Source organism: Hypomesus nipponensis, chromosome 6 (assembly GCF_054491055.1).
Source record: "Hypomesus nipponensis isolate SF chromosome 6, ASM5449105v1, whole genome shotgun sequence".
Classification (NCBI taxonomy): Eukaryota; Metazoa; Chordata; class Actinopteri; order Osmeriformes; family Osmeridae; genus Hypomesus; species Hypomesus nipponensis.
This window is the reverse complement of record NC_140366.1, coordinates 11,844,999-11,988,565: the sequence shown is the minus strand read 5'-3', so window position 1 is coordinate 11,988,565 and position 143,567 is coordinate 11,844,999. Positions and strand designations below refer to the sequence as shown.

Below are 143,567 nucleotides of genomic sequence, written 5' to 3'. Positions count from 1 at the left end.
GATGCAGAAGATAATGCAGAAGAAGCACCAGTGCAAGACAATTTAGAAAAGGAAAAAGAATCAGTCGAGGAGAGGGCCCCTAGTGCTCTGTCAGCAAAGTCTAATGTGTCTGCAAGGTCGAGGAAGTCTAACGTTTCTGATATTCCTGTTGAAGCGGACGCAGAAGATGAACCAGAAGATAATGCTGAAGAAGCACCAGTGCAAGACAATCCAGAAGAGGAAGAAGAATCAGTTGAGGAGAGGTCCCCTAGTGCTATGTCAGCAAAGTCAAATATTTCTGCAAGATCAAGGAAGTCTAAAGCTTCTGATATACCTGTTGAAGCGGACGCAGAAGATGAACCACAAGATAATGCAGAAGAAGCCCCAGTGCAAGACAATCCAGAAGAGGAAGAAGAAGCACTTGAGGAGAGGGCCCCTAGTGCTATGTCAGCAAAGTCTAATGTGTCTGCAAGGTCGAGGAAGTCTAACGTTTCTGATATTCCTGTTGAAGCAGACGCAGAAGATGAACCAGAAGATAATGCAGAAGAAGCACCAGTGCAAGACAATCCAGAAGAGGAAGAAGAATCAGTTGAGGAGAGGTCCCCTAGTGCTATGTCAGCAAAGTCAAATATTTCTGCAAGATCAAGGAAGTCTAAAGCTTCTGATATTCCTGTTGAAGCGGACGCAGAAGATGAACCACAAGATAATGCAGAAGAAGCCCCAGTGCAAGACAATCCAGAAGAGGAAGAAGAAGCACTTGAGGAGAGGGCCCCTAGTGCTATGTCAGCAAAGTCTAATGTGTCTGCAAGGTCGAGGAAGTCTAACGTTTCTGATATTCCTGTTGAAGCGGACGCAGAAGATGAACCAGAAGATAATGCTGAAGAAGCACCAGTGCAAGACAATCCAGAAGAGGAAGAAGAATCAGTTGAGGAGAGGTCCCCTAGTGCTATGTCAGCAAAGTCAAATATTTCTGCAAGATCAAGGAAGTCTAAAGCTTCTGATATACCTGTTGAAGCGGACGCAGAAGATGAACCACAAGATAATGCAGAAGAAGCCCCAGTGCAAGACAATCCAGAAGAGGAAGAAGAAGCACTTGAGGAGAGGGCCCCTAGTGCTATGTCAGCAAAGTCTAATGTGTCTGCAAGGTCGAGGAAGTCTAACGTTTCTGATATTCCTGTTGAAGCAGACGCAGAAGATGAACCAGAAGATAATGCAGAAGAAGCACCAGTGCAAGACAATCCAGAAGAGGAAGAAGAATCAGTTGAGGAGAGGTCCCCTAGTGCTATGTCAGCAAAGTCAAATATTTCTGCAAGATCAAGGAAGTCTAAAGCTTCTGATATTCCTGTTGAAGCGGACGCAGAAGATGAACCACAAGATAATGCAGAAGAAGCCCCAGTGCAAGACAATCCAGAAGAGGAAGAAGAAGCACTTGAGGAGAGGGCCCCTAGTGCTATGTCAGCAAAGTCTAATGTGTCTGCAAGGTCGAGGAAGTCTAACGTTTCTGATATTCCTGTTGAAGCGGACGCAGAAGATGAACCAGAAGATAATGCAGAAGAAGCACCAGTGCAAGACAATCCAGAAGAGGAAGAAGAATCAGTTGAGGAGAGGACCCCTAGTGCTATGTCAGCAAAGTCAAATATTTCTGCAAGATCAAGGAAGTCTAAAGCTTCTGATATTCCTGTTGAAGAAGATGCAGAAGATAATGCAGAAGAAGCACCAGTGCAAGACAATTTAGAAGAGGAAGAAGAATCAGTCGAGGAGAGGGCCCCTAGTGCTCTGTCAGCAAAGTCTAATGTGTCTGCAAGGTCGAGGAAGTCTAACGTTTCTGATATTCCTGTTGAAGCGGACGCAGAAGATGAACCAGAAGATAATGCAGAAGAAGCACCAGTGCAAGACAATCCAGAAGAAGAAGAAGAATCAGTTGAGGAGAGGTCCCCTAGTGCTATGTCAGCAAAGTCAAATATTTCTGCAATATCAAGGAAGTCTAAAGCTTCTGATATACCTGTTGAAGCGGTCGCAGAAGATGAACCACAAGATAATGCAGAAGAAGCCCCAGTGCAAGACAATCCAGAAGAGGAAGAAGAAGCACTTGAGGAGAGGGCCCCTAGTGCTATGTCGGCAAAGTCTAATGTTTCTGCAAGATCAAGGAAGTCTAAAGCATCTGATATTCCTGTTGAAGAGGAAGCAGAAAAAGAACCAGAAGATAATGCAGAAGAAGCACCAGTGCAAGACAATCCAGAAGAGGAAGAAGAATCAGTCGAGGCAAGGGCCCCTAGTGCTATGTCAGCAAAGTCTAATGTGTCTGCAAGGTCGAGGAAGTCTAAAGCTTCTGATATACCTGTTGAAGCGGACGCAGAAGATGAACCACAAGATAATGCAGAAGAAGCCCCAGTGCAAGACAATCCAGAAGAGGAAAAAGAAGCACTTGAGGAGAGGGTCCCTAGTGCTATGTCGGCAAAGTCTAATGTTTCTGCAAGATCAAGGAAATCTAATGCATCTGAGATTGCTGATGACAATGATGCCCAAGATGTGCAGGAAGATACTGAAGTGAGAACCCCTAGCGCAATGTCAGATAAGTCCACTGCTTCTGTAAGATCAAGGAGGTCAAAAGCGTCAAGAGGTCCATCTGAAGAAGGAAATGAAATTGAAGAGCGGGCACCTAGTACTTTGTCTGTTAAATCCAATGTTTCTGTCAGATCAAGGAAGTCCCAAGCCTCTAAGCCTTCCCCTGAAAAGAATGCAGAGGACCAAGAAGAAGCTGAAGAGAGAGCACCTAGCGCAATGTCAGCCAAATCTAATGTTTCTTCCAGGTCAAGGAAGTCAAAAACGTCTGATGCCTCACCCGTAGACAATGCTGAAGACCAAGAAGCAGGCAAAGAGATGGATGCAGAATCAGCGGCTAAAGAAAATGCAGAAGAAGAAGAAGCACTTGAGGAGAGGGCTCCTAGTGCTATGTCAGCAAAGTCTAATGTGTCTGAAAGATCAAGGAAGTCAAAGATTTCAGAAGTTCCTCCTGAAGAAGTAGAAGATCCAGAAGCTGATGAAGAACGAGCCCCTAGTGCTATGTCTGCCAAGTCAAATGTTTCTGCAAGATCAACAAAATCTAAAGCATCCGAGATCCCTCTTCTTGATGATGCCCAAGATGTGCAAGAAGATACTGAAGAGAGAACCCCTAGCGCAATGTCAGTTAAGTCCACTGCTTCTGTAAGATCAAGGATGTCAAAAGCATCTAAAGGTCCAGCTGAAGAAGAAAAGGAAATTGAAGAGCGGGCACCTAGTACTTTGTCTGTTAAATCCAATATTTCTGTCAGATCAAGGAAATCCCAATCCTCTAAGCCTTCCCCTGAAAAGAATCCAGAGGACCAAGGAGCAGCTGAAGAGAGAGCACCGAGCACAATGTCAGCCAAGTCAAATGTTTCTTCCAGGTCAAGGAAGTCAAAAACATCCGAAGCACCACCTGAAGACAATGAAGAAGACCAAGAAGCAGGCCAAGAGATGGATACAGAATCAGCGGCTGAAGAAAATGCAGATGAAGAAGAAGCACTTGAGGAGAGGGTTCCGAGTGCTATGTCGGCAAAGTCTATGGTTTCTGTAAGATCAAGGAAGTCTAAAGCTTCTGATATTCCTGTTGAAGAGGATGCAGACAATGTAGAGGAAGAACCTGAATATAATGCTTCAGAAGCACCAAAGCAAGAGAATCCAGAAGAGGAAGAAGAATCAGTCGAGGCAAGGGCCCCTAGTGCTATGTCAGCAAAGTCAAATGTTTCTGCAAGATCAACAAAATCTAAAGCATCTGAGATTCCTCCTGATGATGATGCCAAAGATGTGCAAGAAGATTCTGAAGAGAGAACCCCTAGTGCAATGTCAGCTAAGTCCACTGCTTCTGTAAGATCAAGGATGCCAAAAGCATCCAAAGATCCAGCTGAAGAAGTAGAGGGAATTGAAGAGCGGGCACCTAGTGCTTTGTCTGTTAAATCCAATATTTCTGTCATATCAAGGAAGTCCCAAGGCTCAAAGCCTCCCCCTGAAGAGAATGCAGAGGACCAAGAAGCAGCTGAAGAGAGAGCACCTAGCACAATGTCAGCCAAGTCTAATGTTTCTTCCAGGTCAAGGAAGTCAAAAACGTCCGAAGCACCACCTGAAGACAATGAAGAAGAACAAAAAGCAGGCCAAAAGATGGATGCAGAATCAGCGACTGAAGAAAATGCAGAAGAAGAAGAAGCAATTGAGGAGAGGGTTCCTAGTGCTATGTCAGCAAAGTCTAATGTTTCTGCAAGATCAAGGAAATCTAAAGCTTCTGAGATTCCTGCTGACAATGATGCCCAAGATGTGGAGGGAGATACTGAAGAAAGAACTCCTAGTGCAATGTCAGCTAAGTCCAATGCTTCAGTAAGATCAGCAAGGCCAAAAGCATCTAAAAGTCCAGCTGAAGAAGTAGAGGAAATTGAAGAGCGGGCACCTAGTGCTTTGTCTGTTAAATCCAGTATTTCTGTCAGATCAAGGAAGTCCCAAGCCTCAAAGCCTTCCCCTGAAGAGAATGCAGAGGACCAAGAAGAAGCTGAAGAGAGAGCACCTAGCGCAATGAAGGCCAAGTGTAATGTTTCTGCCAGGTCAAATAAATCAATTATTTCTGAGATTCCTGATGACAATGATACAAAAGATGTGGAAGACGATACTGAGGAGAGAACCCCAAGTGCAATGTCAGCTAAGTCCACTGTATCTGCAAGATCGAGGAAGTCCAAAGCTTCAGATCTTCCAACTGTTGAAGTTGAGGACACTGAAGAGAGAGCCCCTAGTGCTATGTCAGCCATGTCATGTGTTTCTGCAAGATCAAGGAAGTCCAAAGCATCTGCAATTCTTGTACAAGAAAATGAACTGGAGGAATCAGAGGAGAGAGCGACCAGTGCACTGTCAGCAAAGTCCAATGCTTCTGGTATATCACGGAAATCAAAAGCTTCAAAAGCATCTCCTGAAGAAAATGCAGAAGCTTATGTAGAGAGGGCTTCTAGTGCTTTGACTGCAAAATCAAATGTCTCAGCGAGATCTGGGAAGTCTAAAGTGACCTCTGAAGCTCCAGCCGAAGAAAATAATAAGGCAGTGTCTGACTCACCAGCAAACAAAAATAATGAAACTGAGGATCGGGCAACAAGCATATTGTCTGAAAAGTCAAATATTTCAGCAAGATCAAAGAAAACCAAAGGTTCTGAAATTCCTACTGAGAGGAATGTGGAGGGGGGCATGGGAGAAACCAGGAGAACCCCCAGTGTTATGTCTATTAAATCAAATGTTTCTGCTAAATCAAACTTGTCTAAGAGGTCTGAAATTGTTGCTGAAAAGACCACTGATTCTGAGGACAGAGCAGCCAGTGTTATTTCTGCAAAGTCTAATTTATCTGCAAAATCTAAGAAATTTAAAATGTCTGAGGTCCCAGGGGTGGTAAACCATTCAAATGGAGAAGAGGAAGATAAAGCCCATACGGCAATGTCGGTTACATCAAAGGGTTCTATATCTGCCAGATCCAAAGCATCAGATATATTAAAATGTGATCACTGTAACTCCAAATTGCAAGAGGCTTCATCAAGTCCAGGATCTTCCTCTAGACATATTTCAAATGCCTCTGTGCACTTGGAGTCTGCGAAATCTAAACACAAAGAATCAACTTATTTGGAGGTAGATGGAAATAAAATAACTGATGATACCAATAGTGAAAATGGGAGTCATCGTTCAGTGAAGACTAGTAAGTCCAGTAAAAAAACTGCATCAGAGAGACTTAGCCCAAGACCACCAAAAGGAAGCCCAAGTAAGAGTAAACATCCCGTTATTCTCTTTGGCGGTTCCATGGCGGACAGCAAGACTGAGAACGAATCTCCACTAAATGGAGATTCTAAATCCAACATCTCTGAAAGAACATGCAATGAAGCTTTGAAATGTAGGCACAGGAGAGGCAGTGTCTCCTCATGGCAAGCAACAGAGGATGATGTCTGTGACATAGTTCCATCTAACCTACCAAATGCCTCTCCAAATGAGGTTGTGAATGAATGGCTGAAGAAAATTCCTTCAGACAGTGCTATGTATGACATTGCAGACGAATTCAATGAAAACTGTGATGGACTAGATACAACACATTCAACACAGGAATTAATACCAACAGATAAAGCAAACAGGATTGAGGAAACTGAAACCCCTGCAGAGTGTGTAATGCAGATTGGAGAAGAACTTGAAGAGACAAAAAAGGTACCTGATACTGACAGCCCAGTTGAGGCAGAGTCACAAGATTCTCCTCCCAGTACAGGTTCCAAAGTTGCATCAAGTAAATTCCATTCCTCAGTGCAGGTTATGAAAGTATTACTAAGTCCCACCCTTGATCGATGTAACAGTTTACCAGAGGTTTCATCAACTTATGGACGTAAACTAAGTACTTCAGCCAGAGGTCTCCTTGATTGTCTTGCGAAATTACAATTAATAGACTTTGATCCCACTGACACAAACACCAAAGATGCAAGATACCGGAGGCTGATGAATATCCTCCAGTCTCTGTGGTTATGTGACCCCTCAGAGAATGAGAAGAAGATAAAGCAGAATGAAACACCCAATGATCTGCGCTCTGTAGATGACAACCCTAAATCATCTTCTGGTGTGGATGTCAGTAGTGGCTCAACAGGTTCTGGCAAGAGCAGTGTTAACAGCGGTGTGCCACAGACACAAAATACACAGACCATTATAAAGGGGGATGAATCATTGGCAAATCTACAAAAAGTTGATGAAGCAGAGGAGGAGAGCCCAGAAACTGCAGGTGTGCCATCTGACCAGGCAACGCCTGACATACCCTGTGGGATTCAGTTAACATCAGACGAAGTGGAGAAAGGGATGGATGAAGATAAGCAACAAGAAGATGATGTCCCAGCATCAGATGAGACTATCAGAAGTGATGCCAGCCCACGAGAGTTATTAGAAACACCTCCATCCTCAGATAATAGCTCAAGAAACGACAACAATACACCTAAACTACCTGAAGAAGCTGAAACAAACCATCAGGAGGACACAAGCTCTGGCACTCCACCTTCTATTGTAAAAGCACATTTAGCTAAAAAGGTCTCTCAGGATCCTGACCCTGTCTGGGTAGTGAATTTGCTAAACAAACTAGAAAAGCAGTTTATGACACATTATGTTGATGCCATGGCTGAGTTTAAGATTAGATGGAACTTGGACGATAATGAACAACTTGACACCATGATAAGTGAGTTGAAAGATGAGGTACAGAGAAGAATACAAACAAGTATGGACAGAGAGCTAAGAAAAATTCATGGCAGAGCTGGAAGACCAAGACCTCCTAAAGAGGTAATGTCTCATGAATCATCGGCAAAAGCTGAGCAGCGACGAAAGAGGCTGAAAGTCATACGCGATCAGTCAATTGAAGCAGGAGTAGTACAAAGTGATGGTGATAACACTGCCACTGGAACATCTTTCAGTGACCAGCGAAGCGATGATGAATATTGCCCTTGTGACACATGTATCATGAAAAAAATGGCAGCTCGGCCTGCAGTTCTTGCTGAGGTCATGAGTACAGCTCCAGTTATGATGGATTTTGATTTGAGGAAAATTCTCCAAATGAAAAAGGAGGTGCCTGTATGTAAAGAAAACAAAACTGTATCCACAAAAGAAACAAAAGTTGCAGAAAAACTAGTTGAAAAAGTAATCCTTAAGGCGTTGAACACAGTGGAATATGATGATGAGTTTCAAAAAGTTAATGAAACAGAGAAAGACATGGTGGAAGGGAAGGAAGCTAAGAATGAATTAGAAGAAAGGGAAATGGCTGAAGCAATGACATTGAAAACAAATTTGGAAGAATGTGCAGAGGCAGTTATGGGTGAAGAGGAAGCAGTGGAAAATAAGAGTCCTGAAACAGGTACAGCTGAAGAAGAATTGTCCATAGGCAAGACTGCTGAGACAGTGACATATGAAAGTGAAGATAAGGCAATTGAGGAACTCACTGCCACAAAAGCTTCAGCTCAGAATGAATCAGTGGAAGATTGCATTGCTGAAGCAACATCTGCTGTGGATATTACAGAGAAACATGAATCTGCAGACATAGAAACTGCAGAAGCAGCCATAGCTGAAGATGAATCTGCAGAGGAAGAAATTGCAGAAGTAGTTTCAGCTAGTACATCTCTAGAAGAAGAAATAGCAGAACTAGCTGCAGTTGAAGATAAATCTGCAGAAGAAACTGCAGAAGGAGCTGTATATGAAACTGTCGATGAAACCGCGAAAGCAGTCACAGAAGATGAATCTGCAAACGAAGAAACTGCAGAAGCAGCCACAGCGAATGAATCTGCAGAAGAAGAAATAGCAAAAGAAGCTACAGCTGAGGATGAATCTGCAAAAGAAGAAACTGCAGAAGGAGCTACAGCTGAGGATGAATCTGCAGAAGACGAAACCACAGAAGCAGCTACAGCTGAGGATGAATCTGCAGAAGACGAAACTGCAGAAGGAGCTACAGCTGTGGATGAAACTGTTGATGAAACCGCAGAAGCAGTCACAGAAGGTGAATCTGCAAACGAAGAAACCGCAGAAGCAGGTACAGCTGAGGATGAATCTGCAGAAGAAGAAACCACAGAAGCAGCTACAGCTGAGGATGAATCTGCAGAAGAAGAAACCGCAGAAGCAGGTACAGCTGAGGATGAATCTGCAGAAGAAGAAACTGTAGAAGGAGCTACAGCTGAGGATGAATCTGCAGGAGAAGAAACTGCAGAAGCAGCTACAGCTGAGGATGAATCTGCAGAAGAAGAAACCACAGAAGCAGCTACAGCTGAGGATGAATCTGCAGAAGAAGAAACTGCAGAAGGAGCTACAGTTGAGGATGAATCTGCAGAAGAAGAAACTGCAGAAGCAGCTACAGTTGAGGATGAATCTGCAGAAGAAGAACCTGCAGAAGCAGCTACAGCTGAGGATGAATCTGCAGAAGAAGAAACTGCAGAAGCAGCTACAGCTGAGGATGAATCTGCAGAACAAGAAACTGCAGAAGCAGCTACAGTTGAGGATGAATCTGCAGAAGAAGAAACTGCAGAAGCAGCTACAGTTGAGGATGAATCTGCAGAAGAAGAACCCGCAGAAGCAGCTACAGCTGAGGATGAATCTGCAGAAGAAGAAACTGCAGAAGCAGCTACAGCTGAGGATGAATCTGCAGAACAAGAAACCGCAGAAGCAGCTACAGCTGAGGATGAATCTGCAGAAGAAGAAACTGCAGAAGGTGCTACAGCTGAGGATGAATCTGCAGAAGACGAAACCACAGAAGCAGCTACAGCTGAGGATGAATCTGCAGAAGACGAAACCACAGAAGCAGCTACAGCTGAGGATGAATCTGCAGAAGAAGAAACCGCAGAAGCAGCTACAGCTGAGGATGAATCTGCAGAAGAAGAAACCACAGAAGCAGCTACCGCTGAGGATGAATCTGCAGAAGAAGAAACCGCAGAAGCAGCTACAGCTGAGGATGAATCTGAAGAAGAAGAAACTGCAGAAGCAGCTACAGCTGAGGATGAATCTGCAGAAGAAGAAACTGCAGAAGGAGCTACAGCTGAGGATGAATCTGCAGAAGAAGAAACTGCAGAAGCAGCTACAGCTGAGGATGAATCTGCAGAAGAAGAAACCGCAGAAGCAGCTACAGCTGAGGATGAATCTGCAAAAGAAGAAACTGCAGAAGGAGCTACAGCTGAGGATGAATCTGCAGAAGAAGAAATTGCAGAAGGAGCTACAGCTGAGGATGAATCTGCAGAAGAAGAAACTGCAGAAGGAGCTAAAGCTGTGGATGAAACTGCTGATGAAATCGCGGAAGCAGTCACAGAAGATGAAACTGCCGATGAAACTGCGGAAGCAGCCACAGCAGAAGAATCTGCAGAAGAAGAAATAGCAGAAGAAGCTACAACTAATGAATCAGCTGAAGAAGAAACCGCAGAAGCAGCTACAGCTGAGGATGAATCTGCAGAAGAAGAAACTACAGAAGGAGCTACAGCTGAGGATGAATCTGCAGAAGAAGAAACTGCAGAAGTAGCTACAGCTGAGAATGAATCTGCAGAAAAAGAAACTGATCAAGTGACTACAGCTGATGAAGCAGTAGAAGAAGAGTCTGGTGAGGCTGCAACATCTGAAGATGAATCTGCAGAAAAAGAAACATGTGAAGCTTCAACAGTTGAAGATGAAGAAGCAGAAGATGAAAACACAGAAGCAAATACAGCTGAAGATGAATCTGCAGAAGAAGAAATTGATGAAGTAAAAACAACTGATGAGACAGCAGAAGATGAAACTGGTGAAGTGGCCACAGCTAAAGAGGAATCTGCAGAAGAAGAAACTGGTGGTGAAGGTGGAATTGCTGAAGAAACAGCAGGAGAAGAAACTGGTGAGGCTGCTTCAGCTGAAGATGGATCTTTAGAAGAAACTGGTGAGGCTGCTTCAGCTGAAGATGGATCTTTAGAAGAAACTGGTGAGGCTGCTTCAGCTGAAGATGGATCTTTAGAAGAAACTGGTGGTGAAGCTTCTGCAGTGGAAGGTGAAGCTGCAGAAGACAAAACTGCAGAAGCAACAGTGGAGGCAGAGGAAACAACTGACAATAAGGAAGAGACAGATGAAAATACAGATGCAAATGCAGACGACGATGAATTAGAAGGTGACACAGCAGGAGAGGAGGGGGAAGAAACAGCTGAAAATGAAGAAAATGATGACGATGAAGACATTGCAGAAAGTGAGACTGGAAAAGAAGAGTCAGCTGTACCCGAAACGACAGGAGATGAATCTGAAGGAGATCAAACAGCAGGAGAGGAGGGCGGTGAGACAGACAGTGCAATAGAAGAATCTGCAATAGAACATACTACAGAAAATGAGTCTGCAGAAGTGGAAAGTGCGGGGGAAGAGTCAGCTCAAGTTGATGATACAGGAGAAGAGTCTGCTGAAAGAGACAAAGATGAAAGTGAAGTAAAAGGTCATAGAGCGGCTGAGAAGAATTATGTTGGAGCCGCAAAACACAAACAAATCAGTAAGGTCAGAGACGTGATTCAGGATCTTCAAGAGGATTCTCCGCTAGAATCGAATGTTGAGGGAACTGAATGTCACGATGAGGTATCAGAACTGAAAGCAGACGATGAGGCAGAGGAAGGAGGAACATCAGATAATAATGAAGAACTGGAGGTAGAGGAAGAAGATGACGTAGAGGAGGAAGGTGGTGACAAGAACACAGATAATAAGGTCACTGTAAACCAAGTTATAGATATTACTGAGGCATCTGAAAAATATGAAGAAACCGATACAGCCAATGAAGAAGGCCACATCGGGAATCAAGGGACATCTGCAGATGGGGAGGATGAGGCAGAAGATGATGAATCTGAGCCAGAAGAAAAACTAGATGATGTAGAAGAAGACACTGTGACTCCCAATGAGGATAGGTCAGATGTGAGCATGCCAGTTGAGGAGACAGTAGTGACCTCATATGATGCCTTGATGAAATTGAGCGTCGACTCTGAAGATGGGGCCTATGCAGATGTTGAAGATTCAGAAACAGAAGTACACAATCCAGAGGAAATGATGGACTTTGAGACAGAGCGTGTTGACATCCACAAAGAGGAGAACAGGAAAGAGGATGAAAAGGAACTTGATGATGAAGCCAGTAAGGAGATGGAGGAGGAGAAGAGTATGGGTTCAGAGGAAGATGATGAAGAGACCAAAGAGGAACAAGAAAATCAGGAATCTGAAACTCTAGTTGAAGAATTGCAGAAGGAGTTTGAGGCAGTTGATGAGACTGCACAGGAAAATGATGAAACTGCACAAGACGAATCAAATGATGACGATCATACAACAAGCAAATCATCGACTGAAGATGATGATGAGGGTGATAAGTCACGCGAAATGAGCCTATCCACTCAGCCTACTAAATCTTCAGTGGAATCTCAACCCGGATCACTAGAAGAGGTCCTTGATCAGGAAACATGTCTTCGGAAAATGAAGGCCAAGTGAATATAGAGTCAACCAGTGAGGTTTAAGAGAAGCAACTCGTCTCCCTGAAGAAAATATCCCCAACCAGATCTGTTCAAGAAAGCCAAAGGGAAGTGACATAGCATAAGACGATTTAGATTTTTAACTTCATGCTTAGCAGAATGTTTTGTAAAATACCATATAAGCACTTTATAATAATACTACTACTATGACTGTGAGGGCGCACATACACAGGAACTGTAAGTAGAAAAGTTATGTTAAAAGGGAATATTGGAAAAAATACTTGAAAATATGCAAACTAACATTAAGGAGAATTTATTTTACAACTCAGGAAACACAATATTTGCTCCTGATGGCATATTGCCACTCATGTTGTTTGTTTTATAAGATGAGTCAGTATTAGTGCAATAACTTATCACTGTATTGAGTAGAATTGTTAAGGTTTACATTCTACTCAGCTGTAAGCCTTAGTCCTAAGGAGTTTACAAGTAAGGAACTACAAACAAATGGAGCATACTGTGTTTCATTAGTCAAGTACTGTATGTTAATGAAAAGTATCACAATCATACACTACAGAAACATAATAACGTGGTATGTGTTACATGTATTTTTGGCAACATGCTTTACTGCTGTCAATACCTATCCTCAGGTAGCTGGAGCCATTCATTACAAATAGTTGAATATAAAATATGAAAGATAAATAATTTAATCGTGTAACTTGTGGAGTTGACTTTGAATTAGATTACATTATGGTCACATTGACATTATCTATTTTAGAAAGAAATGCACTGAATATGACAGCCAGCTTGACAATACCCATATTGGTATTGAGTTTGAAAACCCCTGAATTCTCTGTCACTTTGTTTTTCCAACACCGGAATGTAAATTGGCAAGTGAAACATTATAACACTTCAAAAGTAGTAAATATATTTCAGGAGTATCAAAGCACATTTATTGTGAATTGCACCTCAGTCTCATAAGGTGTCAACCCTTGAAACGCACACATTGGGCCCCTTCCCACATTGGGCCCCTTCCCCAAATGGAAAGTATATATGCCTTAGAAGCTTCTTGATTTACATCAGTGTAAGCTATAAAACTAACATCTCCATTTGCTTATGTAACTATTAACCCTAAATCTGTACAGCCTAGTTGTTCCTATGGAAATGAAAAGCAATTGCCGCAACACTGTGCAATGTACCGTGTAGCTAAGGGGGCATCACACACCAACTGAAGGATAAGTGAAGTGTACTATTCTTTAGATTAATTTAACATGTTGAATCAGCTGTGCTCTGTCCACTGGAAAAATATAACCATTCAATGTGGAACAGATGTTTATGATGATGTGGCTACAGCAAATCAACAATTGCTGAATGTATGTATATAATTTATGATGAAATAAAATCTTAAAAGTCCTTGAAATGTTATTTGTGAAATATATTTACTATGCAAAACATAATGTAATTGGCCTTGTCTATGTGATCACAATAATGTGAGAACAAAATGTTCCATATAATGACATCCATGCCAATAAGACGTGGGCTATATTGAAGGTGGACGTCTATTACTAGCATGTCTTGACATTTGAATTAATCTCAAGTCCTTAATGGTAGGTAACATCCTAAGCAGGGATGGACAGAATTGTTTTGCTATTTTACGATGACAGTTTTTAAGGCCTGGCAGCAGGTTGGTTTATTGAAAGATATGGACAAGTATCGTCCCCAACACTAGCTGCGAGGACAATGACACAATAGAAGATTTGTTTTTATCAATGAGACCAAACACATAAAATCAAGAACTAATAAAATGTTACTTGAAACAATAGACCAATTAGGGCTGTGAATATTGGCACTGAATAAATTAAGATTCAGGTTTTGTGGGTGTAGTTGACTTCATTTCACACACTATGTTACAATGAGTTGGTGGATGGATATTTATGAAGCTGTCCGTTGAGCTTTAATTTACTCGTAACACCAAAGCCACAGGCAGTGTGCCCCATTGGACAAAGCTGATGGATGTGTCTCTTTCTGAACGGTCCCATTGGCTCTTCCTGTGGGTACGTGACATAAATAATTGGTGTCACTCTGATCGAACGATACACTATGAGATGGAGCTGACAGAACACAGGCCAGTGGTCAGCCATTAAAACATATACTTCTGTAAAATCCCATGTAAGTTTGAGAAAAACTTCAATATAGTTTCTGTCCCACAGGCTCAATAGAGAAACATTAGGTGTCAAAAACATAAGTGTCAGTCATGTGAAAACAAGTTTAATTGGTGCTTTCCACAGACTGATAAATGGCTAGCTTCCGACATGTAACCCTGTTCTGAGCTCCACAACATTAAAAGGTCATCCTCAGGACGTCACCTTCCATAATCTAATCAAGCTTCCTCCATAAATCATTTTTAAATATTTATTTAGCGAGGAAGAGGAAGATTATGTATTGTTTCATTCCTGTAAAATTGTATTCTAACGTATATGGGAATTAATTATACTGTAAGTCTGTGTTTCAAAAAGTCTGGATCTCAAATACACAATTACAGCAAGTAATGACAACAATTTGTTGAGAAAATAAAAGTACCTGATGATTTGTGTTTAGACCAGTTTGCAACACATGTAACATAATATGTATTCATTCATATAGTGGGCTGATAAGCAGAGATTGGTTTGAGGAAGCACCTGCTTGCAGACAGGCTATTTCCATACTAAACTCTGGGAGGCTGTTGTTTCTCAGGAAGATCCGAGGGGCTTTCCCCTCTCCTTCAGTCCTGTTTACCTCGTTCTGTCACTCAGTGATCCAGATGCACAGACTTTTTACCAGCCTCTCTTGAACGGCGATGCCTTTGTCCAGGTGTTTCTAACCAGCAGGTGCTTCAGCCTTTGACTGGGACAACACAGACATTATTATTTAGCCAGTACATGACTTGATAAAACAAAAGATTATGTTAGGTTAATGATATACTGATAGAGAGCTTTCCTAAAACTTTGGGGGATTACTCCCTCTGACAATACTGTCTATTTCGTATAATAAACATTTACAAGGAATAGTTATATTTTTATTTCATTCTTCATGTAGGCAAAACATTATTTAACAAAATCACAATGTCTAGTGCATAGAAAAATTCACTCACTGTACAGTATTAATATTAATCGAACATGATTTCAAAACCAGCAATGAGACTGTGAACCTGCCGCAATTGCTGCCTCCACCCATAAAGGAATAACGATGTGTGAAGCTATCCCAGACCTCAAGGCAGTCCCAGCAAGGGGCAGCAGGACAGCTTCTGGAGCGGCATTGTGGGGAACCGATTGTTCCCCTGTTTATTGACCATCACCTTGTGTCTTTGAGAGGACAAACACAGGAGGGAGGCCTTCTCCCCTCTACACGTGTGAGAGAGGACAGCGATGGTTCCCACACGCAGAGGAAGTGAAAAGAGGCCTCCTGGTGTGGAGGTGGGGGGGAGGGAAATTAAAGTAGGAAGAGAGGAGAAAGATTGTGTGTGTGTAAAGTTAGTAAAAGTCTGCTGCCCTGGGTAATTCCATTCATGGCATCATGTTGTCTAGGCAGGCATTGATGGATAAAAGTCCAGATGACCTTGTAGCAGCTCTATACAATGCAGGCCAATTATCCCCACAGCATGACTTTTACAAACAAATGAATACACTGTATGTAAACCTCTGATCCCTTGCTGACTTGACATGCATGCAACCCCTAACACCTGCCACCCCCCCCTCCACCCCCACCCTTACCCCCCCCCCCCCCCCCCCACACACACACACACACACACACACACACACACAGGCAGCCTCCTGGCTTTTGGTACACAGGTGACTGTACCTATGCTAGTGAAGGAGGAGCTCAAAGCTCAGCCTCTTTCCCACCGTTGTTCAGGTTATCCTGTGGGGCTGCTGCCGACCCTCGGCAGGCAGGATGCAGCGTCTGAGGACACCAGACAGAGTCACACTCAGCATCCGCAAGCCCTGGGAAAGAAAAAAGGAAAAAAAAAAACAAGGACTGATGGAAACCCTGAGCAAGGAAGCATGGAGTTATGAACCAGGACACAAACCTTGTCATGCACCTGCAGCCTGCAATGTGTAAACTCTGGAGGTTGGGGGGTTCAAGCACAGTTACAGTGTAGTCCCCACTCACAAACAGCACAGGTGGTCTTCACAAAACCTGTGAAGTGCTGCCCAGATAGCAATACCCCCCATGTTCAACGTTGTATAAAACCTCATAGGAAACAAACACTTCCGGCGTCACAAGAATGATGGTTCCCTTCTTGTTGTCCTCAGCATACTCCTGAAAGATGTGTTCCTTATAATGTCACTCTGATACTTTTACAGTGTGAGAGCCTGAATAAAAACAGGGGAGGGATTAAATGGGTAACAGAATTATTGAAGGACATATTGTTTTTGTGTTTATTGTTTCTGTTCCTGTGGAACCCATGAAATCCCTCAACAATGCGACCTGCAGTGAGAACGCGGAAAAACTCAAGTCAAGGATGTGAAGTAGAGAAGTAAAACATTGTTTTAATTTTGATTAAGTGTTTAAGCACTTATCAACTAGCATTTCCTTTTTTGTTGCCAGTGACAGCCTGCACATTGTCTCTTTTGTCCACATTGACAATTTAAATACTGTTGCGTGTGTAGGACATATAGAGTGTACATTTGTCCCTGTTATGTGTATGTATGAGTGCACGCTAGGGTGTAGTTGTTGGGGAAGGTGCCTGTAAATCAGCAGTGATGAACCATAGTTCATAAGTGTACTCTCCTGCCCTCTTGTGTGGATGTATGGGTAATGGCTAGTTTTTTGGTCCTTAAGTTTGAAACCTACATTATCAAACCAGCATGGTACAGCTCTTCCTTAAACACATGAAGACTATAGCATATTGCTATAATGATATCAAAATAACAAACATTTATATAATATGAACATGGAATATATACATACAGTGGTTCAATTATTTGTCAATTCATACATGATTTTGTTGTAAGGATACAAACAGACATCAGCTTGGTTATTAAGCTTAATATTTATAATTTACTTAATTACCTACATTTGATCAAAGTTATGATTTCAAACAGAAACCTTCTACTAAGGATATCAAGGGCATTACAAGGCTGAAATGATCCCTGAGAAATACTGTTTAGTCCACCTTGTGGTTAAAGCAATTACTACATCTGATTGAAAATGTGTGTATTTTGTACTGTAGAAGTTGTACAGTGTAAAGGAAGAGTAAGAGGCTGAGAGCACACCCATAAAGAATGTGATAAACCACACAGTAGCTCAAACACCCAAGAACTGAGACTGCAACGTCATGGAAACCACACACACACAAGCACACACACATACAGGGAAACATCCGATGTATTTATAAAGACAAATACACAAGTGCATTTTTGGTAATTATTTCTAGACATGTGCGTTCACCTACAAACATTTGAGCCTTTTATAAAGCAGACCAGCGTGACACTCTGGAACATGACCAAAACAGGAAATGCATGACTGTGTGCTAGCACATAGCTTCTTGATGTACAGTACAGTGAGCTGAACATACCTCCAGGACAGATACAATCAAAGTATGTGTTTATTGGGGGGGTTATTCAACACAGTGTAATAAAAATAAAATACAAATCTTGTTTTTGTGAGACATTGGTCACACAAAATGTATGATATATAATGTTGTATGTTTTTATTTCAGTCTTGGGGTATGTGTGTTAAAGTACACTTTGGATATGTGTGTCTGGGTAGGTGTGTGGCAATGATGGACCCCATATTTCAGATGGGGGCAGGAGTTACAATTTTGACATTGTGGGTATTGAAGCAGAGGAAAGGGTGGAGGCGGTCAGACTAAATAAACACTGCCACTACTGACTACTTATCTATTCCAACTAATGTGGTCCCTCAGGCAAGCCACTGGACATATGCTCTGTGAGTCTGTGTGTAAATGTGAGTTGTGTGTTTCAGTGTGTGAGTGAGAGAGCAAGAGTGAGGGAGATAGAGTAAAGCTTTGAATGAGGAAACTGCAGACACTTTATTCTGGATTACATGTGATGACAGCAGTCAAAGCCAAGTTCAAGGTATCTATCCATGCTTATCTTGCACTCTCTTAACATGCTACATACAAATACTATGATTTGTTTAACCATTTTCATAATTGTAATTTTATTTCTACTTTGTAAGAGTGGCATTTACAAGTATTAAACATGTGCATTCTCCATTATTCAGCGTACACGTTAGTGGCTGCCTAATTGTTTCAAAGGTATACGTAGCAATGTGAATATGTATTAAGATGACATTACTACACAAATGTCTGTAAATAGCAATCGCACACACAGGGGATGTACAAAAAAAGAAGAAAAGAACGACATGAAATAAACAATTCTTCAAAATAAATTGAAACGTTTGTAGCCTACAACTGACAAATACTATTTTTTGTAGTGCGCTAATGTCAAGTAATATTGTAGTTTTGTAATAGTATTTTGTTTTCTAAAGAGATTGCCAAAGTCTAAAAAGCCAGAGGTGATGTCCAGTAAATGTCAAGAAGCTTGGACTTCCTGTGGGTCTTTTTCTGAGGAGCGTTGTGGAGAATTTAGGAGGGATATAACACAAGGGTGGGGGGTGTGGAGGTTGGTCATTGGTCATGCTCTTGACTCACTCAAACTAAAAGCCCCAAAGCTTCCAGCTATGTGGATTTGCAGGGTTATCTAAGGGGAAATTCTGTCTCAAGGGAGCATGAGAGCTGCTACAAGTTTCAGAAACTAGATCTATAGATCTCAGATCGTACCATTTCCTATACTGTACATGAAAGCAGATATGGAACTCGATAGGGGATGTGTGTAGATGGCTTGGCAAAAGTAAACCCTCGGCTTGTTTCGGTTGGTCAAAAAGTAATTTTTTGCTTTTCTATTCCTGCCAATGCCTACACACTCTAACATGATTTCAAAGTACGCATTTGCATGTCAATACAGATTCTTAGACACAGAATACATTTCCACAAAATGATTCTGTGAGATTCCATACGTCACCTTGCATACGTCACCTCTACAGGAATCTGTGAGATTCCTGTAGAGGTGACGTATGCACGTTGCATGTGATTGATACAGTGGTATCTCAGTTCATTTACAGCACAGGGCATGATCTCATTGAAGCCTATGTGGAACAGCCCAGCTCCTCAGAGTAGGCAAAGTGGAGACTGACATATTTTCCAGTGTCAGATAGAGCGCAGGTAAGAGCACACAACCACTATTTACACATCACCACACAGAACTGTTTTGTCTGTAAATGTGCTGACATCCTTCGTATGTGCATGTGCCCACGCCTGTTAGGATGGGTTGCGCGTGTAGTGGTGAGACAAAAGGGACAGAAGACAGATATGAGACAGGGAAAAACAACGGTCAATCATCTCACTCTTCTAACTATACGGTGAGTTGCTTAGCCTGTGTGGGACAAACAAAACAGCCCAATGAAGATCAAGGGAGTAATGGTGCAAAGTAAGTGGGATACCAAAACATCAAACAAAACGTTGGTGCTGGCTTTGTAGAAATATTTGGTCTGGAGACATTTTATTGTGATTGGTCTATGTTTATAATGTTCTAATATATATATAATATGTTTTGGCTTTCAGAGATCCAATGGACAACCCAGCTCAAATAATGGTACTTTAAACATTTTTGAAGTTGAATGTACAGTACTGCATGAGATTAACAAAAGGAGAAATATATTTAGCACATATGCAGGGGAACCGTACTGTCACCTGTTTGTCTTTATAGTTATAGTTCTAATAAGAATGCAGTTTTTTCTTTTATCCATAGTAGAAGACGACATTGTCATTGCTCAGCATGACTTCAAACCAACCAATGACAGCGATCTCCCATTCAAAAAGGGAGATAGGCTTAAGGTCCTGCAAGAGTAAGTAGACTGATGTCATGCTATTGGTCAGATATACAGTATTTTAGGTGACGCGTAAGTTTGAAAATTCCTTTTCTGGTGGTCGTAGAGTCCAAATGTGTCAGAGGGCCCTGTAATATGTATCCCTGTTAATACTATATGTAACCTATTTGTCTATTGACTGCCCCATGGTGCATTAAGTTCTGATTTGCAATCAAAGTTGTGCAGTCCTATTTTTTTTTCATTGTAGTACCACAGTACAAAACTGATATGTTTGTGTTCTTTTTCCTTGAAGAAATGGTGAGTGGTGGCTTGCGAGATCCCTGTTGACTGGAGAGGAGGGCTACATCCCATGCACATATGTAGCACGTGCTGACACTCTGGAGGTGGAAAAGTAAGTCTAAATACAAGTGCTGTGCGCAGTTACAACAACAACATGACTGGTCAGTTACTTGACTAATTGAAAAGATACTTCTTCAAATGACGCCATGTAAATAGTTCTAAAACCTTATAATGTTTGAAGTTTATCCAAACAATACCTATTGTCCCTAAGATTAGGGAGTTGGTTTTAACTGATTTAATCATATTTTCCATATCTTATTTAGCAGTTACTTTTATAAAAACGAAGCAAAAATTCTGTATTTTGTAATTATAGCAGATTATAAAAGGTTTAAAATTATCCTGAAAAGTCAAAATACCTGCTCATTAGTCAAAACGATAAGCTGGTAATTAATAGCTTGTCTTTCTTGCAGATGGTTTTTCAAAAATCTAAGCAGGAGGGAGACCGAGCGCCTGCTCTTGGCTCCAGGAAACAAAGCTGGATCTTTTTTAATCAGAGAGAGTGAGACGTCTAAAGGCGAGTAGCCACCTGACAAATCCACAGAGTATGTATGTACCTACACAGTATGTATCTAAATGTGGTAATAATACTCCATTCAGTATATTACTCTATTCAGTGTAATTCTTTTAATTTCCCATTTAGTTTGATAGCTAAGTAATCTGACATAGCAGTCTTTGAGACAACAGAGTAAAGAAGTGCAAACCAGTCCAGTCCCTTTACAGATCTGAGATAAAGTGAATCAAATAATGCTTCCTGTATTCAAACATTCACTATTCCTTTTCCCCAGGGGCTTTCTCCTTGTCCATCAGAGATGCTGGGCCTGAACAAGGCGACATGGTTAAGCACTATAAGATACGTTCGATGGACAATGGTGGATACTATATCTCCCCTTCCACCACCTTCCCCACACTGCAGGAGCTGGTGAACTACTACAGGCGTAAGTAATATGGATATATATTAACAGTGTGGTGAAAATGGATGGATAAATTAATGTTGTGATAATGAGTGATTAAGGCACCACCCTCAACTGCCCTTCTTCCCTTTTCAGTTCAAACCTTTTCTGTTGTTGTAGTGAGCTATCAGACATATATATCACACATCTCAGTGGAAATCATTCTAGATATAGTTGAGATTAAAGGTGAAGCAGACTTTTTAACGCCCACCTCCCTACTGAGCATTTCCTGTGTTAGTGGAGCGGTGATCTTTCCACTCTGTGGCCTAACCACACGATAAGCAAGACTTTCAATGCTCACTCATACTCTCCCTATCTCTCTCTGTGGAAGGTATAAATGGCAGGTCTTCCAAATAAATTAAACTAAATGTAAATATTTAAAGTTTTTGATTAGATGAACGCCACTATTTGGCCCATGCAGGCTGATATTTCACCCATAACTACCGTTTGGCACTCACTGAATTACTGTTTCTGGGTCCAGGTATAGCGGACGGGTTGTGCCAGCGGTTGAGCAGCCCCTGCAAGCCCAAGGCCCTTCAGACACCATGGGCACAAGATGAGTGGGAGATACCCCGCGATACACTGAAGATGTTGAAGAAACTGGGAGCCGGGCAGTTTGGAGAAGTGTGGATGGGTAAACCACTTCAGTCAATCATTTTGAGGAGAATCCATGAGTGTTTGAAACTGTGAAACTCAGATGTATTATTGCATATAAAATACAGTTATGTATGATGTAAAGAAAATACATTTTACGACATTTATGATCAATTTCTACTGTATGTTGCACAAAGAAAGAAATGACAGTACATATGTTCTTGAGCACAGATGAAGCCAAGGCCTCCCATTTACTGTCTTCTTATAGTAGCTTATACATATATTAAAGACTGGTATTCAACAACAATTTTTCATTTGTATTCATTTAACATCTGTAGAAACTAGTAATATCTTTGTTCAGGATACTATAAGGACACTCAGAAGGTAGCCATTAAGACGCTGAAGGAGGGCACCATGGAGCCGGAAGCCTTTCTCCAGGAGGCCAACCTGATGAAGCAGCTGCAACATGACAGGCTGGTGCGCCTGCATGCCGTGGTCACCATGGAGCCCATCCTCATCGTCACCGAGTTCATGATCAACGGTGAGGGAGGGGAGGGAGGACGAATGAGAGGAAGGCGAGGGAAAACAAATTAAAGGCAGGTGAGGGAGAGAGGAAGTGAAACATCGAGATGAGTAATGGAGGAAGGGAGAGCTATGGAGGAGGGCAGCCATGATTGTACAGAGAAAGATAGAGAAGCAATAGAGAACAAGAAAGCAAGAGAGAGATAGAGGGAGAGAGAGATAGAAAGTGTAAGAAAAAGAGAGAGCGGTCTATGAGGAGAGGGCCAGCAGTTAGAGAGGCAGAGAACCACGGTCAATGTAAATATTTGTAAATGTCACCCCCACCCCTGTTGCTATCTGTTTCCACTCTGACTAGTCTGCATGCTTCTTCTCTCTTATCTACAGGAAGTCTATTGGACTTTCTGAAAACAGATGAGGGGAAGAAACTGAAGATGACAAAGCTGATAGACATGTCGGCACAGGTGAGAAGCCAGACTTCAGGGAAAACTGAGTGTAAAATGTAATGACTTGTACTGTACATGCACACCATAACTGATACTGTTGTATGTAACTCACTAAGTTACCGTGTGCTTGATCAACATCATTGGCAAACGTATTCAAATTCCATGCTGTAATTTAATATGATCATCACAGAGGCCACATTCTTTACACACAGGCAGTTTACATCTGGAATTCCCTAAAGGAAGTGAGCCATGAGAGATATCCACATATTTTCTTGTCTATCTCAACATAGTTCATAAAAAAGTTCTGCATTCATCACTTGTTGATTTCTCTCACATTTGCATGCAAAAAAAGAGCATGCAAGTTTTCAAGACTGGGTGTTTTCACACCCAGTCTTGTTTCTGTAAATGAGGTCTTTTTATTGGGCTACTTTGAAGATGCTGCACTTTTCTACATTTCACACATACTGAACACAGTGCATTCAGAAAATGTCAGCTTTAGCAATGAGGATTCTGCGGGGTCCTTGTGTACTTCTAAGCCTCAAGGGCCTGCATTGATTATTAACTTCCGGACAGGAAGTGATGCCCCCCCTTCTCCACTCCACAGACAACAAATTTGTGCTTCCTGAAAGTAGGGCATATCCTGTTGAACTTCTGCTGTGTACCCACAGTCTCAACCTGACATGACTTAAGTTGTCATAAAAAAAGTGTTTATATTATGCTTTACTTGCCTGTGGTAGACCAATATGAGGAAAGTATTGTCTTAGGTAGGACAAACTCTTTAGACCACATTATGAGAATTAAGTTATACAAATGTACACAGATTTCCTTGCCTTCTTTATTTGAGATGAATTTACAAGATTACAAACATCTTACTGTGTCCTTCTCTGTGACAGATAGCTGAAGGCATGGCCTACATTGAGAAGAAGAACTACATACACAGAGACCTGCGCGCTGCCAACATCCTGGTCAACGAGACTCTGCACTGCAAAATAGCTGACTTTGGCCTGGCCAGGATCATAGAGACTGAATACATTGCACAGGAAGGTATGGTACCACAGCTCGATTGACCAACATCGATTATATTTTTGTATGTTTTGTCTTTAGAGTCGGTTAAGCACAGTCGTGGCCATAAGTTTTGGCAATTACAAATGTTGTGTTTTGCTGGTTCAGTATTTGAGGAAAATGTTTTCACATGTTTCTATAGAATACTGGAATACAATAAGGCACATTTCATATTTTTTTAAGCTTTTTTGGGGACAAAAATATTCAATATTTGTAAATAGTCCTCTCTTTTACAGCAGTCAATCTGCTCTTAAAATCCAACTAGAATGATAGAGTGATTTCACCTGGCAACTAGTTGTTTCTAACTAGTTGAACTAACTTTCCCTTGTGCAGTACATCTATATGGGGAAATGTCACTTTTACTGTGGATACAGTGTATGGTGAATTACAGAGTTTAGTAGCCTACTGTTGCAGATTTAGCAATATACATTATAACATTTATTGTATAATACACAAAACCACAAACATGCAAAACCTTTCTCACGTGATTTTCACTGAAGATTATATGCAATAGGAGAACGCTTTATCTGAATAGGAAGAGATCATTCTTCAAGTCTTATCAGCATTCTGCAATTGCAACTCTTAACCACTTTTTTTCTATTAAACTTTTATCTATGGATTATAGCAAACACATTTCTTAGTTAAGGACCCTTTCTGGTCTATAATTTACGGACCTGAAACCTATTTTGATCAGAAAAGCATGGCTCTGTTTCGGGGACTAACCTTGACACCTTAAAGGAAGAGGAAATGACACTTTCCAAGCTGCTGGCTATCATGGACAACATCTTACCTCCTCCACAACATGGCTGTGATGAAGCGGAGCACTTTTCGAGCATGACTGATCACACCCCAATGTCTCAAGGAGTGTTATCGGAAGTCATTCTTGCCGGCGGCCATTAGACTTCATAGTGCCTCAATGTGAGCCATAACACTGACTGCTGTTGGGACACCACTCAATCACCTTCATTAAGGGCATTCTTATTTCCTGTATCTAATTATACTGCATTGTTTGAACTGCTCTGTTTGAACTGTTTAGTAGTTTTGTACAATCTCTACTTGGTACACGTCTCCATTAAGGACTTTTGTATGTATTTGCATATCAACACTCATCTGCACAGTTTACTAGTGCATGCTGTTCACTGTTTCACTGTCAGCAGTATTACCTGCATCACCTGTGTGTCACGTATTTTAAATATTTGTATATATCGTTTTATAAATAAATTTGTCCATAGAGTACATTATGTCTACTACCCCTGTATGTCACCTCTGTTGAATTGTTTAGTACACTTGTGGTTTACCCCATGATTTAATCCTGTGTATTACCCCATATATAGCCCAATGTATTTCTGTTCTATTTCTCCTTTGCTAAGGTGCCAAGTTCCCCATTAAATGGACAGCTCCAGAGGCTATCAACTTTGGAACCTTCACCATCAAATCTGATATCTGGTCTTTTGGCATCCTCCTCACAGAGATCGTCACGTATGGAAGGATTCCCTATCCAGGTGAAAACAACAGTGCCCTGCTCGCAAATAACACATAGTAAGAGAGACTGCAAAAACAGTAACATAAACTATTAATACTACTAGTAAACCTTGTGTTACTCCTGTGTCCTCTTGTACTCTGAGATTTGTAGAAACAACACTAATGTAAGCTTTCCCCACTCCTCTGCTATTAGGTATGACTAACCCTGAGGTGATCAGAAACTTGGACAAACAGTACAGGATGCCTTGCCCTGACGGCTGTCCTGAGGAGCTTTATGACCTCATGATGATCTGCTGGAAGGAGAAACCAGAAAACAGACCGACATTCGAGCACCTGCAGAACACCCTAAATGACTTCTTTGTTGCCACTGAGGGCCAGTACGAGATGCAGCCATAAAGAAATGAACTAAAGAACCACAACAGTTAGGGGGAGTGAAGTGGAGGATTGGAGCCTCTTATTGAGTTTCGTCATTGGACTATGTCAAGAATAGGCTTCAGAGTATAAGGAGGATTGGATGCCTGGCTGACTGCTGTATGTTTTTTTACAAACCAAGAAGTTAATGGGCTGAGATATACTCTAACTGGCTGTATGGACATAAAAACATAATTCTGAGACAACAAGCTGTAATTCCTCACAGACTGAGACTTCACAAAGAATGGCACTTTTTGCTTGAATACTTTTAATCAGCTGCCCTAAAGTTTTTTTTTATAAATAAAGATGTTTATTGTTTTTAACTTACACATCTTTATGTGGATGTTTTAGAACACAAGAGTTTAAGTTGTGGTTCCTAGTTAACAATGGTCCACACGTGCTTGAAGAGACATCAAATACTTGTACTGCAACTGTCTTGATCAAAGTTAAGTAGCAAAAAGTTGTTTTATGTACTGGTTAAATATAGCGTAATATACTTTCCGAAGGAATAACACAAATAATGATTGAAGAAATACTCCATAATCTTTGAAATATGGAAGAAAATATCAAACTATTGAAAAAGCTATTCTATAACTTTAATTTAAATGTTTTATAAGCTAACAATATTGATTACTCATAAAGAGAGATGAGTGCACTGAAGTTTACAGTAATTTGAAACCGTGAACCAGGAAACCACAGTCATCCTGTCATTATATACACAACTCAAAAGCAGTTGTGAAAGCATAATAAAGTCAACTGCTATACAGAGTACCAAACAAGACAACACAAAATAGAAGACTTAGGCAGCAACAGCAACTTAACAGACCATAAACTCATTCAGTTACATTCATTTGGACAATAAACTGTTCTATAATTTCCTAAATAGAGATAATACTAGATTCCTCCCCCAGATAATCCCCAAAAGGTGAGTCCATCTATTCTACATACTATTTAACATGCCATACAAAGAAATAGTATGTCCCAATACATAAAATGTCAAATGCAATATGAAAAAAATACCAGAATGTCCTACTGAAGTCACATTTTGAAGTATGGAAGCTAGAATGCTTCTTTGGCTATTGTGACCCACAATCTTCAGCGTAGCGGAAGATACATAACATTATACAGGGCATCCCTTAGAGATATTGACTATCCTCACCCCAACCTAGGGCAGAACCTACAGCTTCCTGTACAGACAGGAAAGAGTACAGTGAGGGAATACCTTCTGGTCATGCTAAGTGTTCTGAAAACGTCAACAGGGAAGTTACTTCCATATCCCTTTAAGCAAATGGGATGTTGGCAACACTGTGCTATAAAAGGTTTTCTTTGTTTAGACAGCGGAGTCATTGGTGTTCCATAGCTACTGACAGAGAGATAAAGACAGAGAGAGTGGCAGAGAAAGAGAAAGAGGGAAAGAGAGAGAGAGAAAGGGAGAGAGCAAGCAGGAAAAAATGAAGTTAAGACATAACAAATCGTATTAGCCCGACCCTGCTAATGGATTGTTTGCATTCCACCATCCCATTCTTCAACAACATCATTTTATTTGTCCAATTTATTACAGACAAACAGCAACTTTGGGCCACAGTACCACTAGGATTAAATGAGGCAAGGTGTGAAGTTGAGGTGCTTCATCACATTCCTGCCAGTTATTGGATATATTTCAACAGCATTTGACAAATAGGAATCAGAAGGTTTGTTTTTGGCAAACTGTTGCAAGCATATGCCAGTGCCCTGATTCTGCATGTCAGAGATTTATGCTCTGGGGACACTTATTCTAATGCATCCTCAAAAATTGCTCATCGGCAAAGGTACAGGAGAAATCCGAGCCTATTAGGAAGATTACAAGAGTTCTGAGCAAAGGACTTTGTTGGAAATGTGTCCACGTTGTAAATTGAAAGAACCCTGAACGCTTTAAACAACAGCAAAGTTGTATCATTCATTTATCTAAAAGGAAAATATTTTAGTTTCAGATTTACTTAAAAAGACACATAGCCCAGACCCATGACTTTTCATTTAAACATCCTGCAGAGGTCAGTGTAACACAACATCACAGCAGTGTGAACAAAACATGTCAGTTTCATAATGAAAACACATGCTGTGACTTTCAAAATATTGTTGCTGAAGTAAAAGTAGGAAAAGTTACGCAGATTTATATTAGCTTGAAAGCAAGATATATTTGACTTATTAACTAGTGGTAAAACAATTAACAAGATGGTTGGTTCAGACATCTGAAATAACATGTCCCAGTGGCGTAGTTCAAATGAAGGCAGTATGATGAATAGCTATTTTGAATAACCTACACTATTTCAAAAACATCTTGCTAGGATAATATTAACTAGGACGTACAACTTGTGACCTTCTCAAGTTAGAGCAAACTTACAACCTCTTTGCATTTTAGCTTTGTGTAGCTGACTCCTTTGTGGGATATTTTAATATGGAGATGGCAGATTGTTACCTAGTTCAATACGTGGTTGGCTTTCTATGCTGAAATGCCCAATTACTAATCCTCTTACAATATCCTTCAATCATGTTAGCACTGTAATGAAATGAAGAGTGAGAGTAGATGATTGGAGAGTCTCAGTCTTACCCAACACATTGATCTAATTTTGCATCTAGAATACAATCCAGTAAAGTGACAGCCGGTCTCTCTATACCTATATAGATTTCAGTCAGCTTTTTTAAACCACATGACATAATCTCTTTGCTTACATTTTGAAAAGCTGCAACATTAACTGTATTTGGGGAATAGGGAATCTCAGTGACACCATCTGAAATTTTGACAGAAAAACATTTTACAGCATTAGATCTTTAGATCTAACAGCATTAGAATTGAAAATGACCAAAACTGGTTAGAATAAAAAACAAAACAAAACTGCAACAGAGCATCTACAAACAGGGCAACGAGAGGTAATTTATGAATATATCTTTACTATCATTTCCTTGATAACTTTTCCCTATCTGAGGAAACCCTAAGAGGGGGTTAAATGCAGCATCCCCATGGAGGCGTCTCTTTCTTTGAAGTCTGCCCCTGGATATTTTCATAAAAAAACTGTGCATGTGTATGTGCATTTTCTCATGGACACTTAAACACACATTCACACATAGACACACACATGAACACACACATGCACAACACAAATTCCTTTTCACCGACACTTAAATGAACATGCACACAGACACACGCACAATGTTCCCTGAGGAATAATAATGGTATTGTAGAAAGCTCACACCCAGATTGATGGTCCATTTCTGGATAAAGGAGCGTGTCATTTTCACCCTGCTTGGATGCACCCCCACTGGCGCTCCAGATGAAAATGAGAACATCAGAGCAGATATAGATAAATGACCTCGGATCCCTGTTCTCCCTGTTCCCTGTGGTTCCATACACAAAATGTTTCTCATAAACATGTTTTTCACCCCCCCAAAGCTTTAACGATGCTGAATTAATGGGTGTCATCAATAAAGTCTGAGTTAAAGCAACATAGATTTGGAGGCACTCAGAATTATGATAAAATATGTCAACATTCTCTACGAGAGCTTCAAGGTATTTGAATCTTATACAGATAATCCAAGCAATGAGGAGGATTGAGTCCAGGTTAGTAAACACAACAAAAGTGTGTTACTCTAAGAGCTATTGGGGATGAAGTTCAATGCTTTACCTGTACTCTAATCTTGGTTGTGGCAATAAGGATGTCTCTAAATGTCTCCTAGAACGTATGCTGGCAAGCTGTTTAGCCTTAGTGGCAAGAAACAGGGATTCTAACAAGTTAACATAAACACACTTGCTAATGTGCCAGAAATTGATTTTACTGAAGTTCGCCTGGATTGACGACAAAATGCTAAAAAAATATGAACTATTTTGAACGCCTTGATGTAAGGTAGAGAGAGAGGTAAAATCAACATGGAACTCACAGTACAGCCAGTAGGTCCAGTGATGGATATTACAAGGCATTTGTTGAAAGTCCTGGGGATTGAAGGTATAAATAGCTTGGAGAGGTATTTAGATAGACACAATTACCAAAGGAAACTATGACCTATTATCACCTCCACAGATCTACTCATCCCTACACAGAATCAATGTGGAGGTTCTAATTATTGAATATTTGTCAGTACTGTGACATAGACACTACACTTGCTTTATTGTTGACAAATGTTGGTGTGGTAAGAGACAGTCTGCTTCGATCTGATATTTACACTCTTTGAGCTGTTCATACAAAATTGTCATGCTACAGGCACACCTCTAATTTAATGCTGTTTCATAACACTGTGTCTTTTCAGACAAATGCCCATTTCTGAAGTCATTGTTTGTCCTACACATCAAATGCTGACTGCTCAGTCTAAAGAGAATCCAGCAACAAGATGAGAAGGTATGTATTCCACTACTGAACTAATAAAGAACTCTGAAGATTCTGTCCTCTGACGGAGCCAAACATGTCTCTCTCCCAGCACCCTTTCAGCCCAGAGACACCAACCTTCCCTTAGACTCCTTTTCAAAGGCATCATCAGTGTGTGGTGAGTGAGGTGAATACCAAGTAGGGAAGAAAAAGAGAAAATAACTAAAAGAGGCCAAGAAAGACCCTGAATTCATGACTATACATTTTATGAAAAGATACACCCACAGAATATATTTATTTTCTTCACAATAAAAATTGATCATAACCAATGGAGTTTTCTTTGATGAAGCCAATACCCTGGAGAGCAGAACATGGGGCCTCGATTTACGGGGGTGGGCTCTCGCGGTCTCTCAGCCGGCGGAGGTTTCTGGAAGCCCTCTGCTGAATGGACATTTTCTCTTGATATATGAGTGCATGTCAATTCATTTATAAGGTACCATGTGAACCCTAGAAGAGCAGCGCTACACTGAGCCCCCCCCCCCCCGCCCCACACACACACAATACACACGCACACCTTAGGTTTTGTTGAATGAGACTCAAGGTCAGAGGGCCGTCGTCACATGTATGGCCGTAGTAGACACTGGAAAGTTTAATTATTGGTGCAGTGGCACAGCACCAAGTAATACTGGGCACCGTGATTCTAGCTGAGATTTGACTGCTGTTCTTGTGCTATGTGATCACAGGGGGCTAACAGAAATCACAAAGTAATCTAACAGGGTACAATTTTGTTGATAAATGCTTTGCAACCCTGGGCTACTTACCCTTTCATCACTTGGGTGTCAGTTTATAAAGTATGCAGGGCTGCCTGTGGTCCTTTCTGAAGAATTGTCCACAAACTGTTGTTGTGGCTTGTACTATTTCACTGAGATGCTAAAACCGTATATCAGCAATTTGACATTGTGGTTAGTCCTACTTGTTTCTTTGGGTTGATAATGCATTAAGAGGGACAGTGAGTCTGTTTTTTTCACATGGATATAACCCACTAACTGGTTTATCTGTGAAAGCCTTGTAAAATGTCTCATTAAAGGAACGTTCTTTATTCAAAGATCAAGATCACACTTCAGGCCAGTAACTGTAGCCTGCTGCTTTTTCACAAGATTTACAATAATGAAAATGTATTAAGGATTACAACCCTGAATCAATCAACAGCAATGCATTAATAATCATTCACATACCTAATTAATAGTAAATAATTAGCTGAGTAACTGCAATTAATGACCATAATTGCAGATATCCAATCATTTAAAGTGATTCCATTCCATGGTGGGATTATGCAAAATTACAGGGCAAATGTTGGCAGAACTTTGTACTAATAGAACTAATAAGTACTGCTGTAGGTAAATGTAACCTATTCAGTATTACAGTAACACCTGTATGGAGGTGATGGAGGGTTTCTAGTAAGGTCAATTACATATTTTTGTATTTGGCACAAATGACCAAGCAAAATCTATTCTAGACAATTTCGTAAAAACCTGGATACATTATATTTCTTATTAATATGCCTGTCTGCTAAAAGTGGGTTGATGGTAGAGATTGGTGCCAAGGTTATGGTCAAAAAGCGACAAAGAAACACTTGTTGCAGCAAATTATATCAAGTTATAGCTACAGTCCTATGACCATGCCAAAAACCATTGTGAATTTGGAAAGGTTCCTCAATGCTATCAAATTAAGAGTCATGCAGGAGTGAAAATGGAAGGGAGGGGATGTTTGGTTTTAATATATTGATGGGAATAAGTCTATAAATCAGAAGCCATTCAAACTTCTGAATAGTTTCAAGCACTCCCACACCCACCCGGTAAAAGTTACAAAGTACATTTAGAAGGCACTGAACACAAAGCAATTAACGTTTGATTCTCAAGCCAGGTGAACTATTTTGGAACGGTTCTCTAGTCTGTCCTTTGGAAACCTTGAGGTTTCCACACAGCTCATTTGAAGCATGATGGCTACTAAGGATATTACTGAGGAAGGAATATTAAAGATGGTTTGAGAGGAAAGGAGGGAGGGGGGCTATGTATTAGTGTGGATTTCAAAAGACAAAACTTTTGGATGGTTTTGGAAGAGAGCCTCTCAGCATTGAAACACCCCCTTTGCACCATCTTAATGGACTTTCATTTATTCATTAAAACCTTCACTTACAGACATGATCTGCATACAATTAAGAAAAAAAGACTGTGTCATTCAGGCTGAACTGGTTCCAGCCTTATAGAGGTATGCAATGTTACATTTGACTCTCAAGTAAATTCTACAATCACCACACTCTTTACTAAAATGGAGTGGACAGGACTCAGGACAGGACTGGGAGCGAACGCAGAGAGAGAGGAAGATGCCTCGAGAGACAAGGCATGCCAGTTGCTGGCAAGAATATCACTGGCTGATCACGTGTGAGTTGTGTACCACACATACAGGCCAGAGTGGCCAACCATGGCGGGAAAGTCACAGTCTCTAACCACCTAAAATGTATGTGTCTCAGCCTTCTGACTCTCAGAGGTTGTCACTGTGTGTGTGTGTGTGTGTGTGTGTGTGTGTGTGAGGGGGGGTGTATATGAGTTTGTGCGTATATGTATGCCTGTGTGTCAGTGTGTAAGTGTGTGTGTGTCTTTGTGAAAGCCTTCCAAAGTGATAAACCAAATGAACTGTGAACAAGCCAAAACCCGGAGCAGGCCTGAACCTATTAAAATGTCTGGCTACATTGCTGCCAAACATCTTCAGTTTTGTGTGGTTATAAGGCTGATTTGCTGTTAGTTTATCGTTGTTAACTATGTTTGTTTGTCGTTCCTGTCGTATCATACATTTTTGTTTACATTACTTTATTGCCACCCCATCTTCTGGATATATAAATGAAATATGCTGGATGGGGGCAATACAAATATCATTAATAATCATCATCAATCAAAATAGTTAGTTTCCCTTAAGGTTGTCTCCCAATATGCTTTATGGGCCCTGTGAAATATTTTTCTCTGAGCCCAAAATTCCTTGTGACACCCCTAACTATAGATCTTATCATATTTACCTCGCTGAACACATGGCAGAAAGTTGCTCCTACGCCAACGGGGTTCTGAGATGTTCCTTTTCAAGCTCAATCAGTTATGAGGCTGTCATTTGTGTCAATATTGAGGACATGTGAAAGCAGAATTCTGAGTATGTTCTGACTGGATATCAAGCCGTCCATTCATCTGAAAGGCTGAAGATAGTGTAGTAGGATACCAAACCAACCCCCAAGGTGCAGACACTAGAAGCTCTGCATGAAATCATTTAATCCAACTCTCTATAGAATCTAGATAGAATCTGCCACGTTGGGTCGCTCTCTCCTGCTTAGAATAACCTTTAAAAGATTGTTGGGCAGCTTCGGCTCATGTCGGAAGCACATGTATCTGAATATCTAAAAGTTGAAAGACATTGTGTCCCAAGAGGAAATGGCCAAATCACGTAAGAATGCTACCACAGTCACAGAGACCCTAATGCTTCCAGAATTCTGAGAAGCAGAAGTAACTATCTGTCTTACCAATGGCACTTTTCCCAACATCAATCAAATAACTACTTTGACTGATTAATTTGAAGGGATTCAACAATCTACAAATAGCTTACTTCTATATAAAAATGCTATAACAAACTCAGCAAAGTTGTAGCCTAGATCACCAGATTGCCCAGTGTATTTGTGTCACTAAAAACACATGCATATAAAAATAGGATGGGAGGGGCTTTACCACAGCAGAAAACTCATTAACCCAAAATTAGCAAAATGTCACAGAAATGTCAGCATGTGTCAAATGCTGACATATGTACAAAGCAAGACATTGTGTAAGGACAGCTGTCATGGTAACTCACAAAACATGATGTCATATTTTACAAAAGGCACAGGTACACAAAGGGTTGGTGAGCACATTGAAACCATGGCAACATCAAACGGGAAAAAGTATTAGAAGTGGATCACGATCTGGCAGTTTATTAGGTCAGAAAAAAAGAAACATGCTATATCTTTTACATTTTCTTGTTTCACTACATGATGTGAACTTGTCCACTATATGAAATTAAATATGCTTCGATAATAAATGTAACTTACGTAGCCTACATTTCCAGTTCTCATCTATTATCTAATCACTTGCTGTTGGAGACCCTACGAAGGAATGATTCCACAATCCATTTAATGAATGAAGCGTGAAACATGGTGCAGGTGCTGAGATGCCCGCAGAAGCAGCGTGTTACACCCATGCAAGGTATTCTAAGGAACACAATGTTTCAAGGAAATACCTAATTTATTCACTTGAAAATCATTAGAGTCAACAAATGGGAGTGTTAAGTCATTTAGCATCGTTGTTTAGAATGCATTATGGTGAAATTATACAAAGGACAGTGTAAACAACGAAAAGTAGCCTAGGTAGGCCTAAAGAAAAACGTAAAACAGGTTAGGCTAATTAAGCTCATTTTCTGGGGTGCCAACAGGTTTGCTTTTAAACCTAATAGGCTAAAGTCGCTTGCATTGCAGTAAATATGATGTATGTTGACATTTCCATGAAAATCAGACTGCATGGGTAGACGTAGGCTATTAGCATACTACGTACAACATAGCTCATTAGGTTTACTCATTGGCCATTTTACAATAAAGCGTGATTGGATCCCGGATTATATACATTTTGTACATGGACGAAATGTTAAAGAGAATGTAAAAAGAGAATGTAAATATAATATAAAAAGTGCTGAAAAGGAGTAGGTATTTGCCTTTAGGACATCAGTGAAGCGCCGAAGAGTGGTTCCGCGGAGTGACACATCTGCCTGAATAAATAAATCAGAGATGCAGCGCTTGTGAGCGAAGGCGCACTTTAGCTGGTGCGCCGCGTGGTGCTTAGGCGCTGTCTGTGGTGCTGAATTGCCTGGACGTGTCCCCTCAGTTTGAGGGGACCTAGCGAGCACAATCAGGGACAACCTGTATGCACCGGCACTTAACGAACGCCCCGAGCTCGTGGAAGATTAACAATAGAACTTGCCGAGGGCATCAGCGTTCGATTCGGATGGAGCCACATGTGAACATTGAATAACGGCGCATCAAACGCAGTGAGATTGAATAAGAGCACAGCGATTTGATATAAAGACGTTGAAGGCTACAACCTTAAGATTCTAAACGAAATGGATGGAATTTTTGTTGACATGGACGTCATGGGCGTGTTGACAAACTGTTCGTAAATGTGGGGTATTTTGATATAAAGTTGATTGACCTACTCTAGCCTACATACCTGGACTCTGTCGCATGGTTGGAAAAGGAATGGTTCGTGAGAGGAATCATTTCAACAAATTCAATATGCTATGAAAACGAACAAATAGAGTAGCCTACATCTGGGTCATAAAAAAAGAGTGGACCAAGAACATTAACATTTTTACCAGAAGCTACTAAGAAAACCTCCAGACATGACTCGCCTGCTTGTGTTGCTGAACTCTGTGATCCTGTTGCTTTTCGGCAGTGACATGTTCTTGGTGGCAGCAAGTAAGTGGTTATGCTGTTTCATGTTGATGTGATGTCTGTAATGCCTATCAACAAGACTTGCAGTTGCAAATGCATGTAGGTTAAAAACAAATAAAAACTCTCCCTCTTATGTCATGAGACTTTGCAGATTCAAATGTCAAAAGTGGAGATTGTTACAAACATAAAACTGAAAAGTTACTCATTTGACTATTATTATAGGACATTATTGTGTCCCATTATTATGTTGCTGCCTGTCTTGGCCAGGTCTCCCTTTAAAAATAGATTTTTAATCTCAATGGGACTCTCTAGGTAAAATAAAGATAAAATCAAAATAAACAAAATAATCATCGAATGAACATGAACAAAGTTCCTAACGGTATCAAGTATACACTAAAAAACTCCTCGACCTCAGTAATCTTAACCTTTTGAGGATCACGGCGTAAATGTGCATTTTCTGTCTAAATTAAGATATCTCAAATAAATTAATTGGTGCTTTTCAAACATACGGACTGCAGGCACTGTCAGTCTTTAATTGTTCATTTCAAACTAACCTAACATGATAGGCCCATGTGTGCGTAGTAATGCAAAGCCCCAATTACTGCAGTTATTTACGGTTGAAGCATTTTGTACCAATCCCTCTACAGGCTATAAGTCTACAGAATAATAGTCTTCACCACATATTATCAAAGACACTGCAAGCAACTCATTGGGTATTATACCCTTCTTATGTGCTATACTCTTTCATTTATTTAAACATCAGCATCGCTTTCTTCTCGCCCTCCTGTTACGAATTTGCATTTTCTCTCACTACTGAACTCACAATTGGAAATAGTGTGTTGTATGTTAGTTTTGTCAGTGAGACTGGTGTTGGTCGTGTTCTGTCTGGCACGCTCTGGGCTCTCTACGTGTTTTCTGAGGGGCGCGTACATTTTTTATCTCCATGGTAAGGGGAACGCTCCACTGTCAACTAGAGAGGGATACTATTAGAAGACTCATTAAGAATCTCATGAATATGAATGGACTGTTGAAATGGGCTTTTAGGTTGAAAATAGCTTTTGAACTTAATATTGGTCCTTCCAATGCATGTGCTGGAGCAATGGGGTTTGCAACTGCGTTATTCATCTGTTTTCATTATCCTACATCAAAAGCATGCCTATTCGGTTTTATTTCCCATTTTGATTTCACCATTATAAACCAGTAATGGGTGGATAAGGAATTAAATCATTAGATGTCAGTTAAATTGGACAAAGACAGACAATCTGGAGATGCTCTCATAGCCAAAGGTACAGTTACTTAATAATCAAAGTCTGTCAGAAATACAGTAGGCTAACCTTTCAATTAATTTGGCCTACAGCATAGCTTGGATTCCTCCACATTATAAGCTAATGGCTTCGTCAGGACTAGACTACAGAAGATAGGACATTGTATACTGTGTTCCCCATATAACAAATACTCTGGCCTGTATCAATTAAGTCTGAGCAAAGTAGCCTACTACTCATTCTTGGAAAAAAGGAAGAAAAAAAAAGATGGGCACATGACATATGGTCAGACTGATGATCGTGCAGTAAGGCCATTTGGAGAGCAAGAGGCTGCATCCTCCCCGACCATGTCAGAGACATCTGCAGTGTCACTGTCACCCCTGGGAGACTCCCTGTGCAGAATACTAAAGTAAAATTATCTCAATGCCTCTTGATTAGAACGGGAACGGCCCAGCTGGGCTGTGACCTTGACTTGGTCTTTCCTGCTCAGTGGAATACACACATTAATTGAGTGTGGTGAGATGAAATAGTATTTGATTGCCTGCGTTGAAAATATATGCATGCAAGGTGGTGATTTTGTATGAGGTGAAATACTTATTTTGAGATTATGGATATATGTGGACATTTTGTTGCCAATGCAAACCCATCTCCATCTGCTAAATTGGCAATTGTGTGTTAATAAAATGTTATGACGGGTATTTGGCTAATTGTGGGACAAATCATAAAGTAGTTAAATGTAGGTACCCCAGTGATCCTGAGACTATCATTTCCACCTGTTACATCATCTGTCATGGACTACATCCAACCAATTAAAAAATAATGACACCACCCTCGTCTTAAAAGACAAAATAGTCTGCTATAAATTGTTACAAGAAACTGGACTGGCTTCTCATCTTTAATTGTGAGTTCCTTTTACGCTTCAACAGTGAAAAAAAAGCATTGTGGCTTCAAAGTCACGCAGCCCTGGGGACAGACAGAGATTACATTAACCTCAGACTGACACCTGGTCCCTTTTGGGGGACAGCATGGTGCCACTGCCCCTGCTCCCTGACTGCATACACCATGCACCTGAGGGAGGTGGACAGGGACAAGGAGTGCCTGTTTTACTGAGGCACTGACAGTTTATAGGGTTCAGATACAGCACGCCTCACTAACTCTGCTCCCTCCACTGTTAGACCCAGGAACTTTGTGTTCTGTGCTTTGTATAGGCTACATGTTGTACATTAAGGTTGTTTAAACGGACAAGGAGGCAGGTGCAATGGCGATAGCTGCATAAGGCTGTTTGGATGAAGTTATGTGGCTTGCAGATACTCCTAAAACATTTGCATGTGTTGCTTGTGCATTGAAGACTAAATATCTGAGACAAAGGCATTCCAATTAACCCTCCAAAAATGAAATACACCAATCATGCATGTAACTGTGTCTTCCAATTTCTGTCAGAATCTTCTTTATAGAGTCAGCTACTGGAGTCTAGCTGCATCAATGTAGTTCACAGCTTGGAAAGCACAATGCCACAGACCAAGACAGCAACTGCTCCCACACCATATCAAAGACAGGATCTCATTTCCATCTTGCCACAAACCAGGTGAAAGCTTTTCCAAGATGAAGCAGGGGAGTGACATCCACAGAAGTAAGGGAGAGAAATGGGGGCCAGGTTGGGGGGTGGGGGGCACCAGACACATCTTGGAGATAAAACCAGCATGTTACTGCCTCAAGTCTCAACCGCCGAGCAAATGTCAAGATGCCAGTTTAGTGAAAGCAACCTTAGAACAACCTGCAGTGCGAGAGCCCACAGTGTACATTGCTCAGTTGAGGTAAAGAGAAAGTGGTTTATCCAGAAACCAAACAGGTAAATTGTTTATTTTAAGGCGTGTCATGAAACAGTATTGCTGCCTTTGTTAAATACAAATGACTGAAGAACCATGAACAGATTTATTTGACCGTTATTCGTGCACAACACAATCATTTGCAAATTGTAGGTCACAAATCTTATCGCTTAAAGATGCTTGTGAATTCATTATTGACCTTGTCAATGTCATTCATTAATAGTGAATTATTTGCAGAAGTGAAATATAATGCAGAGTATGTTGGCATTACCACACTGTATCATAAACAGTCCATCACCCTGGTAAACATGAGGTGCTGTGTCAGCCACTAGAATATGGTGAATTATGGACTCCAGAGAGTCCCATTATGACAGTGTTATTGAGAAGATCAATCACTTTTAACTTTTACACGTCCTGTATAAAAGTGCCCAGTTGTGACAGCCTGATGCTAGAATCTGTCAATTCAACTGGCGGCAGCCTTTACCACTGGGGCATACAGTAAAGCCCATACTGAGGTATTCACTGGGCAGTACAGTAAATGGCAGTGTTTTATAATGCTGGATAAACACATCAATATGTACCAACATACTGGCCCAACCGATATCTATGGCATTATGGCTATTGTAGCTATCTCTGCAAGCATTAGGCTGAGTGCTCCCTGGAAAGATGGGGGGTGGCTACTGTGCTGGTCCATGGCTTCATACACCATGATTCATCCTGACAGGGCGTTGGTGTCCCACAAGAGCTCTGTCCTCCCCCCGTCACGCTCTTAACCCCAGGTGACCTATCGTTGTTTGATTTCAGATCTTACATAATGTGTTAAGCCCACAATGACATTTGTTGCTATGAAACAAGTCAAGTCTCTAAGCAGAGAACTGCTGTGGCTTGCTGTAAAGGACAACCTCAAACATACCCACCGCGGTCAGTTTGAAACATTGGAAACGTGTTTGATTTAACTTTAAGTTTTATGATATTTGCTCTAGAAACGACATCTAAAGTTTACCATCAGCATACCAACACAATGATAATACAGAGAAATTAAGTATTTGATTTGTTTATTACTACTAAGGTACCTATAACTGCTTGTGGACAAGGAACAGTAAATATGTATTATAATAAAGTATATTACTCAAGAAAGTATTTTTCTGCTCAATTGTTTGTGTGTGTGGCTTTGTCTGTAAATTGTAATCTTTCAATGTTCCCGTTTACGTGTTTTGAACACTAGAGTTTGTGTGGTTTGGCTATAGATGAGCTGGGTTTACAGTAACATTTTATCTCTATTATTCATGGCCCCTCTTCAACTGGGCCACCACATGCTCTATCAGCAGTGTCCATAGACCATATATCACAGAAGCTGCCTGGTTTTACTCGTGTGTGGATATCTGTCACCCCTATTACCCAAAAGACAATGAGCTATCGTAACAAATGAACGTGTCCTCCACTGGACAAATTCTATACCTTAGTGTCAGCCTTGCACTCTGTGGTAGGAGAGCTGTAGCAGAGGTGTCAAGGCCTATCCAACTATTGCTAGCACCCAATGAGGAACTGCCTTGAACATATTGACACCCTTCATCCTGTGGCCAAGTGTCAGCCATGAATAACTCACATGCAAGGTTAAATGACTGTACATGTGATGTTCAAGTTTTAACTGATGAGTTTCCAGGGATAATGATGAGATTGGCAGCTAACAGTGTCATTATTGTAATTGTGGTATAAAGCTGTGTGAGCATTTACTGCGTTAAAAGTACACACGTAAGTAGAATTGTCTAAAGCTTGCCAAGAGGCCAATGAGTTAAGGATGTTTTGTTTTGGATAAAGTGACAGGGGTAATAATATATTCTCATTTACACCCCAGCAGCCAATTACACAAGATGGAGGTGAAAGCCTTGTTAGTCATCCTGTGGCTCTATGATTAGTTTCATATTATGGGGAACAATCTTATTTTCTGTAAGTACTTTGCAAGTGCAACCTAATACTTTATCCATATGAGTACAACCAGAGTCGTCATCATCACAATATTATCATCACTATGAGTCATGTGTATGATGAAAATCATGCATTCATCTCATTCAAAAGCAAACTCTCCAATGCTGTAATATTAACATTGTACTACCCACTTTATTTTTTCAGGTTCCCCAATGTTCTCATTAAATGGTAAAACGAAATGGACATGACCTCTTGATTCCACAATATCACTCTCTAGACTACGCCCATCTCACCTCTCTCTCCATCATTGACAAGCCATTAGTCATAGCTGGCCCTACATTTAGTTTGGTATTTTAATTGCCATTATCCATGTGGATCTCACAGCATATATGAGATGTGTGCCAGGCCTGTAGTTGACACTGACCTCCTAAGTGTATTCTCTCCCTGAGGCTGAAGCATAACTATGACTGATATCACAACCTGGGACACATGACCTCCCTCTGCGATGTCATTGGATGGAATTGATTCTCATTCTGATACTTCGCACAATCGCTCACCTTGGTGACACAACGAGGAGACGGCCATTGATCGTATCCCTGATAAGAGTGAGGGCGAGGGAAGGAGGGGAATAGAGAGAGGAAGGACCAGACTGCTAATGATTAGGAATGGTTGCCAGTTTTGTCAATCTTGTTGTTGGTATTTCCACATGGCTCCCTCCGGATGATGCTTCTTCCATGTGGCTATGTCTGTCATCTGAGGATAACATGGTTAAGGGTTGGTGTGTCCTAGTCAAATTGTCAAAAGCTATAGCTATTTGACAAATGCAAATGCTACTGCTAATTGACTTTGAAAAATGTTATCTTCAATGCTGATCCAATAACTATTATGCCGCTATTTAACGCAAATTCAATTTTATCAGCAGCAGGTATTTTAATCCAACAATCATCCTGATATTCTCACATACTGTGCTTGGTGTTGCCTTCATCCATATTATACAACTGATAACAATCTTGTATTATATTATTTTAGCATGAATGTCACTAGTTGTCCTATTCTTTGTAAAAAAAGATTCTGGCCCACAGGGGAGCTCATTCGTTACAGTTCGTCCACCTGCTTCTCATTACCTCCTCCTGGCGGTCCAGTCTTGCCCAAGTGATTGCTGGGAAAGCGAGACACTGGATCTCCCATTGAATCTGTCACCCTCTGTTTCTCAGGCCTGATTGCCCAGGCTTTTGTGCCACTGTAATCAGCTTGTCCGGTGACCATTAAATGATGATAGATGACTGGTAAGCGACAGGGTAAAGAAATGTGGCACCGATCAAGAAGGATGGACAAGAAACATTTTAAAGGCCAGACTGTCATCAGTTGTTGTTTAACCAAACTGAATGGGTGAAACAAGCAAAAAACAAGAGGTTGCAGCAATATTTATTGTGATAATGGAATGCAATTTAACTAAACAGTAATTGACCAAATTAACTGCTACATTATTAGAATTATTTTACAATTCCTTCATTATAGTGCATTAGTGAGCCATAACAAAAATGTGATGAGCTATGAAGAGGCTTCAAAACTTCAATTCAAACACACAAACACTTTTCCACAAGGCAGGCCTGTCTCTGTAGGCCTACCCTCAATCCTACTGTTTATGTTGCTCGGGCAGATGCTCAGAAGCACTAAAACATACAAAAAATCATAAATTATATATTTGTTTTACTGAGATTGCCTTCTAAAGTAGCGTATTCATTCTAGATAGCTCTTGTTTGGATATACTATGGCTTGGGTTTTTACATACAGTGGCAGGGTTGGCAGATTGGAGAGCTTTCTTGGCAGGAAATCCTTTCTGTTTAGTTCAGAGGAGTAAATGGAAAATGGAAAGATGTGTCAAAGAGTGTTTTTTCATCTTCTATAAATATTGTATAGGAGCTTGACTTGACCGTGACTAAACCTGATTTTCAGGAGAGGTGGATGAAAATAACTTCCTAAACAAACAGAGGTGTGTGTGTGGGCGGGGGGGGATTATTATACAGGAATTTAAGGGCTATTGTTCTGTTTCACTGGAAATAAAAAATATATACAATGCATTCATGAGATGTCGTTCTGAATTTGTGTCATAAGTAAATATATTTTACTTTATGGTAAAAGCTCAGTTTTAGCCATTTAGAGATGGAGCTGTAAAGCAGTTTTACTTCCTAAATTGGTCAAATATTAAACAAAATGTAGTTTAAAATACTGTAGGTGATTCTGAAGAAAGGGTCACACTCTTTCCAAATTGACCTTCCGCAATGACTCCAATACAAGTACTGTACATTTGATGATTGACTGTTCACTTTAAATCACCATAAATATGGTCTCTTTCCTTTCTGTTCAGACCGCCCTCCTGCTCCAGTAAATGTGTCTGTCATGCACCTGAGGGCGGACTCTGCCACTGTGTCTTGGGAAGTTCCAGAAGGTGACATCATCATTGGCTTCTCCATCTCACAACAAGTAAGTTGTTGTTGGATTTTGCAATCTGGGATTTGGGTTAACATGATGTTGACAAAGGTGTGTGAGTTAATGTGATACCTGAAGTGAATTGCAAGGAGACCAGGTGGCTGAGCGGTGAGGGAGTCAGGCTAGTAATCGCCAGTTTGATTCCCTGGCTGTGCCAAATGATGTTGTGTCCTTGGGCAAGGCACTTCACCCTACTTGCCTCGGGGGGAATGTCCCTGTACTTACTGTAAGTCGCTCTGGATAAGAGTGTCTGCTAAATGTAATGTAATGTAAATTGCATACATTGTCCCATAAATTCAGTTACCCAAGTGAAATTTCATGTTTTATCCCCAGTGAATGTTTTTTATTTTTGTAAATCACTTTTATCAATATAATCCTTACTCTTTGGTGTGGTGCACATATTCCCGTTTCCCACATATTCATTCTTCTAGCAATACCAGCTGTGTAGTTCACAGAGTAATGATCCTGCCAAGAAGAGTGATGGACTAAATCTGGCACCACAGCTTGAAATCTAAATAAAACCTGACATGCCTGATTTGTCAAGAGAACATTGTTTGCTGGGGAAATACATACAACAGACAACATATAAATATTAAGGCTAGCTGGTATCAAAATAGCATTGATAAAATGACCTGTTGATGCTCACATGAGGAAAGAAAACGTTTATTTAAGTTCAGTTTGTTTACGTTATATATATTTTTTTACAGTTACGTACAAGGCAGTGAACTTGATATTCACAGTGGTCATAACATTTGAATTACTCTCTTTATGGCCATTCATCATGGTCTGCATTGTGGCTAATGCGGGTCTAATAGCTGCACTGAGTGTGTGGCGGTCACATGCTTGCATTATTTATTGTCTAAAGAGCGAAATGAGCCCCTGTATCTGATCTCTCTGTCAAGTGTGCCAATGAAAAAGAACATAAGACATCTAGCCGAGGGCCTTGGAAGAGTGATGGGGTAGAGAAGACTGAGCAGGGCCTGAATACAAACATGTCCATTGACACCACCAGGGATTTAGGAAAGTGAAGGCATCCTCAACATTATGAATAATGCACCTTCAAGTTCAGAGCAAGGAGTAGGAGCAAGTAATATCTATCAGATTGCATATATTAATTTACATGCTCTTTGAGTTAACTTAAATGTATCCACTGAGTCATCTCGATGGTCTAACCCCTGGCTCATTAATGGCATGTGTTACTCACAGAGGCAGGACGGTCACATGCAGAGGTTCATCCGCGAGGTGAACACAACCAGTCGGGCCTGCGTCCTCTGGGACCTCGAGGAAGAGACGGATTACATCATCCAGGTGCAGTCCATCGGCCTGTATGGTGAGAGCCAGCCAAGTAAGAAGGTCCATTTTCTCACCCTCAAGAAGTCGGATCGTTTCCCGTCCAACAGCTCCAACCAGGGTGAGCATGTCTGTTATAGGTACCAAGATGGCTGAGATGTATGGCTGAGTGCATTTAAATTTTATAAATGGATGAATGCCACGTAAAACCCTTAAACTGAAGCACATGGTTTAAAAAATACACAGGCAACTCAGTTGGTTTGCAAAGGAAATGTACAAAATGATTACCACAAATATTAAAAGTAGTATTGGGAATTGTTGAAGTAGTACAGTAGTAGCCACCCTGGGGCTGTGCGTCTTCTTCCTGGAGGTGAAGTAAGGAACCTCCCATTTCTTTAAACTCCAGGAATAGCTCCTCATGCAGAAATATCTTCCCATGCATTAAATTGCCTCTCTTTTCGCTTTCAAGCATGGGACATAAGAGTGGGTTAGGGTACTACAGTACAGTAAGTGCATGTAGCACGGAGGCCTCCCCCTCGCCCAGCTCTCACAGCAGCTCCCAAAGGTGCATCACTGTGTCTCTCTCCCGGTGATTTTCTTCTTCTGCCCAATTTAATATTGACGGAGTCTTCACGCATGGCTGCAAGCGAGACTGTTAATATATACATCTCTGTCTCACTCAAGGTGGCTAATAGGTGTTTCAGACAGATTGCGGCATGGTCAAGTAGATAGGATTAGGGATGAATACGCTGTCCCTAGACAACTGGGGGAGGGTTCAATACATTTTAGTCCAGAAGGAGGTAATACATTTAGATTTAGGATTGACTCAAGGAAGGGGGTGTAGAGGTTAGGGGTCATGGTTAGGGGTCATGGTTAGGGTTAGGGGTCATGGTTAGGGGTCATGGTTAGGGGTCATAGTTAGGGGTCATAATTAGGGTTAGGGTTCATGGTTAGGGGTCATGATTAGGCAGCAGAGGTTGTAGGGGGGTCTTTGTTAGGCTTTCACCTAGACAATAAATACGATTTATAGATATAGTTCTACAGAGCAGATCCTTTCTTTTCTTTCATTTTACATGGTGGGAGGGTCAAATCATGTTAACTGGAACTGCTGATATAGGTGAATAATTAATTATACATTTTTGCCGACTCAGGATGGGTACCATTATAAAAGATGGAATGGATCAGCAAAATCTAAGATACCATGTGGCTAACTAAAGATAAAGTATGTGTGCTGACATGTTAAACATTGCCTTTCAAAGCAAATTGTGTACTAGTAAATATTACTAGGTTGGACCAAGAAAAATAAGAAACAGTGGACCTTAAAGATGACCGTATAATGAAATATGAAACTTTGATCAGAAGATTTTACTTGAAACCAATCCACTTTGTTCTCAACATGTACACATATAAATAATGCAGAGAGTTAGCATCTAAAATTCCTTTGAATCCTCCATTTATAAAGTAGGCAGTCTGAGCGGTTCTAAAGATTCAAATCAAGATTTACTATCAAGTATGAATCACAACTAGTAGACTGAGTGATCCAAGTGGGTCAGAGAAACAATCCAGTCAGTGGATGAACTTCATTAGTGGAAGTGTGCTTTGGGGTTGTAGGATGTAAACAACATCTCAGACTTCCCGGTTAATGTTGGCTATATATATAAATATTGAGAACTGCATTGCACTGCAGATTGTTTATCCAGATTGTTTCCAATCATTGGTGGCATCCTTCATCCAACACTCTTGGATTAGACTGTGAAGAAACGGCATAGATCCTGGCTGATGATATCAGTTGTGATAAATAACATGAATAAATCAATGTTTCCCCCTAGTTACTTTGTAGTCTTTGCATGATATGTCAACAGTAAAGAGTGTAGGCATCTACAGTCTGCCTTGAAACTCTGGGTATACTTTAGTCAAATTAAAGTATATCCCATTCATCAAGGATTCTAGGATCTTGTTGGTTGAAACCTTGCAATAAAGTAAGAGAGCTACAGTATTTTTGTGTGCCGGTATTCACTTCTCTAATGTCTCAGAACATGTTTGAAGGGTTATGCAGCATGCTGCACTGGGTGGGATGTGTAGGCACTCCTCCAGTCTTGTCTGGTCATGTAACAACCTCAGAGCACACCATGGAGGATCAAGTCATTATGACGATAAATAATTCAAAAAGAGACAAGTTCCTTAGTGGAAGTCCCGAATCTGTGGAAATTAGAAAACAAAGCTCAGTCCCTTGTGTGTCCCTGCAACATTTTCTGTTTTCACGCCCTCTGGAAGATGAATGCGAGTTGTTATCACAAAATTACAGCTGCGTTATCTGGTAGCAATGCGTCTCTTTAACACCCTAGTGCCTCGTACACTTTCGTGTTTTGGCCTCAGAGAACATTTAGGAATTTTATGTTAGTCCTGAAATAATGTAATCTGGCACGGCCTCCCACTGGCCACAACGCAATTAGTCACAACTCACCTTTTAAACGTAATGTCACACCTCTCTCTTTTGTGTGCATCCTGAATGCTTCAACCACAAAAAAAGCCCTTTCAATCTAGCTATCTTGACTCGTATTCAGACTAAATGGATTTGCAGGTCCAGCAGGCATCCAGAATCATTGCAATGAGCTACAGCTGTGATTGTTTAGGATCAATAGCCAAGTTTTACCACGTCCTGACCAAAGAAACACTTTGACAGAAGAAATTATGATTACGTGTGTGAGGCATAAGGGCAGAATGTAGGACCTCTCCCTCATGGTTTGATCCCTAACCCATACATGCCACGCATAAAACACAAACAAACAATGCTGGCTCTCTACTGTATGGATGGGAAATTTGGATATAAATAGGCTTTGTTGGAATTTGTTTAGAAATCAATGCTGCAGTTTCAAAGACTCGAAGGCAATTTCATTACTGCCTGAACCATGCCATGTGATCGGAACATATGCATTTGAAGATTTTTTTTTCAGGCCACAAAATTCAAGAGGGTACTTCATATGTGAACAATTTTTTCTAGCCTGCTTTGTGGTTGGCCTCTAGAGCAGCTGGAAAATACTCAGGAGTCATGTTTTATTTAAACTGTGGCTCTATCTGCAGCGATGTACTGCAGCTGGTAGTGTTGAAAACATCAAACATGACAACAATGTATACTGTATGCAAATGTATTTAGGTAATGTATGATTGTGTAATATAAGTATTTAGACTATGGTACTGTTTTGAAGTATATGGCACAATACTGTGAGGTTACACATTCAGCCACATAGGTCAAATACAGATGATACAGGACTATGAGGGGATTTGTTTTTTCCTTACATATTTTATGTTTTTGTTGGTAAAAGAAGCTTGATCAGGATGCAAGCTGGAAACTCACTTCAATGCATCAAATTTGTCATAAACAGGGGGGTCGGATTGCTGAGCGGTTAAGGAATCAGGCTATTAATCAGAAGGTTACAGGTTTGAAAGTGCAAATTGACGTTGTGTCCTTGGGCAAGGCACTTCACCCTACTTGCCTCGGGGGGACTGTCCCTGTACTTACTGTAAGTCACTCTGGATAAGCGCGTCTGCTAAATGACTAAATGTAAATGTAATAAACAACTCAAAAGCAGCACAATAAACAACAAACCATTGAACACACAGCCTACCACAAAGCTCCTACACAGTCTGCAGTGCGGACTGCAGTTGTTGCTGGTGCTTGGGGATGCGTATAAGTCTGGATTTTCAGAGAACGATGTCTGTGCTGTCAAACATAACTAGGAATGAGCCCCCCTTAGACACAATTACTGTGAGACTTCAAAGAGATGCCAGGTTGAGAGCACTGAGTCATAGTCTAAACTTGGCCTGGCCTAGCAGCTTTGACAGCAGCAACAGTAAACAGACACTGCTGCTATCTACACACCACTCTGAATAGCCGTTTGCTGCAGATCATTTGACTTGATTCAGTTATCGTGTATCAAAAACTGTCACGCAGCTCCGTCCAATGCATGTCCAAAGACTGAGATTGCACTCAAGGGTAGGATTGTAAGTGAGGCTGTATTTCCATAATCTATACTTTGTGGCTTTAATTTTGATAATGGTGAGAAATTATGCATTGTAGAGGACACTCTGAACTTGACAAACGGCAGTCGATAAAACACATCTTCAGACATCTTGAATTCACTGAAGCAGAATAAATCTGTGAACTTATAAAGTGAATAGCAACTTAGTGCCAGTCCATCACAAACATATTGATCTTCTACTTCGCTTCTGGTTGAGTCCTGGGAGTGGTTTTATTGATTTAGCACCAGGTGTTTAAACATAATGGCAACCATGAGTATAGGACAGAAACGTTCCATGCTGATGAGATAACTTGAAGAAATTGATGTTGTCTAAGTTACAATGACACAGAGGAGGTGTCTCAATGTTTTGAACTTCCAAAAATCTACTTAAAACACTCTCACTGATAAGCCCCTATAAGGATGACTTAGTTCCTCTTTAAGAGTCAGCGAGCATATCTAAGCAATGCTCCAATGCTCCAATGTAAGGAAGTGGCAGGTTTTCTTGCGTTGGTTCACAGTTCTTCTACCTGCCTCAGGCGCCCCACCTCCCCTCATAAATATAAATTTATGAAAAATAGCAGATGAGAGTCTCTCTCTCTCTCATCCTCCATTTTCTCACGTATGAGAATAGGTTTCCTGCTCCTTGTCACTCAATTTTTCTCCATTCTTAATCAAAAGACTGAAAGGAAAGAAAAAGAAAAAACGCGTACAGGGATACATATGACCCTTCTTGGTAATTGCCATTGAGTGGAGAGCTGACAGCCAAGTATTTCCAGCCAACGTTATGATGGTGTAATCTTCTAAAGAGAATCAATTGGGAGAAGTGCTGCTCTGGAAGAGTTCCACACAGGTTAAAAGATGGTATTGAGAGAAGCAAATGGGCATTTAGTCAATCCCCTTAAAGAAGGATTAATTCTAGAAGATGGATGTGTGGTTTTGTCCGGTTCTTCGTCTTCTTGTGACCGTTGTAGGAGGACAATGATGGCAGTGAGAGATAAACAGCAATCTTCACTTCCCCACACTGACAGATGGTTAATGGGGAAGCACATGGCCCAAGTCTTTGTTACGATAGTATGTGGCTTTGTGGAGACTATAGTTTCAAGCAAGTTTTCTTAAGCGACTAAGAAAAACATGTCAGTGAAGTTGACACTAGTTCTGTCTGGTGTTTGTTTAGAATTCTGTTAGAAGTCAGGCTTTGTTTTTATTCTTCTTTTTAAAGTTTGATGTTCCAGTTATCAAGTCAGATTTTCTTGCATGGAAGTGTTTTTAAATCAAGCTCAAAAAGCAAACTTAAGTTAACCACACTTAATAATCACAAACAGAATTGTAAAAATGTGACTAATGCTGATATTTTTGTACTTTTAACCTCCCATTACTCCCACTAACCCTGGCAGGTAATATCAGGATTATTTCTAATTAAGACAGGTTCTCTTGTGTTTTAGATCTGAGGCCATTCGAAAACATGTAGGCCCACTAACCCACTCTTAGGAGACATTGGTGTGATTGCTATAATGTGATAGACAGTCTTGGGCCTCTCTCCTCACAGATGACCCCACAGTCCAGGGCTTGGACAAGTCCAGACACCTGCAGACGGGAGAGCTGATCATAATTGTGGTGGTGCTGCTCATGTGGGCAGGTAAGGTTTCATACATTGCTGACAAATTATTGAAAGAGTGTTATGCTTTGTGCTACAATATGCATTGAGCACACTCACTGGAAAACAACTTGGTAGTAGTGTAAAAATGGATAGACGTGTTAGTTGTTGATGTGTAGTTTTTGGAATGGGCTTCAAGTATTCAAAATCAGTATTCCCTCAAGCACTTTCAATATATTTATCATATTTAAACAAATCAATTATTGTAATCCATCAGCCTGTGAACCCCAGAACAGTAATTTTTATGGCAGGACCGTGAGTCACGAAACCTAGAGTCAGTTTGAAATCAGTTTGAAAAGACCCATTATGACTTCAGCAGCTCTCTTTAGTAGCTTCAGACTGTCAGCTTTCTCCTTTCAGCCCACAAAAAGTCAAACTGACACCCCGCCACTCTCACTAGCCTCTGCTCATCAACCCAATTGGAGTAATGACTTATCAGCTCTCTGAGAACCGGGTTTGATCAATGAAGAGATGAAGCACAATGCAAACTGGCATATCCAACTTGTCTTCCAGGAACCGGAAGCAGGATACCCTGCCCATGGCTTCAGAGCTGGGGGAGTAATACTAATCACAGAAAAGCATATCAAACTTTGAAAAGGAAGCAGGAAGCTTTGAACAATACATGGCACTTGTTGTATCCATCAGTGAAAGTACAGCGCTTTATCCCTTCGGCAATTAAGTGTTTTATGAAGTCTTTGTAAATGTGTAATCTGCTCACAGCAATTGGGGCTTTTTATGCATTTGAAATACAGGAGGAGGAAATTGAGGTTCTGGGTTTGATGGGTTGGGACGTACGTTCAGCACTCACTGAGGATTTAGGAAACCCATTCAGATGGGTGAAGTGTTGATACAGTACATTTCAATAACAAGTACATAGTCAGTGTGTTCTCTCTGAACAGGTAGACATTGACCAGGGGCACATGTAGCAGCTGTAGTACTGGAATCCCATACGAAAAATATTAAAAGTAAAGTATACTATACTTACAAAGTATTAGTACAAACATACTTACATACACGTATACATCAAGCATAGTAAATACACATATCTAAAAGTCGCCAATAAGTATGTCAGTATAAAACATAATGTTTTGCTCATATTAAAACACATTGTTTGCTCCTTGCAACATTGTACTTTAAATGGCTAAAATAATATTTAACCAAATGGGTGATCGTCTTCAGGTGATACATGACAAGGACAGATAAGCCATTTGAGATGGTTTGGTTGGTGTGTCAGACATTTTCAGCCCTGTAACACAGAGGTCACATATTCTGATGACAGCTATCAACATATGTGACCTCTTGTGCACAGGTCCAGCTGCTAAGAGTAATCACTATTGTGTATTCACTTTTTGTGTATTTCAGATTGAGTCATTATCTATCGTGATATTGATATTGTGGCTCCAATGGAAGCATTTACCAAAAGAAACATTATCCTACGGGGAGTGATGTCTTCTTTAAGACATTTGTATCTTGTAACAGCACCTCTGAGTTATCTCTGAGGTTATCTCTTGTTAACATTCTTATCTACTCTTTCTCTCAATCCCTCTTTTATATATGCCCCTTGCAAACACTGTTATCCAGAGAGAAACACAATCTCTAGCATGTATAGTACAATATCCATCCTGAGGTAATTGCTTCTTTCAAGGGCACAATGGTGTTGCTCTGACACTAACTGCTTCACTGCTACATTCCCTCAGACACTTTCTGCTTCTTGTTATATTCCCTCATCTAGCATTCACAGGAATGTCTTCCGTTCCATGATGATAAATCTTACATCTGACAGGACACAATATGGGGCATTTCAAAACATGTCTCAGTCTCTGCACGGTTCAAAATGTTCATAGTTCGATTTAACATAACGAGTATTAGGTAGTGAGCTATTTGAGATGACTTAATTATATTAATTAAAAGGGATTAATGGTGCTGTATTTAATTTCACAATAGACCAAGGTCATATGGGTTTCCACGTCTTATATCTCAAACGCCATGTAGAATGACAGGTGTTTGAAGCTGGAGAATAAAGGCTCCTTCACCACGGCCAAGGCTCCCCTTGGGGATTCCATTCCCCACATGGCTCATCAATGTGCCTGGTGACAGGAAGGAACGACAGGCTTGTCATTAAATGACAACGTCACAGAAATTCTCACTTCTGTGTCTCTCCCTCCCTCTTTTCTCTCTTGATCCCCCTCCTCTCCTCTATCTCTTTGTCTTCCATCTCCTCCTCTCATTCTTTCACCCTCTCTGTCTCACTCTCTCATTCACCCCCTGTAGCCGTCATCGCCCTGTTCTGCAGGCAGTATGACATCATCAAGGACAATGACTCCAGTAACAGTAAGGAGAAGGTGAAGCCGTCCTCAGAGAGGAGCACCCCGGAGCACCACAGTGGAGGCTTGCTCCGGAGTAAGGTGAGGGAACAAACACCCTCACACAATGCGTCTGTTCAGAATGATGGTATCGCTGCGCAGTTTGCTGTGATTGGATGGTACAGAGGCTGCCTTAACATCTCAACTAAGGAAATCAATGCCAGCAATTTACAGCATCTAATAACTGTATCTTGAACAATTGTTTACAGACATTCCAGAACTCACCTGACCTAGAAAATATAAAATCCGTTCCAATCCCTATTTTACATCACCACCCCACCATCACCATGGTAACCTTTAGGCAGCGATCTCAGGATCCCCATTTCCATATCACAGGTGATTAAAGAAAACCAACAAAAATAATCGAGCTGTAAAAATTAAAACACTGTCACATTCTATATGCTGCAGTTTGGATCACAGTGAGAACTCCTTCTGATAGCGTTCCATGCTTCGGAGCTTACCTTATGGATTAGCTTGCCAGTGCGTGACTATGTGGGAGGCAGAAAGGGCAATGCTGGGAAGGAACGAATCCCTGATATGAAATATGAATGCAATCAAAGGCCAGCTAAATGGAGACAGAATGTCAGTGTTGGCTCATTGGAATCCTGGATAATGGTTGATATATCCAAAAATAGCTCAGATTTAAGGGCATGAACCAATCGATGACTTTGACCATTAGAATGTGATGTTTCCCAGTTTGTAGAATTAGATTAAAGCTGTATTGCATTTTTACATTTAAATGAGCTCAAGAGCAATCCAATGGCTTTCTTATTGTGTTTTTAGAGAGTTGTTTCAATTCAGCTTTTTATAAAGTGACCATGTGATCATGAAAATGGGACAACTTAAGAAACGTCATCAACTTCCCTGGAGTTTTACAACTGACAGTGATTGTTTCTCTAATTACTGTATAAAATGAGACTGCTTTTCATTTCATGAGAAATAAATACCTATAGTTGCCATACCTTTGCGATTAGAAGAAGTAACTTTATAGACACCACATCCTGTGGTGTTTTAGATTCATTTTGGACAGTTTACTACAGTGCGAGAAGGATTAATCAAAACCAGTCTGATTTAATATCAACACAATGTTTCTCTAATTGGTGTACAAGCGAGGTTTGGGGGCTGTGTTGTGCTTCACTGTTCTCCTTAATGATGTCTCCCATTTGATGTCCCACACACTATATCAAGTATATTGCATTCCTTACTAGCTTCCAGTCAGATGAAACGGCCTCAGTGGCTTTGCTGGTGAAATTAACTTTTAATGGGTGATAACAACACAACTTTTGAAGTCGGGTTGTGCCTGCTGGCCAACAGAAAATGGGTATTTCTGAAGAAAAAAAAGAGAGCGAAACAGAGTGAAAATTTTACACCATCCATTTCCACACCCTGCGGAGGGGAGAATGCTGGATAAGAAAACTGTCTGTTATGGTGATCGATCTTCTCCACTTTTCACCCCAGATGATCTGTCCGAAACCTTGCTGATTATCAAGTGTCAATGATTTTTATCCGTCAGACACATTTGTTGTGTTTCAAAACCTCCCAGAGACCTCGGTTGAGTTGGAGCAGCAGAAGGACTGGAGACTGGACAATCAGACTCGATCCACAACATTCATTAAGCAGCAGACGATCGATTTTTAAGTTTGGTACATTCCTAGGTCCCCAGGGTAAAGCTGTAATGGAACTTTCTACCTTGCTGGACTGGGCTAGGTTATTGTTCCTAAGCAGACTGAATCTAAAACCAGTCCAAGCCTCAAATGAAGATACATGGAGGAAGTTAATTTGGTCATTTAGGCATGGAACACCTCGAACAAGCCATAGAGCACAGATTTGAGAGTTGGTGGTATTTTATTTAAACAAAAAACTGATTGCACCAAAGGCAATACAAATTATATAAATGACTGCTCTAAATACAAATTAGAAACTAAACATTAGTCAGGGGATTCCTTTGATCTGCACACTTTTCCTGGAATGCTTGATACATCTAACCAATCTTCTCAGCTTCTAATCAACATACATCCTTACAAGCTTTTACTGATCATCTCAGTTGTGACAGAGAAACAAAACATCGTCCCAATTATGCTTCTTTTTTTTCTTTTTTACTCTCTTCTATTGCAGTTTCATCCGTCTGTGCGATCTATCAACATCATTGAGGTTTGATCGCCCTTCCCTCCCTTCTTCTCCTCTCCATTCTCAACCCCCTCACCAATGAGGAAAACTCCTGGGCAGAACAAGCCATTATCTTAACTGCTGCCGTGAGACCCGATTGTCGATGCAGGTCTGCCAAGTTAATCTCACAGAGGACACACATGCATGCACACACTTACAGTACACACGCACACACACTTACACATGGTTATAAAGACACTCTACTAAGTCTCTCTCTATCCAAACACACACACACACACACACACATACACACACGGCTATAAAGCAATTCACTTCAGCAGGTTGATTGTGCACAATGTAATGTTAACACATTATGTAGTTAACATTCACGTTTTTGCCGGATACGTGGTTCATAATTGCAATATAACACATCATTGCCATCTCTGGGAATCCTGTCTTCATATTTTCAATGAGCAGTGTATTTTTGATACATACTGTAAATATTATCCAACCAGATGCCATGTAGTTGCTTTCTGTATAGTGTATATTTGTTTGGTTGATGCACATTGTCATATCACACCATCAATGTATAGAGTACCCATGACAAAAATAAACAACTGTGGTTAATTTAAGGTAATGCCACAATCAAAAGAAAAGTACATATAGACATAAACATTTACAAATCTGCATATATACAATTATTCTCCCCATGAACTAATGACTGTGTTCCATTCATGTACTACTGGAGGTTGCATGCTGGTCATTCACCTGTAGTATAGCATTTTAATGTGCTCCTAACTGTATCTTGAAAATGCAAAAATACATGTTATTGTAATACTGAAACAGTATACATTTTGGAATTCAGTTTGATATCAGAATTAGAGCTTTTTTGTATGTTTCTGGAAGTTGAGCTGACTACAGCATTATACTTACACTCTCTATTGTGTTAGCTGACTTAGTTAAAGTTTCTTTAGAATACCAACAACTAGCGTAGGCTACTGAATCAACGGACGTAAAGTAGAATATTATATTATTTTCTATAAAAACGGAAGGATGATGCTCATTATTGATTAAAACAAAGCTTGAAAAGCAACCATTGTACATTCTTATTTGTTCATGCAAATAAATTCAAAAAGATGATTTACGAGTTCCTTCATTTATTCTCAAATGTATTAAGAACTAGACATGTAATCTGTTGAGTGAGTGTGACAGCACTCTTTTGAATTATTAGTGATGTGTTTCCTGTTGTATTTACAATGTGACATTTAAACAGGACAGAGATCTGCCAAAATATGATGTCACTTATTAGGATTCCTCCTTGCTCGATGGCCTGGCACTGAGCAAACCTGAAGCTTGGACATGGTCAGACCAGCATGGGTCAGGAGATCCTGGTCCTGGTCTCTGACAGTTCTTAACAACAGGCCATCCCTAACAGTGACGAGCGAACACATGACACCCAGGGGCCAAAAGGGATCCATCCATCCACTTTTTGGTTTGTTTACCTGCAGGCTGACCTGAATGTAATTAAAACAGAGGTCGGTGTCTGGATGACAGGAGTGCTTTGGGAGGTTACATTACATTTACATGACATTTAGTCATTTAGTAGACGCTCTTATACAGAGCGACTTACATTAAGTAAAGTAGCATTCCCCCTGAGGCAAGTAGGGTGAAGAGTCTTGTCCAATTACACAACGTAATTTGGCACGGCTGGGAATCGATCCTGCAACCCTCTGATTAATAGCCCGATTCCCTAACCGCTCAGCCATCTGACTCCCAGGTTGCCTGGTGTACAGTAGAACATCTATACTGTATAGTACATATTTGTCCTGTCTGGGATATTGCCTGCCAGACAACACAGACGTTGTTGCTTGTTTCTTAAGCTACGTTGTATATTCAGCATTACAAAGTGAATCCATGTTTATGGTGCTTTACTTTGAGTACCCTCGTAATCTTGCTGTATCTTAGTTTGAGACTTAATGGTGTTATCCATGTATAACGATATCAACTCCACAAAATGCTTTAAAGTGGGCAACACTAGGTCAGGTGTCAGTTGTGAGACATTGTAGGTTAGCTGAATTTCTTTTGATTTGGTCCAATTCCCAATGGAATCCATTATTATGTAGCAAAACAGAGCGCAGTCTATTCACATGGGCTCACAAAGATCACACAGGTTGGCACAACAATAAATCTTCACGAGCCAATTACAGCAGAGTATCACCGGGAGGCACAGGAGCACACCAGTATCAAAGTCAAGCAGACAAGTGAGTCTCGGGCAAGTTACACTCAGCAAATTTACTGAAGTTGTCCTGGAAAGTTTTCAATTTGTTAAGCGTCTTTGTACATGCGCATTTCTGCCTTAGCTTTACAGGGACGTCGTTTCCCAGGTTGGTTGGATGTTGGTTTAGAAATATGTCAAAACGTTTTTTTTTGCCTTTAGCAGATACAAACTCTAAATGGTGAAACTGAGTAATTGGACTTCTTTAAATGATTATCAACTACCGAAACAGGAGACTGTAAGAATGTGAGGTTGTGATCTAAAACAGACAACAAGAATAGTGCATAATAAAAAAAGCAACGCAAAATGGAAACAAAGGAATGTTTTCTTTTTATTTTACAGGAGTTGAATCAGAGGCCACATGCTACTAAGAAAAGTCAACCCACATCTTCATCCCTACTGTCCTTTTAATGGGGTTCAAGACGCCCCTCTACAGCAATATGTTTTACTTGGCCTATGGGCACTGAAACATAAGAGGTACTTTAGTTCTTGCGATACCTGCAAATCAAGACAAACAACTAACAGACTACACTATTATTTGAACAAATGTATTTATTATGCATACAGCATTATGTTTATTGAACCAAAACTGTCATCAAAGTATCATCAAAGTATGCACAAATGGAGCTATACCATGGATTAGACAGGACAATTGCACAAAGTAGCCTACACTCACAAGTAAAACTGAACGTGGAAAATCCTACAATTGCATAGATCTCAGAAAATGAGCACCTTCTTTACAAAATAGACTGATCAAGTAAACATCACTTCATACTAGTCACACATGTATTAGAGGCAAGGATTCTAATTCAATACATTTGAATACATAATGAACCATTACATTGATGTCTCAATGTCTTGTTTCTGTTGAGAAACGTTCCAAATATGGATTTGTATGTATCATAATCATTCAAAAACCATGCAACTGAGTTCAATAATAAATTTGAAATGATAAGATGCAGTTAAACTATAAATGGTCTGGCTTACAATGCAAAAAGCAATACATGTTCTTAAGTAAACTTTTGCTACTCTATAGAGGTTAGGTTTATTTCCCTTGTGTTTACACATTTTAAAATCCAATTTCCGAGTCCTCCAAGAGACATTGAAAACAGCCAATCTGAAAATCTCCTGCAATAAAATGAAGTCACACTCTACACACACACACACACAAACACCAGGTGTTGGACTGGATTCAGGAAAAAAAGTTAACATGGCAAAGAAAAACATTTCCTGCACAGAAGAAGGAAATCTATGCCTGGGTGGCAGGGGTGAGGAGAATGACATGGTTTGAGCTCAACCTTGCACATTAGACTTAGTTTACCTTTGACTGAAACTGGAACATTTCCCCCTTTCCCGTCAAGTGAGTGTCTCATACAAAATTCTACAGTAGTAGAAAAGCACTGCACTACCTTAAGAGATACAATGTGCTTATATCTATAGAATATATTCCTCCGCCCAGCTCAGCTTTAATATAAGTTTAAGCTCCAGCATCCAAGCTTCTGCTGTTATCTAATGTTCCCACTCCTCACATACCCTGACATATGGGAGCCAGGTGGTATTTGAGGCAGTCTAGGCTAAACAATGCAATTAAGCCATGGTCTAACCTGATAAGCCTTGCAATTATTCTGCAGTCATGACAACTCCTGGAGTCCCCCTCCTTCCCTCCTTTTTGCTTCACAATAATACTTCTATCAATATGGGTCCAAATCTAAATATTTTGTATCTTAAGTGTAAAGGTAATTGTATCTTTCTGTTTGGGTATAAATTACTTCTAAAATAATCCAATGTCTGCAGTAGGAAATTGGACCAGTTATACAAAATGCTCGACCTACAGTATCAATGCAAAACTAACAGGCATTCACAAATTCACATTTACAAATTGTAAATCAACAAGACTTGAATACATGATCTGACAAGAAATCCTGGTTCTACCGTTTAAAATCTCCTAATATACATAAGATAATTACACAATTTTTAACATTGAAAAAATACAGAATTGGGATATAAAAGTTGTCCTTCCTTGTATACACTTTACATTGATACTTTCAATAGTTCAAATCAGAACTGTACAAGGAAAACATGAACCTGTATAACCTGTTAGTAGCTGCATTCAGAAAAGAAAAAGGTGTGTAATTAATATTGCAACCTTGGTTTGACTTTAAAATGGATAGTCCTCAGACAGATATGTGTTAAAACACATTAAGGGCTGTTGACTCTAAATGTTGGGTTAGACACAGTGTAGCTAAAAGCCATTTGCTTGTGCCATTTTTCAAGAATTGGCTACAACGTGATGAGAATATTTCAATCATTTTTGAGAGATTTTAAGCATTTTCTGTCACTGAAATAGAGTGAAAAGGGATAGGAGGGATAGGAAATTACACATTTACAGAGTCAGGGCTTAGGTCCCCAATGACATGAGAAGCACAGAAAACATTTCATAGAGCACATAATATTTTCAATAACAATCTAAAAATGCAGGACCTCTAGGTTAGCTTCTCAACTGTTACTTATTTTGATTGTAAATATGACATTCATAATTAGATAGAGGGGGGAAAGATATGGCTAAAATTAAGTGTGTCATTGTCAATTGATGATAAATCTAATGACAAGTTATAGGTTACTGGCATATTTTTAGATGTGTGCAAAAATGTAATGATAGAAGTTACTGTTAAACAAACATTAAAAGGTTCATAAGTGAATAATGTACAAACCTTTATGCTGAGATCAAAGGGTCCTGTTTTTCTTCAGTGATCAATGCATGGTATTCATATCATAGCACAGAAACAACAAGAGTGTTGTACAGTACAGCATGTCACTGGATGAAAGAAACCTGGTCTAACAATTGATTGATTATATGTCAAGTTGCCTGTTCCTCACAAAAACAAAGGCATCAACATGCTAGATCAAAGGAATCTATAATTCATAATTAAATAAATAAAAACCACTGAGCATTCGTACCAGCTTGAGTTTCCTAACTGGACCACTGGAGAGAACTATTGAGACTTCAGAAGCTAATATTCCACTGAGCAGATGGAAAATATCTAATAATTGCAATTGAGAAATGTGAGCTTGATGTCCATCTGTAAATTTGTCAAAAAGAACATTGAAAGTTGGTAAGACTTAGTTATTGTTGATCCTTAAAGTTACTGTATCCTTAAAGGTACTGTAAGAAAAAGTAGATTTATTCATTGCCTGCCTAAGATACAAAAGTTTGATTCCATCTCCTCTAAATAAATAAACTGGAAAACCTTTAAGTGACTGACAGTTGTGACTGACAGTAGAAATTCAAATAAAATACAGTCTATATTAGTGGAATTAACAAAAGCTTGTTACAATGTTTGGCAGTAGAAATCCAAAAATATGTAATTAAAATGATTTCCTTAGGAAGATTAATGTTTTGATGCGTTACACATGTTGGAATTGTAGAAGGTTTTAGGCAAGTCAGTCTTCAGGTTGATTATGAGAACCATTATTAGACGGGCATTCTAATTTGTAAAGAGGGCACAAAAGTGTGTTTTGGCAGTCAGGTATTCATGGTTTGTGGGGACAACTGCTTGATAGGCAGCCGATGTTGTGAGTGTTAGTCTGAGTCATCACTGCTTAGAGACATGAGGTCATCGAGCTGGGCCTCCAGGGGACTTAGAGGTGCGTCCTCAAAGAAGGGTCCGGAGCGGGACTCTGCCAGTCTGGAAGACAGAGAGGAGGCAGAGATGGGGGCAGGTAGAAAGTGAGAGAGATGGAGAGATAAAAAGAAGCAGAGAGAGAAGCCAAAACAGAGGTCAGAAAGAGAATGGAGTGAGACAAAGGTCCAGAGTGCTATCTGGAGAGGTGCCAAACTGACAGTCAGTATGAGAAAGGCATCACAATACCTGTTGACCACACACACACGCGCGCAAGGGCTATCAAACTGAAATAAATGGACAGTGAGTCAGAATCAGACACACAATGTCACAAAATGAATTACAGACCAACATATTTTGATTACGTAATAAAAACATGCCATCAGAATTTTTTGGGATAAGAGTGCATGGAAACAAGCTAACGTGTGTTTGACATGTGCAGCACACTATAACAGCACACTATAACAGCACACTATAACAGCACACTGTGAACATGCAGTAAATGGCAGACCACAGTCAATGCTCCACCAAGGCCCCCTCTACAATTGGTATTTCCAAGAAATATCACTTTACAATGCAACACTGCAATGAGGGTATCGAAAGTATCATTTTTACCATCGCAAAGGATATCAACCTCCTTGGACTTGCTTGATCATTTCTGTCTGATGATTATATAATGAATATATACATATAACAGTGAAGGGTAGTGTATGGTGGGTGAGTGAGTGATGAATTTACGTTAACCGCCATATGGTATGATGCCAAACACGCGTCAGACATGCAATGATCATCTCACCTCACTTACCCATGTCCATCTCCTCTACATCCATATTGCTGCATGGCAGGTAGGAAACAGAGTACATGTTTAAGGGCCTCTCCACTATATACTAGGTTTATTATTATATTATTATATTCTTGAATATGCTTGATTATCATTTCACCGTGCATTTCATATCGTAAATCAAATTCCTATGCACAAAATAATAAGGCTTTTCATCATATTCATGGTGAATTATTATAATATTACAAATTATTTTGTTGTAAAGTACTCCTTCAACTATTCTACAAAGTAACTATTATGCCACAGTACAGCTTGAGAGTTTGGATTTCATCAACTTCCTCATGAGATTTCAGAGTGAGTTTTAGGCTAGATGGCCCAGCTGTGGTGGCACTAACCAGTGACTGTGGACATTTTTATTTTAGATCTCAATACATTAGCTACAATGTCTGAGTGTGACCCCACTCTGGCTAAATGGGGATTCGTTTTATGTGAGTGAGCAAGCTAAATTAAAAGCAACAAGAACATCACATTTTATACAAGGTTGAATTATTCAGGCTTCGTAATGTGCCAGGCAAGGAGTTTAAACTTCTGCTTCAGAGGTATCTACATCAATTATTCAATGTACTTAAATTAACATGTCAGAGCATTGACATTGTGTTGATATTGAAGCATTTTGATGCATCTTAAAATCTACTTTTATCTAGCTCTACAGCCAAAACAGTGGCAGGGTACAGTGTGTGTGATTCAATGTGAGCACCAGTCTTTGCAAGAGTGTGAAACACCAAACACCAATATGTATTGCTGTTCTCAAAGTCATTTGGAAAACACTGAAAAGGTGAAGTGGTCAGATCAATCTGGTCTGGAAATCTAAGAAAACAAACAGTGAGCAAACACAGTCACCCCATGTGGACTAGTGACTGATCTTGAAGAACACCAAATGCATATGTTCATTTGTAGGTTAAAAAACATGGGAGATAATAAAGTGTGGGGCTTTTAGATGAACACATCCAGATGTGTGGTTGTGGGTGTGTGTGTGTGTGTATATGCATAGGTAAGAAAATCTGTAAGAGGGAAAAAATTGACTCACAGATCGAGCAACAGTAACTGTGACACATGCAGTGCACCATCGTCCTAGAGCACCTGACATGCAGACAACTCACTCCACCCACTGTAGCACACGTACAAACAGCACTGTTACAATCCACTGATGACTGAATTACAATTAAAGGACTGTCATCACACGATCAATAAACAATAAATCATATTCACACCTTTCCATTGACTACAAGGCCATTCTGCCCAGGCCATCAGCTTTAACGACTTCAATACTGACGACTACCCAGTGCTGCTAGACATGAACAGTGTATCCAGAACCCTCCTTTCTTTTCATGTGCTAAACTACTCTCTTATTTCTACCTTCCTTCCCTGTGGTTCTTCTCTATAACCGAATCAGCGGGTCCCTAAGCGTCTAGGAGCCATGCTAGCTGGAGGCTTTGCGCTTAATGAGCTGTCGTCTGGCTAAAGTGAAGAGGATCCATTTCTGTCCTGTGTTTATGGAGGAATAATGTTACACTCTGGAACACAGGCTCACATTAGCTCATTATATAATGACACACATGCACACACATTCAAATAAGAGGAACAGCGCCCCCAATTCTTGTCTGAACATCCGCACCCGCCAAGAAGGAAAGGCAGCCTTGCTGAAGGAAGACCTGCCTCGCTGAAGGAAATTGGCTGTAACAGGATTGCGCAATCTTAATTGACTAGACAGTAGCAGGCCTCATTAGCTTAAACAACGTGTTAAAAGGGGACAAAACGTTTTGTTACTTAAAATATCTTACCTTTTGTATTTTTAATCACAGTTTGGTGTTAACAAGCACTTCAAGAAATACCCATAAATTGCTTTGATTCTATAAATATAGTCAGCTAGGCTTCGGTTTACACTGGTTGGTATGACTATAGATTCAATAAACAATATTTTTGACCCTGAATAATTAATATGGAGTTGATAAATATCCATATGATGAAGTGTACTATGTAACCGATACAGTCTACTGAAACATTGACTGTCCAGGAGTCTAACCCCAGAATCTTACTCTAAGAAAATACTGCAGCACTGGGCCAAGAACCTATCTGAGTTAACATTTAGCACCTTAACCCTCCTTCTCCAGATAGATTTAGAAAGCTACTCAAATAGCTTCGCCTGAATTTCTGCCAATATGCTTGAGTGAGCTCCATGAAAGACTAGGCAGCCTCTCATTGATATTTGTGTCACAAATGCTACACATGCTGAATGATCAAGCAGTCTGTCATATTCTTAGCAGTGAAGGAAAAATGATATCTGTTCATTCAGCCTCCTGAATGCACTTTCTTTGGGAAGTGTGTGCAATTGTGTGTGTGTGCGTGTGTGAGAGACTGTTAGTGTCAGCAAATTGAGTTTGAATCATTTATGAGGGGTTGGAAGGTGAATTTCTTGACCCTTTCTGCCTCATTCAAAATGCTTCATCTACACATGAATGGATATCACTGTACTACATAATAGTTTACCGGTATATACTTGATGTCTTTATGTTTATTGAATACACCTATATGTACATATCTCTTCATTATCTTCATGTATGTTTTAAGTTAACTATTTAGCATCATGTTTGATCATATTTGTTTTATCTTTTAGCGATAGAAACAAAGTACGAAATAAGAAGCTACTCAACACTGAAACAATAAACTACAGTAACATTATTAAAAGAGCCATGATGACTAAGACATTTCACAAGTATTGATGTCTACAGTACCTTGAGAATGCATCATCAAGGCCATCTTCCACATCCTGTGGATGGATACACAACACAATTAGATACAATTTTCATCGACAACACACGTTTCAGTGCAGCGCGGTGTGCGTCTGTGGTACAGCATTATCAGTAGTCATGACAGCTCTCTGTATAAGATGTCTGGTTTCACACTGCAGTTAATCAATGTGCGAAATCAAAGTATTTGCAAATCCTTTCTGGCCTACATAGCAAAAATGAGGTATTATAGTCGTTTTGATGAAGATAAGTATACCTATAGCCTGCTGTAACAAGATTGATATTTCTAGATCAATATTCTATACAAAAATGGTCTATCACAATGAAAGTGACCACTCCATTTGTGAGTTCAATACATCCTATTGGACCACATACAATCTCCTTAAATTCTTTAGTCAGCAGAGGAAGCAGAAGCCACATAAAAATTGACAAGAGGACCAGGATACGTGTAGGGACTTCAAATGGCAAAATTCTATTAAATTAAATCAATGAAAGAGAGACTTTATAATCATGTTGAGATGGACTGGCTGATGATATTAGGCTTAATCAAAGCATACAAAGTGGAGAAGCCCATCAGCTGAGCAAGAGGGAGGGAGATTGATTTTGTATCCCATGGCAGCCCCAGTGCAAAGAGACGGTTCCATTATTAGACCAACTGTACAGTCAAAAGGAAGAACAAAGTCCACCCATTCAGGCTACATCCAGTTGTAAAACATGTACACCTCGAGAGAGCGGAAGGAAAACATTCTGAAGAGAGAGAAGGTCGCCATCTGGTGTTCAGTGTTTGGTAATGCACAACATCAAATTGTAAAACATATTTATGTACACAATTATGCCTCAAGCATTTCATACACATTTATTTTAAATCATGCAATTTTTAACACATTAATAAAGGCTTGACTTTCACTTATTGCTCATCATAAATAATATCATAGAACTATTTCAGTTAAACCTTAGACAAAGATAGACAGGATTTATCCATATTCGGTCTGGTTATCATGTTTAAACAGCAGTCAGCAGACCAAGGTCACAACCTACCCAAGAGTCGTGTTTGATTGGTCGTCTCCGGGCGGGATTGTTGCGTGGGGAGGGCGAGCTGAGGGAAGTGGAGAGATACGGCCGTCTGAGTTTGTCCTCCACACCCAGTGGCTTGTGTTTCTCTGGGTCTGAAAGAAGAGAGGATAGAATCAGAGGGTCATTATTAACTGTTTATTTCTGTTGTAAAGGACACCAAGTCCATGGCCACCTCCAATGTGCTCCAGTCTGCAGGTCCACGAAGGCAGAATGTACAACTGCAAAAAGTTAAACTTCCTGTTCAACTTGGGGCGCTTCAGGCCAGCATAAGAATTTGTCAGAGTGAAGCCACCACTGGGAAATGGGAAGGGAGCAGAAAATAACTCAGTCTTGACTAAGATGACTTGCGGATTCTCAGAGTGTGGTTGATGAACAGGGAATTCACAGGCCTTCTGACCCCCTCCAGGGCTGGAGCCGAACAGTGAAGTTCTACACCAATCCATATAAAGGTCACTGCAACTGCTGGGCTGTATTCTACTGCTGAACGAATTGGTTATAATTACAAAACGTTCTGGGCTGAGACGGTGGATTGTTTCTTTTTACAGCAGGGTTCTTATTAGAGGGAGCATTTTCAGCATTCACAGAAAAGGCCATCTCGGCCCAGTTTCCCAGACATAGATTTCGACTAGTCTTAGACTAAAATATTGAGATGTTCACTGGATTTTTCTCTTACTTAATCCATGTCTGGGAAACTGGGACATAGTGTTTATTGCATATCTAAAAGTGAATAGAAATGTATTCTGTTAATTATTTCGGGGGGTCAAATGGCTGAGCGGTTAGAGAGTTGGGCTATGAATCAGAAGGTTGTTAGTTAGATTCCCGGCTGTGTCAAATGACGTTGTGTCCTTGGGCAAGGCACTTCACCCTGATTGCCTCGGGGACAATGTCCCCATACTTACTGTAAGTCGATCTGGATAAGAGCATCTGCTAAATGTACATTCTATTATTGTTGCTTGCTTTCCTACAGATACACTCTTGCACCTTTAAGGTTCATGTTGTTTAATTTGTAACTTGTTTAACTACTTGCTCTTATGTTTCTTCCCATTGGCACTTGGTTGCTTCACAATGTATGCTCATGTTTTGGCTTCCCGCAATGTTTTTTGGGGCTATCTCGTTGTTTATGATCATTGACCTATGCACTTTTTGAAAAGCTTGATCTTGGAAGTCGCCTTTGATATAAGTGTCTGCTAAATGAATAAATGTAAATGTATTGATTGAACAAGTTGCTAATTTGCATGCATTGAAGAAAGTGAACTAGTGTAACATAAGCATATCAAGATGACATTAAGAGGATCATCTACCTTTAAATAATTCAGCCAGTAACTGAATCAATTGTTGGTCGAGTTACCTGAGACACAGTGTTTGCTTGTCTCGGTCTGGCCTTCGCCGACAGAGCAGGTGCAGCAGCTCCTCGCCTTCTTGCTTTTATCTGAGGCCAGAGAGAATGTATCCTCAACTCAGACTCTCAGTTCTTGGATGTATTCATAAATGCAAACATCTTATAAATAACAAGATAACCTACTTTCCTGATAGCTCAAAGGAGAGCTAAACATAACCAGGACAAACAAGGTATACTTAAACATTCAAAGATTCTATAAATCACCAAAGTAACCGACCCTCCTGAGCAACTTCCCACAGGTCCAGGGCTACTTTGAAGGCCTGAGCCACCGTTAGCGTCACAGCCTGCGCCTGGGAAACCACAGAAGGAAAAGGAGCCTCAGAGAACAGTGAAGTACTATATAACAACCACCAGATGGAGACACACACCAAACATTGAATAGGCATCCTGAGGCACAAACAAATGAGTGGGGCTTTGCCCTGTGAATGCATTAATTCAACAGCTTAACAATATGAATGAGTTTACTTTTCATGGGAAAATGTTTGCAACAACTACCCTTTTGGGAAATTTAATTAACTAATTAAAAAAGTTATAGTTTCTCTTTCCAACTGTTAAGAGATCGGACTATACTGTATTGTAATAAGTGTATTACATTATCAAACACAAGGGACAAAATTTGGAAGAGGAAACATCATAGACTTAGTTGGTGGAAGGAGACTTACAATTTTCTTCTTCTGGCACAGGAAAGCGTGGCATTCCAGGGTTTCATTGAACTGACTCTGGGAAACGTAGGCAAATACCTTATCCTGAGTTTTATCAGCTGTGCAGTAGGAGATTCTGCAAGAAAAAAGTGACAAAATAATTCAACATGAGGCCATAACATTGCAATTTACCACATTTTATGATGCAATCACTGCATTAGGTTATTCTGGGGGTTCTGAGCTTTTGAATACACTACTTCTGCTGTTCAATACTTGTTGCATATGCATTTAAAGACCAATCACAGCTTGGGCTGAGGGAAGGTCATGAATAATATGCAAATTATATATCACAGATGGGTGTCACAGAACAAGACTGAAAAGAGAATTACCATGAAATTGGCCAATGAGCATCATACATGAGAACTGCCCAAAGAACATCACCATCACAGCTTCATGTCTTACAATAGTGAAAATCATACAACCTTCTAAGCTGTAGCGACACTTCAAGTGATCAAGACATGCTATTCTAAACGTTTCACCTTTATCTTACTAGTTTTACAGACTTTATGATTGCAGCATCATGGCAGTTTTACTGTCATCTAAAAGCCATTTGGTACAACCTAGCCACCGGATCCTCCTTCTGACATGACATGAAAGGGCTGAGGAGTGTGGTATGAATTCAGGCTTAACTTGAGTCAAGAAGTTGATGTTATAATCTTGAATATTCTGTATGTCCCCAACCAAAGTCTCTGTATATCCTCTGTGTCCCTAAACAATGTCCCTGTATGTTCCAAACCCTGTATGTTCCAAACCAAGATGTCTATGTTCCAAATGAGGAACTGTGTGTGTGTGTGTCAATTAGGTGAGGAGTAGAAATAGAGAATAGAGAATCAGAGGAATAGCTCATCCTCGGTGGCTGTGTGTTTGATATAAACCCTTTATTAAAAGCGGCTTCAGTGACTGTACAGGTTCAGTTCCTCTTCTTCAGAGGATGTTCCGCCAATCACTGTCTGCTCAGAATACCAATTAGGTTCAGCTGCAAGGCACTCTGTGATCTCTACTGTACAACGCTCTCTCACGCACATGCAACAAGAATGTTTGACATGGGTTGCCCTGTGCGTTTTGTGTAAGTCTGTCTTGCAAACACAAAGTTCCAGTTCCCACACAAAATAACCTACACGTTCACACACACACACACACACACACACACACACACACACACACACACACACACACACACACACACACACAAAGAAATACGCCTGCACATATAACATTACAAAAAGGGTGGGTAAGGAATTGAGATAGATTCCTAAAGTATTCATGCACATAGGACGGAAGCGATGATGGTATTAAACGCCAAAAATTAAACAATTGCGTTTTGTAGGGGTTTTATTTCTTGGCAAACCTCAGTCTCTGATTTAGCTCAATTTACATCTGAAGGTCGATTCTTCACTTTCAACATTCTAGATCAAAGAGTTATCTTTCAATTCACAGGTGTTTGGGGCTTTCATTGAACATCATGAAAGAGAGAGAAAAAGAGAGAGAGCGAAAAAGAAAGAGAGAAAAAGAGAAAGAGAGAGATAGTAGAGGATTAATAAATGATCCCTCCACTCTGTGGGGGACTGTGGAGTATAGATCTGTGTATGCCCATGCTAACTCACGTACCTGTGGGAACCAACAAGGAGTGGCCACTTACTGCTCCACTTCAAACGAGTCCTTCTAACGAAGTCATTAACTCCTCTATCAAACAACAAGCTAGAAATAAGCAGCACTGAAACCCCACCAGGATTGGTAACTGTTGCTGTCTGCATCGCTGAGGGCTGACCCAAATAGGAATGCCCAAGATACGCTCTTCATTCACGACTCCCTCTTTGCTTGCAGTGTAGCATAAGTTATTGTTTATATTTGGGGCTTAATTGAGGGAGAGCAGAAGGAGGAGGGTGGAGGGGTGTCCTATATATGGTGATGTGTGTTTAGCCTCCACTTCGCATCTGGCTGAACAACGTATCTTAGCTGTGATATAATCATAAACTTTCAAGAGTTATTGCTAAAACATAGTTTGGCGGAATTGTAGTTCAACTTCAGCAACTTTATAACTTAATTAAAATAAATATAACTTACTACAATAGTAGGGTTTCATATTCAATTTGTCTTTTCAGTAATAGCCCAGAAAGCCTGTATTTAACAACAAATCTGTCATCTTGATACAATGATATCAATATTCACACACACCCCTTGGTGACATATGAACATGAAATATAATGCAATTCAGTCCAGGTCATTGAAAAATCATTATTATAATGTGGCAGCCATGTGAATAAAAACAAAAATAATCTGTGTACTCTTGTCAGTAGGGCAGCAGTGGAAGGAGAGCACATCTGAGCAGTGACCTGCTTGGTCAGAATGCCTCCAACTGAAGTCTGTCACATCCTAGGGTGCGTAAACAATCTATCATGTCAGGATGTGTTTGCTGATGTGTGTGTGTGTGTGTACATGTGTGTGATTGGGAGAATAATTTTCCAAAGTATGCAAAACGTATATACTTTTTTTTCCAGTCTTCAGAATGTACCATATGTGTCATTTAAAGGTATTACATACCTAGGTGACATGTAACATCCCTTGACTAAATGTTATCTGACAATCTGTCCAAAACACTGAAGCTTGGCTCAGCTTCCTCACTCCTGTTTATGCATGAGGCAAGGTTCTTTTAGCCTCCAACTTGAGATACACCAAATGACTCACAGCAAAACAAACTCACACTAAAAAGATCTGACAAAATTCCACAACTGTAGACAAGCTGGCGTATTGTATCAGATCCTTAACGAGCGTAGGGAGCAATGTGGCTTTGATAGGCCTTCTCCAAGAGCTGAGATGAAGAGGACTGAGGAAGCTGCACAAGTGTTCTCTCCACACACACACACACACACACACACACGTCTGCTTGCTTTCTTCTCCAGACAATCACAGCTTGTTTTCTATCCTAGATAAAACCTCTCAAGCGTAGCCTAAGGTTATCAGATAAAGCCTCAGCTGCCTTGAACACACACACACACACAACTAATGACAAAGAATACTGTACCAACACCTCAACCAAATCTAACACAGGAATTCTGAGCAACACTTTAATTCACACACACACACAAAAAAAAATGAAGCATAGGAGGGATAGTTCAGTTGGATGAGTAATCGATCCATTATCAAAATATGTCCTCTATTGACCTCACTGTTAGCCCAGCATGGTATAAAATACTGGCCCCATCAGCTTTGAAGTGGGCACATGAAATAAGTAATTAGAAATGGACATTTGTGTGTGATTAAGCTCAGTCTGGTCATGATACGGAGAGAGAGATTTCTTCTTGGACAGAGCCGGAGGGGGAGGAGGGGAGGAGGATGAAAGGGAAGATGCTTCCCCTGGCCCATGGTCTGTTTTAGCTGATAAGGTGGATCAGTGGGGTGTGTAGTCTCACACATGCAAACACACACACACACACACACACAAAGTCTCATGGATCAGAAAAAACATGCTTCAATGCCTCCTGAGTCGAGATGCATTCAACCCCTCCCCCTCCACAACCCCCCCCCCTGTCCCCCCCAACCACTCACAGGATGCACACAGGATCACACAGACATGCACAGACACAGAGACACATGGACAACCATACAGACAAACACACGTAAACAACCTAAACCGCTCTGAATCACTGCCATAATCACAGTCCAGCCATTTGATGTATTGTAATCCTGAACGACACGAGGACCGGCCTATATTACAGTGCCCAAGGCCTGCTAAACATCACAATACACACACTCATCCTCTTAATTGCATGGCAGAAGGGGGGGGGGGGTGGGGGTGGAGTCCCAGTGCAACTTCCAGAAAGTTCCTCCATATCAGAGTTACAAGAAGAGCTACCAAACTGAACATTTATCAGAGAGACTGCAGGCTATCAAACAGACGGGAAATCCCAGCTAGTTTCGTGCTTCTCAGAGAGACCTTGGTCTGAGACCTCTGTTTGTCTCTTGTCTGGATATGATGCTATAAACGAGCTATGCAGTACTAAATAATCATAAAAGCAGGAAAGAAGCCATGGAATTGTCTGCTTGTCTCTGGAGTCGTTTCCTGATTACTTTCCCAGACGAGGGGATGGTACGTGAGACCCATTTTGACTGAGGAGCAGAGAGCTGTATGGTTTAATCACGCAGAGAAGGGGGAGCCACGACACACAGCGCAAAGTGACCTAGATAAGGAAGCGGATACTGTGGCATTATAATAGAAGTTTATTTGAAGTATATGTTCTATCTATGGAGACATTCTTTATGAGGTCATACTTGCCTGTTTACATAGACATTCTCTTTAAGGTCATAACTATTATAGGGATATATTCTCTATTGATGTCATAATTACCTTTATATGGAGATGTATTTATGATCAAGTGAATATGAAAACATCCTCTCCAACATCATAATGATATGTTTGGAGACATCATTTACAATGTCACAATTACCTGTATATGGAGACGTTTTCTATGAGGTCTGAGGTCTCTGTATCGGTGATGATGATCCCTTTCGGGGAGACAGTCAGCGTAACCTTACGGAACTTCTTGGTACTGGCTCGGGCCTGCTGATTGTGCACACACACACACACACACTATGGTAAAATACCTACTATAGCTCAGAAGCTATAGACAGAACAAACAGAGCAAGCCAATAGTACTTGAGATATCTGAAAGGTCGTCAGACTGTCAGGAACCCCCCCCCCCCCCCCCTCCCCCAATCCTTACATAAAACACCCGACCTGCTGGAGAGCTGAGCTTTCAGTCCCTGAGTGCCTACTGGCATCCCCACTGGCACCATGTGTGCTGTAAAGTTATTCCACAGGACCACACTGCCAGAATGAGAACACATGAGAGCTTCACGTCTGGACCCTACAGGCTTGATGGGTCTTTTTGAGTGAGAGAACAAGTTGTAGAGAATGTGTGTGTATGTGTGTGTTTGAGCCTACATTTCTTGGTCTTTACATGAAACAACACTGCTGCTCTCCTAGAAAGAACTGAGAGGAGAGAATAGGAGGCGTCGTTGTTAAAAAGAGGATATCTTAAGGACGGGACAGGTGTCTTCCTTCCTGGTGAGGCTTCCATGCCCCCCAGACCACTGTCCCTCTGCAGTAGCCCATGCATCAAACACAAGAGACAAAGGGACTATGACGAGGAGTGAGAGCAGAGTTCCTGAAGGTTTCTCTCAGGATGGTTTTCTTACAGGCTAGGGCAGCAGAGTCATACGGTTGTGCTAATAGCCAACTGTTGCCAAGAGGCAAAAAGCAATCTGTCGTTTGTTTCTGTCACACCAAGTTCAAGTTTTTAACTCTTTTTGCACCTTCAAGGCTAGGGGGAAAATGCAGCCTAAGGAAAAGAGAACAAACATGTTCCCATAATCCTATTCAAGGTGCTTGGTTTCCAAGGGAACGGAGCAGACAATTGACTTGTGTTTTCCCCCACTCTCCTACAGTAAATCAATTGAATCTTAATCTCCCTCGCAGGTTTGCTATGGTCTCTAATTGAGAAGTGGGGGTTTTACTATTAGATGCTGGGCCTATTCTTTGCTGAGATGGGATTCAAACAGATGAAGTGGAATCCCATCGCCGGTGGTGTGGAATGAATGAAGTGGTGTGTATGTGTGTGACTGCGATGGAGAAAGGGAGTACGCATAAAAGACAGTTTTGAGCGAGAAACAGAATAAAATGTGTGCGTGTGTGTGTACATGTGACAGAAGTTCAATTTCGTTTTTTGACTCTGATGGAAAGGAAGGCAGAAAGAGAAAGTGTGTCGCTTGTTTTCCTACTAGTGGGTGGTTATCGACAGAACAGTATGATTGCGGCTTTATCTACCAGCCTTGTGAAAAATGATGGGATTCTGAATTCACATGGACTAACTCTTATGAGTTGCAAGGGCTGTGCAAACAAGGCATGACCGCATTGAAGGTTTACATGGACTTTTATAAGGTTAGGGTTCCACAACAAAATTGTTAAGGTAACTTGTTGATGTATAGTGTCTGTCTGTAGGTCTATGTACATCGGATTGTCTAAATCAAATCACAAGCCAATTACTGTATGAACAGCTAGCTTAGGTAAAGATAAAACCTCAACCCATGCTCATAACAAGGCCGTGGTTGCCTAGCTTCTTGTCGGCATGGTAACCGGATGCTCACCGTGCTAACAATCCTGCGGATGGCGGCGGTGGCCATGTCCTCTCCTTTGGGCTGGCCGACCAGTGTCATGCCCAGGTACTTCACGTTAAACACCATTCCCTCCAGTAATGTCTCCTTGGTGTCCGTCCAGTTCTCTGGCAGCTCTGATTGGAAGAAAATGTCGGAAAGTCAATTGGATTTTATTGCATAACTGTACTGATTATCTGACAAGGGAATAAATCTTTCTCAAAACGATATTTTTTTTTGACAGGGCACATGAACATCAATGAGCAAAACAAGATGGCAGCAATGTTACAATCATTGTCCATACTTGTACAGGTATAGATCCTAGTGTAAACAGCATGAGCAGGACACTGTGTTGCCCTGGCTGTGTTAAAGCTTTCATGTGGAGACCGAAAGAGCCTGAAATATCCCTGAGAGCCTGAAATATCCCTGAGAGCCTGAAATATCCCTGAGAATCACCCGGACACAACACAGAAGCCCACAGAGAGAACAGCTACAGCACAGAGTCAAGCAGATAACTGACGGGTTTTGTCAGCTTTTTTCTTGTTTGATACGACTATTATAGGTTATTGGTTGAGAGAGAGAGAGAGAGAGAGAGAGAGCGAGAGAGCGAGAGAGCGAGAGAGAGAGAGAGAATTGGAGGGAGCGGGGGAGAAAGATAAAGAGAGAGTGAAAGAAAAGAGAGGAGTGAAGGCGTCCGAACATTCTGCCAGTTCCTAACGCCGGCCGAGCGAGCGCTCCACACGGGCCGAGCCATCTGTCGGCGTGAGGACGAGACCAGCTGTTTGGGCGTCGAACAGAGAACGCCTCTCCCACTCGCCTCATCTACACCTCTAAATTATTCAGCCCATCCCATCTTCCAGACAAAATGGCCCAAATGAAGGATTAAAGTTTGTGATTTTGGTACTTTTTTGTACAACCTGGCAATGTCTCATCATTGCGGAGACATTTGTTCCATAACAACAACCTATTTTAGAGTGTACAGAAGTTTCAGAAGGATGGCTGACTACCTGGATGTGGCTGGGATGAGAAACAGCAAGGATCCACATATTAAGTAGTAGAGAAGGAATGCCCCTGAGGTACTCAAGTTAAGGTCACACCACCAGAAACTTGGATGATGAGAGTACTGTATACTGTTTAGTATTCAGGCACTGTTAACTCAGCCACAGAGGTCCCTTAGAGGTAAGCCTGGCTCTGCCCTCCTGCGTACTTCCGCTCAATTTAGATTTTGATTGGTTATGGCAGATCAGAGTGGCTCTGGGCAGATCCAATAGTTTTAAACTTCAACAGAATACCCGCCTACAAGGAAGTCAACGCTTGTCAATGGAGCGAGGCCAGACTCTCTGTACAAATAAAATGTACGAGAGTCTGGTTAGGATCAGGCTACTTTAGAGGTCCTGATGGAGTGGAATTGTCCTGTTCTCAATGCTGGAGTGATGAATCAATCAGACCAGGTAATATAAAACCAGCTCTGTCATGGAACATCATTTGAGATCACCAGTCTACATTTTCTACTTTATGACAATGGCCGGGTTCCCCAGATTTGTTAAGAAGCTCTTAACGCCAAGAGCTTCTTAAGAGCGTTCTAAGAACGCTCTAGAATGCTCTTAACGTTAAAAGCTTCTTAACGAATCTGGGAAACCCGACCAATGACGGTATTCAAGGTTGACAGAGAAAAGTTTGGTATTCACAAAGGAATACAATTCTTTTGAATAACTTCAACAGTATGAAGTGTATTATTCTTCCAATGATGTGGGGACAGCTTGCTTCAAACTGTGACTTTAAGAAAAACTCGGCTTAAAAAAAAACGTAAATGTTCCAAACTGACGTCAGTGTATCCGTCTATCCTGTGGCTCGGAGCCAAATCAACCTTTACACACCTGAAATCCTGCCAAATCCTGGTGTGGACGGGCAGCCTTATCTAACCAGTCAAAAGTGTGACTGTGCCCAACTGCAGGACACCTCAATGTCTCTCCACGCTCCTTCAACATGCTGCAACGATACGCCGCTAAACTACCAGGGACCATATCATATCCTCGCCAGGCTACACGCATGAATTATTAAACAGCTTTGTGTTGATGCTTCAGGCCTTCAAATACAACCCCCCCACTCCCCCAACCCCCCCCCCCCTTCTCCACACACACACAGCCCCTCACCCCCAAAAGAGGGGACGCTTAAATATTTCATAAGTCTTTTTCCGCATGCAGGCATACAGTACAGAGAGACGGGGGCCAATGAGACTGACAGGAGCAGGCAGAGTGAAACTAATTGGATTTGAACATGTTTAACCAAACAGCGGGACGACACATGAAAAAGGCAGAGTTGTTTGGGGGGGGGGCGGGGCTCTCCCCCCAAAAACTGCTGTGTGGCAGGCTGATGTAATTTGAAAGAACCTGAAATAAGATTAGCCGAGGAGCAACAGAGGATGTTTGCATTTTTATCTAATAAATGCCAGGCCACACATTTGTTTTGCAGCAGCATTTGGAGAGCGCACGTCGATTCTTTTATGCTCACTTGACAGGTCTACAGTGAGAACGCAGGTTAAACTCAATATGTATTAGGCAATGATAACAGAGGCATGGATGACATTTAAGTGTTCTACCACTTTGAGCTCCGTTCTTGAAATACAACAAAAGAAAAACCTACCAGAAAAGGAACACATTTTTTTAAATAGAACTACTGTCGAGATGAATTCTCTTCAAAGTTAGAACCACTTGCCACTCGACTGAGTTTATAATCGACGAGAGCAAAGGAACATGTCTCAGTGGTGGAGGAAGCCCTCCCCAAGTGTTGCTCTAGTGTTTTGGGGAACTAGGACTACATGTGCCTGCAGCTACACAACATGGATGGGTCACCAGCTGGCTTTTCATGCTCCATGTTTAATGATTTAATTTACACAGAAAAGTCCAAATGATCCCCTAGTGGATTCAACCACTGCTATAAATGAGTCTACCACACTGAGGTATAATTACCAACACAAACACTTCCTCTCTCATACACACACTCATAGTATATTACCACACACTTGCTGCATTTACATACCCACAAGGCTCACAAAAATGCGTGCCAACACACACACACAGTTGGTGCTTTTAACTGCTAGGTTCATTTCCATAATGTTAATTGCCCATACCGCTCAGGTACCAGCTTGTCTCCTAGAGCAGATAGCAGTAGCATTTCCTGCTAGTCTCTTCTAATGTCTCCTTAAAAGCATACTACTGCAAACAGGACCCATTTCTTCAAGTCGTTTTGACATGTTGCCAGCTGTTGCTAAACAACTGTCCATTTGTATGAGAGTAAAGTGAAGATTAAGCAGAATCCTCCATCTGCTTTTTCAACCCAATACATTTCCTTTCCTGTTTCCTATCCCCCTGTTTTACTTTTCTGATAATAATGTAGGACACCACCTTGACAGAAAATAGGGCATGTGGGGAAGATGGTGGTGGTGGGTCGTATGGAAGTGGGAGGGGGGGGGAGAGGACTGGTTTTCTGAGTCTGCCTGGAGGGGATATTGTAGTCCCAGTCCTCTCTCCTCCAGAACCTACTCTCACTCCATTCCTTTATCTACCACTCTACCTTCCTTCTCTCCCTCTTCCAATCTCTCAACTTACTCCCTAGCTCTCTTCATTCCCAGCTCTCTTTCTTCTGCTATTCTTCTGTTTGCCATCCATTCTTCTGTTCAACCTATTCAGTCCCCTGAATATGTACGCAGTCTTGTTTTTTCTTTCTCTTCTCTAGTCCCTGGCTCTTCTGCTTGGCTCTGGTCATGTTGACACTTGGAAAGGAAATGTATGTGCTCTCTCTCCTTCCCCTCTCCCTCAATTGATATGCCCTCCTCACCCTCTCTGTATCTATGTGTGACTCCTACAACACTCTTTCCCAACAGGCTCTCTCTTGCAAGTCGCTTTGGATAAAAGCATCTGCTAAACGCATAAATGTAAATGTAACACAGCTGAGAGACACTCTCATACTGTTACCACCACCAACCCAACAACAATAACCTAAAAACAATGGCAGAATGGAGACACGGTATCAGGGAACCAACAGCGGTTGCCAGGCATCTGCAGCCATTATCATTGGCCGTCTGGCAACAAGGCGAGGTGCACCCCAAATAAATTACAAAACACCTTGGCTATGCATCAGACAAACCAAACCTGCAGTGGGGGGCTTGTACAATACCCTTCAGCTGAATATTCTGTCTTAGTCTTTGATTTACTGACGAGCCATGACAAGCTAAACCAACTAAATGGATGCTTCAATACCAAAAAGTATGACATAGAATCTAAAATTCCTTGTTGGAAAAACATATTTGATAGTCAAATCTAAATGGAATCCCTTTTTTCCATATTGATCAATAGGGTTGGATCAGACAATGAAACTACAGCTTCTACAGCAGTCATGCCCTCAGTGAGCGCAGGAAAATCAGGAGTCCTGTCAGGGCAACATCTTCTCAAGCGCTGAACTTATTCAGTTGCATGAATCGAGTCGTTGCCCTCCAGGGTCTTAGGTTGATTCAGAGAGGGTAAGGAAGAGGGGCTTCACTTCAAAATCCACCCCCCCCCCCCTTCTATTCACCAAGAATCTTCATTAATTGCCTTCACTTCAGAAGCCCTATCTGCTGTTGATCCTAATTATGACTGGAATTATCCGGCGTGTGCATGATTGAGCAAATAAAAGTTACTGCAAAGTGAAATGAGCTTTTCACGCTTTAGCCTGGGATGAGAAAATGAGGGGAATGTTGAGTGCCCCCTGAGTTCATTGAGTGTTTTCTTTACAATTTGTAAGAAGAGAATATGGCCTCTGGTCTCGCTCGGTCCTTCAGGGGCTCACACATGACAGGTGCCTGGCTGGAATCATACCAAGGAGTTTCACAGAGAGATTCGTCAGGAGTTGAAATCTCAGATCTGACCGCAAATACTCCAAACCATCCAGAAACATCTGTCCATCACTCCATTGAACAATCCCGTGCCTTCAGGATTCTCTAATCACAACATTCACTGTTTCTGGTTAATGGCCAATTGAGATTTAGTTAAAACAAGAATGTTCCTCGTCGACTTACCCAGAAAACATTTTAAATACTTAACACAAACTAAACTAAAAAATAAAAACTCCTTGTACAATTCCGATGCAGAACTCCATCATATGAATATGTAAACAATACCAATCCTCAGAACTATGTCCTCAATCCTCATTATGAAAAGAGAGATCAAAGGCAGGTCCTGTATGTGATAACTGCTAATTGGCTTTTGGATGCATTCTTTATGCAAATAAAGGCCTTGACCCCTCCCACTCTGAGACACCCTGCTTGGGATCAGCGAAACACTAATTAGAAGAGTTCAGACAGAGGCCTCTACATTTAGATGGTACAGTCGTCCCACTGAACTTAACAGTAACATGGCAGAAGTTGGTTCATGCAGTAGACTTGAGAAACTCTCAGGATAGAATAGCTTTCTGAACTTCATCCTGAGTCAATCTGCCTAAACTGTCATCGAACCCAAATAATGGTTTGTGTGAAAATATGAGAACTGGCGGCTCTATAATCACTTTCCTATCGTTGGCAGTTCTGCCTTGTCTTCAAAGATTTCTTCGGTTGGTTTTTGGTAGTTGGAATCTAAATGCACCTGTAAAGCGTTGTGTGATGAGGCCTGTAAAAAAATGATTTTTTTTTACATGATTTAAATGGATTAACAAGGGATCTAATCAGGTATCCTGACTTCAAGTGTATTCGACATTTGTAACAAGTGCGAGACCAGGGACTTTTAATATCTTTAGTCCTATATACACACACTTCCTAAGCCTATGTGAACAAAACATGATTGTATAATAAGATGAGTTGTTTTAGCCACACAACTAAATCAACTAAAATATTCCACTCTGAAGTGAACTCAGTGCCGAATGTGCTGTTCAGTTTAAGGGATGTCTGCCAGTGAGTGTGCACTCACACACAAGGGAACTTTGTACCTGCTCTAGAACCCTCATTCTATTTATGGGCCTATTCCTGCTGTAAAGTGCTAATGTTTACAGTGTGGGTTGTTTGAATATATATCTCTATAACATCTGCAAAACCTGTGTAATAGCATAGCATAGGTTACACACACACACACACATATTGTGGGTTGTTAGAGTGTATATATAGAAGAAAGACACCCACTTTGTACATATATTACGCTATATGAGAGATACGATGTGGGATCAGTGAGTGAGTATAGTAATATTACAGTACAAGCTGTAGACACAAAAGACGCAACCAAAACAACAATCAATAAACAGTACCTAGTTCAGTACTGCACATGGTCAATTCAGAATAAAACAACAATCATACAAAAAAGCATAAAGAATTGGGCACAGAAAAAAAAACTGTCAGGACCCGCACATCCAAAACGGTTCAAACAGCAGTGAACAGCACGCGTGTCCTCTCCAAATAGGGGGATAGAGGTTGAACGTGATAGGGGGATAGAGGTCACGGTTGGAACCATTTATCACTTCCTGTCATGGTTGAAGGTGTCAGAGCTGATTAGTTGAGGCCATATGGAGACAATGGTCTGAGTCCCTCTCACTTCACAATGAAGTGACAACTGGTCAGTGTTTGAAGGGGGAGAAATCTGCAAACTGACCCACTAAAGCGATACTGTATGGATGTGCTTCCTGCAGACAACCTACAGTTTAGCATGGCAACGCCTCACCTTGGGTAGCTCCTTCATCATAAAGGGCCATTATATTAAGTCTTTGTGCGTAGGTTTATATTGTGTGTACATGTGTGTGTATGTGTTGTTTGTGTGCATGTGTGTGTACGTCTAATTCAAGGACCAGAAGAACCTTTAAATCAGCGCCTTAGTTTATTCAAGGTCTGTGCTGAATAAGGACGTTTGCTGTGTTAGCTTGTCCTTTCAAAATTCTCTTTATTTGGGCTGTGAGACTGAGATAAATGAATCAAGCTGAAATTGAGCAAAGTCCTGTCGATGCTATTAAGCAAAAGAACAACAATTAACAACACAAACTGGAGAAAAACAAAGAGAAATACAAAGACAGTCATTCACATCTAGTAGACAGGCCAAGCATAAACTGCTTCAATATCTTGTGATCGTTTACAGCTCGCTGTTAAAATGTATATATTTAACATGGAGATTTATTGAGAAACAAATGTCCTATGATAGTGCATACCATGAATAATGAAATAATTCAGCATGCACCATGGGTCCATGCACTGTTCATTTAACTGGTATTAAATCTCCATTGAGTGAGCTGATGGCTACCACAGGTTTAGTGAACCGAGTCTAGACATCTTTGTGCTGCATATTCATGCACTTCATTCATCTGCATGGATTGTAACCATTTCACCTTGAATACCGTGTGTCATTTCTCCTTTGCCTCAGTTTATTTAATGAGTGCAACCCCCGGGCCTTCTGACAAATTCATGTTTATTTTATTTTTGCATCTAACATGCTCTGTGGGGGCCCAGTCCCCTTGGATATAAAAGGCAAAAAGTACTGCAGACAATGCAGTAGATACTGAGAGATATGCTATACCAACCGAGCACAATGCTGGCAAGCCTCGCTTAGACAATATTTTTAGCTAAACTATTCAGAGCCGGGCATGCTGGGGAAAGCCTACCCTGGAGGTGATCATACAGAGGGCTAATCTTTCTGGCATTAGAACATTGTTTACTGCAGCAAATCTAACCAAGGCCCATTTTTTCTATATTTATGTCCGCTGATATGGATCTTCCCCCCAGAATTTTATGTCACTTTCATCTCAACATCTCAATACTTGCATATAAATGGAGCTTTGATTGTCTATTAATCTATTCACGTAATCGGAAACTAAAGATTGAATGGCTCAATTAAGAAAACGTTTAAAATCCAGTCAATGAATAAATAAATCAAAGGATGTGATATTCAAAGATCCAAGAAAAAAAGCAACAGAAACGTGCTTAGAACAAAATGGCCGTCCCAGAGAAGCGACGATAAAGAAATATAAACACCTCCCACACAGGCATTAATCTTTGCTGCCATTACAACACTGAATAGGCAAGCCTCCCTTCAAGTACTGCTACCAATCTTGTTAAAAAAAAATAGCTCCTCTGCTCCCCCATTAATAGATGGAGACTTAGGGGGTGGGCTTCCCAAGGGGAATCCCTGTTAATGGTATGTGGTTCTGTAGAGCTCTCCATCAGACTGATGGATGCCAGTCTGACACAGCTGTATGCCTCGCCTTGAAGCGTTCAGGTTTTAAGAGCTTTTATGGAAATTAAGAGGTTACTACTGAGTGTATGGGAGCAGCTACTGTGTTTAGGAAGGTTGGTGAGGTTAAAGGCTCATAAGGGGGAGTATAGATGGGCTGAAGGCCAACGTGTACAGGATCGCAAAATGTTTTGGGTGAACCAGCCCTTAAAAAGGTGCCTCTTTAAATGGGTGAGGTGAGGCATTGTTTTCCTTGCAAAATATGTATTTCAATTTGTGTTCCTATTATATTGCATTTTTATTGAAAAGCAGGTCCAAGTCCAGAAGATGTTCTTTCAAAACAAGGGTGAAACCGAAGGTGCAGCTTGCTGAATGCCAGTCATAAACCCATCCAACATCAAATGGATAGTCTGTCACAGTTTAGGAGGGCTATGATTAACTGAGATGCAAAATATAATTGAATTACTTATCTGATAATCTGTGATTCTTGATCAACAAATTAGCTTAATTAAACATGCTTGCTATGTTCTTCAATCTAGGTCCTTCCTAGCCTTCCACTCTTCCATACATGCAGCTGGTTCTGCTAGTATGGTGCAGTTCTGTCTGTACCCGGTCATATTTCACATGGTCGTGTTCTGTGGGCGAGGTGTTCTCGTTGTTCGGCTCAGATGGGGACATGACGTGTCAGGATCTCAGGTGTTCTGTCATGGGGAAGGAACAGAATGCTGCTCCCAATTGCGGACTCCTGGTGGATGAGAATGGAAGACTAACACATGCATACATCCACAGTGCACACCGACCAACACACACGCTGTCCAAACTGACACAAACACACACACACACACACACACACACAAGCAGGCACAGCACACACAAAGAAAAACACTTCAAAATACTGTACACACACAGAATAACAATGGGAACATCTTCAAAGCGTGTTGCACTAAAGTGACAGCATATCACATTTCACAGACAGCTGCCAAGGATATCAAAAAGAGAGGAGGGCTATGATGTCAGCACATCAACTCTCCCCCAAGGACTCAGGAGTGTGTGTGCATGTGTGACTGCGGGTGAAGGGCATGAACACATTTTCAAAGAGAGAGGCCCTCTTGTGTAAGTGTTTCTCAGTTTCCTCTTGTTGCATAATTCACTTCACCTCAAGCCAGGAAACCCACTTGTTTCATGTAGAGGTGCACATGCATACAGGCATATTTCAACAGTCAGACATGAGACCCGGAGAGATGGAGAATCACAGAGACACACAAAAAAGAGTGGTTCGGGAAGAGGGAACACATCTTGAGGAGTAAGAGTGAGAGAGCGATGGAAGTAGGAAGTGACAGACGGAAAAGAGAATTGGAAGAGCAAAGACAGATGACAGAGAAGAGGGTGAGAAGAAGAAAAGAGTGTGAGTAGAGTGAGACATTATGTTATGTTTAAATGTATTTGGTTAAATGTACTCAAGGAATGCACTCCCATAATGTTTAAAGGCAAGCACTGCTGCATTGGTTAATATATAAAAGGTCAGTCTGAAATTGCACTCATCTCTTTTTCTCTCCTCATAGACAACACCATGCATTGCCTTTACAAATCTGTCAAGGGCCTAAAAACTAAAATCAATAGTCTGTAAAAATCAGTTTAGAGCTGTTGCAAAGAATAGAATATGATGTGCTGCAGTTTTAATAAATGTACAGTTGGGCTTTAAAAATCAATATTTGTGAAGCGCCACCAAGCAGAAAACTAATTTACCACAAAAGCAGGCAAGTGCCTTTATGAGAAAAGAAGAAAGATGAAAATGGCCAGACAATATCTTAAAAAAGGGGTTGAAAGGTTCTACAATGTGAGTTCCATAGCTAACATTCCACGGACTGGAACGACAACACACACCAATCTCCTCTACAGTGACATGGTCGTCATAGTCATCTTGTTCCAGACACTACCATGGCCCCATGTGATAGTCATGCACCTCCTGACGCCTCCTTTCACACACTCTCTCCATCATCATCACACTACATTGTCCTTCCTTTCACCCCAACTACGTCTCTGGTCTCGGCTCCTCGCTGCCATTTCCCTGACTCATGACTTCCTCTGTCTTAATGAGACTTGGGGAGAGATAATTGCCCCTTGAGGGGCGGAGCATGCCGTTCCGTTTGCTTCACTCAGTCAAGTTAGTGTCGAGTTTCATAAGACCGCTGGCGTGCTCACTCACCCAGGTTTCCCTTCTTCCTGATCTAACGATTGCTGAATTGGACTATTATAGATCACTCTTCTGTACAGATTTGCTGCATCTTGACATTACACGGAGCGAAGTAGGTTCAGTGAAGCTCCGCTTAAGGGGATGATGTACAGAACGAGTCACAACTGAAAATTCTATGTTGTTTTACTGTATGATTCAGCTGTGGTACAGTGGATTATTTTTTACAATGACACAATAATAAAAGTGACCACAGGGACTAAGAAGCTGTTCTGCTGCCCAGCAGCCAGCAGCCTGTCCAGCACACTGACATGCATTGCTTCCCTCCCACACCTCCAGAGATATGCTGGGGACCAAAGCTCAAGCATGTAGCAAGCAGTTCTGTACCCAGCAGCAGTCAGCTTTGACCTTTTGGGACATCTAAAGGTCGCCACTGTTTCCTATGACAGGATCCAAGAGGACATCTAGCAGAGCACTCCAGGCACGTGCTGTGTCCTCTTCAGCGCTGCCAGAGACTGTGACCTCGACAGATGATGGCCAACAGGAACCACAGAGGAAATGCTGCGCTTGGAGTTTTGGTTGGATGAAAAGGGTTGGACAAGAGAAACTGGGTTTTTTTCTGTCAGCTGGTTTGGCTAGGGCAATCTCCGATCACCCACCATGGGAGCGCTGTATTCAAGTCCTACAAAATAACAACCTTTGTTTAGTTTTGAGATTGACACATTTGGTTCAATAGCACTTTCCTCTGATAGTAGGCCCTGTCATTTTTGAAAGAGCATTGTTGGCAATAATGTCAAATAAATTAAGATCCATCAGAGGTAAAAATGTGTCTTGTATGACACAGCAACCAGACAGCAGAGTATAATCAAGAGGTTACCGGGCCAATGGCCAAGCACGTTTTGAATTATTCAACAATGCACTTAGCCTAACATCTGCTGTCATTACTGCGGTTGAATGAGGTGATCAGTAACTTGTTTTAGAGTCGCTGATGTTTTGCTAGAGATCAGCTGGAGACTGGTCAAATTTCTTCTCACACAGTCAAAACATCCTCGAAAAGCCTTGTGAATATTTTCTAATTATGGACATAAGATGTAGACATAAAAGTTGTCAAATTTCGACATCAACGTTAATATTTGTGAGGGTTAAGCGAATAATTCTACCTTGAATAACACCTTGATTACTGGCAATAATTGGCACAGGGTGCTAAACTCTTGCTTCCCAGCTGCCAGGGTTGACACATTGCCACCACGCTGGCAAAGAAAGGTCATCCTTTATCCAGATTGACAGCTAAGTAGCTTCTGGACATGAGCTGTCACTCTGTCTGCTACTGCTGTGGTCACATTTGTTCTTGCTGCTTGATTCCTGTGGTGACATTTCATTTCAACAGCAAACCACTGCTTCTCTCTCCTGTAAATTGCACATGTCTGGGAAATAATTGTCATTGTGTGTTTTAATCTGATTCTTATTCTGATAACAGAAGCTCACACAAACATCAAACTGACTCATGCGTCAGGATGTTTTGTTTGTGATAGGATGACGACTGTCATCATCTGTTAGAAGGCATGATAATAAGACAAGCTGCTGCCACGAAAACCTTTGTTGATAATGTTAATTGGAAAACATTTTCATTGATAATGACATGGATGATAAAATGTATGATTACGATGATAAAGATAAAAGTTGATTTTTGATTATGACAATAAAGACTTATTGAAATTTCAGGCCAATCTGTTGTTCTTAATCCAGACTCATTCCTCCCCCTTGCATCTGTAAAGCACTACATCCTCACCAGAGAAATCACAGGCCCACTTTGTTCCTCAGTAAAGTTTGGCAATCCGTGTGTGGAGACAGGACCTGGAATCCTCTTTCCTCAAAGCCAATACGAGTTAACAACTTGTATGTTAAAATCAGAGTTTGAAGTGTTGGCGGGTCCCCAAAGTGGACAGGGATGAAAACTAATATTTTACCAACCACCAAGCCACCCACCCCCCTCCAAATTCAAATGACTTTCTCTCATGCTCCCCTTCTTCATCATATCTGAACCAGCACACAACTCTATCAGCCGATGTCTCCTGTCATCAAAATAAAACCCAACTTCCCCTTTGGCTGAAGCTTGTTTGACAGCCTGTGTTCAAATTTGTGAGAGTCCTTCATGAGATGACAACCGGACAACTGGGTAGTTGTTGAAATAATAATCCACTGAGACCATATCTTAATCCCTCAGGCTCGCACTTGAGTTTAATAATTAATTTACCTCATTTTGGAAAATGACTCAAGCTGCTGAGCACATCTCAATGGCGGCTGTTAAATGAGTCAGTCTGTAACATCTACTGAGATGCTGTGTGCGCTGTCTGCAGGCAGTATTCAGAAATACTCAGTGACAATGTAGGAAATGTAGCTTTTATCTTGTTTCTATATTGTACGTATATGTATGTTCTAATTGCAGGTGGCCTCCCATGCCTCAACTCTAGAAAGTGTTAAAAGGGAAACTGAACATAACTGAAACGTCCACTGTGGGTCTTTTCACCTTGTGTTAGTCTGATGTGTGGATTTCCTGAGCTCTTAAAAAGTGTGAAGGTTGTCACACAGAAGTGTGAGGTTAAAGTGTTGTTGCCCGGAGACCAAGTCTTCAACCAAACACTTCACACATCAGACTGACAGCCAGACCTGCCTATGAGCTCGAGCACAGTGGCAACTCGCTCTTCTCCTGTCTCTTATAATGTGACACAGGGCTGTTTCTCTGACTATAGTAAACCAGCAAACTGGAATAAACTGTCCAGTAGCAGCAAAGTTTACATACAAAGCACCAATAGGGAAATGTGAAAGAAATGAGGGCAAGTGTTCTGTATTTGGTTGTGGTTGTGGAGGATGGGCATTATTCTTTTATCTTTTTTGCTGCATTAATGCACATGGTTGGTATGTTCTAAATTAGAAACATGTAAGGAATACAGCATGGTCATCATCACTATGCTACTCTACTCATTGGAACTAATAAGTTTATGAAACCTGATTCAACTTTACATATTTCAATTTATCACTGCAGCATTGTCTCGTAGAAACAGTAAACTCCAGGTCCAGGTATTGCATCCTAATGGAAGTTAAGTACCGAGCGTGAGGTAGAGTAATAACAGGATTGGCGTTAGGACCCAGGAAATGTGTCATATTGAGGTTTATGAGCGGAAATACAATACATTGAAATAGAAGAATTGCAAGATTTCGTCCATGAGGATTGGTGATTAAAAAATATATTCGAATTAAGTGTAATCAAGTTATCCTCAATAAAGACTGTAAGGTGCATGATGCCTATTGTCATGCTCTCATGTGACAGGTTTTCATTTGTGCTACATTTTTGTGTCTTAAAAACAGTGAGTGTAATTTAAACAATTGCCAACATAATAATTAAAAAAAACACTTACTTTCGTGCTTTGAAGTTCCCCATGTGTGCCGCGGAACTCCGGGACTCTTGATAATTGCTCTCCCTGCAGATTTCAAAGCATCCATGCTACAGTGTAGCTTCCGTCCAGTACCGTTGGCAAGCAGGCAGGCAAGCAGGTGAAGACGGTACCTCCGGTTTGCTCCGTTGGCTACGCTCAAGGAGTGATGTGCGGAAGGAGTTCGTAGTCCGTATCCCTCCCTTCTTTAAAGATCGGTGTAGCGCAGTCCCTTTAGCCCATCCCGTTGCGAAACTGATAACCGGGAAGTGTTTTTTGAAGTGAAAGGTGTGTTCCGCTCCCTGCAGCCACGCCCATGGTGTTGAGTGTTCTTTGTTGTATTTTATTAAGAAATAGCTCATTACAGAACCGTTAAAACTGTTTGTCTACTGGCTTTTGTTTTAACATTCAATGTCAAAAGCATACGCACCACATGAATACAAAAGAAAGTATCAATACATTGTACGTCCAGTCATCTTTAAGAAAATAGTTATTGTCCAATCAAGACCTCTTAAGTGTAGCTAATAATATTAGATTTGTAATCAACTGAACATATTGAGCTTCCATGAGCTCCAAATAATTAATCGAAACATATTCCATAACGTTTTTTATAGAATACTTTATGTAATATCATATTGTTGGAATTCAAATTAAAATGTTGAAGGTTTATGTCTGTGTAAATACAGCAAATATTTATGTTCTGAGGGCTGTGTAAGTTACAGGTCAATTAAAGTGATCAATTAGTTGTGTTGTGATGCCCTCTATAGGTTTATACTGGGCATTACATTACGTCTCAACATTTAATAGTACTTAATTTCAAACTAAATAAAAGCGTATAAGACAAATAAGATACTGTAAAAATCAATTTTATTAATAATGCCATCAAGACATGTTTGTCATGTCTGACAGAACAGGTAAAAATCCAGATGGACCATGTAAGGGGACGGTGTCATTACTGCTGAAGAAACAAAATAATGTACACAAACACAAGGTCATGTTTCGTCCTTCATGGTGAAACCTTTATTTATTCAGTCTGTTTCCTTCCTACAGTCTATGTAAAGACCCATTGTTACCCACAGGTTCATTTCTCCAAGGTCATTCACACTCAGGAACCTAACAGTACATTTTTGTCATATTCATCTAGAAGGGTTACTATAGCCTGAGTTGGCATGCTGTTCGATGGAACTTTGGTGATCCGTGATTGATTGAGAGGGCCTTCTTCCTGTGTTTTTCTGCTGGTTTCAACACATAGGCAAGGCTGCCGTCAGCAGCAGTAGGGAGCGGTCGAGGCTGGTGTCTCTGCGATGTGTTGTGGTGGGAATCCCAGATTCACAGCGCGGAGCGGAGGCATGCAGCAGCTCATTTTTCGAGATGTTTGGAGCCCTCAGTTGAAAATCGCTGTGCTACTAATGCTTGTCAGTGATATGCTACATTTATGCAAATCTGAGAGAGAAAGAGAGAGAGTGCCACTCCACCATAATAGTTGGCCTCTGTAAAACGACCACAAATCACTGAGAGACCCCTTAGTTTATATTCGCCTTATTCCTGCCAGTGGAAGACATAGGATCTCAAACCAGGAGATATTGTCATTTTAGAGTGATCTTACAATATGCTCACTGTATCATCTTATGGTCCTTCTGTGGTCTGTAGTGTGTGGTCACTGCCATATAGTGACACTCATCATATGCTGACACCATCACCAGATAGCAGTTCCTCGAATGTCATTGACCAAATCTACTCAAACAAGCATTTGGATCAAGGGCCCACTCCCAGAGGTCTTACTCCCAGGCGCTAACTTCTGACAAACAATACATTCTTCAGCAAATTCCCCCTTGTCCACAATTCTCCCCTTTCAAAAAAGGCTGGACAGCTAAGCATGCATTTTTTCCAAGTGAGACTTGCATAATCAGACCCACACTCCCGAGGACACCAAAGCCAACATCAAGAGGGAGATGTGTGTGGTGTCCGCTCGCCTCTCACTGGCTCACAGCACCTCCTTAGCTTGGGGAAGCGCCTGATGATCTCACAGGCAGTGGTAGGCAGCGCTGCATGGCATGTTTTTGGGCTACCCCTACAAAACAAATCATGCTTTTGAGTCTCTTTTAACTGTTTTAGTTTGCTTAGACAAGAGGGTTAATTAGTACAAATCACTAGAAGTACAAGGGTTCACCCAGAGGACAGGCTTAATAATTAAATAGAGTAGTCTTAGGAAGGGAAACACCAGGGCAGATGTAAAACTATGCTAACACCCACCACATTGGTCAGCTAGCATGCTATTAGTCATTTCGGTTTGTTATTCATGACTATCTTGTGGATTGTTGGTGAGATCTCATGTATCACTCTTTGCCCACCATTTTTTACTCCCCTTCAGTCTTTACACTCCCCCTCACACATACACACACATGCACGAAAATGTGTCTTGTCACTCAGCCGCACTATTTCTATTACCATCCATCCCTCTCTCTCCCTCTCTCTTTTTCTCCATCCCAAGTGCCTTTCCATTAGAGGACATGGCTGAAAGGCAGCTGGTGGGTGGAGCCTTTAGTGGAAGCAGGGCATGGCCTAATGTAGGCAGGACTTCAGACCCTGTCCATCTCAAAGACTGGCATGTTGTCTCTGTCTCCTTCCTCTCTCCCCTCCTCTTTTTCTTCCTCTCTCCCCTCTCCTTCGCCTCCTCCTCCATCCTCTCTCCCCTCTCCACTTCCTCCACGCTCCGGTTCTGAGGCACATAGGTAGTCCTGGGACTGATACTGGGACGGGGAGTGAGCCAGCGACTCCACCGACAGGCTGCGGCTGGACAAGACACTACTCAGGCTAGGCTGGCGGGCTCCGCGGGGATGGGCCTCGATTTCCACACGCACCTCGATGTTGGCGCCCTCCCTGTGCATATGAAGTAGACATGACACCAATGTAGTGTATACTGAACATGTTTCAAGGTATTGTTGAGTTGGTAGAGAGCTCTTTGATATGAACCCAAACCAGGCCTGCTTCTGTCTGGTATATAACGCGCAAGACTGAGCAACAGTTTGACTTGTGTAGGCACTGTATTTTTTTTATGGGCACCCATTCCTGTGAGCTTTTTAAAGAATAATTACAGTGAACTTTAAACTGACTACTATAGAGGGAAACTACCAATAAAAACAATTTTAGCCATAAGTACTACATTCAGACTTATAGTATGTTTTACTTGACACAAAAAAGGGAAAAGGAAATGTCATCAAAACAAGAAAGCAGAGGTGAGACACTTACCGCAAGGCAAAAGTATGCGCGTCATTGGGCGAGCTGTCAGTCACCATCCCCTCACAGTCTGAATGGCTGTCCTGGTGGGTGTATCCATGGCGTTTCACCTCGTCCAATCCCACACTGTTGTCTTGCTCTGGAGAGGCAGAGCTAGTACTAGGTAGCATGCCTACTTCCTGTACACTGACTCTGACTTCCTGTACGCTGGTGTCACTGAGCGCAGGGTTGGTCTGACCCGTCCAGTGGTCACTGACTACGTGAGAAAATAGAAGATCTTCAAAAGAAGTTGGAACTTCATCAGAACAGGCCATACTGGAAACATCATCACAACTGTCTTGATTTCAATCTCAAGCATTTATATCGTACAGTGTTTTAATTTTTTACTTATAAAACCTACATGACAGTTAAAGAGCAATGGAGATGTTTGTACCCAGATGCTCATTAATTAATTCATTTCACTATTGCCAACTGGCCATTAGGAGACAATTAGCAAAGCTAGAATGTAGCACTGACACATTGTCAAGCCTCCCTTGTCAGAACCTCTCATTGGGAAAGCGAAGGCTACTCACAGCTGGCGAAGTCCTCCAGCTGTATCTTATGAGAGTCAGGGGGCTCGCTCTGTGGCCGGCACCAGCCATTTCTACAGAGCGACATGGGGACCACGCCGTAGACATACGTCAGCATGAGAGGCACCCCCACACCTGAAACACATGCAGAAGAGAAACAGGTGATCACCAGCAACCCAGCGCACACAACTGTAACTCTATTCATTCATGAGAAATGTTACGTCTTCCCTCAATTATCTTCCAGCTCAATCACGCCCTCTACCTGCAGTTCCTTTTCAAACACACACACAACCTGCCTCTCGTGAACACAACTCTACTTTTAGATCACATTCACCTGAGTACTAGCATCTGTCGCCTATTTGCACCCCCTATTTAGTACTCCCATTTGCCCTTGGTGCTTTGTGAGGTATTGTTTTTTGTAGCATTCATTACTAAGCTATTTACATTTCCTCCCTTGTTCTGTCTTTAGAAGACCGTGTATGACTCCTGGACTATTGTTTATCTGACTACCGTTTGTGCCTTATCTTGTTCAGCTCTTTGTATTTGACCAGCCATTTTGACTTGCCCAGGACCGTTTTTGCCCTGGATTCATCTAGTAGCCTGTCGTCTGGTACGTTTGCCCTGCCATCCTGCCTCACCGTGTACCAAACTCTGCCTAGCATCGTTTTATGCCTTCTGCCTGCTCTGCTATGTGCTTATAATAAAAATGTACTCTGCGCTTGTATCATCTACCCCGCTTCTTCTCCGCTGAGTATTTGTACAAGAAAGAAGAAGCTTGTATATGAAGGCAGCGCAAATCACGGCTGCCCACCAGAAGAGAAGTGTGGCACCTTCCTCGTAGACAACCACAAAGTTCACGTGCTAACAACCCTAGTTTGACACAGCTAACATTATCGTTAAAACCCAATTCATAGGGTTCAACCAATTCACATAACATTTAGGATCTTTCATGATAAAAGAGAAGCTAAGAACATAAATCTATTGCAAATCAACTCAGTTCAAAATCTTCCGGATCAGAGTTTATCAAAGACGACTGAACCCAGATATTATTACGAGTCCCTATCAAGCATGATTATGCTTTGCTGAATGAGTAAGGAATTTGCGAGAGATGGTGTGGACAGGATCAGAGACAAAGAGCCAGTAATAACACATTAGCACTGGAGCTGGGAAACTCTGACACCACTGACCTGCTGCAGAGAATGAGAGAGAGAGAGAGAGAGGGAGAGAGAGAGGGAGAGAGAGAGAGAGAGAGAGAGCAAGAAAGATGAAGGGAGAGAGATAGAGAGACATGTGAAGAAGGATTGTGAGAGAGGGATGTAGATGCAGGGAGAGAGAGAAGAGGAACAATGGCTCAGACTCCGAATGCAAAAAGACACACGGGAGCTGGAGAGAGGGCCAAGTGAGGGATGGAGAGAGGGATGCAGTAGGAGAAGGAAAAAGGGAGGCAGTACAGGACAGTGCCGCCACTGTGCCTAGCGTGGGCCCATCAGTGCATGGCGTGGAGACGGTGGTGACAGGGCCGGGGCGGCTGGAGGCCAAGATATTTCCTCCTGGGTAGAGGGCCTTCTGATGGAGACCGACATGTCTGAGGATGGGTGACACATCATGGATCTGTGTGCATAGGGCTATTCCACTCTGTGAGGACAAGAGGAAGTGTGTGTGCGCATTTTGGTGTAATAAATGGACCATATGTGGATGTGGGTGTTTGTGTGAGTGTGTGTGTGTGTGTGAGAGAGAGAGAGAGAGAGAGAGAGAGAGAGAGAGAGAGAGAGAGAGATGTGTATAGTAAAGGACTGTAATAAATGGAGAATATGTGTGTGTACACAATGTGTTTGTATGTCTGTGAACACACTTTGTGTCTGTGTGTGTGTGTGTGTGTGTGTTTGTGTGTGTCAGCTCACAGATGGAGAGCCCTGAGCGCCAGCGGGGGCTTGGTTTAGAGAGAACACTGAGATCCTGGGGCCTCTCTCTGGACAGGAGACAAGCTCTGACTCAGCACTCTGGCCAGGGCTCCCTCACCTCACTGAGGTCTGCTCAACGTTTAGCCTGTCTTGAGGCCAATGTTGTGTTGTTTCTTTCCTAAATGTTTCGCCCTTTTGCTGTCCAACACAAGCTGCTCTTGTTCGTCTCTGAGGACATGTGGCAAGTGACATAGTCAGATGGCCAACACTGATGAACTAGTAACAAATTGAGACTTTGACAACTTTTGGCGTTACAAAATTATTGTCATATAATCTTAATAATCGGTTATTTCAGTACTTGCTCATTGTATGACTCATATGACAACAATAATGAGACAAGAATAATAAAATGTGGTGTAAAATGCTAATTGCATCGCTTTAGCTTTTAATATTTTTTTCTTCCTTACCAACAGTGACTGCTGCAATGACAGGTGACACGAACACCGACATCATCACCCCACTCGCCACTGTCAAGTAGTGCTTGCTTCCTGAGATGCTGTTTTTCTTACAGCGGCCGTGGACCTGAAAGGAGAGACCAGATGAAATAGATCCGTCTTCCATTTCATGGGAATGCTGTAACTAGCATATGGAGGAAAAAGTCATATTTTCTAAAATGCCTTTCCCTTTGTAAACAGGATGATAAGGGTTTCTTGCTACATATCAAACTACACTCTGGCTTTGTAGCTAACATTATTGTTTGATCCCCCCAAAAAAACATTTAAACAAGGGGAAAAGGGGTTAGGCAACTAGCAGATTTTAGGCTCTTCTTTCTGTCATTAATATACTAATTGTAAAACTGAAATAACTGTACCTTACGACCCATGTAGATGGGAATGCCCACGATGATGACGGGTATGGCGATGCCAGCAATGAGGGAGATGATAACTGGCGCCCCCAGCAACATGCCCACTTGCCACAGAACCTTCCGTGTCTGAGACCAGGGCTTCTTCCCCCAGAAGGTACAGCCAGAGGGACTGACAGGGAGAACAAGACCAACACATTTCATTCATACATCTTCATAGGTGTTTATATGATGCGGAGGAAAAAACATTAAAAGGAACACAGACAGAATTACAAAGGGAAAATTTTAGAGGACGAGATCAATCCATTTATATGAAATCAAATGAAAAGGTAAACACACAAGTAAAACATAGTATGTGGTTGACAAACGCAGAAATGTCAGGCCTAAGTGTTCTGCAAAGCAAATGGTATTTTATATATAGTCATAAAAATGTCCACTAAATGACAGCAGCACACACATACATACACACTCCTGGATTGTCTACGCTGGCGTTAGCTGGAGGACAGTGGGGCTGTGACCTGCCTATGTAACAGAGGATTGACAACCCCACCCAGTCCAAATGGCAGCCTGACCACTGGCAGGCAGCCACTAATGCTCTACTCCATTATGGTACAGACAGATGAGGGAAAAAAGAAGAGACGAGTAAGAAAAAAGGACACATATTTGGGGAAAGATATTGGTTCCAGTCCAACTTGCCACATCACATCTAACCCTCTCTGAATGACGTCATACACAGTTTTCATCTCTTTTTTTCTTTGCACTTTTTGACCTGATTGAATTATGTCCTCTGTAGGCACTGTACTTCATAATTCAGCAGGTGGACATTGCCTTGGATCAATGATCCAGGATCAGATTAAGGGCTCTATATGACAACTGCAGCTGTTATACAAACAATATTCATCTAACAAAGGATATCAAATAACAATATTTTACTATCATATCATAAAATATATATTACAATATTATGATTTTGTTATGTTTATCTAAATCCACAAAATCACTGCAACATGAACAGTGTGTTTGTTTTAATGCAAATGGTCTACATACACAGTATTAGTTTGAATTGCCATAGCAAATCTCCCATTCTGCCGGGGGATGCGTTAGACAGGAGAATGATAGGGGCACATAACACGGTTCTAGCCTGTTGGAGCAACAGAACCTGACTGATGGGTTTTGGTGTGAAATGCTAAAAGCTTTGTCCTTCATTCCTGAAGAGAAGCTGTCTGTATGACAGACAAGGGTACACCCTGCATGGAGAAAAGGGTGGGGAGGGGAGGAGGAGAGAGGAGAGGAGAGGGGAGGAAAGGTGGGGAGGAGAGGAGAGAGGAAAGCAAAGAGTACAAATAGAGAGGAGAGCAGAGACGTGTATGACATCTACATTTGTAAGTCACATGCATGTGTAAACCTAAACAAATCACACACACACAGCTTGTGTGTGTGATGTGTGCACTACCCCCTCACACACATCACTCATACACAACACTTTCCACATGGCACTGGGCCAGCACAACGCGGCTCTCCTGTACATTGAGCTAATCCAGTCCTAGCCAATCTCCTACACTTGGGTAGCACAGCACCCTGGAACATGGATGCAGATAGAGCTGATTAATTGATGAAAAGTCAGCACTGGCTCCCGTCCAAGAATGGAAAAATCAATGACGCCCCAAACTCAACATGCATTAAAAGTAGTGCAGAAAAAAACATACACGCACAGACATCCACGGCTGACTACCTCTTCTGTCGTATTTCTACAAGACCAGCAGTCTTGCAAAGCCAAACAAGCCCCCGTGTTCGATGCCAAGTTAGTTCAGAGCCTGAAACATGTGCCAGTCCATGTGGCATGAGAGTGCTACAGTTGTGCAACACCAGAGGACACTGCAGTGAAATTGGCAGGACAGGGCCTGGTCTGAGGCAGTTTTGTTTTTGTGTCAAAAGCACACACAGTATACTCCCTGGGAAAGTGATAACCTAGGGCTCACAGATGATAATTACCATATGTGCTATAAGAGTGTGTTTGCTGAGGTGCACTGCACTGCTCTGTTGTTAAGCATATAATACAATATGCTGTGTGTGTGATTGTGTGTACACAAGGACATTCATACAGGGACGTTCCCCCGAGGCAAGTAGGGTGAAGTGCTTTGCCTTGCCGGGAATTGAACTGACAACCTTCAGATTACTAGCCCAATTCCCTAACCACTCAGCCACCTGGCTCTCTGCATGGTTGCTGCTTATCTACCTGAGGTAGTGCACATCGGTGATCTCCTGCATACAGAGCCAGCAGAACTGACAGGCACACACGGTGCAGTTCATGCGGTTGCAGCTGCCGTCGTTGGTCTTCATGATGTAGGCGTTGCAGCGAGGGCACGCCTTAATCTCCTCCCCGTCTGCAGCAGGAAACACAGAATCAGGAAAGCACCCATCAAATCCACCAATAATATACACAGCAGGAAATCACCAATCAAATCCACCTATCTAATCCACCAATCAGATTTCACAGCAGGACATCCCCAATCAAATCCAACCAAATTGTATTTTTCAGCTATATATCAGCATGCTGCACATGAGCCTCATGCAGACGAAGGAGTCGTAGAACACATATCTTGTCGGTCGAGTTTGCCTAACTTGTGATTTTCAATGGATGGCTTTTCATTCATTAACATGCGAATTGTTGTGGGCTGTAAGAGCAAGTTCATAACAGAGGGGGGAAATACACCACACAGAAAACATTCAGGCACACAAACCACACTACACACACACAACACCATGGATCAGAAACACATTCATGTTCGTCAAGGATAACCAATGTTGAGATGTTGTGTGCCTTTCTGAAAGGCAATGACACAAAGGTCTTCATAGATTCCCGGCTACCAACCTGGATTGCAACCTTAACCCTGAGAATAGGAACAGCTCTCTGAGAGACAATCCCAGGGGGGTGAGGAGGGTGAGGAGGGTGAGGAGGGTGAGGAAAGCAGCTGTAATCCCACACTACGTCCTTTCGGCTCCTTACCAATGAGGCACTGGAAGCATCATTACAACCTCTATATACATATCTCGTCATTTTAGTTTCTGTCTGTCTGCTTTATGTCAGGTACCCCTGTATTACGGTATATACAGTTACTACAGTATACTATGTTGACCTGCATGTATGTAGTACCTGTGAAATATAATATATATATATATATATATATATATATATATATATATATATATATATATATATATATATATATATATATATATATATATATATATATATATATATATATATATATATATATATATATATATATATATGCCAAGTACTATTTGTGCTGGTACCTGCCCCTGGCTCCTCATTGAACACGTAGAGCGTGGAGCCATCGTGGCCACTGGAGGTGTGGCGGGCACGTTGGCGACGTGCCTGGTCACAGGTCTGGTCGGGGTGCCACAGCTGCCGGCAGTGGTAGCAGAACTCCGTGTCGCAGCCCTCGCGTCCGCAGCTCAGCTTGGGGCACTCGGCACAGCCGTAGGCTATCACTGCATAGCTGTGGAGAGAAGGTACCATACGTGACAACCAGCACCAAGTCACATCAGAGGTGCGAAAGCATCAAAACCGTAGCAAAAATGATGTCTGGGGGAGAGGGGTGGGGGGTCAAAACCCTGATGTGTTCATCTTTGACGTTCATTTGATTTTCCTCACAGTTGGCTAACAAGGTCCAGCTCAGTTGGGTTCCCTGACAATCAAATGCAATCAGCAAGTATTGTTTTTAGCAGTAAATGACGCTGGTCTGCTACATATACAGATCACCATGTGAAATGGTGTCACTCCACTTCGCACATCATTCCACAAAAAAAAGAGCTTCAAACATGTTATCAAACAGAAATACATTTACACACGTATTGCCATTAAAAATGCAGTGTTGATTCTTACAATCTGTAACATTTACAAAATCACTAACATAGAAGTGCATGAATAAAATGCACTTTTGGATAAAAGCGTATGCTAAATCAAGAAACATAATGTAAATGTAAGCAATGAATACAGTATTTTCTCTTTTTTTGTCTGCCTCACAGCTGTTTCTTTGCCAATTCAAAAGATTTGAATTGCCCATGATAACCTGTGTTGCACTGTGCACATGATAAATACAAAACTTTACCTTGACGCACACACCCACCCACCAATAGTTGACATATGGTAGTCTCTTGCTAAGCTCATGTCACTAAGAACTTCAGGAATGTGTGTGTCGTCATGGAACACGTCACATCTAACAGGCTCACAGCAGCACACTGCCAGGATTTACACCTGACATCATACTCTCAACTCCTGTGTCACTGTGGGGGGGGGGGGAGACAGGCCTTTTCAGCCACAAGGGATGAAAACTAGACGTCGTGCAACCATTTTCAGGACAAACAGGAGGCCTATTGTCTGTAATCCAAGTTGTAAATTTGCCACAATGCCAGTATTGGAGTATTGATCTAAGGCCCAGGCCTACAGCCTATTCAGAATGTAGCAGACCAGACATTGAGAACTGGGACAGACAGGCCAGATAGAGATGGCTGACAAAGACAGTCAACCGCCCCACTATAGCACACACATAGATACACACACACAAACACGCTCTCTCCATCGTGACTTCCCATCAGCGGCCCTATCCTGTTTCCCTCCCTTGGACACCCAACGCTGGGCGCCATGGCGATGCATGGCTAATATGTGCTCCATCATGCTAGTGTGTCTTCAGCAACAACAAAACAGCGGAACGAGGGTTATTTCCTAAGTGTAGCTTGAGAACGAAGAGATGCTGCACTGTCACAAGAAAATGGGCTTTAATGTTTCAATTTTTTTGTTCTGTCTCCCTTCATCAATAGGATAAGGGGTACATGAGTTGTCATTGTCAGCTGATATTTTTTAGACATCTGACAGATGACAGCAAAATGACTCCCTTTAATTGACATAATTCATAGACTGACTAAATATGTAACTGGGGTGAATCAATTACTACTCTGTTAGAACTAATGAAGATTAGTGTTGTGATGGCCTGGATGCAGGGGCCTTGTGGGGGCCATCATGGACAAATGGATGAGGTAAGTAGACCATTTTTGTGAAATAATAATGAAATATGAATTGGCCTCCATGACTTTTAAACCAATTATCAGACAGGATGATTGATGTTACAGACATCAGTATGTAGCTAAGATACACAACAGTCAGGAAACGAGTTAGAAAAGGTGAAGCCTCACCTACAGTCTGGTGCCGGGCACCAGCGCGTGTCGGGGTCCCCCGCCAGAAAGCGTCTCAGCTGATACTCCTCGAAGCGCTCCAGCAGAGCTCCATCGTCCAGGATGGCGCGAACATCCAGAGGGGCCATGGCCTCGGGGCACTGTGGGCATGCTATGCCAACCCGGCTCTCTGAGATCTCGATTCGAAGGTACTGGCGCAGGCAGTCTGAGCATGCCCGGTGCGGACAGGAAGTGAGACGTGGGAAACGGCAGCGCGGTTGGCTGAGCAGGCACAAAGGACACTCCTCTAGGTGTTCGTCCAATAGCTGGTCCTGGCTGGAAGAGGAGAGGGACAGGACACCAGTGGAATCACTGTTGACTCCGCCCCCAGATTCCGCAGTGGCTCCGCCTTCACCTCTTGCCATCGCCCATCCCTCTCCTCCCCCTCCAGCTCTTTCTGTTCCAGAAACTCCAATGTCTCCGCTCTCTTCTGTTGTGATTTTCTGGTCCTGTATATGAGACATATAGCAGTATTGTCATCTGCAATCAGAAAACTAAATCTAAACAAGTAAAAACTACCATATCTGAAAACATGTACGTTTACCTCCCACTGTTTCTGAGTCGCTCAAACAATGTGAAATTGCATGGGTAAAGTCAGCAACTCATATCAGGTATAATTTAAATAATTATTCTTATTTGTGTGTAAGTGTGCATGCGTGTGTGAGTGTGTGTGCGGGCATGCAGACGTGTGTGTGCGTTTGCATACGCATGTCTGAGTTTGTTCATACTGATGTCGTTTATACTTCTCTGTTTCTGGGCAACAGAATAAGCAGTAATTGCTAATTAAACAGAAACACTAATGGATGAAAGCTGGGTGGGAGGGGGGAAGAGGGGATAAGCTTCCATCTATAAGTGGACCAAGATAAACAATTACTCCACCAAAACAAAACTATTTGTTAAAATCTACTGCAGCAGAAAATCTATGATAACTACACAGACAAACACTCCTACTGTTTGCCTAGGTGTAAGATAGATCAAACTAGACTGTGTTAACTTCATGACCATCAACATTATCTTATGGTTCAAATATGTCAACTGACTGCACTACACTCATGCACATGGTACATACAACACATTATACACCTTTACATTTAGTCATTTATTTTTACCTTTATTATTGCATACAATCACACAGCATGTTGGGTAAAGTGTTCACCTGTCCTGCATGCTCACTCGGAGTCAGGGTAATGGCCACCTCATCCTTGGTCTGGGCACCAGTAGGCCGATCGAGCCTGGGGTCAGATTTGGGCTTGCGGCTGAAGAAGCTTAGAAAGCTCAGGGCCTGAGTCTGCTGCTTGGGCCTCTTCATGTTCTGGATCTAGAGCTGAAGATGGAGCTGCAGTGCACTGGCCAACCAGCATGAGCAGGACCCAATGTGACTGGTGTACCTGTGGTGTGTATAATAGGCGTGTGTGAGTGAGTGAGTGTGTGTGTGTGTGCGTGTGTGTGTGTGTGGGTGGGGGGTATGTGTTTGCAGAGCCCTCTCACGGCTCCGATTCTGGGAGCATGGGAGCTGCTATGGTGAAGGACAGAGGGACAGGTAGAGAGAAAGACAGAGAGAGAGGGAATTGTCCAGGGATGAGGTCATCTCTGACGGAGGAGAACATTGCTAATCTGGATCCCGTATGAAGACCTCAGGAGGCTTCTCTTCTTCCTCTCCTTTCTTCTTCTTCTTCCTCCTTCTTCTCCCCCACCACCCGATATTCCTCCTTTCCCTCGTGTTTCAGTTATCCCCAGACAGAGAGAGTAGCCTTCATCTCATCTGGCCTCCTTTCATTGATGCCGACTATGCTTTCCACACCCTGGGAAAAAAAGATTTAAAAAATGACAGACCCATCAGAGGGATAAGTGCAAGGCAGGGACCATGTCTGAACAGGTACACTGAGTATGGGCTGCTCTGAAAGGGGGAATCAGAATCAAGTTTAAATATTTCTTCAATACAGAACTGTATGCAGTAATGCAGTATTGGTCGTCATTCGTCACTGACTTGTTTACAGTAGGTTCCGACCACAACTATTGACAAAGACGTCCCCTGTAGGTCACCTGACACCAGATTATTTTATGGAACACTATTTAAATCAAGTCAAACGAATTATTATTCAACTGAGCCAAAGCAGAAGAAGAGGTTAAGCACACCGTGGTCACATCGCTGTGCATCACCCTCCCCTAGACATGAGAGAACAAGGTCAGAGGACAGAGTGAGTGATCATGGAGTAAACAGTTGCTTATTTGTTTACTTCCATCCAACACTTTTGACTAATTCCAACTCAAACATGTAAACTTAAAGTGTTTCCTAAGGTAAATACGCCTCAAAGCACGCTGACATTTTGCAGCTATAGATACCCATTCATGCTAAAGGTTTTGGTTGTTGGAGACTCATAATCAGACTGTGCACCATGTCAAACTCATTAAACAAACTCCCTTGAGATAAACCAGTCACTGGCAGATAAAGTCAATGTGTACAACATTATACTGTATTGTATTTACATAACATACCACTGCATAACTTGAATGAAATGTTTCCTTTCAGCAACCTTAAAGTACTTAGTAGTAGACCGTGTGGGCTGACGTGGCAGTGAGCATTGATAAACATGAACAAAATGGTAATAAAAAACATTGAAATTATAGAGGAATGTGACTGATTCCGATCACCCTAACCTGTTTCTCCACAATATCTTTATTGTCATTACATAATCTCTTTCCAAACAACTGTTATGGTAAAGCACCTCTGTATCCTGTTCCAGAATTCCACAGAGGAACTTATATAATTAGCAGGAAGCTTAGGAAATACTCTGGTGGATTGTTTATTTATAAATAATCTCTCACATAGCAAGATCAAACATATACACACAGAAACACACAGCCATGCACTAAGGGAAGGGACTAGCATGTACAAAACACACAAGCACACACATCTACACACCAACGCACACACTGCACACTTTGCAGATAGTCTTCTTAATTATAGGGTTGTTCTCGAGTGAGGACCAATTGCCGCACACCAAAGCACAGATAGCTGACTAAGGAGACAATTGGCTGCTTAATGACTCAGCTAACTTGGGAGCCTCAAAGAAGCACATGTCCCTCATGACACGTTAACATTTCAAATGATCTTTTCACCCCATTTGACATTTTGGCTGACTGGAGAATCCACTCAACACATTATATCACACTTAGAAAGCCTGTTATACATGTTCTACATTAATTACAGCAGATACAGTTATCACATGCATGAACACGCAATGCTTGTATAAAAGGTTCAATACTAACACAGTTTGATTTGATGCATCTTGGTAGACAAAAGTATTACGCATGTCACAAGTGTGCTTGCAGATTTAGACTACAATTTGTAGGCTTTCTTATGGGATGCCATTTTCTAAGGACCAATCCATATTCTGACTGCACGCATGCTTGATTTCAACATCCTAACAACTGTTTTTTTTTTTTTTTTGCCCACAGATTTGTTGCTGTTGACCCTGTTCTTGTGACCATGTGGTTACCCTGAGATGTTAACATGCTATCTCTGTCCAGCCTCCACAAACCCTCAGTGCATTGTTAGGAAGCTGTTATCTCAGATCAGATCATCCAGCCATCACTGCAGCAAACACACACACACACACACACACACACAGACACACTCACTAACATACATACTCACAAACAGACGCTCACTCACATTCAGACACACACTCACTTATACAAACTCCATTCATCTGGAATTATTTCAATACCATAGGTCACTGTTGATCTCTGAATTTGTGTGAACAGGAATTGTGAAAATGGGAAGCAGGATGAAAAAGAGGAGGGGGAGAGGGGGAAGAGACGGGGAAGAGGGGAGGATGAGGAGGAGTAGAGGAAGAGGATGAAAAGAGGGGAGAAAGGGGGGGTGGAAAAGGAGGAGGTGGAGGAGGGGAGATCCTGTTATTCTTGGGTTAATGTCCTCTTCCTCAAAGAGCTCCAGGGAAAACACAGAAGTGAAACATGAACACGGATTCCGAAGGGGAGAGCACTTCTTCCGTTTACCGTCTAATGGTCTTCTGTTCTTTGTGTGTGTGTGTGTGTGTCTGTCTGTCTGTCTGTGCAAGAATCCTTACTGAAATGTCTCATTAAAATAAACAATTTCATAAGTAGACCTGAGAAGATTGAGAGATTATCAACTGTACATTTCTCAAGATGCCTCTTTCTCAAGGGATTACAGTGTTAAAGTGCAGCATGTAACTTTCATTCTTTAGTCAAACATTTATTTTATTTTACAGTCTGACTTAATGTGGACATACTGACCCAAATAGTTTGTTGATTTCTTAAGATCAGTCTCTGATCCTTGTACTATTCATTGAAAGCAAGAGAGTATCTGGGCTTTATGAAAGTAACTAGTAAAACTGCACCATTGCTTTGCATAAGGAAGATATCATGAACACCCTCCAACCTACTGCCCATTTATATAATAAACATTACAAATAAATTATATTAATTCAGTTTTACACGGCATCATTCATGTATTTAATATTCGCACTGTTTCTGCTTAAAATGTAAAACTTCCAGCTTTTACCGAGCTTAGCTGTTGGTGAACACAAGCTTGCTTTGTCCCACAATAACAGCCATTGTTGGGCAGGTATTCTGCTTCCCAGGTTCAGCCAAAGGGGAAGCTCCCAGACTGGGGGCAGCAATTAGGCAACCATACAGAGTAGAGGAAAAATTTATGTAGACCTGAATCCTGTGGGACTTCTGCTGAGAGAAAGCCTCTTCAATAAAGGCCAAAGATCAAACAAGTACATCTTAATGAGTTTGGAGGGAAATGTTAAATCTATACTCATCTGTTAATTCAAGGAAATTATAAACAAATCCACCCTTCTTTTTCCCACAGTAAAAAGTACTTTGCTTAATCTGACTCACATTACTGCTATACAGAATATACTGATTTGCCATGGATCGGGTAGACTGAGCATGTGCTCAGATGTGTCTAGATTTCTCCAATAGAGATATACAACCTTTGTCTTGGTACCAATATCGGTGTGTCAGCAATAGCCACAAGCATTACGTAATCTGATTTTGGCCACTGTCCTGTTTTCAGTTACCTTGACTTGCCCCTGTAGAAACTCATAATGTCACTCTCTTCAATCCCTGCTGTAATACCCGTCACTAATGCTACTTCACATTGTGCTATGTGAGTGAGTGTGTGAGTGAGTGAGAGGGTGTGTGTGTGTGTAGGGAGGTGGCGTTTGTGAACGGAAGTCAGCATCAACCCGCCCTAATTGCAGGGGCTCATTGTAGGACTCATTAAACCTTCTTGGATTACACACCCATCCACGTAACGCACCCCCCCCCCCCCCACACACACACACACACACACACACACAAATACAGACATACTTATCTCAATGTGTTAGTCAATGACAATTAGTTGCTTAAAAACCATACTGTTGCAGGGAATGGCACAAAAATACCTAAACAGCTCGGAAAATAAATGTAATTGATTAGATGTCACGCCCACACAACGAACCCATCATGTCTCTAACTAATGTGTATAGATTTACAGTAGAATGGTTGAAAATACACTGACCATACGACCCCGTGAAATCCAAATGACAGATGGTGCTATTACACAACTGCCCAAAAGCTTTTCTTCCTTTTTTGAAATGTCACGACAAAGCAGTTAGACTACGGTCATGACAGTTACAAACATGTTTGGCTTTTTTCCGCATTAACGTTGACATCATGCAGAGTAAACAAGGGTGCAATACGGCAAGGACATTCTACAGACGTGAAGCGGAAGGAAGCTGGAGGAAAAAGTAGGCAAAGAGAGATGAGACACTTGTTGTTGCTGTAAAGCTGTTGCTATGCAATCTGCGGACAGAAGGTCAGTTTTCAACAGCCCATAACATCGGAACCGGCCTAGGAGAGCGGGTCATGATGATGAGTCTGTATTAAACAGCTCTTCACTGGACAATATTTCAGCAATGCGGGTTTTAGAGGCATGTATGAGTGGACCTAAAACTCGCGACCCACACACCTCCTGCCCCCGCCGCGGCATCCTTTACCACCAAGCACGAGCTTTACAAATTCACATTCGAAATGTTGCTATCTTGACCAATTGCAAAGACAGGCAATTTCATCTAGCCTGTGTCCAATCATTATCTAACACGGTCTGAAGAAAAACAATTGCATTCAAGAGAGGGTTGAAAACTTACTGTGACAACCTCTAAAGCTCGGCGAAAGCTACGCTGTGGGCTATATTGCACCATTAACGCGTATATTAAAAAATAAAACACCTTTAGGCTATTACACAGTATTCACGTCTATTACAATGTATTTTCAATTATTTATAAGAGGGTCGGACTAGGACATGAGCCTTACAGGGAGTGGCAAGGTTATTCGAGCCCATCTATGTTTAAAATACTTAATTCTAATATTTGCCAATGTGCACGGGGTTTTCTGTTTGCGCTATGAGAATGAATGACATAAACATCATATTATTCACATTACGTAAACGGCATTGCCTACCTTGCTTCTGTTATGCGCGTTTGTGGCTTTGCAGTCCGGTCGATTGACTCCTCCCCTTTGGAACCAACACAATCAAAAATCCTTCCACTGTTAAAACATGTCTGGCCATCTATGCTATAGCTAGCGTGAATTTTGCAAGATCTCACTGTCCGAGAAACGAGGCGCATGACGCTGACGAGGAGATCCCCACTGAAGAGCGTCAACGCTGCTGTGATGGAGAGTGGGCTGAAACGGCCTGCGGGAGGAACGCTGCAGTGAGAGGAGCCAATAGGATGACGCAGAAATAAAAGGATCTCCTATTCATGAAATATCCAACCTCTAAATGCGGTTGAGTCAGGTTCATTCGTATGGCTGGGAGAAAGGGATCTTCCCCTGAAACATCTAATTTCATAACAAATGTAATACATTATAAACACGAGTGTGTATTATAAACACAGAAAGAAAGCCCATGACCTGTTCAGAATGTTTTATTCACAAGTTGCTTGGTACCTTGGAAATAATAGAGGATCTAATAATGGAACATAGGCTAGTTTACCTACAGTTTATGCAGTTTTTGCCAAATCCAGGTCCAGGTCAAATATATTATGGTAGGTTAGGTTTTAGTAGTGTAAATAAAAAGCAGTGGTTTATTCTTATTAACGTTTTTTGTAAATAAACTGTACACAAAACTGAGCTTTAGGATTGATGTTTTTAAGGACTACAAGTACCATCATATAGTTGACCGGAAATGGATTTAGGAAACGGAAATACGCGTAACAGCGGAAGAGAAGTATATACAATGGAAATCAAAAAATCAATTAAGTTATGAAAAACACCATTAATTGCCTTTCTTTGCCACCGCTGCTCATAAAGAAATGGCGGATATCAAGACACGGTATCGTTGATCCAGTTAATCTTCACTCAAATGGAACGTTAACAGATGAAAAGAACCACAATCGAGAGTTTTGTCACCGATATTTTGGTACGTTAGCTGTAAAGCTAGCTAGCTAGTTAGCTTCCCTTGATATTTGGTTAGCTTTAGCTAGCACCATTAGTGGTGCTTTACTAATTGGCTAGCTAGCGAGTCACAGGATAGGGTTTGTTTGACGACTAGCTTGAAAGCCAGACTAGCCACTCACTCACAAATCGCACGTATCATAAATTGTTTCAGCTAGACGTCTACATGTCTCAGTGCACGTTAGACAAGATAACGTTGTGCCATAACTTATTGTTGATAAGTCTGACTTGATTTGCTTATCATGATTGATGCCACTTTGTGTTTACACGGCTGCTAGCCACCTAACAACTGTGCTAGGCTAAGGAAGGTGAGTTGGCTAGGCAATTTACAACGTTAGCCTGTTTATGCTGTTCAGATATAGCTGGTTTCGGTGTGCGAGAGAACTCACACCTGCCTCCCCGGATGGGTCATGGTGCCGTTCTACATCCCGTTAGCATTTGAACTAGGAAGTGCCGCAGCCGGCAAAGTGAGCTTGTCAGCTAGATTAGTTAAACTGTGCCTGAAACTTGTACACAAAATCACACTAAAACGTGTTTCGCCTCTTGCTTGGTCGGAATACTATTGACATTAGAAGACACAGAACTGGCTAGACTAGTAATTGGCCGGGAGGCACATTATTTTTCACTGGAAAGTCTGGCTCCATTTCCAGTATGTCATAAGGTGTGTTTATGAATAAGTTAACGTTGAGTACATTTTGTTTTGTTCCGTTCCCTAGAAATACTGGAGGAAAGACTCCCAAGATAACAACAATGAGCTGATCGTGTGCAGAGTCTTCCAGAAGAGGTTGCAAAAGAGAGAGAGGCTGACTGGAAGATGCCCAGAAGAAAACAACAGAATCCACAACCTGTCAAGTGTAAGTTCTTACTATGCAGAGCACTGGAATTGAACTGATATATGTCATTCTCTTTATTTCCTCACCAAGTCAGTCCTCAAACAGATTACATGATCACTGAATACTTACATTGTAAACCCTATGTGTAGGCTTGGTTGTAATCTCTGACAACATATTTCAGGGAGTCATAGGACATTGCTTAAAATGCATCTCAGCAACTGTTTAAGTGAATGAGTTGGTCTGTCCTACTCCATAGCAATCAAGAATCTTGGAGATCAAGAATCTCTATGGTGGTTACTCCTCTTTTGGGGAGTCCCAGCCCCCACTCCCCTCCCCCTCCAGACGCTCACGCACACACTACAATAATAGTATAATGTAATTGCAAAACAACCACTGGAGGGCAGTACACTGATGGGGAGAGATAAGGCTTGCTGAACAAGCTCTGATCTCTATCCTGGCTTTGTCCTTGAAAGTGAGCGGTTTTTCTGGGAGATGGCAGCTGTGCATCAGGGGTGTTGGTTCCATTACGCCTGAGCTATTTCAGATGTTATTGGCAGAAGTTGCTGTTGAACAGAAGTTGCCAACAAGAAAGTACTGCGTCCAACAGAAAGAGCATCCATCTGTGAATTCATTGGAGACTGTCTTGATTTATGTATTTGTTTGTTTATTTCATGCTTGGGAATTGCAGCATCTAATTTCAATTGAAAGAGCTTATTGCAATCGGGATAAGTATATAAAGTCATATTGGAAATGTAAACGTATAACTTAACTTGTCAACCAACACATAATTAAGCATCCTGGTGCAACAATATTTTTGTGTTATGTATGGTTAGATCATTTGTATTATATTTTAATTATCTGAACCTATTGCATTGGTGCCAATAGTGCTATTGCCAAAGTACTTTTGTGTAATAAAGGTGAAATGATCACTACATAAAGTTTTCTGTGGTGTCATTCACATCACAAATACCTTATTTAATGTTTTTTGTCGTCTTTTCCCAACTGCAGTGGATTCTGAAGATGGTGTAGCCATAGAGACTCCAGGGAGCATCAACTTGGAGACAGACTTCCTTCTGGGAAATGACCTTGAGTTTGGTGATCCTGACGATGAAAACAAGATCCCAGACTTAGACAAGTACTCAGGTGGGTAGTAGTAGTTCCACTTCCTGAACTTTCGAGCTGATTCTGAAATAGCTTTGAGAGATTCGGAGCGCTATTTCTATTATTGAGAAAGCTTTGCAGCCTTTTCCCATTAGATTAAACATTTATAATTGGTGACTATTAGTGAGTAATTGTTACCTTGTATGACCTATTTGTAGATAAGTTGAATGTTGGTCATGGTTACTAGTGTGCAACAGCACAAGACCTTCTTCTTCAGATAAAAAAAAATGCTCAGCTACCCTTGCCAACATTGCTATGCAGTTCTGTGTAAATGTTCTCTTTTTCTGATGGCAAGAACAATGACTCCAGTGTATTCCAACTCTGTTCAAAGTCAGATGAAAAACGCTAGGGGCTTCGGATTCCAACCACGGTCAAAAATACAGTTCTGTCTGACAACTGTCCTTTGTATGAAGCCTGCTTTCTTCCTACAAATGTTTTCATGAGCAAAGCAGCTTCCTAGAAGGGATTTGATTGGTTTACTGTGAAAGGAAGTAGTTTGGAAGAACAGACTCATAGAAGGTCCTGAAAGGACACATTAGCTCTGGCTCTCTCAATCAATGTACCAGGGCTTTCTTTCCTGCTGTGACAGTCAGAGGAACAGATCCACTGTAGAAATCATTCTTTCTGCTGTGGCTCTTTGTCAGAAAGAGCAATCATAAAACAGCAAAGCAAAGAAAAAACCACCACCATTATACAGGGGTCGTAAAAAGGGAGCCATTATCATCAAGGGCACCATTGCAGGAAAGCATTTATTTATCATCATCATCATCATCATCATCATCTGCTGTCTCGGCTCCCGCTCCCCCGGTGTCATCATCATCATCATCATCATCATCATCATCTCCATCTCCCCCTCATCATCATCATCATTATCATCATCATCATCAGGCTTGCCATTATAGTCATCATCATTATCATTAGGCCGAGTAATCATTCACTAGGGGGTTCAGAAGGGCTCAATATAAGGCTGGGCCAGACTCCTGCTCCCCACACAGTCTGCATCTGCCTTCCAGAGAAGGTAGTTCTGCTTCAGTCTGCCTCTTTTCTCTACCAATACGGAGAGGAAGAGAGAGAGAGTGGGGGTAGAGACAGAGATAGACAGAGAGGAAGTGTGTGAAGAAGAGGATTGACAGATAGCGAAAAGGCGCATGGAGGTCTGGCAAGCTCGTCTGTTTTCTTTAGTTCTTTCTACTAGCCCACAGCGAAGAGATCTGGTATTTTTTCATCCCTCTTTTCTGATACAACAAACAGCGTACCGGCAGCACACTAGAAACACAACTCCCTGCCAGCAGTGTAAGTATGAACACGGACGTTCCTGGAGAATATTATCTTTGTGTATTTTCTGGGTAAGGGCTTGTATTTTTCTTTGTATCTGTATTCTTTCATCTGAATGTAAGAGTTGTTGAGGTAAAGCCAAGTACTTAAATCTTACCAAAGACAGTCCAAATGTTCTTATGTCAGAAGCAAGAGGCTGTTTTAAAACCAGTTCTTGGATGTGGAAATCTGCATTTTTCTTTAAACTCTCAATTTGTGTAGCCGAGTTTTGACAATTTTTGGGGGGAGGTTTGTTGTTTGATTCAGCAGAAAACAAAGGGCAGTACTACAAATTATTGGAAAATGTATATGAGATTTTCATCAACAACATTTGAGTTTTGTCTGATTTTTATTTTATTTTGAAATATAAAGCCAACAAACATAAGACCTCCATCCATACAGACACATACACGGTATATAAAGTGCCCCTTGGAAAATAAATAGCATCCATTAACATTAATTACACTCCCAATTACAACATCCAGTGATACTAACAACACCCTAATGTGTGTCATGACTCTGGCAATTTGTGTGCTCATAGTTTTCATTTTGTTTGCAACCACCCTCTCCCTCACACACACACCCCTCCCTGCAGACGCAGAAGCAGCCGATATTGGGTTCTCCGTCTTCCCTTTGGGTGATGAGGAGAGTCCTGCCTACAGCCAACTCAGCATGGAGAGCGACACCGACGACCCCCGCGCTGCCACCGACCACCAGCGGGACGAGGAGGGGGCGGGCGCAGCCTTCCCACCATACCTGTCCTGCCGGGGCTGCGGCCAGCTGCGGGACGAGCCCCTAGGTCCGGGCATAGACCTGGTAGGCCCTTACTGTCTGCGCTGCTGCAAGGCCGGCAGGGAGGCTAAAGGCGGCGGGGACTATAGCACGCCGTCGTTTGGCCTAGCCAGTGGGATGAGCACCGGGGGAGAATCCCAAGAGGGGGACAGTGACGGAGGAGGGGGCGGGACTGCCAACGCGAGCCTGGCGAGTGAAGATGGCCAGTCCAAGCTGAGCTCGTGCCACCTGTGCGGTTTCTCGTCGCGCTACGCCAACCATGTGAAGCGTCACATGAAGACTCACAACGGGGAGAAGCCGTACAACTGCCCCCTCTGTACGTACGCCTCCGCTCAGCTGGTCAACCTGCAGAGACACCTGCGAATCCACACTGGGGAGAAGCCCTACAAGTGTGACAGCTGCACCTTTGCTTGTAGTTCACTGGGCAACCTGAAGAGGCACCAGCGCATGCACACGCCCACTGCCACTGGCGCAGTACAGGAAGTACCCCGGCCAATCAGCAGTCACAACAGCCTCAAAAGGCCTTGGATTGGTCAAAGAGCCAAGGAGGAGGAGCCCAGTGTGTCTGTCGATGGTATAAAAGCCATATCATCTGTATCTAATTGTTTAAAAGATTGACTCATATCTAGTGACATTTTCAGTTTAAAAAAGGGTAAATGAAATACTTTTCAAAAGAGTTCCCTCGGTGAATGTGTCCTTTCAGCTAACGTGTGTGGACATCTCTTCTTGTCTGTAGAACACGTGAGGCCTGATCTCCATCTTCACGGTGGTGTGCAGAATCACGCCTACCTATCAGCCTTCGACAGTCCCAGGGGGGCTCCTCCTGAGCGCCCCCAGACCTCTCTCTTTGACGTCACTGGCAATGGGAGTGGCCACAACAGCATCAAGAGGTCCAGGATTGGCCAAAGAGCCAGGGGGGAGGGGCATGGTGCTTCATCTGAAGGTATTTTAGGTTTTTAAGTGTCACATTTCAACTTTCAGGGGTTGGTTATCAGCTTGTGCTTTCATTAACCCCCTTCCCTGTTGATCTCTTTGCAGAAGCTGTAAGACCAGATCTGAACACGCACGGGGCCGACCACAAAGATGGCTACCTTTTGGCTTTTGACGGTGGCCTGAGGGGGGGTCCCCCCCCACTTCTGCAGCGCCCGCCACCACCCCTCCTGGAGACTGCCAGTGGAGGTGGGGACAGCAGGGGCGGGGCAGGGGCAGAGGCCGGACGTGACACACTCCCCCCGCTGCTCTTCCCCTACACCTGCCGACTGTGCGGCGTGGTCCTGGAGGACGAGGACGGCTCGTCGGCCCAGATCTGTGCCAAGTGCACCCTGGAGATGCTGACCAAAGACTCGTCCTCCCCCAGCAGCCCCGGCGAGCGCAGTGACAAGGTGTACACCTGCCCCGTCTGCCCCTTCCTCACCCACTACCCCAACCACCTGGCCCGCCACATGAAGACGCACAGTGGCGAGAAGCCCTACAAGTGCCCGCAGTGCGACTACGCCTCGGCGCACTTTGACAACCTGAAACGCCACCACCGCGTGCACACGGGCGAGAAGCCTTACAAGTGCCACCTGTGTGACTATGCCTGCGGCAACCTGGCCAACCTGAAACGCCACCAGCGCGTCCACTCGGGCGTCAAGCCCTTCCAGTGCCCGCTCTGCAGCTACAGCTGCAACCAGAGCATGAACCTCAAGCGCCACATGCTGCGCCACACGGGGGAGAAGCCCTACAAGTGCCAGGACTGTGGCTACACCACGGGCCACTGGGACAACTACAAGAGACACCAGAAGAAGCACGGCCTGGCCACTGAGGGCTGGGTCAAAGTTCAGGCGCCCGGCCACGAGGAAGATGAAGAGGAGGACGAAGATGAGGGGATGGGGGTTGGGGTTCCATCCGAGAGGAAGGATGGAGGGGTGAATATGCAGTACGTGCTCGGCCGAGGGGGTGGAGTCCTGCCACACACATGAGATTGTAGAAGAAGAGAGACTTGGCAAACAGCTACCAGCATCTACTAGGTTTTTTTTTGTGTGTGTTCTCTCACAAAGTCCTTATATATTGTTTTGTATTGTTGTTTTATTGTTCTGTGTTTTGTCAAATATCTTCAGTGGCTGCTACTGTATCTAGAATCATGCACAAATTATTATTTAAAAAAAAACGATGACCGGATTGTTTTGATGCTGTTGGACAGAGTAGGGAAAGAAATGCTCTTCATATCTTGTTTTTGATTCGGTTGATGTATCATGCCAGACTAATGGATTTTTTGCTGCCCCTTAACTTGACTTGTACTAGACATGTGCTAGTCAACACACACCCCTCACCAAACACTGGGCTTACTCATCTCACATTATGCCTTACAGTCACTCTTAATCTTCCATTATTGCACGCCACTCTAGTCTTCATGACTTACTGCCTGGAATTTCTGCTGTCAAGGGGGATTAACGCCTACAGTGGGCTGTGTCTGATCATCCAATATGAGAAATACAGCTACTGATTCTGCATATCTTACCCTGTAGCCTACTGCACTGCTTCACATGGAGGTGGGGACAAACTCAAACCCACAAATGTAAGATGATCTTCTCCACTTGTGCACATTTCACTTCCACAGAAAACAATTATACATCACAGAATTGAGTCATTTGTACACTCATTACTCAACATAATCAAGCCTTCCTCCCCTGCTGTGCCCTGATCCTATACTCTCCTGTGTGATCGTATGAGACATCCTTTGAGGGAGAGAATGACTAGCGTTGCTTTGGTGTGTTGTGTCTTCTATCAACTGTGAAACTAGCCCTTTGTCTTTTTGGTTTTTACTTGAAGCAAGACACGTAATAGTAAGCATGAGAGTGTCAAAACTGAATATATAACGTTTATTTTTTTAACGTGATTGTATTTTCCCATTAGAAATACATATTCCTAGGTTTTGTTTTCTTCCACTTTTAAAAGAATGTGTGATGTATCAGTGGCATTAATTTTACACTAAAGAAAATATAAGGGACCACATTTTCATATTTCACAAACGATGTGAATTGCTACAAGTATGCAGTGATATATTTTCAGGTTACAAAAGCTCTACGGGGCCTTGAAACATGTTGATTTATCCCCATGGTCCCTAGCTGTTTTCTTGTTCATATGCAGTGGTTTCATAATTGCCTTAATTAAGTATTTTGAAATAAACACAAACTCTGTGTCCACTTTGTGGTATATTGGATTTGGAGATTTAGACTTTTACTAATTATTTTAACCCTTGTGTTGCCTTCGGGTCACATATGGCCCAAAGGTTCACAACAAACCACTGTTGTGTTTACCCAATACAAAAACAAATAAAAAGCATTTTCTTTTAACCTTCGCGATGTGGGGGGTTTGAGACAGCTCTACGGTTAAAAGAAAATGCTTCACTTTGTTTTTGTATGCGACAAATTTGTCGTAATACGACGGTGGGTCACAATGACTGATGGGTCAGAATGACCCGAAGATAACACGGGTTAAGATTTTTATCTTTTTTTTACAAATGGCAGACAATTTCCCATCTCTGCCACCTGAGGGCGCCCATGGCCTAGCTAGTTTACGAGGGAAAATTCTAACATATCCCTAGATCTGTTCTGTTTGTGTTATCACTTTTTTCCCCCAAAAAAAGGTCCTATAGCTTTGAATGCAAATGTACTTTTCTTGTTGAACACACACTGATATGACAGCAACATTGGGATCACTCTGTATATATCCGTATACATATCAAATTTACAACTTTACATTTAAATTCGATCAGAGATCAATTTTAAGGGGGGACATTTCTATACCGTAAGTGAAAACAATGGCAGTCTCAAGGGGTATTTAAGAAAACATTGAAAAATGCAGATTGCTACTAGTAATGGAGGCAGGTACTCAGAGTCGCTCTGGAAACAACACACTTAACATGGATAACAATGGTTGCCTGATGACCAAAGAAACAACACAAGTTTACGCTCATGGACTTTATTTGGCACCTACACGTATTGAAATCCAAGACTTTGAAGCTCCCATTTATTTGTTCTGTAAAATACAGCAATGAAAAATAATCTGGATGGACCCCATGTTGATGCTCTCCAATTAGGAGAATGTTTTCATCCACACATGATTGAAAACACAGTATGAGCAAGAGAAATGTTTTTTTTTTTTTTTTTTTATATGACAGAACAGCTGACAGAGAAACTATAGGTTTTCATTCATTTACAGGATACGGAAAAAACATGTTTGTGATACAGCTGGATTCCACCACTACAGCTAATGAGAAGGAATGAGGTGCAGTTGGAAGTTAGAATTACATCTGTCATAAACTAGCAGTAATTACCATTTTAAATCTAGCTGGTGTGCTGGAAAACATCTCTGTTTCAGTTATCAACTGAAAACTCAATCTTCTCTGGTACAAGGACCAAACAAGATCCTTTTAGTATTAGATTAAAAAAAGGAGTGTGGGCTTCTCAATTTGAATAAAATACTTACTAAATATGTTTCCAATTAAATTCTAAAAAAGTTTTTTTGGGAGACATTAGGATATTCCAGGACACTGTCTTACTTTTATCCCCCGCTTCTGTAGTACAGCTGAAGTCCAAGGTCTAGTCATCCTCTGAGATAACAGCCTTCATCACTTCTAAATACAAAATAAAATCACAAAATGAACCCAAAAAGAAATGCTCCACACAAACCGTTTACTCTCCAAAATCAGATAATCAACTCAAATCAGATGTGGAAAGATGTAAACACTTCTCATCACTAGTCTAGCTATAGTTACCTAAAACATTCTGTAAACAATGATAAATGTTAGTTTTTGTATTCCTTTATACAACTTAAATTGAATTTGATCTATTTGATTACAATAAACTATTGATAATACAGATATTAGTAAATGTTTAGAATACTTTTTCTTAATTGCATGTACATATATAAAAGTTTCATTACCATGATTTTTTAAATGTCTCTTTTGTGCAAAATGCTTTAGTAAACTATAATTTTGGCATTTATGAGAAACCTTAAAAAAAATGGTTGGAATACACAAAGAAATCAAAAGATGGATTTTTCTAAAACCTTCTAGAATGTTCTTTGTTCATCATGCTCGACTTGTTCACTTAATAAATATCCATCTCCATCTGTATGACTGTGCAAAATGATCAGCTTCAGCAAGTGCAAGCAGGTTGGCCAAACCAGCCAATCAAACTCTTTCACATTCTGCAAGATTATAGCTAGCAGGCAGCCATTGGCTAAAGTTGATGATACATTTGAGTTTTCAACCAATAGCAAACCCAAGCTGGATCAGCAGAGTTTTGAAAAGTTGAAGGAGAAGCAACCAGTAAATTTAAGGCGCAGAAAAACTTTGAGAGCATTGAGAATCAAGTCAATCCCCACATTGGTAAGCAAAGTACTGTACTACACTACTTCTGCCAGCATTCCACTTTCAATAACCCATAGATGGGTTCAAAACCAACATATTATAAAAACTCAGTAAATGAAAATAAACTATTTGGCACGTTGGATTAAGAATGAACTTTCCCATAACATTTAAACTCTGTAAATAATAGAATAATTACATGGAATCCTTTGTTAGGCGGTTCTACAGCATAGTCTTTGTCACTAGTGTTAAGCCTTTTTTACTATCTGGTCTCCTTGTCAGAAACAACAGTGAAGAAAAATAAAGCATCGCAGATCTGATACTGTCTCTCATTGTTGATTAGATATTTCTTTGCACTGACCTGATTCAGAGTAGCATGTAAAGGGAATGGTTTGACAAAGTAATTTTGTCTTTTGCACAATAAACCAATCAAAGGGATTCTCTGTGACACAGTGATAAGAACATGATGTGCAAAGAATAGAATTGGCAAGAATGTGGTCGTTCTCACAAAAAAAGAAACTGACAAACCCTGCTACAAACAATGCTTTAAACTGAAAGTGACTTTTCTTGATTTGAACCATTTTGAGTAGCGCTATTTTCTGAATTACATCAGATATTCTTCACAATAATATAATATGACAGTTGTGAGTAGGAATGGATGAAGTGACAAATACAACAGAAGCTGGTCAGTCATAGAAAGGTAAATGAGTATCGGACATGAGAACAGAGTTTAAGGCAGTGAATCCCCCCAGAGGAGGCTACAATCTTGCAGAATGGGAGGCCTTGGCTTTGCTCGGCTCAGCTTGGCTTGGAATCTTTGAGGCCGCGTTCGATGTGGGCGGGTGGGAAGGGAGCAGGAGATTACAGGTCATCATCTCCGATGCCCTCGAATGCGTAATTGCCGTGGAAATCGGTGCCGCTGATGTCATTGGCAGAGTTGGAGGCGCTGATCCCTCTGAGAGAGACAGAGTTCAGCTTGGTCTGACGGAGGAGAGGAGAAGAGAGAGGAGGGAGGAGAGGAAGAGAAGAGAGGAGGAGAGAATATAGGAATTAGGAAAGGATGGAGAGAAGAGAGAGCAGAGAAGATAGGATGGATGGAGGATGAAAGAGGGGTGGATGGAGGAAGAAACTTTAGTAAAGGACACTGTCCGTTGGAGGTAGACTTTCTATTGAATAGTTTAGAGATACACAACACACACTGTGAAATCTAAACATCACGACTACACTCACTGAGAGTTTGACAATCTGTTCACGATTTGGGTCCGGGGAGTCCTGCAGTACAAAGAGAGAAACAAAACCAAGGTCAAATCTCCAAAACGACCACATACTAATAGAAAAGACATTGTAAAACACAAGTGCATGTAGTTCCTATACTCACCAGTAGAGGGGGGGATTTCACAGCTTGCTGACTGTCAGACCGGTGGATGGAGCCGTTGTGACGTTTTCTCAGCATCTGAAGGTCACAAAAACACATTAATCACACAGCAGTTCTTGTTTTTTCCCCTCCATATTCATATACGTGTCAGCAGTTGTTTAAAGAGAAGCTTTATGTACTGTGTTGCTTATAAGATTATCTGAGAGTTTAAAGATCTGAGGTGTGTTTTATGATTGATGTCATAAAATGTAATGGTTTCGTCCAATCATGTTAGTATTACAAAGTGGTTTAGACAAAATCTAAGGAAATAAAATGTTCAGAGTATGTGAAATGTGCATTAGGGGTAAACTGAATGATCTGAGTTATATCAGGACATAAGCCTTTTCTCTCACACACACACACACACACACACACACACACACACACACACACACACACACACACACACACACACACACACACACACACACACACACACACACACACACACACACACACACACACACACCTTCTTGACGCTCCCACCGGACTTCTTCACCATAAGTTCATCCACCATAGACTGGAGACAGATACTCATCATGATAGCCTGGGAGGAGAGGTAACATGGGGTTGGAGTTATAATACAGGACCTATTCACAACATGCTGCTATACCATAACACCACCAGTATTACTTACTTTATTAGCTGGTGTATTGACCCATCATAGTTAGTGTTCATATCTTATAGCACATATGTTGCTATTACTTACTATACAATAATACAAGTGTATTGTGTCATCCTAGTTTTGTTTAGAAGATCAATGAAAGGGTTAGGAAAGGCACTACACCACAAGAGGCCCTGGAAACACTCGACTCCTACGCAACTGGTACCTCTCCTGGTATATCTACTCATGCCCCCGCTCCCCAAACGCTGACCTGTGGACTGGTGACGGTGACCCACTGCAGGCGGTCCTTGCTCATCAGGTACTCGAAGGCCAGCTCCAGCTTCACCTCACACTTGGCTGAGCTGCAGGGGGTGGCTGTGCCGTTGGCCACCGGGACCTGCTGTTGGGGGAAGGGGAGTCAATGAGGCTGTATGGGAGTGGTCATGGTGGTCATCATCATCCTGTCCTCAGGCATCCATTATCATCATCATTGTTTATCTAAATCAAGACTATACCCTGGCCTTGACTTTGTTAGCATACAGATGTCAATTTTGTTGCTGTATATAACCTGTTCTAAGCCAGGGTAAAGATGTTCCTGTCTGATTAGAAGACAAACCACTCTGACCAGGCCAATAATAAAAGCACTCTCCTTCTCCTCCAAACCCTTATAACATCCTTGATTGTTAGGCACTGCAAGCACACACACAAGCACAACACCTAAACACAGGCCCACACTCCCTGTGATCTCTCTAAGGATCAGATCTGCAGTCGGGACCACTTCCTGACTTACTGAGCCTGGACAACCCACACAGACACACACTATTACCCCCCCCACACACACACACACACACACACACACACACACACACCACACGCACACAAACGATTACTTCCCTCCTAAACAATTTGGAACACGCTTTTGTTGTTTATTCCTCCTCCACAAATGTCAAAGTACCCCAGGGTTATGAGATGCAGCACGGTGCCAGTGAAGATGTGACTGTCCTCAGTCTGAATAACATAACATACATTTGTTGAGACAGAAGCGGATGTGGACTTAATGGCCGTGACTTAGTGGAGGTATTAGCTTGTGGAGTTCCTACTAGATTCATTATCTAGGACCAGAGGTTGAACTGACGACTCACATTTGAACTTAATCTGCTCATCTACTGCTATGCCTCGAAGTCTGTAGCAATGCATGGGTGGAGCCCACTGCATGATGACATTCGGTGCCTTTCACAGGAGTCATAATAGCTTTCTGTCTCTGCCAAGGACTTCCTCTTTCTATGAAGACTCTCAGTATAATACGGCCATACAGAACATTTTTTTCTTTTCATTTTGAAATGGTAAGAAGAATAGCAGTTATTCACCAACATAGTCGAGAGAACTTCAAACTATCAAATACAAAACCTTTTCATGGTTGTCAGAGCATGGGCATTATTTATAACTCTCACTACAAAAGACTTGTCATCATCTAGATGGGTATAGCTTAGTTGTAGAGCATTTGACTGCAGATTTAGCTTCAAATCCCCCGCTAGACATCTCAAAGGCGCCTGCTACATGAATTCATTATTATTACATTCTCTCAACCAAGAGGACACAATACCAGAGAGGGAGGATGCCTGATAGACTTTTATAACATCTGACTTTCAAAATGTTCAGAAGCATGACTGGAGCATCCATAAGGCATCTTCACTGGGGCGTGATTACGTGCTTCAGAAACCATTCTCTTTTGGTTTTACACCTGAGAGAAGACATAGACTGTGTGAGGAGGTGGATCAATACAGAGTGAAACCACGGGGGATGTGTGTGGTTCATTTAACTGATGAAGAGGAATGAGTGGCGATGATCCCCCCCCCCCTCTCTGGGGAGTGGAGAAGGAGAAGTGGCAGCCAGAGTGAGATAGGATGCCGCTGGCACAGGATTTTTTCTAAACCTGCATTAGTGTTAATGAGAGGGAGAGAGAGAATAGCAAGAGACGGAGAGACATAAGAGTGTTGGAGGGAGAGAGAGACAGTGAGATAATGACAAAGTGGGGAGAGATAGAGAGTGGGGGAGAGATGAAAGATGAGAGAGGGGGGAAACAAACTAAACAAAGTGAGTCAGCATAAACAGCAGGACAAACCCAATCAAGCCAACCCACATGGCCAAGTCCACTTACTGAGGAGGTCACCCTCCAGCACCTCATCCGTGTGACCTTGAAACTGCCTTCCTTCATCTGCTCGTTGGGCAGCTTGACGTGGAAGTTGAGCTCATTGTTGCCCGCGCTCACAATCACATGGCAGCCCTTTTCAGGGAAGTCGGTGACGCACGGGTCAAACTTGATGTAGCCAAAGTACTTGAGAGTCTGACCGAGCCGGATAAACTGGGAGGAGAATACAGGGGGAAAGGTGCAACTGGGTTATATATGCCGTTTCATCATGTCTGCATCAACCTTGTGTAAAGAATAGAAACACAAATACCGTATAAGCTTTTTAAGCTGAGTGAAAGTTTATTTTTTATTTTTTTATAATGCATGCAAAGGAGCTAAACTCATCCAGAGTAAATGTACTTGTGTAAAATGTTTTGTAATATGCAGTTTTAGATGCCCTCAGTTACTTCAATCTTATTTTAGTAGAAGAATGTTGTAGAAGGTCCAGAAATTGAATGTTCTAGAAGGTTCAGCAGCAGAATAGTTTAGAAGGCTCAGTATCAGAGCAGGCAGAATTTACCTCTTTCTTTGAGCCTTTCTCTTGCAGTGATTTGAGCTGCCTGTGCTGGTCTTTGTTGACTAGTATCCAGCCTCGCTCAATGTCAGACACCGTCTGCAGTAAGAGTGACCAACAGATAGTGTGAGAGAAGAGATAAATAAAAGAATGGGAACCATTTTTTACATTCTGATCCAACTATGCCTTGAGATGCTTGAAGCTTTGAAATCCAACTTTCACTTTTATTTAAAGTTTAAAGGCCATGTTGAATGTGACTAACTTAAAGCGTTATTCATGCAGATACACATTCAGATGAATGTTGCTTGTATTATGAGAGATCCCTAACCATAACCCTCACACACCAAGTACAAACTCACACAACCTTCTACAAACAAATACTTTCTCTTGTTCCAAGATTCTCTAGCCTAAAACTTCAGCCATGCTCTATGCACACACACACACACACGCACGCACGCACACATACAGGCTTCCAGCAGGACAGGTTTTAATCACATCAGCCTTCTCTAAAATGCTTAAGAAAACATAATGGGGCTGACGAGGTGAAGGCTACTAAAGGGGCAGCGCTATAAAAAGAAACACACACACAGGAACTGGCCTAAGTCCTGCCAAACACCTCACACAAAGACACACATTCGCTTTAGGGATACACTACCACCAAGACATCCTCAATAGATTAAGGTTTTTACTCATTAGATGGTTCAACTCATTTTATTTTGGTCTATAGTACAACAAAAGCCTGTCTGTAGGCCTACTTAAGAGAAATATATCTAAGTGTATTCCAATCAAACTAAATTTACAGTAAGTTCAAGACATAACAGATGGCCTGGTCTGATTGGTGTCAGTCAGTATATCCACATGCTGTTAAATTGGACTGCTATTAAGAGGCAACAGCCCATGTAAATGTCTTGAGTCTCACACCCCAGCTTGACCTCTCACCTGGGCATATAGTAGGTTCAAGCCTACTCTGTTGTCCATGACATCACTGTCGTATGCTGTGTCCCAGTAGCTGAAACAACAAGAGCAATCACTTGTTAACAATGTGTGAGCGGGAGTTCACCCTCTGGTAAAAAAAAATACACAAAAAAAAACTATAAACAACCATTCCAGTTGTACATAACTAATAGTACAGTAAACTTAGAACCCTATAAATATTAAAAAAAGTCAATTTGTTACTTCAAGTTGACTCATTATCAACACTCGATAAGACAGATAGACAGTAAATGATGGATAATAGTGAGTTTAACATATCCGTAAGCCAATTTAAAGTGCCTTGTCCCTAGTTCATTGTCCTTGTCCTTACCTGCTTATCCCTTGTTTCTGGGAAGGATTCCCAGTGTTATTATAATAAGCTACCTGTGGCGGTAGAGTGACATTACCACTGTCCTCCGTTCACTGTCGTCTAGCTTGTCTCATTCTGCTCCCTTGGCCTCGGGCCTTAATTACAGAATCAGGAGGAAACATTCCCTGCTGGAATCCCAGTTTCAAACAAGGGTATCCTCTTATTCTTGACAGGTTCTTGTAGGGGGAGTGAAGAAGTGGAGAACGACCATTAAATGAACAGAATTTCCCCAACTCATTTAGCTATTCAGGCAGGAGAGGAGAGTGAGGAGTTTGAAATGTATTATGTTGTATTGGCTTTCGGAGGAGGGTGAGATGGTGTTTGTCTGGATGCTTCTATCATTGTTTTTATCTAGCATATTTTCACAGTTTATTTTCTTTTTTGAAAGCTCCTAAAAGTCTAGCACAGATATTAAAGCCTGCCTGCTATCAACAGATTCTTGTTTTCTTTCTGACCTGGATAGCCTCTGCAAACATCATTATGAATTCATTTGAAACGAATCCACTTCCTGTTCTTCTGCAGAGGGTGTGTGTGTTTATGTGTTTTAGTCCCCCCGTGAAGCAGGGCTCAAAGCTCTGGGATGTAAACTAGGTCAAATGGACCTGAGACTTTCCTTTAGGGAGACCGGAGTGAAATAACAACATCATGTATATCTTTGCTGACAGTGTGTGTGTGTGTGTGTGTGTGTATGAGATGTGCATGCTTGTTCAGCTTAGGAAAGAAAGTAGAAAGTCAGCATGTGTGTGTGTGTAAGAGCAAAACAATGTACTGTGTAGTGTGTGTGTATTGCATGCATCACCGGACCAGTGCGTGTGTGTGTGTGTATGTAACAATGCCTGAGGGAGACAGCATAGACCAGGTGGGACAGTCTCCAGTGCGTCACTGGCGTCACAACAGTCTGGCCTCATACACAGGTTCCCCAGGAGTTTCCTCAACCCACAAGCCAGACTTAGTGCCAGCCTGGTTTCTATCAGTACTTGTTGACGTCTGCTGCTCTCCATAAACAGTGGTGGGCACACCTCACAGGCTGGATGACCATGTGGTTACACTCAAACCCAGCAGCTGGACACATGCTGGAGCAATTCGGGTTAAGAGCCCCTTTGCTCTCATGAACTTATGAGACGCCGCACTGAGACTCGTGATTCGATGTCTAACGTATTATTCCACAGTGGCTGGCTGGAGAAGACTGGACTCTACTTCTGCTAGAATGTGGTGGTTTCTCATAGCGAGGCAAGGAAGAGCTAGTCAGTTCAAAGTGCCTGAGGAAATCCTAATGTCAGTAACAGCTTACAAAGCATCTTAGTGGAATGACATGAGAATCCCCTCCAATATCTTCTTGTTTACCCTAACCCTAACCCAGGCATTCGAGGAATGACAGGGCAACGTCAGAGTGATGTGCGTGTCGAGTGAGCTGTCCTACCTCTTCCTGAGGACAATGTGGAACTCAGAGCTGTGCAGGCTGGAGACAGAAACATACGGCAACTCAAACTCCTGCAGCTTCCTCACAACTAGGAGAGAGAGACAGAGACAGACGGAGGGAGGGAGGGAGGGAGGGAGGGAGGGAGGGAGGGAGGGAGGGAGGGAGGGAGGGAGGGAGGGAGGGAGGGAGGGAGGGAGGGAGGGAGGGAGGGAGGGAGGGAGGGAGGGAGGGAGGGAGGGAGGGAGGGAGGGAGGGAGGGAGGGAGGGAGGGAGGGAGGGAGGGAGGGAGGGAGGGAGGGAGGGAGGGAGGGAGGGAGGGATCGTAGAAACAGAGGGAAAGAGAGAGGTGGACGAAAGAATGAGAGGAAGGAGGGAAGACCACAGAGTGATTCCAAGGACATCTAGATAACACGGATGACAACAAGACATGCAAGAAAAGGAGTCCATCTGGACAGAACACAGAAGGGTACAATAACGTGTGTGTGCATAAAAATGAGTGTGTGTGTGTTAATGTCTATTTGTGTGTGTATGATCTGCAGTTGTTCAGCTGAGGCCCTTTACCCAGGCCTATATGAGTGGATCACAGCTGGGACTGCCGTGGAGTTTCTACCCAAGGAGGAACACAAACAAAATGCTACAAACTGAGTGACAAAAAATCCTTCCAGAATGAGCCTTTTTCTATACAGTATAACACAAAATGGAAACCGAATGGCTAAAATATTAAGATGTAAATCATTAAAAGAGTTGGGGTTGGGGGGGACATCTAAACCAAAGAAAGATTGGCACAAACAGGCGCCATGATGTGAAGCAATCATAAAATATCCGCTTCAAACTTGTTCTGGTCTCCAACTTCACATATGGCTGACTAAACCCTGTTTACTGTAGAGCTTAGAAGGGAGAGATTCCTCTCGGGACCATGATTTTGACACAAAATTATAAACTCCAAATAGAATGTTCCAGCACCCGGCCTGTTTGATAAGCCCTTCAAGCCTGATCCTATCCAGTAGCCGAGGTTGATTTTGGTCAGAATAAATTATCAAGGATATTCTCTTCTATGTTGTGCTTTTCAGGGAAAACATCTGCCAAGAATTAAGATAATGCCTACTATGTCCAAATATCTTTATCTCAGTTTGGAGAGACTGTTTTCTGTCATGAATGATAGGATCTGGCAGAGGGCACAAGTATATGGCAGCCAGCAAGTATTACAAAAATGCAAACACGAAGGCTCTAATGAGGCCTTGACAGGATTGGATGGAGTGTTTGTGAGGACTTTTGGCAGGCACACACACACAAACAAACAAACAAAATTATCCAAACAATCTGAGAGCTGCACTTAAATTAGTTCCAATCTGGTTTGTGGAAACATGTCCCAAAAAACTGAATGTAGTTGTCATTGTTTGAGTCGCCTGGAGAAACTAAAAAGAAAGACACCCAACCCATCAAGTACTTTTGAGTATAGAAAAAAATTGAATTGAATTTGTTTCCTATTACAGAATTTGAATTGGAAATTAAATGATTATAAACAATACAATGTTATCTTCACAGCAAGCAACCTGCTACCCAGACATTGAGAAACTTCAGGTTTAAGGCTGGTATTACAAAACCCCAGATGGTTGTTGAGTAACAGTTTGTCATTCACAACAAGGGGGAAACGAAAGGTCAGAAGATTGGTGCTTACATGTTAAGCCTCCGTCTACACCCTCCCGCACCAGGAAGAGACTGAAGTAGCCAACCAGGTCGTCAGGGAGGTCCAGCTTTGTTGCAACAGCCTGCAAATGAGAAGGTAGAGACTTACATAAATCAGGATTAACTCATTAAAAAAATAATATAAACTATTAAAATTAAAATTAAACTATTTACTAAATGGAATTTAACTACAGCTTCATATTTAGCATTTCTTTGATATGAAAAAGGTATTGGGATGTTAGCACCAGAATTTTGGTAACGGAAACAGCACTGCAAAGCTAAGATTGAGTTTGATTAGTATTAGTAACATGTCTTTGTAGAAAATGAATACTTCCTGCTTACTCGTTTAATGCAATAAATCAAAGTAGACAGGAGTTTTACAGGCCTCCTTAGTTCATAGACAGGGACAGTACAGCTCTGAAGCTCAGAGGAATAACCCAGGTTTCAGCATCAGTGCAGGATAGGTCAGCGGTGGTCAACACATTCTTGTAAGGACTGTTTATTAACAGCACTTGACTACTTTACTGCTAGAAGTGACAAAGTTCAGCTCTGCTCTTTACACTGAGCCAGAAGTTTTCCTACTCCGTGTTTCTTGGAGCGAAGTCAAAGTATGTCTGGGTGATTACCAGTGTGTGTTTGTAGAGTAAGAGTGTGTGTTTGTAGAGTAAGAGTGTGTGTTGTAGAGTAAGAGTGTGTGTTGTAGAGTAAGAGTGTGTGTTGTAGAGTAAGAGTATGTGTTGGAGTGTGTGTTGGAGTGTGGCAGTGTGTGTGACTTTGGGTCAAGAGAGTCTAGAGTCCAGGGGACACACTGTGTCTCTGTAGAATGTGATACAAACACAAATACATGCACCCCCTCCCCCCCAAACTCCCACAAACCCAGTAGTTTTACACCATGGTCCTCTTACCTCGAGAACATCTTCTGTCTGGTCGGAGGTCAGGATATCCACCTTGACCTTCTGACCGTTGGACAGGTAGACCTCGAGCTGGGCCTCTTCAGTGGGGATCTGCTGGGTCTCCTGTCGGACGCACAGAGAAGAGGGATTACACAGGAAGTGGAGGATTGCAGGGGTTACACAGGAAGTGGAGGACTAGAGGGGTTACACAGGAAGTGGAGGACTACAGGGGTTACACATGAAGTGGAGGACTAGAGGGGTTACACAGGAAGTGGAGGACTAGAGGGGTTACACAGGAAGTGGAGGACTACAGGGGTTACACATGAAGTGGAGGACTAGAGGGGTTACACAGGAAGTGGAGGACTAGAGGGGTTACACAGGAAGTGGAGGACTACAGGGGTTACACAGGAAGTGGAGGACTACAGGGGTTACACAGGAAGTGGAGGACTACAGGAGCTGGTGAAATACTGTGCCAGATGGACACAAGTCATTGGACATAAGCTCATGTTGATGTAGGATACTTGTGGATGGATGAAAAACTATTCATGTTGATGTTCCTGTGTATGTGTTTTAAGCATTGTAAAGTAAGGCATTTCTTATGGAAACAATATCCAGTCCTGAATCATGAACAACACTATGTCTTTACATCAACAATATTACGTCAGTAATGGTAGAATAGAATTATCATTCACGTTGTATACATCTACTGCCCAACCAAATGACCATTCCACTCCTTCACCAGTCACCTACGGGTGTTGAAACACAGTATTTCCACATTCTGAATTTCAACACATTCTGGATGATGGCCCCAACCCCCGCCTGAAATCTTCCCCACTTCCCATCAACCCCCCACCCACCTCCCTCTCTTCTCCACACCAGCCTTCCTTCCTCCTCTGAGGCTCTCAGACTGGATCTTCCTGCTGGGCTGCTGATGAAATGACAAAGCATGGTGCTAACTCATCTCCTTTTCTGCACCTGCTGTCTTCACAGCCTGTGACTGAGGGAGGAGGATGAGATGGAGAGACCAAGGGAAGGAGGGATGAATGGAAGGGGGGATAGAGACACAGAAGGAGGAATGAAGAGATTGTGATCCGGAGGGAGGGAGTGAGTGAGTGAGTGAGTGAGTGAGTGAGTGAGTGAGTGAGTGAGTGAGTGAGTGAGTGAGGGAGGGAAGGAAGGAAGGAAGGAAGGGGAGGGGAGGGGAGGGGAATGAGCTAGATGCGGTGTGACTGTACTGTAATCATTCTGGTGGTGGGGGTTAGTGGATGTAAAGCAGCCTGACAACTCAGGTCACTGCTTGAGCGATGGCTTCCAGCATCAGTCAACGAGGGGAAACTGAGGGGACCGCACATTGATTTATTTGGAGAGCCTCATGAATATTTATTCAAATCAATCATCTCAATATCTCATATGCAAACACACATTCTAAGTGACCTAGAACAGGTCAGAGTGACACCATAGTGTGACTAAGAACAGACTCATATTATTGTAGTTTGGTGAAGCAGGCAAATGAATAGTCCATTCCCATTTTAGCATTTTACTTGAACGTGGCATTTGGCGTAATACGCACGACAAAAACCTGTTGATAAATTCACTGGGATGAATCATGCCGAGCCTCACTTCCAATATTCCAGAAACATCTGCTCTTAATTCCTTCACAGCATTACAACATAGTAAAACGGTGAAACCAGTACCTCCCACACAGGGTGTTATGTTAAATTTGGGGCTGAGCAGTTCTTTCACCATGGTGATGTGACTGAAGTTATAATTTGATGCCAACATGCACATTCATTCTCTCTAACCATTGCTGTCTTTCTCACGCATTCAGCTTCACTTCATCTGAGCCTGCTCCCAACTGACTCTCAGTGAGTCCATGTACACACACACACACATTTTCACTATGCTTTTCCCCACACACGTAAGAAGGCGTTTTGAATGTGCAACACTGTGATCCGTGACGGATAGAAGGAAAACGGCCACCTCACCGTGTCTGAATTCACACTGAGGCCAAAGGTCATTCGAAAGACGGCCAGTAATGACTGACAGCCTCCTGCCACGAGCAGCCTCACCACCCCCTCACTGCTGCTGCTTGCACACCGGCCTGCTGGGACGCTCACTACTCACCTGCTGGGCTTTTCTTAAGAAGCTGTTGAACAACTCGCTGGATCCGAGCATGGGGTCTTGACGCACTGTGGAGAAGGAGAGGGAGTTAGTCGGACATTCATAGTTTATTCATGAGAGGAGCACCTCAGGATAGGTTATTGTGCTGGGGTGTATAATATGCAATGTGCAGTAAGGCCATGGTGTTGAGTGATTATGATGCAGCACGCGGTGGGCTTTTGTTATTTACAGACTCAAGTGAATACTGAATACAGGATCTTTCTACAATCATTGTTTTTTGTCTAGTATTAAAATGTACAGGGACTGCAGGATGGAAGAAACAAGACAAACAGAGGCAAATATTGATGTCTAACTGATCCTCTAGCCTTCTGTAGTTATTACAGGGCTAGATCCATCAAGCTCATGGTAAACATGCTAACTCAGTCTATACACAGAGCTCAATCCTCTGCCCTGTCAAAGTTGATACTACATTTATTGTTGCACATTGCATCCTCCATATGACCAGAAGAAAAAAAAAAAATCTATATACACACAGAAGTAACCTAGGATACTGGCTCACATCCAGTGTTTACATTTCCGCTAAATTTCTGCTAACTGTAGTGTCATTAAAAAGTGCCACTCCAAAGATGCTCCAACCCAGACAGAAGTCTGACTTAACAGAATGTGTGTTTGTTATGGTCAGTATTTCATAACCATGTTAAAACCAATTATGTAACCAAATGAGCATCCGGCCAAAAGCCCTGTGCGTCTGTTCCCAGACTATGAGCAAATACGCCACCCCAACAAAGCATCGCTTGTTCTACTGTAACCGTGAGTTCTGGATGATTAAAACAAACGACCAGCTCTGGGGCCAGTTCCACTCTGTTCACTTTGTGAGCGTAACAATTCCCCTTGACCTTTGGGAACCTACAGATGGGGCTTGGCTGAACCTCTCTCTGGCCCTTTGACTTGGATTGGCAGAGGCTAGAACATAAATACAAATGGAGAACATGGAGAAATATTCAAAATAATGACCAATGGCTGGTCAATCCCTTGTCCAAACATCTTCCTTTAGACAACTGAGCAATTGGGTGGGCTGAGTTTGTGGCATATTATCACTGTCCATAAAATATTCATAACTATTTTTGAAAATGTCTAGACCTGAATACTGAGTGATTTTAATGTCTGATTGTAGGTGTGCCAGCAGGTTTGAATAGGCCTTGGCCCCAAGCTCCAAAGCATGCTTTGGAGTTTACTCATTAGATTACAGTGGGACACCGTGAGTTGTAACGTGGCCTAAAGAGAATCATTTTAGCCTGAAAGACTCCCAATCCACAGCAAGGTTAGGTCAAGCTGTCTGAGGTCAATGTGGCTAACAAGGACATTTTGATTCAGAAGAAGAGTTGTATGCTGCTTGACAGATCAGGATTTGATTATACTATCCTCCTTTCGCCAAGGAGAAATATAAGAACATTTCAATACAAGACTATAATGGAAAGATTTTCAAGGATCATTGTAAACACTTGAAGAGGCACGTATCCCCATGACTGATGGGCACCAACACAAAAACCTCACCAGCTTGCATGTACTTCTCCAGCTGTTCTCGCCTCTGTTCCACCTCTGCAGGTGTGAGAGTGAAGATCTTCTTTGGGGGGAAGGCAGGTACCACATTATTCCCATACTCTTTCTTTATCTGTGAGGACACAAAAACAAGACAATATTCACATTTGTGTTCCATCAGAAAATGTGGTTGGCTCCTCAACGGCCAAATGCCAGATCAAACTCACATCTCAGCGCTGAGACTGTAGGCTCTTTCTGTGTGTCAACTTTCACTCTAAATGAGTACAAGTTACACAACAATCAGATAACTCAGATCTAAGAAATATGAAATGTGACTGATGATTCAAGATATGACTCAATGAAAACATTCTAATCACTTGGTAGTTTGCACACAGTAACATTTACTTAAAATCCATCCATCCACACCTATAACAGTGCAATTCCCCCCTGGGGATCAACAAAGTACTTCTCTACTTTTGTATTATCAGTTACACCACTGTTGACAAGTCCAGGTCATGTCTATGTCAGTCAGTGTAGAGTAGGTGACTTCCATATCAGATATCAGGAGACCTGCACAGAGGAGCCTAGAGGGTTTTCACCTGGACATTCTGCCCTTTGGTATTTCCAATGTGCCAGGCCTGGTGTCGGCCAAGCAAACAATTCAGCTGCTCCAGAAGCACTCTCAAGCAGCCATAGCAGCTTTAGGCTATCAGAGCCCTCTAGACGAGGCAGGTTGGAGACATGGCCGGGAACTCAGATAGCCTGCACTAGCCGTCACTCGGAATAACAGTCAATTCTCGAAAAACAATCTTGTTCTCTAAATTGTTATTTTAAAGACTTGTGTATTGACGTTGCTCTCTTTCTCTCTCCATCTCTGTATCTAGCCTTTAGAGCAGAAATTGAAGAACAAGTGATTTAACAGAGAATCCACAAGGGGAGATTGTATTTACAACAGGACTTCATTAACATTCAAATTCTATTAGTGCTAATTGGATGGATAGGGCACTGCAATTAGTGAGGGGCTTGGCGGGGATACTTGCTCCATGGCAACCCCCATGAGAGTAGTCGTCTGATCTGACCATGTCTTCCCCTCGCACTGTTACCTAGCAACGGCAGATGTCGGGCCGGTTAGCACAGCCTTAAAGACACCAAAGTTTGCCCTTTCTTTTGATAATTTATTAATACATGACCGCAAGTGATTGTGCAGCCTCTCCATAAAGATGGGCTTGGTGAGTTATGAAAAAGATTGAATTTTCCATTACAGTTTCTGTTGTGGTTTCGTTCCAGCTTGCAGTGGGGCCATTTAGTTATTGTCCCCATTATTGCTGAACTCCCGGTGCATCCAAAATCATCCCCATATCTAGGTCTACACTTTACCAATCCATGGGGACTAACTTGACTTAGTTATTATTTAATGATTTACCAGCAGCAATGCAAATTATTCAAAAGTAAACTAATAAAAGACATTTTTTTTTAACATTGCCCTAGAAACATAAGTAAAATGTTCTTCATTAATATCAGAATAGGAAAGGGTAAAACTGATCTAAAAAATAAAATTAAAAAAAGAATGTATGAAAGATTATTCACAGCCTTCAGCAAGCCCACAGTTTAAATTCCCAGCGGGTGAAGGATAGAGAGAATCAGCCAAGAACATTCTTTCCATATCAGCCTCTCGACCTTTTCTACCTGCCCAGCTGTTTCTTCACTAGACTGAACTCCCCAAAGCAGGGGAAGGGAAGACATCAATCAACTCTGGGTGTAGGCAAATTTGACTGACACATGGTCATCTGTAAGGAGGAAAATAAAGGGCCTCTATGTTTTGACATGTAAACATGGTTGTTAGAGCACCAACAAGACCACAACCCTAAAACAGATCAAGGGCAATTTGTTTGTGGAGACCCCTTGGAGCCTTTAAGAAGTGCTCTGCTATGGCAACAACACGTTTGCAAACCCCAGGCAGTTAGTGTTCAGTTAGGGCCCAGTAATATTGTAATGATCAACAAACCTTGTTGAAATGTAAGACAAAAATCCCTTGCAGAAATACAGAGAATTGATATGCAGTATTAAAGCTATCTTACCTGTTCATGAAGGCCAAGGAGTTGACTGTAGCGCACACGACAGTGCAGGACACCGTTAACATGGATGTTATAGGCCTTCGGAAAAGACACAAAAAAACATTACGGTGAGCTTCCAACAGGGCTTAAGGCGACACATGCGTAGACTACGACACAAGGAGACTGTGCCTCAAAAGGTCCTGGATCCATTTGTTCCAAATAGATTGTCAGGTAGTGTAGCAGACATCAGGTACATAGGGCTGAGTGCCAATCAGTGAATCGCTGGCCACCAGCTATGAATATTTCCCATCTGTCTTTGAATTTTCTGTAGACCAAGTTATATATTACACTGTACAGCTCTAGTCCTGCATGTTGTATTCACCATTGAAGGGTGACAGGAAGACTCTTACAATATGCTGGAATGTAGCTTTTAAATCAGCCTTTGATATTAAAAAGATGTCTGTTTAAAGACATCTTTTTAACCCTCCCCCTTACTATACTACTGCATGCAGTGTTACCTGGTCGGTTGTTGCCACACTGGAACTACAAAATAACATTAATTAGCCTAAATGTGTAGGCCAATATGATTTTGCAACTCAAATTTTTCCTCCCATTTCAGCATGGCAGAGAAAAACCTCCAGCCTACAAACAGGGTCGCACTGCTGCTGCTTACAATTTAGACACCACAGAGACCATTATACTCCATGTCGATCTTAACTTGTCCAACTTCCCTGTCGCATGTCTGTTTTGACACATACCATCAATGGCTTTCTAGCTCCCTGCTCCTTCACGAGTCCTCTGGCCAAATTCATCAGCCAGTTAAGCAGAGGCAGGCGGATTCAAAGAGTTGTTTTTGTCATTACGAGGGACTCTTGGAAGGCTGACGAATATGATAGCATACCACATAAAGCCTGCCTCTCCTCAACCGTGTAACAGCCAATAACAGACTTACAAAAACTGAAGTAAAAATACACGCACAGGCAGTAGCAGGCGGCCGTGGTGAAACATCTCATCAATTAGACACAAGTACAAGCACGTACCAAGTCTTAGGCTAGCCGGGTGATAATATATGTTGTGGTTGACACAGTAAAGGTTCTGTCACATCAGGATAAGACTACCTTAGCCCTAACATTATCATTTATTTAGCAGGCATGTTTGACGAAAGCAAGAAAGGACTAGCAGTGTAGAGTGCCAACAGCATTACAGTGGCTGCTTTATGAAATACAGTGCAACAACAACACAATCTAAAATATAATTAAGACAAGGGGTCATTGAACTCCTGAATATTGTGTTGTTATTATTATGATATTAATTCAGTGGAGAGGGAAGGTTATTCTCTGATGTTCTACTATTTAATTAGCTTCCGTTGAAGAGTGTGAAAACAGGTCCAAATCTGAACCGTTCAGATCCAGAAGGCCATCTGGATAACCCAGTATTCTTCTCTTATCTGCCAATTAGTCTATGACCATGTTTTACAACGAAGCATAGCCACAGGTTGATTTTGGCAGAAGACAGGCTACAAGAAGGCACATACAGTAAATTGGCAGCAACGTTTCCTGTTTGAATTTCAATGGCGTAAACTCAGCACTTTTTTTTCTACTTATCTTTGGTCCCATCTGGTCTTTACTAATGAATATTTATAGTCAGCATGCTGTGTCATCGATCCAAACAAAACCCATTTCTGATGACCCCCGGGTTAAAAGATGCAGGTGGTTTGAGCATACCATTACTCAGCTGGAGTGTAGGCAGCTATTGGTCAACTGGAAATATCAAGGCTTTCTCCCACAGGGGTCAAGAGAAGAGGAAGATCACAGAAGAAAACTAAATAACAAAAACCTGAGGTAAGCAAAATAATATTCACACAGGAAGGAAGGATAAAAGATTTGTCACTGATAAATGGGGAACTATCACCAAGAAAACTGACTGGAGACAGAGGGAAAGAACTGAACTAAGCATCTAGTGAAACAACTTGAAAACAATTTACTCCAATGCCTGATTCCTTTTTATCCTTTCAAGACACACTAAAGTAGACAAACATCAGATCTTGAAAGATCTTCACAGTAAAAACCATTACTGACATTAAATGTATGAAAAGTGAAGGCTACGATCTAGTTTGATGTCCATAAGGGGCATAGTCGTCAAAGTACTTTGAGTTCACAAAAACAGAACATACCTCAGTATAACTGCGTGCTCCCCCCCCCCTGCCCCCATACAAACACACTTAACTCCCCATCCCCCAAACCACTTACTCTACTTTTTTTCATTTATCTTGAATGTATGCTCTAGTCCAGCACATAGGATATTATAAAGGATTCATGATGAAATGTTAAGAATGCCCACCCAAAGACAGACATGGGCTGTAAAACCCAAATTCATGTCATCAGTCCAAAACAAACTCATACACTGATATCAGTACTGTTAACTCGATCCAACCTATTTAGGCTAGAAAGATAATTAGACACCTTTTAATTACAGCAATCTACTCAATACAGAACCACCCAGAAAGGCAGAAGGAAAACTTGTCTGCCAGCCAGCAGGAAGTGTGAGCATTAACGCAGCAAACTCCACCAACATTTTCCCATGGCACACACACAGGAAGTCTAACATAAAGACATACAAAGGATAAAAATGCAACCTCTGTGTTTTTCCAGAGCCACATGCATACTCAACACATTCTGTAGCCTTCCAGGGTCAAGGTACAAAAGCAATTTCCAGGTTTAAAAAAATGCCTGGCTGAATCAGGCCTTCCAAACTGACCACATACAGGGTCACAACCCCTACCTGCCTGGTAAGAGGCACAGTGTGTTAAGTGGGCCTACTCGGAAGCACTGTCTGACCCCAGATTGAGCCAAGCCTGGACACATCTAGGCTGGACACATTGGCTACAGAAGTACTGAGGAGAATGTATCAAAAGCATAATAAAAGGGAAAAACTTTCATTCACATCCCAGTCCCTGTGGACCAATTATTACTGGGCTACAAACGAATATGGAACATATGGAGATAAATAAGCTCTATGCCAGAGAGTTCAATGGTGAGCTTGTAGAGAAAGTGTAGGAAAGGAGTGGAAGAGTATGAACACAGGATCAAATCTGAAACCATGTTGGAGATTGGACAATTGTTTGATTGGGCAATGCTAGCGTATAAACAAGCACCACCAAGGTCAGGGCGTTGTAGTGCGCCCAATCACCACACAGATTTACATTTACATGTATTGATTTAGCAGACGCTTTTATCCAAAGCAACTTCCAAGAGAAAGCTTTACAAAGTGCATAGGTCACTGATAACAACATAACCAAAACATTGTGGGTAGCCAAATCATGAAGCACATATTGTGAACAACCAAAAATAAGTGCCAAAGGGAAGAACCATAATAGCATGTAGTTAAGCAAGTTACAATTAAACAACATGAATCGCTATAAGTGCAAGTGTACCTGTAGAAAAGCAAGCAACAGTGAAAAATAAAAGAAGCTCAAATTAAATGTTTCGCAGCGAGTACAACAGTTTAAATCAGTTACCAATATAACGAACAAGAACAACAGGTCTCTAAGCAAGAGTCATTGTAATCCTTGAGGAAACTAGCATTGGGTCCAGATTAGCTGCTTCTACGAGACAGGCCTGCTCATTGTTGAGCATATGGGATCAAGATGTCCCCACAGGTCTGTCAGAAGTCACAGTAAAGGAGAGAATAGGGAAATTGTGATTTCACACCCCACTCCAGGATTTGGGTATCAAAACGTCTGGCAGAAAGGGAAGAGGAAATCATACCAGACACTTAAGACGTGGGTGTGATGTGTGTCATCTGCTTAGTCAAAAAGACACGTACACACATACACACCTACCTAGACGGAAAGTATACAAGAAAGTATGGATTTTAAGAAACAAGTTTTCATGTTTGTCTTTGTCAGTATAACCAATGGTCATATGTAACCATGCCCTGTTGACTGCTCTGACAGAGAAATGCCTACAATACCCCTGCTCCCTTGCTGGTAGAGTCCTTGAATAACCTCACTGTGTAATTCTCACACCAGTGCTACTCCACCAAAGTGTCAGTGGCTGTTTATTGTCTGGGACAATTGAATACATCTGAGTCAGTATTTAGGCGTCAAAAGATTTAGAGTCAGAAATGTCTGTGTCCTGAGGATCTGAAATACAACGTGTAGTTGAGGTTAGAGGCATGGGAACCATGCTCCTAATGTGTTATTCCGAAGCACCATGAGGGAGCGAAAACTAAAACAGGTCGGATTGCCATATCATGGTGGTAAAACTAAAATCTGAGAAGGGATTTAAAATGCTGACTCAATCTCAAAAATACAATAGGCACATTGTAGAGCATGAGGTCAGGGCCAGTCTCTCACTGATCCGCAACAGCGCTTCACAGCTAAGCGATGCCTAGCTTTCCTTTAAACATGCCCAAATATCTTTAAGAAATTAACTGGCGTGTAAATAGTTTAACATTTACATTAAATGTTCCAAATAAAACATTCTTGGCATCTTATCAACCTATTTGGTAAATAACATCACTGCACCATACGTTTTGTGTTCAGTAGCCTACCCTGTTTGCAGTCAGTGTAGGCCACCAGTGTTATAAAATGCATAACACAAATTGCCTATAGTGAAAGCAAAATCTGGACCATTTTAATCTAAATCCCAAGGATATAAAACTGTACGACAATTTATTGTTTAACAGTCTCATTCCAATAGAGAAACTTTATTTTAGGCTAAAACACATTATTCGCCGCTTAAACTACCTACATAACGCACCACTTACTGGAACGTCAGAGCGAAGGGGAAAAATGTTGTCTACTACACTATTTCCAGTACCCCATGTCGTATTCACTATAGCAAAACATCTGCGTTGATCAACCTGTAAAGTCATAGCCTTGCATTGCCTACATGACATACACACACACACACAGACACACACACACACACAACAACAACGTTTCTTGAACTCACCACATATGTTGATCTGTTTTCTCCCGAACGAACCTCCGTTTCGGGTATGGAAAAATGCATTTTAGGTTACAATTCAAATACAGAACGGGAGGTCCCTCGAACCAAGGAGAAGGCGATGGAGAAAGCACCAAAAATTCTGAGAAAGTCTATTGCAGCGACTGGTTGTTGATGACTACAATCATGAGAAGAAAGTGGCCTCTTACGTGCGCATTTGTTCGGGTAGCCTAGCCTACTACACCTTATCCAGTTGTTCGGTACGAGAAGAGTAAATATTGACAATATTACAAACGACAATTTGTGCATGAACTCGATCAGTATAAAACTTCTCCCACGTCAGTACTAAACTTTTGCCATACAGTCACCGTAGCAGCCATGTTGCAAATGTAGGTAAATCCACCTTCATGGTTGATCTTCATTTGTGCTAAAACAAAAAATATGTATATATATTTAGCTCCTCACACATTCACAAGACGTTTCAAATCCGTTTAGAATTCGCGTGAACAATTCCAATCACTTAGTTTCATCAGTTGAACTTTCAAATGGAAAAGCGCAGTCCGTCCCTGCAAAACCCCCGTCGTTGACAGCTGGAATGGTTCAAACGAAAGAGTGTGAGGGAAAAACAACCAAACCAGTTTTTGTATTTGTCTGGTTCTTTGTCTCTTAAGAACATCAACATGTGGTGCATTTATTCATAGACAAGCAGTGCGGAAACACTGATCGAAAATAGAGAAATTTAAGGAGGTGTAACATTGCCATGAAACAATAATGTATTCAATATGTGTCCAATTGATCGTCAAGAGGCGTTGCAACAGTCTTTTGGACTAAACCATTGACAAAACAGGGGGCTAGATGACACGGTTTCAGACCTATAATTTGCCGCTCCACAGATTTTTTCATCATTAAATTGCATGAAAGCTGTTTACACTGTGTCCGAAAATGTGTGCGTATTAATGCCTTTCAAAAGCAAATAGCCTATTGATGTTCTTCGATTGATTCCCTTATTTCTGATGGGGTGTTCCAGTGTGTCAGAGCAGTAGGCTCGTATTCGTGCTGCATAAAGGTGCACTTTGCAGACCTTCACTTTTAAGGCTTTTAAGGCTGTTAAAAGAGAAGAAAATAATGTCTTAATGTAAATGTCTCTTCCATGTCTGTTACATGTAAAACAAAATAGTTAGCCTACATAGGACCATATAAATCAAATGGTTTCCGCACAAAACATCTCAACGTTCAACCAGAAGTTCTTGACTAGAAACGACCTTGTTTAGACCATTTGAAACCTCTTCTAAATAACTGTAATAATGATATGATGTGCTTTAAGTTGCCTACATTAAGTAAATCATTTGTAGCCTACATGATCAAAAACTGGACGAGAACCCTTTTTTAGGAAAAATGTATTATTCAACTGCGCGCAAGCAATGCTCAATTAACTAGCTCATAAAAATTCACCATAATGCGGCAGTCTGTGTTTTTGCAAAATTGCTGCGCAAAGGTAAAGCCACTGAAGCTTTTGTTTTGGGAGCGTTCACACACACCCGTGTCGTTTCCTGCTGTCTTATGGTCGTTTCCTATGTTCCTAATCAGTGATCTCAAGAGTAGTAGTTGTTGTAAAAACATTTAAGAATATTTTTTGAATGTACCCAGTCGAGATTAATGATTTAATTAAAGTGTACCGGATTCATTCAGCCCCATAAAATCAGTAATAAATGCCCCCAAAAATAAAACAAGGACACGTGGGACAGTGCAACCATATATGGAACGAAGCACAAACACATACCGTAATAAACGGGTGTGATGATGACGATCGTAGCTGAAAATGACAACTAGGTATTGGCATTATAGAGCAGTACTCATATTAATCATAAATGTATGTTTATATGCAAGCTGCCAACACACTGACCTGCAGGTAAGTGTACGTTGCAAATTAAACTATCGGTCATGTAGGCTACTGTACTTGCGGGTGCTAGCTTAGTTTTGTAGCCTACTAGACAAGCAAAGAGTAATTATTTTAATCGTTGCCGCACAGAAGATCACTTTCGGATTTTACTGATGTGGTTTGGACAGTTACTCAAAACAACTTTATTACACTAGCTATGCCAGCGCTGTAACGGGACACTGCAGAATGCCACCGCATTGGGACGGTTTTGCACTTCAGTTGACGGTCTGGTCGACGGCCGATGCTGTCTGCGAAATGACAACACAAGCGAAGCTGTCAACGTCATTGGGTAAAATTGCTTAAATATTTGTACTCATTTGCACTTTTTAGAGCGCTGAATGTACTCTCTGATTGTAAAATCAGTTGTTGATTAGTGTTTTTCCCTGAGGTTTCACTTAAACTTGGTGTCATCATGCCATGTTTTCATGTTTCATGTTCCCTGTCATCAATCCTTTTTTCAGATTGGATCTTTCAAACTGTAATTTGAAACATGTGGATGACCTTCAAGAAGCATCTACTGCTATAATGATGTATGAGGCCGTTTTCTTATGTTATGTTATGTACAACATAGTTATGTACTTTCTGTTTTTATACTTTTTCACTTGTAACTTTCACTTTCTCTCCTTTGTGGCCTCGCAGAGATCTGTCATTCAACCCTATTTTCAACTTGAGTGATTCAGTGTTTCAAGGATTTATTCTGTTAAATTACATGTAAGTACAATGAGCTGTGTAATCTGAATGGTTCAAAGTATCTTCCTTTCGTGCTAATGATTTTGTGTGTATATATATATGTATCTGGGTTCTCACAGCAATCTGCCTGCGAATCTTGGATGTCCAGGTGGGAATGCATCCTGGGAGAAAGTGGAAGTCAAAGGTGACAGTTGTCTTTGTGAAGGTCAGAAGAACTTTTGCAACCAGACTGGACAGATGTGTAAGCCTATTTAAGTCCATTACAAGTGTTATGTTGTAGTGGCGGTGTTATAGACTTGTAATAATTCCAAACATCTACAGCTTTAAATTGCCCAGAGAACTCCCTCTGTGCTCCTTATGGCCCTGGTCTCTTTGAGTGCAGCTGTGAACACAACTTTCATGGATACAAGTGTATGAGAGAGGTCAGTAAACTCAAGACATCCAGTCTCAAGAATCTTCACAATCCATGAGTCCTAGAAAGCATAACCCCAACATATAATTACTGAGAACACACTGACATGTGTCAGTTTGATTGTATTATTTGCTTGATGATAATGTCACCCATTTCCATTTGTGCATGTAGTAAAAAATCTGTTTGTTGAAAGCAATGTTTTGTTTGTGTTATGAACAGGGAGAGTTCCCTCTCGTCCTGGTGTTTGGGCCTCTGGCGGCCTCCACTGTTGGGGTCTCCATCCTGCTGTGGGTGACCCAGAGACGCAAGGCTAAATCAGTCTGAGTTTGAACCTGAGACTCTGGTGTAGGGCCTTGTCCCGGGTGATTTTGATAATTCAGTTGAGGGATGCTGGACAAAAAAAACATACTGACATAAAATACTGACATAGCTGACTGAGTTGATCTCAGTTAAAATGTTAATGACTGTTTTGTCTTTGAAAGGCAGCTAAAAGTATTTTGCAAGAGTTTTTTAACTGACATATTGATTTATAATTGTTGTATGAATGATTGTTACTCTACCATAAAAGTGCCAATTCTACATTCGGACTCTTTGGGCAACCCAGAGTTCAGAAACTTAACATGGTTGTTTCATGACATGTAGTTTAATCACTAAAAGAGTTGCATGAAAATAATAGCCTTGTTCCACAGAAGAACGGTGGCTGATGCCAGTGGAGTCAATCCTGTAAAATAAAGTTTACTGACACTCCAGAGATTCATGACTGATGCATGTGATGCACTTTGCATGTACGTTTGTTGTAGCATTAATGCTCCTGAAACAATGAAAGCCATGCATTTTCAGGGGTTCAGTATTTTATCAGAACATATCAAAAGCTACAATTTAAGTCTACAGTTTGGTTAAAAAACAACACATTGCTTACATTACTTCTGTTCTGTGCACATTAAGATGTTAAAATGTGCTACTGAGTATTTAATCTTGAATTAAAGATTTAGAGAAACTAAAGGTGGACATTGATATTTTAAGACCATGTTCTTATTTCCAATTTCTTTTTTTCTATTCATGTCAAATTCTAACATTGCTCAGTGGATATGGTATCTTATGTTGTATGTCAAATTAAGTGGTTTATTCTGAGGCTTGTGTCTCTTGATGAGATGACCTGAGACCAACAGTTGCAGCTGACCGGAGGTCAGGATTTGAATAATATAGCTGAGATAAGGGTTTTAAAAGCTGACAGATGAACAGACTGTTTGAGCAGTTGTTTGTGAAACAGCTGACAGAGTAAATTACCTTCAGGCTGAGATAGGAAGAGATAGTTCATGAGTTAATAATGTGATTTTTGCTGCTAAGGGTCTGTGAGGAACAATGGAGACTGCTTGGTTTTAGAAACTATAAGGGTGACCTTTATCCTGTAAAGTCAGGATGAAGTCAAACTATTGATTAGTTGATCATAGTAAGGACTTAGTGACAGACGTGACACGTATGCTGATTGAATTGACAAATGTTAGAGCTATCCTGACTAAAAGGCAGTGTATTGGGTCGAGTATCACTATATTGAGGCTGCTAATACCGGCTCATCCTCTAAAGACAGGGATGTATATATATATTTTTTTTTAAAGAACCTTTTAAAGTCTACATGAATATGACCTCATCCTGGGCATAATAAACCTAACCTTACGCCATATTTTCATAACCCTAAACAAAAAATTAACCACAATACAACCACATATTCCCTTTCTCCACCTTCCAACTACGAAGGAACACACAAGACTCAATTTAAAAAGCATGTGCCATGTTCAGATATACATTTATTGCATGCCAAAAGCACAGTGTTGGTGTTGCTGCTAATGGGATGCAGGGATTGAGACCAATTCGACCGTCTCTCACTGATCCACGTTTTTGACCCGCAGGACCACGGGGACAGAAGTGCAGGGTATCATGCCCAGCTCTGTGATCACCAGGTCCACAAAGTCCGGAGGCGTGACATCATAGACCAAGTTGAGCAGGCCCAGCGAGGGCACTTCCTGCCAGTGCTCAAGCTGCGTCTTCCCTTTCCGGGTCACCATCAGGTCATCAGGGTCGCCTGCCAACAATAACAGATTTGACGGTCAACTAATGTTGGATCAGGATACACAACTGAGCACGTACACAAGTTGGCATTGTTATGTTCTCTCATTGTCTGCAATGCAGAAGACATAGGTGTGCGTCCCATCTCAATACCTAGCTCGTTGGACACAAATGAATCAGTCTGGACCCTCTCGCAGAATTTGTAGGTCTCGCAGCACACCAGCACAGGCACATTGAAGGCCTTGGCCACCAGCGCCACCTGAGATGTCCCCACACGGGACATCACGTAGCCATTGGCCAGCAGTGCGTGGGCACCCAAGAACACTTTAGATACCTGAGATGGGAGAGAGAAATGGTTGTATAAAAGAAAGGAGAGAGAGGAGAGGGGAAAAAAAAGGTGGGAAATAGGACTCAAGGTTTCCTACAAGCGATAATGAGTTTTCAGCATTTGAGGCTTTTTAAAGATAAATAAAAAGATTCAAAGATTTAACCCCTGCTGCTGTAGGGGAGGCACTGTAGTTTGTGAGCTCACCTCAGGTAGGATGTAGGAGAGGGCTGAGATGAGAACATAGGTGCAGCTGATGCCTCTCTGGACCAGTCTCCTCAAGGCCTCCCTGCCCTCCAGACGAGGCCTACTGTCCACCACGATTACTCGGAACTTCCTGCTCTTCTCAGAGGCCTCGCATAGGATGTGGTTGACCAAGGATGAACTGGGGAGGAGGGGGGACTCAGGTAATCAGTTTGGTTTCAATATTTGAGTTGGCCTCAAGTGACAGTTGGCTGCAAGCCACAACAACATCGAAAATGTAGTTTTTTGTTTGATTTATGTAATACAATGTTTATCTGAGAGATTTTCCTCTTAAAAGGATTTCCTGAGTACACAAAGGTTCATGAAACCAACACAAAACGTCGACATCAATCCAGTGTTTGTTGTGCTAACGTGTCACAACGCAGTGAAGGGCTTATGGACAGCAATTGGATGCATTATTGTCTCACCATCCATATACTAGAATGACATCTCCGTCACTGATCTTCTCTATGGCATATTCGTATATGGCTTCGGCTGCCAGGGTGATCTTCTCATTGATATAACTGTCTATACAAGACTGCAGCTTATTCTTGGCCTGTTAGGGAGAGGAGGAGAGAAAGAAAAAACTAAAGACAGACAGAATGAAAGGGAGAGGAGCCTCAGCATATGGGGAACATGGGATTCCCAATCCTTCCAGTACAGGAGGTTGATCCTCTGTACAGCTGGAAACAGACCTCTTTTCCTTCTTGTTCGCTCAAGTAAGAAATGATCCAACATCAAAAGACTCTTAGTTTACAGAGTTGGCTCATCCTCACCTCCTCCTCTTTGCACTGACTGGGTATATTGGAGATCTCCTTCTTGATGTATTTGATCGCATTTCCCATACTTGCTGATAGAGGGCGACACTGATTAAGAAAACTGCAACAAAAAAAGAATATGTTTATGAATTTGATTTTCAGCTGCAAAATATGATTATTTTACAGATCATTGATTCATCAATAATTCATTAGATGCAGAAGTGTCACAGAACATGTCACAAGCCCAACATTGGATCATCCATTCTGATTTAGACTACAAATGGGATCAGAAGAAGGGGTCAGATGGATGGTTCTCTACATGGGCCCCTGTACCTGATATAAGGCTTCAGCTTGTTCACCAAGTCCCTCGACAGCTCCTCATTGGGAGGGGTGTTGTAGTCCCTTATGACCTGTGTGGATGTGATTTGCAGTTCTTGTAAGGCAAAGTGTATAAAATACAAATTCACCCATGACAAAGTTAAAGAACATTTGAAAAAAAATGCCCATTTAGGACCCATTTAGCATTGAGTTTGGGTGGTCTACAACATTAAACTGTTAAACCCAAAAAGGTTAAGGTGAGTAAAACAATTATTAAA

At 41.7% G+C, this 143,567-nt stretch overlaps 9 protein-coding genes across 14 annotated transcripts in view; 5 read left to right on the top strand and 4 right to left on the bottom strand.

Annotated features, from left to right (window-relative positions):
• rp1l1b (rp1 like 1b) overlaps positions 1-12,106 on the top strand; it is an 18,226-nt gene extending 6,120 nt beyond the window's left edge. Inside the window, exons 3-5 of the mRNA XM_084700273.1 lie at positions 1-804; positions 910-3,606; positions 3,670-12,106. The exon at positions 1-804 is cut by the window's left edge and continues 2,720 nt beyond it. Of these exons, the coding sequence (XP_084556399.1) occupies positions 1-804; positions 910-3,606; positions 3,670-11,976 (11,808 nt within the window). The 3' untranslated portion in view covers positions 11,977-12,106. The remainder of the gene's footprint in view (positions 805-909; positions 3,607-3,669) is intronic.
• A 5,902-nt stretch (positions 12,107-18,008) lies between these two features.
• blk (BLK proto-oncogene, Src family tyrosine kinase) lies at positions 18,009-25,926 on the top strand. Its single transcript, XM_084699428.1, has 13 exons — positions 18,009-19,182; positions 19,283-19,379; positions 19,582-19,612; positions 19,769-19,865; positions 20,140-20,238; positions 20,597-20,700; positions 20,972-21,121; positions 21,618-21,770; positions 22,092-22,271; positions 22,637-22,713; positions 23,589-23,739; positions 25,128-25,259; positions 25,433-25,926. The coding sequence occupies exons 2-13, from the start codon at positions 19,284-19,286 to the stop codon at positions 25,633-25,635; spliced, it is 1,473 nt and encodes a 490-aa protein (XP_084555554.1). The 5' UTR covers positions 18,009-19,182; position 19,283; the 3' UTR covers positions 25,636-25,926.
• Positions 25,927-35,444: 9,518 nt separating this feature from the next.
• fndc4a (fibronectin type III domain containing 4a) lies at positions 35,445-54,554 on the top strand. The gene is made up of 6 exons (XM_084699426.1): positions 35,445-35,520; positions 42,879-42,994; positions 44,207-44,411; positions 49,856-49,945; positions 52,235-52,368; positions 54,442-54,554. Exons 1-6 carry the CDS (start codon positions 35,445-35,447, stop codon positions 54,481-54,483), a joined length of 663 nt encoding a protein of 220 aa, XP_084555552.1. The 3' UTR covers positions 54,484-54,554.
• Positions 54,555-57,241: 2,687 nt separating this feature from the next.
• LOC146287103 (low density lipoprotein receptor adapter protein 1) lies at positions 57,242-87,278 on the bottom strand. 3 transcript variants are annotated; one of them, XM_084699421.1, is made up of 10 exons: positions 87,024-87,278; positions 73,234-73,376; positions 71,535-71,647; positions 67,051-67,165; positions 66,606-66,678; positions 66,338-66,418; positions 64,954-65,081; positions 63,901-63,935; positions 61,133-61,161; positions 57,242-60,393 (listed from the first exon to the last, which is right to left on the bottom strand). In XM_084699421.1, the coding sequence occupies exons 1-10, from the start codon at positions 87,106-87,108 to the stop codon at positions 60,347-60,349; spliced, it is 849 nt and encodes a 282-aa protein (XP_084555547.1). In that variant the 5' UTR covers positions 87,109-87,278; the 3' UTR covers positions 57,242-60,346. The 3 variants fall into 3 exon arrangements, 2 of the variants coding, with proteins under 2 accessions (XP_084555547.1, XP_084555546.1); XM_084699420.1 differs by lacking the exon at positions 61,133-61,161; XR_014758415.1 differs by lacking the exons at positions 57,242-60,393; positions 61,133-61,161; positions 63,901-63,935; ... (4 more) ...; positions 71,535-71,647; positions 73,234-73,376 and adding an exon at positions 83,776-84,289 and having other exon boundaries at positions 87,024-87,110.
• A 610-nt stretch (positions 87,279-87,888) lies between these two features.
• On the bottom strand, positions 87,889-105,474 carry LOC146287102 (E3 ubiquitin-protein ligase RNF19A). Its single transcript, XM_084699415.1, has 10 exons — positions 105,365-105,474; positions 100,020-100,665; positions 98,825-99,312; positions 96,926-97,131; positions 95,844-95,991; positions 93,617-93,779; positions 93,213-93,327; positions 90,848-90,979; positions 90,288-90,552; positions 87,889-89,918 (listed from the first exon to the last, which is right to left on the bottom strand). The coding sequence occupies exons 2-10, from the start codon at positions 100,170-100,172 to the stop codon at positions 89,618-89,620; spliced, it is 1,971 nt and encodes a 656-aa protein (XP_084555541.1). The 5' UTR covers positions 100,173-100,665; positions 105,365-105,474; the 3' UTR covers positions 87,889-89,617.
• Positions 105,475-106,184: 710 nt separating this feature from the next.
• Positions 106,185-113,645, top strand: znf513a (zinc finger protein 513a). Its single transcript, XM_084699414.1, has 6 exons — positions 106,185-106,325; positions 107,077-107,214; positions 108,202-108,336; positions 110,264-111,034; positions 111,197-111,403; positions 111,499-113,645. Exons 2-6 carry the CDS (start codon positions 107,175-107,177, stop codon positions 112,419-112,421), a joined length of 2,076 nt encoding a protein of 691 aa, XP_084555540.1. The 5' UTR covers positions 106,185-106,325; positions 107,077-107,174; the 3' UTR covers positions 112,422-113,645.
• A 762-nt stretch (positions 113,646-114,407) lies between these two features.
• On the bottom strand, positions 114,408-137,329 carry snx17 (sorting nexin 17). Of its 2 annotated transcripts, none has more exons than XM_084699419.1 (15): positions 136,547-137,329; positions 131,613-131,687; positions 129,550-129,667; positions 127,999-128,063; positions 125,887-125,997; positions 124,974-125,064; positions 123,296-123,383; positions 121,473-121,542; positions 120,540-120,632; positions 119,990-120,193; positions 118,103-118,228; positions 117,697-117,774; positions 117,192-117,266; positions 117,044-117,085; positions 114,408-116,794 (listed from the first exon to the last, which is right to left on the bottom strand). In XM_084699419.1, exons 1-15 carry the CDS (start codon positions 136,604-136,606, stop codon positions 116,675-116,677), a joined length of 1,416 nt encoding a protein of 471 aa, XP_084555545.1. In that variant the 5' UTR covers positions 136,607-137,329; the 3' UTR covers positions 114,408-116,674. The 2 variants fall into 2 exon arrangements, with proteins under 2 accessions (XP_084555545.1, XP_084555544.1); XM_084699418.1 differs by having other exon boundaries at positions 118,103-118,231; positions 136,547-137,328.
• Positions 137,330-138,089: 760 nt separating this feature from the next.
• On the top strand, positions 138,090-140,328 carry atraid (all-trans retinoic acid-induced differentiation factor). 2 transcript variants are annotated; one of them, XM_084699423.1, is made up of 7 exons: positions 138,090-138,449; positions 138,635-138,768; positions 138,941-139,009; positions 139,119-139,190; positions 139,289-139,374; positions 139,491-139,591; positions 139,801-140,328. In XM_084699423.1, exons 1-7 carry the CDS (start codon positions 138,360-138,362, stop codon positions 139,903-139,905), a joined length of 657 nt encoding a protein of 218 aa, XP_084555549.1. In that variant the 5' UTR covers positions 138,090-138,359; the 3' UTR covers positions 139,906-140,328. The 2 variants fall into 2 exon arrangements, with proteins under 2 accessions (XP_084555549.1, XP_084555548.1); XM_084699422.1 differs by having other exon boundaries at positions 138,094-138,449; positions 139,289-139,410.
• Positions 140,329-141,353: 1,025 nt separating this feature from the next.
• eif2b4 (eukaryotic translation initiation factor 2B, subunit 4 delta) overlaps positions 141,354-143,567 on the bottom strand; it is a 5,585-nt gene continuing 3,371 nt past the window's right edge. For both annotated transcript variants that reach the window (XM_084699416.1, XM_084699417.1), the window contains 6 exons: positions 143,305-143,381; positions 142,990-143,092; positions 142,642-142,769; positions 142,178-142,355; positions 141,799-141,979; positions 141,354-141,661 (listed from right to left, as the gene is read on the bottom strand). In XM_084699416.1, the coding sequence (XP_084555542.1) occupies positions 141,462-141,661; positions 141,799-141,979; positions 142,178-142,355; positions 142,642-142,769; positions 142,990-143,092; positions 143,305-143,381 (867 nt within the window). In that variant the 3' untranslated portion in view covers positions 141,354-141,461. The remainder of the gene's footprint in view (positions 141,662-141,798; positions 141,980-142,177; positions 142,356-142,641; positions 142,770-142,989; positions 143,093-143,304; positions 143,382-143,567) is intronic.

Excerpts from the sequence above, each read along its gene's own strand:
- blk (XM_084699428.1), top strand. The coding sequence starts at position 19,284 with ATGGGTTGCGCGTGTAGTGGTGAGACAAAAGGGACAGAAGACAGATAT. Across the intron at positions 21,122-21,617 it reads GCTGGTGAACTACTACAGGC|GTATAGCGGACGGGTTGTGC; the intron begins GTAAGTAATATG and ends TTCTGGGTCCAG. Across the intron at positions 22,714-23,588 it reads TGATAGACATGTCGGCACAG|ATAGCTGAAGGCATGGCCTA; the intron begins GTGAGAAGCCAG and ends TCTCTGTGACAG.
- fndc4a (XM_084699426.1), top strand. The coding sequence starts at position 35,445 with ATGACTCGCCTGCTTGTGTTGCTGAACTCTGTGATCCTGTTGCTTTTC. Across the intron at positions 44,412-49,855 it reads GTCCAACAGCTCCAACCAGG|ATGACCCCACAGTCCAGGGC; the intron begins GTGAGCATGTCT and ends CTCTCCTCACAG. Across the intron at positions 49,946-52,234 it reads GGTGCTGCTCATGTGGGCAG|CCGTCATCGCCCTGTTCTGC; the intron begins GTAAGGTTTCAT and ends CACCCCCTGTAG.
- LOC146287103 (XM_084699420.1), bottom strand. The coding sequence starts at position 87,108 with ATGGATGCTTTGAAATCTGCAGGGAGAGCAATTATCAAGAGTCCCGGA. Across the intron at positions 67,166-71,534 it reads GAAAACGTCTCCATATACAG|AATCTCCTACTGCACAGCTG; the intron begins GTAATTGTGACA and ends TTTTTCTTGCAG. Across the intron at positions 66,419-66,605 it reads GTGGGAAGTTGCTCAGGAGG|ATAAAAGCAAGAAGGCGAGG; the intron begins GTCGGTTACTTT and ends CTCTGGCCTCAG.
- LOC146287102 (XM_084699415.1), bottom strand. The coding sequence starts at position 100,172 with ATGAAGAGGCCCAAGCAGCAGACTCAGGCCCTGAGCTTTCTAAGCTTC. Across the intron at positions 93,780-95,843 it reads ACCGATGTGCACTACCTCAG|TCCCTCTGGCTGTACCTTCT; the intron begins GTAGATAAGCAG and ends TCTCCCTGTCAG. Across the intron at positions 90,553-90,847 it reads GCTGGAGGACTTCGCCAGCT|ATCTTCTATTTTCTCACGTA; the intron begins GTGAGTAGCCTT and ends CTTCTTTTGAAG.
- znf513a (XM_084699414.1), top strand. The coding sequence starts at position 107,175 with ATGCCCAGAAGAAAACAACAGAATCCACAACCTGTCAAGT. Across the intron at positions 108,337-110,263 it reads AGACTTAGACAAGTACTCAG|ACGCAGAAGCAGCCGATATT; the intron begins GTGGGTAGTAGT and ends CCCTCCCTGCAG. Across the intron at positions 111,035-111,196 it reads GCCCAGTGTGTCTGTCGATG|AACACGTGAGGCCTGATCTC; the intron begins GTATAAAAGCCA and ends TCTTGTCTGTAG.
- snx17 (XM_084699418.1), bottom strand. The coding sequence starts at position 136,606 with ATGCATTTTTCCATACCCGAAACGGAGGTTCGTTCGGGAGAAAACAGA. Across the intron at positions 131,688-136,546 it reads AAAACAGATCAACATATGTG|GCCTATAACATCCATGTTAA; the intron begins GTGAGTTCAAGA and ends TCTTTTCCGAAG. Across the intron at positions 120,633-121,472 it reads TGAACCTACTATATGCCCAG|ACGGTGTCTGACATTGAGCG; the intron begins GTGAGAGGTCAA and ends CTCTTACTGCAG.
- atraid (XM_084699422.1), top strand. The coding sequence starts at position 138,360 with ATGACAACTAGGTATTGGCATTATAGAGCAGTACTCATATTAATCATA. Across the intron at positions 138,769-138,940 it reads GAAGCTGTCAACGTCATTGG|ATTGGATCTTTCAAACTGTA; the intron begins GTAAAATTGCTT and ends TCCTTTTTTCAG. Across the intron at positions 139,191-139,288 it reads TTTATTCTGTTAAATTACAT|CAATCTGCCTGCGAATCTTG; the intron begins GTAAGTACAATG and ends GGGTTCTCACAG.